Here is a 144,179-nt window from a genome sequence, read left to right as displayed (position 1 = left end):
GACAATCCTCCCCTGGAGAAATGCAGGGTTAAGGGCCTTAACCCTGCACCGGGGATTGAACCACCGACCATGCGGGTCCCAGTCGTGTACCTTAACCACTACGCTACAGGCTGCCTCCTGAGACCACAGAGCCTGACACAGATGGGATGGAGGCCCCCTCTAGCCAATGATGGGACTCTTAAAATGCCATTTTTACAGTCAACAGCTCTTGGTCACCAATGCCATAATTCTTCTCAGCCACAGAGAAGAAGGCGCAGGGGTGTATCTTGTCATCTCTGAGGCAATACCACTGCCAAACCGGTGTTGGATGCATCTACCTCCACCATAAACTGTTTAATGGGGTCAGGCACAGACAAGACAGATGCAGAGGAGAAACAGTGTTCAAGTACCTTGAAGGCTGAGCTCGCCAGGGAAAAGGTACTTTAGAAGAGGTGAGGGGAGTGAGAGGGTCCCCACAGAGCTGTAATTGTGAATAAACCGCCAATAGTAAATGGTAAATGGCAGGCATTTATATAGCGCCTTTATCCAAAGCGCAGTGCAATTGATGCATTCACCCATTCATACACACACTCACACACCAATGGCAATTGGCTGCCATGCAAGGCCCCGACCAGCTCGTCAGGAGCATTTGGGGGTTAGGTGTCTTGCTCAGGGACACTTCGACACAGCCCGGGTGGGGGATCGAACCGGCAACCCTCAGACTGCCAGACGACTGCTCTTACTGCCTGAGCCATGTCGCCCCAATGGAAACTAGCGAACCCAAGGAATCTGGACCTGTTTGTGGCTATTCGGCTCTGGCCATTCTTGGACCACCTTCACCTTCTAAGAGTCCATCTTGAGTCTTCCCTTCACTAAACCCCAGGAATTGCACTGATGGCTGACTGAACTCACACTTTAAGGTAAAGTTGATTCTCTCGAAGTCGCTGGATAACTTGGAGCATGTGACGGACGTGTTCTTCTGGGGACTGAGAGAACATGAGGATATTGTCCAGGTACACATATAAAAACTTGGATATCATGTCCCAGAGCACGTCATTAACCATGGCCTGAAACACAACGGAAGTGTTAGTGAGCCTCAACGGCATCATCAGATACAGATTGGCTATTGAAGTACATTTTCCATTCGTCCCCTTCTCAGCCGATTTTGCGAAGACATTGCAGCCTTGTAAGGGGGAGAAGGCAGAGGAGATTAGTGGTAGGGGGAAGCAGTTCTTGATTGTGATGTCATTGAGGCAACGGTATTCAATGCAGGGGCTAATGAACTGCTCTTCTTGACCGTAAAGAAGAATTCTCCAGCTGGGGATGAGGGTAGGTGAATGATTCTGGAGGCCAAAGATTCATCAGTGTATCTTTCCATAGATTCAGTCTCAGGAGCGGAGAGGGAACACAGGCGACCTCTTGGGGGTGAGGTTCCTGGAAGCAGGTCAATGGGGCAGTTGTAGGCACGTTGAGGAGTAAGGGAGAAGGCTTTGGAGCAACGGAATGCCTGGCGGAGGTTGTGATATACACTCCGCAACTTGGTGTGATCGATCGCCTCCATCTTCTGAGGTGGCCGGGGACTCATGGGACTGGCAATAGTTTGAGATGAATACTACATTCTCCAGGAAATAGTGCAATCCCTTTAAACACAGCAAACAAATCTTTGTTGCTTGTGTGTGTTTTTGGCTGTGCCTCAACCATGTGTATGAATTTAACCATGTCCAAATCTAGACATGCTTGCATGCCAAAGACGTGCGATTGTGTAGACTATATCAAAGTCTAGCATGTTTTTTCTCCATATCTGCATGTTAACCTACAAGCCCCTCTTACTTTCAGCATCTCCTCACTATATCCTGAGAGCTTGCTGTCTTGTAGACCTAGTACTAAATTTCCAAATATTTGGTGGAATGTGTTGACTGGCATTATATTAGCCTTGGCACCTGTGTCTATTTTAAATTTCATTTTGTGTCTCAGTTCCCTACTTCCACCTCTGCAAAGGCCAGTTCCCGAGCTGTGCTTGCATGTTCTTTTGTGATAGTGTCAATAGCCAAAATCAATCGGTCAGTCGAAGTAATTTGGTCGAATCAAACAACAAACTCTAGTGTACCAGGTCTTAAGATGATATACAGTAATTTAATTAAATATGAAGCAGTCAATTAGAATGAGAAATTGAAATCATACATTCTTTATTGAATGTAGGCTCACTCCTTCTAATTTACAAAACCAAATACAATAAAAAAAGACATTAATTTCTAAGTATGCCAGACCTTGCCAGATTATTTATTTACTTCATACTCACTTATGACAAGGACCAGTCCATCTAAGATGACATTGAAGTTATTAATCAAAGTGACATTATGTTGATGGCTAGTGTACTTCTGCTTCCATCAACAAAAGTGAAATCTAAGACAAATAATTGCAAAATTCAGGCAGTAATCTACACATTCATGCAAAACAAATTGCATCCTCTAGTTTCTCCATGAACAACAGCAACATTGCTTAAAATCTGTTACACAATGTAATAGCAATCTGTAAGAAAAATATTTAATTCGCATTTCTTCATTTTTCTTCACAGGGCACAATATGTCATCTGCATCAAAAGGAATACTACGTCCTTTTGTAATCGCAATCCTTATACTGGGTTTTTTTGGGATTTTATTTTTTACTTATTTCAAGATGCCCACTAGATGGCTGTCAAATCAAGTGAAATTAAAAGCACCTGCACCAATGGTGAAAAACTTTGGTTCCAAAAAGGAACAAAGCCAGACTATTGGTTCCAAAAAAGAACAAAACCAGACAATTGGTTACAAAAAGGATGAAACCGAGATTCCTGTTTCCAAAAAGGAACAAGACCAGACTATTATACTAATCTGGATGTGGCCATTTGGCAGTGCCTATGATCTCAACTCCTGTAGTGCTCTGCTTAACATTGATGGCTGTCACCTAACAGCAGACCGAAACATGTACAGCAAGTCAGATGGGGTTATCTTCCATCACAGAGACATTCACTGGGATTTATCCAACATGCCACATTCACAGCGCCCATCATTCCAAAAATGGGTGTGGATGAACATAGAATCACCCACAAATTCAGGAAGGAATCCTGCTCTCAAAAGCCTGTTCAATTTGACTATGAATTACAGGAAGGATGCTGATATTGCAGTGCGTTATGCGACAATTGTTAAAACTGAGGAGAATAACTTCAAAATACCAAGCAAAAACAAGTTAGTGTGCTGGGTTGTGAGCAACTGGAACCGAAGTTACAGAAGAGTGACATACTATTATGAGTTGAAGAGACACATTGATATAAATGTCTATGGACGGGCCTTTGGGAGACCAGTCAGTAGCCAAGACTTTGATGCCACAATTGCCAGTTGTAAATTCTATCTGTCATTCGAGAACTCAATCCACAAAGACTACATCACTGAAAAACTATACAACCCACTGTCCGTTGGCACAGTGCCAATTGTTCTTGGGTCATCAAGACAGAACTATGAGGACTTTGTCCCAGGTGATTCCTTCATACATGTGGATGATTTTCCCTCCCCGCAAAAGCTGGCTGAGCACATCCGGTTCTTAGACAAGAACGAAGACATGTACCAACGATACTTCAACTTTCGTAAACAGTTTGAAGTAAAAAAGACTTCTGCATTTGTCATAGGCACATGTCTTGCCTGTAATTATATTAGGACACACTTCAATGAATACAAAGTTATCAATGACCTTAACACATGGTACTGGGGATGATACAAAGCATAATATCTAGAATTTTGTTATGAAAGCTGCCATCTACAAGTGCCACATACCCTATCAGTGCAGAGTGAGGGACTGTCTTTTCTCATCTTGTTTTTTCATAATTTCAGATTGTAAACTAGATTTTCTTTCTCCTGTAAAATTCTGAGCACAAATTAACTGTCAGTCTCACAATTTAGCATGAATTCCTCCCTTTGACTGTTATGTTGTTGTACAATTTTGAATATGTTTTCATTTCATTGGCTTGTCCAGTGTATTCCAGATGTTTATTCATCACCATTATTCCACATGTAATTTTGCTGTGCACTCCACAGGTGTATTTAGAATATTAGTTTTGTTAGCTTTGCTCTTTGTTAGTCCTTCCTCCAACACCTCAGCCCATTGGTCATTTTAAAACTCCTGGAGATGATTGTGAATAAAATTGATGGCTCTTCCCTGGACAGTGTAATATTGTTTGTAAGGTGCAATATTGACTGTTATATTTATTACCTTCACTTTAAGCTCATATGGGAATTGGATTTCATCCAATCTCGAGACAGAAATAGATCTACACAACACCATCTTGATCGTTAATCGAGGGCACTGTTGTTTTAATTTTTTCTCAGCCTCAAAATGGCTTCCTAAACTGTCATTCTCAGAACTCCTGATGTTGAGAAAGCCAATAACAGACCTAGCCCAGTGTTGACGTCCAGCAAAGTCAAGGGGAATTGTGGCTCTAGAGGCAGGAATCCAGTGAAAATAAAGTTTTTTTAAATAAAATGAGGGCTGGGGGAGTGGGTGAATACTCTGGTTACTCTGGAATTCAGGATCCACGATTCCCCAGTGAAATCCCTGAGTCGACAGTTTAGTTCCAATCTTCAATCAGCAGTATTCCATATAATATCAAGTGGTGACCCACAGCCCCTTACCTTGAGCCTAGTTGGTCTCACCATTCCTCTCTGTCCTCCTGCAGCTCCTCTGCTCCTGCTTAAGACTGCTGCAGACTGATCTGAAATGCAGCACATCTGTGGCTCCTACCTATTAGAAAAAAATGCAGGCCACCTGTGGGAGGCTGGAACTCTATTGAGAGATAATATGTCACTATACTATAATCCCTATTTTTATACAAGTGTGCTTACAATATGTTCCGTCTTTCATCCATGACTCCAATATGTTCGACTGAAGCAGACATTTTAGTGTTACCAGGTAATCTCAGGGACAATGTCCCTAACAAGATTTAACATGGCCTGTACCGTAGTGGTTAAGGTACATGGCTGGGACCTTCAAGGTCAGTGGTTCGATCCCCGGTGGATTTTCCCTCCCCCCAAAAGCTGGCTGAGCGCATCCGGTTCTTAGACAAGAACGAAGACATACCAAACATACTTCTACTGGCACAGGTACTTTAAAGTGAAAATGTCTCACTTTTGGGCAGCGCACACTTGTCGGGCATGTGATTACATCCAAAAACATAAAGAATACAGGGTTTTTAATAAACTTGACATGTGGTTCTGGGAATAAAAATTGGCAGATTGGTTGCTATGCATTTTGGATTTTCCATTTTTGGGGTTTTTGGGTTTAAATTACCTTTGGATACATTACTAATATTAAAAATGCTGAATTCTGTTGAGGGAGTCCAGTGATCTGAAAAAGTATCAGAATATTAAAGAGTGATTAAATTGTGGACTGCTATTAACTGATGGTTAGATTCAATGTAATTTGTTAATGTTTTTGTATTATTACTATTCATCACTCAATTCTTCCTCCCTCCCAAATTCTCAAAATGGCCAGGCTATGGGCCAAATAAAAATGTCTAAAGGCATGGACACTTACTGAGCAGTTAATGTATTCTCAGTAGCTCTTGACTTTTATGAGAATTCAAGGTTCTGTGCAAGACATTATGAATGCGTCATTTTGTGATTATGTACCCTATGGTGTGTAAAATATCACAGAAAAACTGTAAATGATTGGCATTGTATCATCTCTAATAACTATTCAGAACATGTGGTTCTGTTATGATGTGGATGTTATAATGTGCAGTGGAAACTTTTTTCACACCATATTGTGTCATAGATTACATTTTAAATGGATAAAATTCTATTTTGTCTATCAATCTATACTCAATCTATACTCAATAACCCATAATGACTCTCATTTACATAAGTATTCAGACAATTTGACCCCATGGTACTCTAAATTGTGGTCAGGTGCATCCTGTTTGCTTTAATTATCCTTGAGATGTGTCTACAACTTGATTGGAATCCACTTGTGGTTTTCAATGTGGTTAGAGCTTAAACATATTGCTACCTGCTATGTTTAAGCCATTGTTAGAATATGTATTATGAAATGAAATTGGGATACAGTGTTGTGAGATTTTATTTGAAAAGGTATTCTCGCTATTGCTTGTTTTGTATGTTCTGTGTCCTGTGTGATGCTTTTGTTTTTGTAAATCAGGATTTGTTTTTGTTTAATAATTCTGATTCAGACTGGTAAAGTTACGACTACTATAGAAACAACATCAGGAACCCAAATGTGTTTGCACAACCTTCCTTTAAGTTGAGACTGTACTTTTTCTGTATGATGTAGTCCCCAGGGATCAAACCAACAACATAGTTTATGCTTTCAGTTTAAGAACAATGAAATTCACAATATAATTAACTTTTCATATCATAACAATATTTATAAATGCATGTATACCATATAAGCACAAATGAATTCTCCATAAAAAGCTATTTGACTTGTTTACAAGTTTATATTGTTTTGCTCATTGTCCATTTTGTTAATTTTTCATGTAGCAGTCACGTGAGTATAAATCTTTACAACTGATTGTCATCTTGCATTTGTAAATTGTTCAGCTGGTAAGACAAATGTGATGGTTGAGAGAAAAAGCCAGTTCTGCAACAACATTGAAGCCTTAACTAATATTGATGAATATGAAATGTATTAAAGAAAAGATCACCCACACTGTTTAGTTCTTGTAATTGTAGTCCAAATACAATCATTTTTAGATGTATTTTTATTTTAGTGAACAGATGAGGCTCATGGGTGTCTCAGTCAATAAACATACTGTACTCACAAGGAGTGCAGGCTGGGTATTACTGAATTACTGACATTTGAATTCAGGCTATATTTTCAGCCTGCGATTGCTAGCCTGCAGCAGCTGAGCACAGTTGATATTTTCCCACCACCGTTCCTTAGGTTACGGCTGAAGTCCATTTAAACCAGGGGTGTCAAACTGAATCCCTAAGGGGCCGCAGTATCTGCTGGTTTTTGAGGCATTCCATGACTTAAATGCATGGAAGAGAACAACCCAAAAACCAGCAGACACTGCGGCCCTCCAGGACTGGAGTTTGACACCTGTAATTTAAACAATGTGTCACTGGTCCTTGAGCAGCCATCATCAAATCAGGACCGTGAATCCATATCCGGCCCAGACTTTCTTTACACTCAGGTACTAAACTGAACAATTAGTGCTACAGATCACACCTGGCTTCATACTTACAGTGACTGTAAGTATGATTATAATAAGATGTAAAAAATAGTTTGTTCATATCTCAGTCAGCAATTTTTATTATTATTATTATTTTTAATTTTAATAATTTTTTTTTTTGTGGGGGGACGCGTGATTTCCTCTTGATAGATAATATTCAGTTCATTTCTAGTATCACAAATATTAAGACGACAATATTTCTAAACGCGTGGTGTTAAAGATGAGCTTTATCCATTTGGTGTTCCGTATTACGTCATGGTCTGGTACAGGTCATCGTACCATAGTGCTACCGGTGCGGGTTGACGTGTGCTTTAAGTCTGTGTTATGCAGCTGCACAAGGCAATTATTTGCTAGCAGGATACATGTATTGTAAACACTAAGGTGGTATGAGAAGTGACCGATAACCGCTAAACTAACCAGAATAATAAGTTGCTACAATGGCAGCTGATTGGGAGGAAATTAGACGTCTTGCAGCAGACTTTCAAAGAGCACAGTTTGCTGACACGGTTCAAAGGTAGGCTGGATTGCTGCTGCTAATTCGCTAACTATGTATAGTCCTTGGTGAATTAAGCTAGCTGTGCTGCTTGAGAATAGCCTAAACGTCCATATACAATGCCAAGTTACACTTTTGCAAGACTGCTTGTAGTACTAATGTGTTCCTGCAGCTGGATAACTTCTGCTAGCTAGTCGTTATAGCTATTTAGGTGTAACGTAACGTTAAGTTAACTTAATGTAATGTTTTGAATTCATTTGCGGTTTGACAGGTCTACGGTTGCGAGCTAGCTACAGTACTTGAATACAGTACTTGAATAGTCAGCGAATAGCAGTGTACTTCACTTGCTCAGGTTAATTTCGCACGCGTTAATTGAGTTGGATGTCTCGGGTACGTTTTGGCCGCATAACGTTATATAACCACTGACTGTTTTGCTTGCTTGACTAAAATTATCGCGAGCCTATTGCTGGCTTGCTCTACTTGTTCGTTGACGGCAACTTTAGCTAGCCTGCTCACTTCAGATGGTTACTAAATAGCAAAGCCGTGTTTCAGATTGACTATTTTATAGAGCAGACTTTATTCGAAATTATAGCTACTTTTATAGCACCATTGTTTTAGCTAAATTGCTAGCTAGGTTATGTTACTTTATGGGTTGTTTTTTTTAGCTGATGACTGGTGTTCAACTGGCGTTCAGCCCATTATGGACAGAAAAAAGTGGCTGAGAAGAGATCAGCTTAGTTACCTGTTCTGAAGATTCTCTTTCCGATTTTCTTTCAGACTGTCAGAGCGCAACTGCATCGAAATTGTCGCCAAACTGGTTGGAGATAAGCAGTTGGATGTGGTGCACACGCTGGATGGGAAGGAGTACATTACCCCAGCTCAGATCAGCAGAGAGGTCCGGGATGAGCTTTATGTCCATGGAGGTCCGTTGCATTCATTAGAAGCTGGCATAATCTTTAATTTGACTTTACATGACTACATTGCATCCCTAACCATTAATAAAAATATGGTGTTTAGAGATTTGCTGACAATCTACCGCACTATTGCAAAAATAGTTTTGTTTAAAGAAATATGAGCTAGACATGAAAGCCATTCAGCGAGATTATTGTAAAAACTGCCTAAATCTTTTTGAAAAGGATTAATTGAACCGTGTTTTAAATTAGCTATACATTTGCACTTTCTTTTTATTCAAGGCCGGGTCAATATTGTGGACCTACAACAGGTGAGGGTTTTCTTTTCAAAAATGATGTATCTTGGTTAATACATAGAATGTGTGTACATTTAACATCAGTACAGTTCCAATCACAGGCCTGCAAAGCTAAAAAAATAAATTCAATTCCTATGGCAGTACCATAAATGCAAATCATGTAATTTGACAAAAGCTTCTACAAAAATAAGAAATAATGATTGTCCATAAAAGAAGACATAAATAAGGACATTTTCCTTACTGCTTATTTCTGCCTGCAGATTATTAACGTGGATTGGGTCCATGTTGAGGGCAGAGCCAATGACATTGCAAAGTCAGACAAAACTGTCCAGCTGGTACTGGGACAACTCGTTGATGAGTAAGTTCACGTGGGAACCAATAGCAATACCGTAATGCATAAGTACATTTTAAAAGTAACAATCATTGGTAATTTCTATTCATATTCTTCCCTTTCACCATTGTTATTGTTATTTGTAATAACAGTATTAATTCTGGCATTTATGCAGCAGATGGAAGTTTCAATGTAATGAAGGCAACTCACTCACTGCCAATGGCTGGCATTTTCTGCAAGAACACAAACCCATATTTGCTGAGTTTGGATGTTTAAGTTAACCTGCCGGACTGGCAGCAGTCTTATTTCTGTACTAGGTGTTTGGACCAAACTGGGTGTGTGGGTACTTCTGCTTTTGTGACCAGTTTATATAGACATTACTTTTTTCTTTTTTCCTTTTCCTAATGTGAATGCAAAAAGAGCTATCACAGTATTTACAGTCAGTTAAAATGGAATATCCCCTGGGGATAGTCAGGGCTATTTTCATGGATATTGTATTGCATTACGTTAATGGCATGTCATGTATCCAGAGCGACGTACTGTTGATTAGACTAAGCAGGAGACAATCCTCACCTGGAGCAATGCAAGGTTAAGGGCCTTGCTCAAGGGCCCAACGGCTGTGCGGATTGTGGCTACACCGGGGATTGAACCACTACCTTGCGGGTCATGTATCTTAATACAAGCCGCCTATTACCGACAGTATGAGCACCCTCAGATAGCTAGTGGCTTCTGGCCCAAATCCGGCACCGCCAGGTCAGAATGGGTGCAGACCTCTGGCTATCTGGGGCCGCTCATAGGTCATCCCTATTTAAATGCGCCTGCTTGTGAATAATTCTAAAAGGTTCTCGAGAAAAAGGATCCCACCTCACCAGTCACATGTTTAATGAATAATTCTGCCCACCCTGCATACTGACCACTTAATGCGCATCTTCAGTACCTATCTGGACCAGCTTGCAGAGGAGGTCAATGACAAACTGCAGGAGGCTGGCCAGGTCAGCATTGCAGAACTCTGCAAAAGTTTTGATCTCCCAGGGGATTTTCTGACTGAGGTGAGTCTCCACAATTTTGGGATTTATTCTCCAAGCAGGGATGATCTAGTGCAGCTGTAGCATTGTTGCGCTTAACTTCAGTTAGTCTTTTGCCAATAAGAAATATCCCAGAGTATAATAACAAAATGTTATAAATTAGACATGTTGGTACAGTCTACAATTGGGGCTCCCTTTATATCTCACTACTGGGCAATTTAAGCATTACCATATTACATTGCTTTGAGGAGGAGGGCAGCCGAATAAGACTTCGGGGTGAATCTGTGTATTCTCAGTGATGACTGTTTTAGGAGTTACATTACCTTACAGTTATTTAGCTGATGCTTTTATCCAAAGCGAATTAAAGTTGATTTGACTTAGCAGGGGCCAATTCCAGCAATGTGCGGTTAAGGGCCTTGCTCAGAGACTCACAGCTACACAGATCTTGTTGTGGTTACAGTGGTGTTTGAACTACCAACCTTCTGGGTGCCAGTCAAGCAACTTAGCCACTAGGCTATAGGCTGAGTTCGCATCACGCAATAACTGCACACTGGCCCTTGTCTTCACAGGTGTTGTCCCAGCGCCTTGGGAAGATTATCCAGGGCCAGATGGACCAGTACAACCGAGGCGTCATTTTCACGGAAGCGTTCCTGTCCCGGCACAAAGCACGCATTTGTGGGCTTTTCAGTGCAGTAACTCGGTATGTTACACCCCCACCTCAGTATACTGTATGCAATTTTTTTTTCTCTTTCAGTATACTGCAGAACTGATCTAATGTTCTTTTTTTTTATTTTTATTTGTAGGCCAACACCGATCAACAATCTGATAGGTCTCTATGGATTTCACGAACATCTTCTGTATTGTAAGTTATTATGAGGTTTAATCAAAAGTCCCAATAGGGACTTACATGTGAACATAGTTTCTGGACTGTTCCTCAAACTCATTTGCTAACTTACAGTAGCTATTAAGTTTTACTGCAAGTAGACACATATTACATCAGGGAAAGGGCTTCACTTTAACCAGTTGACTGACTGATGTAGTTGCACAGTACAACTGGGTCAGGTTCCCTTTCAGTTGTACTTAAAAATGCCTAAAACGAATTGAGCTGGTTGCATAGACACAGATTAAGCTTAGTCCTGGACTAAATTGAGTTTTATCATCATTCAACAAATGGCATACATATACTCATGGCACATATAGTACACACACAAGGCCCTCGCCCTGACAACATAATTCCTTTTTCACTAGTGGTTTTGGAGGAGCTTGTGAGCAGTGGACGTCTCAAAGGCACAGTTGTGGGGGGCAGACAGGACAAAGCCGTCTACATTCCCGACATCTACTCCAAAACACAGAACACCTGGGTCGACTCTTTCCTCAAGCAAAACGGATACCTTGGTACTTGCCTCAAGCACGATGATCGCAATAATGTTTGCACTTTAGGGCAGCATGTCTGAATTCTGGGCATTACCTTACTGATTACGTTACAACACAGTTAAAAAACAGATTTTAAAAAACATATAAAAGAGGAAGCAAGAACCGGTACAAAATAGACAGGATTCAGTTTTAGAACAGAGTTGGGCGGGGGGGCGGGGGGCGGTGTACAATTAAAATCGTCTAAGTCAAATATATTTTCGAAAGGATTTTGAAACCACTTTCTTAACGCTTTACCATGCCAGGATGGAGAAAGTTTGTCCACATGTTTGTGAAGGATTGCCCTGTACGTGTTTCCCTTTAGAGTTTGACGCTTTGACCAGGCTGGGAATCCCTGATCCAGTGAATTACATCAAGAAGCGTTTCAAAACCAGCAAGCTCCTGTTCCTAAAGGCAGTCTGCGTGGGTTCAGCGATCGTTGACCAGGTCGAGGCATCTGTTGAGGAAGCGGTCAACTCCGGCAACTGGACTGACCTGCAGGTAGGCCCATACGCACATAGCTGCCATGCAAAACAGACAACTAGACCAAGCTCTCTGGGGCTCTTTCCCTATCATTTTAAGGTTCTCGGGTATTGTCCCATATTGTTTCTCGATGAAAACATGCTTTAGTGTAACTGCTATGGCATGTCTAATCTGCATGTGAAGCTAATGGCAGGGCTTAAGGTTTGATTTCAGGCATAGAGCAGTTTAAATTATTCATAAAATACATAATTCAGTACATTTATTTTCAGCCTCACAAATAGTTCTTGCTATAATCCCTGTAACGGTCCCACCACTGCTGGTTTGGAAATGCTGCATTTAGTTTTATTTTCTGTGAAATAAATCTGTATTTTTAACAGGCCATTTGAACGGCCACTTAGCTACCAATAGCACCGTTACGGCGTTGCCTCCCTCTCCTCCAGCCGATGCTTCCGAGCTGCCTGTCCCCGGAGGACATCAGCATCCTGCTGAACCAGGTCCTCAGGACCGCGAACGTGCAGTCGTCGGCCAGGATCGTGAGCGGCACCGTGGTCGTCAGCGAGAAGTTCCTCAGCAGCTGCCTCGCTCTGTTTGACGAGTCCATGCAGCAGAGGGCAGTCAAGGTAAGCGCACCGCGATGGAGAACCGGCTCCCACTACAGAGCCTGAGTGGAGTCACCGCTGTGCAGCTTTGATAGTATTACTTGCTTTATTTGTGTGGCACCTTTCATACAGAATCCAGCTCTAAGTGCTTAACGGAAATAATAAAAGGTAGGGAATAACATCGCGATCATAGTCAATTTTACAAGTTAAAAACATACATTTTGAGAGGGAATAAAATAAAGTATTTATTTCAAAAATAAATAATGAGATAATATGAAAATCAAAAAATATTAAAATGGAAGTTTAAATTGTGACGGTAATGATAACGTCTCGCATTGATCTGAAGTAATCTCGGAAGCAACTCGATGACCTCGAATGCTATCAAAAAAGTGTTTGGAGAACGACATCGTTCAGCATTATGCAAGAGCGGGCATAACCCGGTTTTACACTGCCGCTGTGATAACGTTTATTTAGGACAAGAAATGGGTGTCATTAATCTGTTTCCATTTGCTCTGTCTTTCTCCTGGATGACTCTGGAACTGCAGTCCTGTACGTTCATTATATAGTTGATTTAACTGGCATGTAAGCTCTTGTAAGTCACCGACCGTATTCTGTGTTATTTTTCTGTGGGCAGCCTGTGTTCCCAGTCACGGTGTCTTGAGGTGGCTGGGTGAACCGTTTCATTTCCGTTGTCTGAGGGCTGCTCTATTTCAGGAAATAAAGAACAACCCAGTGTTTCTGATTACTGAAGAGGACATTAAACAAGCTTCTACTCTGCTGGAGAACACAGCCCCCTCCAGAAAAGAAAAGCGTGAAGAACAGCGGAGGAAAAAAGCCACAGGTAGGCTAGTAGAATCATTTGTCGAAATATAGGTATCTTGTCAGTGCTTTATATGAAACACACTGCATTTTCAGCTATCCTTTTAGAGCCAAATTCCCAGACAGAGGGATTTGTTTGATAAAATATACATTTATACATCCACATTGCAAATAAATCTACTTTCTGGGTGCTTGGTAAAGTATGTGTATCTTTCCTGATATTCATTTTCAATTACCCATCAACTTTTATGGGAACATCACCTCCCCACCTCTGCTGTCTCTTAATTATGTGCCATGTTTTTAATGACTCATATAAAGTAATGGCAGCTTGTAACCAGGCCATTTGTATCTAGGTCAGGCTTTATGTATATTTGCATAGTGGAGATGCCTAACTTCTTATTTTTTATTTGTATCCAGCTCAGGTTTTATGTTGCGGCGTGAAGATTACTTTTAATTTTGTATTTGAATCCAGGTCAGGTTTCGCGTATCTTTGCAGAGTGGAGATGCCTAATTTTTCATTTTTATTTTCGTAAAGAGGGCAGCGGCAGTGTGAAAGGTGGGGGAGGAGGGAACGCCAGAGAAATAAGGATCCGCAAAACCAAGAAGAAGAGCAGGAGGGGGGAGGAAGACAGCGATGAGGAAACCGCAGCTGCCCCACAGAGTACGGAGAGCCGCAATGGCGCCCGGCCTCAAACATTACCGCACCTGTGAGGTGTCACTGCACCGCTGTGATAGACGACTTCTGCTAGGAAATGATAACACATTATAACATTACAAAGGCCTGAACTACTATAATACTTCTTGAAGTATAACTGTGCCATGTACTGTTGTCAGACCTGGGTCAGTTGTATTGGTGAAATACTTTTCAACCTTCAAGGCGAGGGTTACAGTTTCTGCAGATTATATTTTGCAGTCATTTTTAAAGGAAACGTTTTGGACAGTTCTACATTCTGATTAAAAATTGATCAGTGTTTCAGAATTTTGTCGGTATCTAGAGTATTTGAAGTGCATAATTTGACAGAGGTTTGACCGTTACGGTTGTACGTACCTGTGAAATGGTTGTTAGTGATGCGGTGTACGGAACAGAGAGCTCTGGTGTAAAATCCGGAGTAAGCCGGCCTGCTCAAGGGAATAGTCATTGACTCCTGCAACACCGCGTCACCCAGTGACCCAATGCACCAGGGCTCAATTACAGAGGCAATTACTCCTTTTCATTACACTTCCTTCTTTGCCAAAGATCGAAACAAACAAACGGAAGTCCCGTTCCTGTCCCTGGAGGAAGTGACGGCTGTTTTGGAGAAGCATGTGTGTGACTGCCCGGAGGATATGCCCACTGAACTCGCAGAGCATCTAATGAGGTAGCGCCCTTGTCAACAGTGTTTTCACTGTTGTTGTGTTGTATTTTTTTCGGCTATTTCCTCTATTCATAAAGTGTCTCAGTTGGCATGCTGGTCTAACATCAGTTCTGCTTTGTGGCATTGTATTAATGTGTTAATGGGGGGAGTGGGGGGGGGGGGGGGTCTGGTCTGCTAACCTACCGTACATTTTGTTCAGGCAAAATCATTATATGAATGCCAAACCTATATGTATTTTTTTTACTCGATGAATAGACTGCATCAAGAGGATTAAATCCTTCTGCGTGCATTGTTCAGTAGAGTTAGGCTCGAGTAGCAACACACTTCAAGGCAGAATACTGATGCATGTGTACAAAACTGTGATAGAGAAATGATCATCCGTTGTTGCTGAGGCCACAAATTGTGCCGGTTGAATTTTCCACCAACCAGCTGTCCGACATCTGCCTCTTCAGTTTTCGGATGTTTTTCAAGTGTAGGATAAACGGGTCGAGGACGACTTTGAACTTGGAGATGGGTAACAAACAGACCTCTTTTGCTCATACTAGTGCTCATTGGACACATTCTCAGCGAAGGTGAAGCACGACGTTTGTCCACTCATTGATGAGATTGTCTTGCTTCACAGGCCTTTGACGAAAATGTACCAGGAAGTTGTGCGGACGGTTTTCATGTCCTCGACGAATGCGAGCGGTGGAGCCAACAGGAAGCAAAACGTCAAGGATCTGCAGGAGGAGATCAACAACCTCTACCATAACATCAGGCTCTTTGAAAAAGGGACAAAGTTCTTTTCAGGTACCTTCCACATTGTCTCATGTTAGCTTGCTCTCTAAATTAATTTGGTATCGCAATAAAAAAAAGTGAAATCATCCATTTGCAATTCTGTCTCTGAATTGTGTGATGGATTCACATTTCAGGAATAATTTTTTCTTCCTGCTTGCAAGCACAAAAAACTTTGGTAACACTTTAGTTTACAGCCTGTTAATTACCTAGCACTTTCTGGATAAGTATACAGCTACAGGTGTAATTATTAGGGAAGTACTTTCATTTCAGTGGTAAGTACTATCTAAATACTTTCTACAGTATGTCTTGTAGTAAATGCATACCTCTGAAATCAAAATGGTTACCTAAGGAGCGGGAATTTACCCAGTAAATACTAGATAATCAATGGGCTGTAAAATAATGCGTTACCAAAACTTTCCCAAACTTTCTATGGAGTGCTTTTATAAGTATTCATTTAGAACCAGCATCATAGAATAGACTGATAGAGAAATACTAATGTAAAAATCATCTGATCGATGGGCTTGTGTAATGACCGATGGCAATAAGGCAAGTGTAGATTATTTACTATTAAAGGGGACTGGGTTTATATATCCAAGTTCGGAGAAGCCATTTTGGAAATTTGTCCAGAACACCAGAGGCTACATAATCTGTCAGCAGGGCACTAACCATGTCTCATATTTCCAATGCAAATTACCCTCACCTGTATCCAGATGTTGAGTGCAAGTTGAACCTTATTGATTCAAGCTGATGTTTTCTTTAACTACATAAATACACTTTCTTCATTTTAAAGATGAAACTCAGGCGAACATTTCCAAACATGTCTTGAAGACCGTGTGTGCCGATGTCACCAACATCCTTGTGAACTTTGCGGCGGCAGAGTTCATGACAGCCGCAGAGAGTCCCAGCTCAATCTCCAATGAGGTGAGCTTCTGGCTTACGCAAACTGCACAGTCATTGGACCACTTTTGTCTTTTTTGGTCAGTGAATCTACAGTGCACTCCATAATGTTTGGGACAAAGACCCATTATGACTTGATTTGCCACAATTCTTTGGGGAATCACGCAATTAACATGTGGTTAAAGTGCACGTACTCAGATTTTGATAAATAAGACATTATGTCTACAGTCCGTGCTTATCTCGGGTATCTTCAGGTCAGGGTGAAGATTTTGGGGAAGCTGCCCGAGGAAACTAAGGCACCTCTTATGAAGCTACACAACAGCCTCAATGGAAAGGTAAGCTCCTTTTATTACAATGAACCTCTCTTTATTGGGACGGCAGATATCACACACAAGTGGGCAGGGCACACCCCAGGCAGTGTCCATAGAGCAAAGAGAGTTTACTGACCTTGTAAAATATATGCATTTATTTATGAGGCTTATACACTCAGCGAGCAATTTTAGGTATTTATGAAACTTTTTTTAGACTTTTTTTTTTTGCTGACCCGTATCTGCATGGTTTTATGCATTGTATTGCATTGCTGCCACCTGATTGGCTGATTAGGTGTACAGGTGTTTCTAATAAAATGCTCAGTGAGTGTAAACCTGTATAGTAATCAGTTTGTCATTTTGTTTTGTAGAACATCGAAGACTTCCTAACCAGTCTGGAACCTTCCGCTGAGGTGTGCGGGTTCTTGCTGAAGAGAGGAGATAAGAAGAGAGAGAGGTAAAAAGGCAGCCGTCTTCCTGCCGTTGGCCGCACGGGATAAAACTCAACAGCGGGGGCACGTTTGAAGCGACGTTTGCGAATGAATTAACCTTAAGGCGCGCTCTGTGTGGATCTTCAAAGGGACCTGCGTGTGTGTTTCCAGGCAGGCTCTGTTCCAGCACCGCCAGGCCCTGATGGAGCAGCTGAAGGTGACGGAGGACCCGGCGCTGGTCCTCCACCTGACCAGCGTGCTGCTGTTCCAGCTGCACACCCACTGCATGCTGCACGCCCCGGGCCGCTGCGTCCCGCAGATCATAGGAACCCTCGTCGGCCGGGTCCCTGAGGTACGGGGGCCCTCCCGTGTCACCTGCCCTGCCTCCTGCAACTCCTTTACAGCGTTAACATTCATTTCAGAGACCTCCAAAGCTTAGAAAGATTCAAAAGTAAAAAAAAAAAGTAAAAAAAAAAAAAAAACCTTATTGAAATTCGACTTCCTGGCAACTTAGCACTTCTCGCACTGTGGACACTAGCAAAAGCCAGAGCAATATAGCAAAACGTTGAGAAAAGGCTCAGAAATGCTCACCTTTTTCTACCACTAATGTGTACCTACTGCTTGATTTGCCCAAAAGCTAAATATTATTTAGCTCCGTATCAAGCCTGGCCCCAGTGTTTCTGCAGTTGAAGCAGTTAAAGACCACATTCTTACAAAGAGCATTGTGGGCAGACAGACTCGAATCGTAAACAAGTGCAGCATTGTTGAGAGTGGCTGTGGAAGGTTGTGATATTTAAGTTATTTTTCTTCGTCTCCAGGATCAACACAGACTCCTCTCCAGGTACCAGACTCTGGTGGTGAAGCAGCTGGTAGGTCAGAGTAAGAAAGGGGGGCAGGGACACTCAGAGGCGGAAAATTTGGGGCAGGAGGGGGAGGCTGAGACCGTTCGAAAGGAACTGCAGTCCCTAACCGGCGAAGTGAAAGACCTCGTTCTGACGCCCAGGAAGACGTCCGTGACCGAGGACTGAACTACTCCGATGGGAAAGAAGATGAACGATTGATAGAAAGAACCGCCTACCCGTTAGCGAAAAGCTTAGATGGGGCCTTCTCATTACAGTCGGTCTCGGGCTCGCTCAAAACCATTTTTGTTCTGAAGTTTTTGTCACATATACCACCATGTGACTGTGCTTGTAGTAGCACACAAGATTGTTGTATTTTTTTGTTGTATCAAGGGCAAACTGTCCTGAGAACCTTTCGTACCTTTACCTGACCATTTCTAAGGTGGCCAGTATGGTCTTAAAACATTTCTGTGTACTGACTTATGTAACACTTTAAGATCATGTGTGTTGGCAATTTAGCGTTTATTCCCCTTAAATCGAATCAGTCATCGCAGACAGTACTATTTTTAAGATAATTTAAAGAGCTGTCTGTATTGAGAATTATTTACGCAGAATGGAGCAAAAATATGTGTAATTGTAATGGCAATTGTCCACTGGATAATCTCACACTGCAACTGTACTACATGACATTTAAGCAGTGTGCTAAATAAACGTGGATTCCACAACAGCTGGTGGTACAAAATAAACCAAAAAATTTATGTTTACAATATTTAAACCTACAGCGCTACAGTGTGGCAGACAAAATGCTGAATATTAATTAAATTCTTAATGGTATTATAATTTTGTTAGTTGTGCATTTTGCTTTTAGTTTCCTGCTACCTAGACTGAAATGTATTTAGTTTTTTATCTTAGATTTTTTTTTCATTCTGAGCATTGCAAAGCTAAATTATAAATCATGCTCAAACACACATAAGAGAAAAACTTGAATAGAGTGGTATAATTCAACGAAGATCGCAAAGTTTCCCAGTGGTTTGATGTGCTGTCTTTTTAGTTAATGTAATTCTTCACTTTTTCCCTCTCATGGGCATTTTGAGTCCAAGTCTCACAAAAACTAATACAGTAAAGAAGTGCATATACAATATTTTGTAATGTAATATCTGTAATATCTATTACATTATTACATTACAAGATATATTTTGTAATGTAATAATGTAATATCTGAGCATAAAAAATATTTTTTTTTATGCTCCACACTGAAGTATGGGTAGCAGGCTAACAAGTTACTAATGGTTACAATGACCATTAATGGCTGTTGCATTAACCAGACCTCATAACTTTACTTTCCATCTTATGTTTGTAGCAAATCTCTGCTACAAAAATGATTTTACTCAAAGCAGAAGCTGCAAGGCAGCTCGAGAACTCTCCTCTGTACAACAACAACATTAAATAAAACCTACATTATTTTGGTCAAGACATTGTTTATATTGGTAATTGGTGAGGAGATAGAAGTCCATCAAATAAATCTTACCATGAGCCATCTTACTGCATTGTAGCACGTTATACCCAAACCCTGGACATTTTTCATGTGGCCAAAGTTTTGTTTTCCTCCTATATAAAATCATTTTCTGAATACAGCCGGGACATTCAGAATGTAATTGTGCCATTACACTCAGATCAGATCAATCATCAGATTTAAAGCCAATATATGCTAGTTTACATGAATAAAATTAATCCTTATTTTCTGACACATTCCTGGTTTGTGCACTTGCGGTCACTGACGGTCACTTGTGTCATTCCTATTCCTGTACTCCTGAACAGATCACTTGAACAGGCTGATTAATCATCAGAGTGCCTCTGTTAAATTAAATGTGAATACACAGGTCAGGAATCCATTGCAGGGCCCACACACAATTCATGCAGTCATAACGCAAGCACAATTTAGACAATTTAACCTAACCTGCATGCATTTGGACTGGGAGGGAACCCATGCAGATACAGGGAGAACATGCTAACTCCAAACAGAAAGGCCCTTGGCTGGGATTCAAACTTGGTACCTTCTTGCTTCGGGGCAACAGTACTACCCACTGCACCAATCCACTGCCTATACTGCCATTGGAAATTGATATTAAGCTTTTTAATACGGGTGCAACTGTCACAAGACTAAAAGAAGGCCATGTGAAAACTTCCAGAACATTGACAACATCACAATCACAATCACGGTTAAATGTAGGGTTTTTGTGGTATTTCATAGTAGTAAATATAGTCTCACTAATGCCTTTATCATTGTCATTAACTGGTATGGTATGATATGGAGCACCTCTCCCAACTGTGCAATGTATGTACAATATGTGCAAAACAATGTACACAAATAGTATGTTGTCAGGAACTGTAACACCAAACCCATATGCAAGACATACAAGATAAAATATAGAGGGAGGAACTGCAGAACAGAATGCATGAAGTTCTTTTTGATGTGCCTTAAGGTAACACAAACTTAATAATAATGCATTTCAATGCATGCAGTTCCTCAAAACGGTTCATCCCATATTAATGTTGTCCTTGTCATTGTACACACATCTCAGGCTGGTGTCTAAATGATTATTCTCTCTGATAATGAGGAATACTCACTTGTCTTAAATGCTAAATACAGACTTTGATGTCTCTGGAAATTGATACTGTTTAATGATGGAGATGCTTTTGATTTTGTGCTCTTCAGCACTGCATAACGTTGCCATGTCAACAATGATAAGCAGCTCAGTTGTTGAGCTGCTCAGAAAATGTTACATTACCACATATGTGGGCCAGATGGCACACGATTTGAATAAATATAACAGATGTGGGATTTGTCGGTAAAAAGGGAGCCAGTCGGCAGTAGGGATGATTATTGTTTGTTCAGTGTATAACTGATGCAAAGATTTCTGTCATTGGTGAAACTTGCCTGATACTTTATGTATTATATTTCATTTGTTATAATGTTTAGACCAGTCACTAAATATAATTCGATATTGTTATTTTGTGTACAAAATAAATCAAATATATAATATTCCGGTTTTGAAATATAAGAAACAATTTGAGACAGATCAGTGCTTCTTACTTTACCACTGGTTTGCCATGCTACATCATTAATATACATTTTTATACATATTTTTTCTGAAAGGTTTTTGTTTTTTCTTAATCTAAAAATAATTTCCCCCCCCCCCCTTGCTTTTCTATATACAAAAGTATGAAAGGGAATAAAAAGTAGTACAATTGTGTACAACACCAGACCTATATGCAATTACAAATTGTTACTTCTAACATTCCTATCATGTGTGGCACTGATTGCGTGGAGACAATGGGTGTTCGAAGTTAATGTTCATGGGTAACATTTCAGTCAATAGCTGAGTTGGAGCGTTTACCCTCTTGTTGAGTGTTAACATTTGCATGTTAAATGAGACAATCAAGAGGCGTTGAATCAAGCTATGATTCAGCCTGTAACTAAAGTGGTTCAAGATCAACCGTGACGTGAGAAGAGAACAAAAGGGACTATATAATACCCAAACTATATAATATTAAGAATAAGAAATAATGATACACTGCTATTTTTACATAGCTACTTCAAATCATTTATCCAGAGATGTGAACTCCATAGTCCCTGAGACTGTAAACCTATAGTACAATATAACATGAAAGCTGTGCAATTAAAACAATTATAATCTAGTCATATTTCCCAGACTGCATGATCTGAGATAATAACACCAGGTTCAGTCCTTCTGTTCCATTTTAGTTTAGATTCATTTATTTTTTTCTTCCAAAGAATTAGGATAATGGAGGATTATTATTCATTTGTAATTGGCTGCATTTGAATAGACAAGGCTACCAAGAGTCAATTAGCATCACCATCTATTGATCTCACATGTATGTTTGTTCTTATCAAGCATTTGCTGGCAAGTGCACGGTGATTAGGAATAACATTCCACCAATACATTTGAAGTCAATGCATTACACTGAGTAAGTCTGACCATGTAGTAGTCATGATTCAACAACCTTGAAAAAAGTGACCGTGCGATTCAGAGTCATTGTTGTGGGTGTTCTTTCCTTTGTCGACACAGGCATTGAAGAGTAGGAGAGAAACACTCAGTACTGAACTACTTATGCCTCTTTTGTCCTTGGAGGTTAAAAAGCCCACAGTTTACCCTTGAACACTTGAAGTGGGCTGATACCAACAGAGAAAAAGAACTTCAGGCCCTGCAGTACATGAAGACTGTTATGGCTTTTCTTAACCTATTCAAGAACCTAACAAAACCTTTCAAAGAAAATTAACATACCTCCATATTCTGTAAACAGTGGTCACAGTCACAGAAGACAAGAACCTTAGAAAATCTGAGCCATGGGCTACTCGTGACTAATTTATGATTACAGATTTGTAACAAATGGGAGTTCAATTTTCATCAATAGCGCCAGCATATGCCACAAGGACTACCCTAATAAAACCCGAAAAACTCAAGATTAGACAGTTGCTTTAATTTCAAGAAATACTTTGTTTTAAATTAAATATACTGTGGGAAAAAATGATGTGACTTCATCTACATTGCACTGCAAAGAATATTAACTGCATAGAACAATACACTGCATATTAACCCAAGTTAAATCAGGATTGATGCAAATTAAAAATTTAGACTGTTATTTTTACTGTTCCTGTTTATTATGGCTTGGATTCGGTTTGGATTTAAGGGGTCAGATTGAGAAATTATTTACAAGCCTGTGCAGTCCAATACCACCAACTGTCCGATCAATGCCTCAGAAAAGGGATTGTAAATTGTAAATAAGATTTTTACACTTTAGTTTTTTCAATGATATGCATTTTGCTTGACGATCTAAATATTGCGGTAAATCACTTTCCCCAATATGATGTGGTCTTGTCCATTTAGCATGTCTTGTGCAAATCAGTTTATCAGTATGAGAGATAATTTTGACAACCATACACATTTCTCAAAATGGCAGAAAATGTAATATGGTCGTCGAGGAACACCAGGAAACTATTATTTGTACTGCCAGGATTTTATGGCAAGACAAATAAATATAACAATAACGACAGCGTGTCCACCCATCTGTGTTTTTGCTTTCTACTCGTGACAGTATTTTGTGCTAGTCGGTCCAATATGAATCCCCTATTACATAATGCTCTATTAAACACACCGGAACACCCCACAACCCCCCACCCCCCTTCATTGAGTGACAATTCATCAAGATTGTCTGGTAGTCAAGGAAGGCATTGGAGCAAAAGAAAGGAAAAACTATCAGTGGATCTCCTCGCAAACTGCCGTGTTCACTCGGGTGCTGGGAGCTGCAAGTCACATGTGACCATATACACAGGTGCGTGAGCTCTGTTTCCATGGTAACCGCACACACTCCAGTAAGGATACAGGCGTGCTCAAAGTTAACAACGCATTCCTCCTTTCATGCTCAGACTCTTTGCTCTGGTCTTTTGGCTTAAACTAGGCCAATTCCGTAGATGTAGCACATGTAGTAGACCTTCCTTACTTTACCTCCACTGCCCTAGAAGAGCTTTCGAGACCAGTCTGGATTATACTTTCTGCCAGACGTCATTCACCCTGTTAATTTATTGAAATCAAATCGGATGAAGAAGCTGTTCCTTTGAGAGAGAGAATGTGCAAAGACTTGAAGCCTGCTCTTGGAAAGCAATAACAATGTTTGCACCACAGAGTGGATTCGAAATGCGTATTCATGAAAAGAGAAGATGTAATACAAGGTCGGGCAGAAGAATCTATTTTTAAGTTCGAAAAATATTAACTCTATGCAACATGGTAAAATGAGACAAAATCTCGTTGAGCGTTTGAATTCAACATTTTTGTACTGTATGAAGACAGCTGAATGCTGCCTTGTCAAATTATTGTAGCCACTGTCATTTTGGTGTAAAATAATGTGTCACAAATAGCACCTACTTGACAATTATATTTGTACTTCCTTGTTCCAATTTCTGTGGTTAAAACAACATCAATAATTACATCCTGCATAGCTGTTATTTCACATTTTCCGGCAGTTTTTTGTACATTTTCCACTTGTATTTAACACACTGGCCTGTTAGTGAGTTCAGGGTAGCTGGTCTGGACTCAAAGGCATTGTACAATGTTTGGTGTTTGGCCAAGATGATCATGCCAACTAAATGCAAGACTGACAGTACAGCACCAAAAAAGGAGTGCTTTTGTTTTGAGCAATCTCACATTAGTGTGTGCGCCTTTGATTTGAATGTGAATACATTAAAGGGCCCTTCAGGACACTTTCACTGTGATGTGATTTGATTTGTTGTAAGCTGTAGGTGAAAAGCTCTTATATAATCACAGTGGGGAGTGAATTAAGACAAATCAACTGAGAACACTGGGGGCTTGTAGGGGGATCACCAATACCAAGTTAAGTTGCAGACGTCCTGCAAAAAACACGAGTAAAATGTCTTCCCTCTCTGATGTCCTTTGTGAGTTGCATCCGAATAGACATTATCCTCAATAGATGGACACACTTCTTCAGTACATTTAATTTCTGTTGCAGTTCTTCCACAGACTTTGGTGATCTGGCTATTTTGCTTCTCGTTAAGTAAGTAATCCCAGTCAGCATCGATCACGTTTTAAATGTTTGGAAATCTCAAACTTGCTCTTTTCTACTGACACAATAATGCAGAAAACAAAAACAAAAAATATATCCAAGACCAAATTTATATTAAAAATCCAGGCAGGTTTTACAGTGCTGTAAGTTGCACCTAAATGCACAATATTCAAAACAACTTACATCTATGTATACAGTAGAGCTGTAAGAATAAGGAATGTGAAATAATTTGGTCTCCCTGTCCTGTCTTGTTTTCTGGAGAAAGCTAATCATTGTGGGAGAACACTAAGGCTTTTGTACTGAGGTCCACAGGGAGGACAAGGTGTGCAACAACAGAAGAGAAAAACATTTTCAAATTCTGTGGGTGGTAAATGGATCATTTAACTTTTCTCTCAAGGATAGCTACTTTAACCTGCCGAAGAAGTTAAGCAGAAAGAACATGAAAGATACAATTTCCACAGTATTGTGACAAATGGATATTGTACATTCTGCTACAAGCACCGAACATTGTAAATTCAGCACGTTTTATGTATAATCAGGATTTAACAGTGTTATCATTTGAATTGTGTGCAAGGTAATATTTTAAGAATATCTTATAAATTCAGTTTTGTTCTGTTTGTTACGACAAGGTTCCATTAAATGTTACTATAATTTTAAATCACTAGAGGTAGAAATGTTTAACACGTGACATTCTAACGTCCTTTATTTTATTCCACAGGAAAAAAAATACAATTTTATCTAGCTATTTATTTTATGCAGGCATCTCTGGAGACAACCCCCAAGTTTCTGTTGCTTAGTAATAGTGGTTCTGCATATGATTGAGGTGAGCTTCAAAGCCCCAAGCACACTCATTACTCACTGCTGGCAGGATAATGAATTCCTGAGAGGAAGCTGATTAGGAATATCATCCTTTATACTTACAATCCAGAGAATCGCCACAGCCACATGCATTTGCATAATCTTTATCTAAATTAACCTGGTCAAGCAACAAAGAGCACCTGAGGCACTCTGCTTTGAGGTTGAATATACACGTTTAAAAATGCCACACTGAGTTTTAAGTCTCAAATTGATTTTGGATGAAGTTCCGGTCGGCTACATGCAGTTAAGACATCATTAAATTAACTATGACTGTGGTGTGGCTACAGACATGACTATGCGTACATGACTATGCGTACATTCCAAACCTTACCTTTTCATGTAGCTATATGGTATGAGAATTATGAAATGTTCCATTTGCTCTTCTCCAAAAATAGTTCTTGGGTAGAATTTCTATGAAATAATAAAATTAGCAAGAGATCTAAAATTATTTGCTTGACATCTTAAACATGTTTGAACAGGCGTGACAGTGAATGCATCATTTCCACTGGGTGCAATTATAATTAATGATTCCAGTAATGATGACAACAGTCAGTGGAAAGGAATGGTGAATTAGTTACATTTGGGCAATCAACCTCACATGAAGGTAAACTAATGATATGCGGCTCAAAGTCATGCATAGCCAATTCTTATACACACAGCAATTCAAATGACAGTCCTCACTACTTTTTTCATTTACATGAAAATGAGGACTCACAGCTGTATACAAGAGGAAAACACATACAGTGGGGTGCAAAAATCTGGGCACCCCTGGTTTAAATGTCTGTTACAATTAATCCGTATGTGATTGACGAAAACCTGAACTCTAAACATTACATGATGTTACTAAAATGAGTTAAACATGAAAATTTTTCATTTTTTACCATTTATAAATTATTTAAAAAAGGAAAGGGGCCCTGTGCAAACCTCGTGCTTTGGACTGATGACGCCAATATTGAACTTTTTGGCCACCACTAAAGAAGGTTTTTTTGGAGAAAAAAAGGGTGAAACCTTTCTAAAGAAGAACACCTTGCCAACTGTGAAGCATGGAGGTGGGTACATTATGGTTTGGGGTTGTGTGGCAGCTGGGGGCACAGGAAATATTGTGCAAGTGGAAGGAAGGATGGATTCCAACAAATCTAAGAAATTCTACATAATGCATAGTCATATAGTGCATGCATATGCATGCATATAGTCCCCTTTTTACCCAACGTTTGACTTCTCAAGTGTAGGTATGAAGAAAATAAAAAATTTATTAAATTCATAAAGGTGTTGGTTGCAACATGTGGCATGCATTTAAAGCTTAATCAATAAGGCTTAATATGTGTCAAACATTAATAAGCAAGTGACAGATTAATTGCATCAGGACATTTTTATGAGTTCATGTGTACTGCTGTAAAATGTGGCCGATTTGACCCATTAGATGTTGTGGTAATGGACCAAGCATTTTGTCACACTTCCATCAGTCACTTCCCTGGGATGGGTGCAGAGATGAAAATTACTGACGAGAAAGCCAATAAATAGCCTTTATGTAAGGAGAATTGGATCAGCCAGAAGGCAGACACAGTTAGACAATGGTAACAATGTAACAAATGTCTACATTTTATTACATTCAAGATAAAAGTACAGTACACTGAAATTGCACATTTTCACCAGATACAGCAGCATTCTGACTGGCATAGAACTAAATCATAGGCACAAACAGACTGTTCAGATAGAAATATCAAGAAGGACAAATGTTACAGTTTGTTGTGACTATTATAAAAAAAAGTCCATATTAGCATTTCATTTACACGTTTTTGTAAAACGTGCGCAGACAACTAAATTGTTTTTTTTCCGTTTTTTTCTTAAACAGCATCATAACTTTAAATAGCTGATCATAACTGTGAATTCACACACATTCGCATGGCAGGAATTTAGGGGAAATGAAAACCAAGTGCCACCGTGTCTTTCGCAGTCAGGAGATTTAGACTACAGAACGGTGCTCGCCGCATACGTAGATGGCGCTGGGCCGAATGCGCCGCCTTGTGTTGCCCGGCAGCTGGGGGAGGAACTTAAAGTACTTGGGCATCAAGTCCAGGCAGGCATCGCGAAACTTCTTGATTCGCCAGTAGTAGATTAGAGGGTTAAGTGCCGACTTGAGGTAGCATAACCAAAGGAGCCAGGTGCTGGTCTCAAAGAAGCTGGCCCTCTGGTAGAAGCTTCTGCTGAAGGTAGACACCAGGATGTAGGCGGTGAAGGGCGCCCAGCAGATGGTAAAGACGGAGAAGAGGACTAGGATGGTGGTGAAGGCACGCGTCTTGAAGCTCATGTCTATGCTCATCTGGATGGGCCTCTGCAGGCTCATCAGCCCCAGCTTGCTGGCCTGGCTGAGGCAGATGCTGTCCGTGTGGCTGTGGATGCGGATGGCGTTGTGTCGCACCGTGCCCAGGATGCCCATGAAGGTGTAGAGCATGACCGTGAAGGGGACGAAGAAGACGACCAGTGCCACCAGGACCACGTAGGCCCGGTACCCGGGTTCGGTGGAGTGGCCGAACACGCACTGAGGGGCCCTGGAAGGGACCTGTAGGCGGGGCTGCCCCACGGCCAGAGGGAAGGAGAAGCAGAAGGAGAGGACCCAGGCGACGCCAATCAGCACTTTGGCCCTATAGGGGCTCAGTTTGTCTTGCTTCTGCACGATGATGAGGAAGCGGTCGATGCTGATTATGAGCAAGATGGCCACGCCCTCGATGACGAAGAGCCAGAAGAACATGGCCGAAACCCTGCAGAAGGCATCCCCGAAGATCCAGTGGGTGGTCATGACGGTGACCAGCGCAAAGGGCATGTTCAGGACGGCTAGCATCATGTCTCCGAAGGCCAGGCTGGCCAGGAGGATGTTGATGGCCGAACGCATGGCGGACCGCTGGTACACCATTAGGCATACCACGGCATTTCCCAGGAGAGATACCAGCAGGATGACGATGATGGCAATGAGGAAGAACACCTGGAGGGGCAGGCTGACACCCTCCCAGTCGACCTGGACACCGGGGGATGTCGTGGTGGTGGCCGCCAGAGCCCCACCCTCTAAGGTGTGGTTCTCCGCAGGGACCGTGGCCATGGTGAGGAACGTTCCGGAACTGGTGTCGGAGAGGTTCAGAAGCCTCGCGCCGAAGACGTCGAAGGTTGCGTTGGTCTCCCCTGCGTCCGTGTGGGACGCGTCAGCTGAGTAAACCATTCTTCCCAGCCGCGCGGGGGCACAGCCTGTAGCATCATCAATGGAGCGCCGTCACCAGACATGACACCTTCCTTTCGCTTCCAGCACACTCCACCGGGAAACGCATCTCAGCAAACTGGACAGCCTGCCATGAAACAGAGTGAGAGCAGATCAGTTAGCGAACAAAGGAAGTCCAGCATAACAAGAGAGTCTAAATTACTTCAAGTGCTTTATTTAAGTAACAAAATTCTCCACGGCCTGGCTTTACGTACATAGTGTCGAGGGATCTGTTGCTTTCGCCTCAAACATGCAAACGCTGTTTATGGTACACTCTTCCGTTGCTAAGCTGGCAGTGCATCGTGTCAGTGTGGAGAAGATTTTCAAGTGCTCGGCTTCCTTGTCTGACACCGAATCAACCTCTCCTCTGTATCTAGGGAGACAGGCCCACCAATGCAGCACGAGCTTAGAGCACAGCATATGCCATCATTGGAAAGTGGCTCATTTCAGTCATTGCTTATCTGTTCAGTCTAGTTTGTTCAAACCCACTGCAGGATAAAGAGAGCATTTCAAAAACCTAACTTGAAGTGGTTAAAATAACACGAAATTTTTTTTTTGATAAATCCAAAACAATTGTTATCACAATTATCAAAGTATAAAATATAAGAATCTATTGACTGGTCACCGGGATTGCTTGTGTATAGCATAACTACAACTAATGTTCCTGGAATGATCCAGGCTGCATAAACATTTCAGTTTTAGAGTGTTGTAATGAATGAAAAAACATGGGGAGAAATGGAAATCAAGCTTTTATTTTAAAACTCTGAGTCATGCACCTTATAACATTCAGTGCCCAACATAATGTTTGGGACAAAGACCCATCATTTATTTATTTATTTGCCTATAGAAATTATAGCAGTGTTTATGCATAGTCCCCCCCATTTCAGGGCACCATAATGTTTGGGACACAGCAATGTTATGTAAATGACATGTTTAGTATATTGTTGCATAACCTATGCTGACTGCTTGAAGTCTGCGATTCATGGACAGCTTCAGTTACTGGATGTCTTCTCTGGTGTTGCTCTACCAGGCCTGTATTGCAGCCATCGTTAGCTCATGCTTGTTTTGGGGGCTAGTCCCCTTAAGTTCTCTTCAGTATATGAAAGGCATGCTCAATTTGGTTCAGATCTGGTGATAGATTTGGCCACTCAAGAAGTGAAACATTTTTTGCTTTGAAAACTTTGGTCCCCCTTACTACCTTTGTTGCTTTAGCGGTATGTTTGGAATCAATGTATTGCTGTAGAATGAACCACTGACCAATGAGTTTTGAGGCATTCTTTTCCAGATCTGTGGTTGTTATTTTAAGTAATTCTTAAAATTGCTACTTCTTGGTAAACTAGTCCTGTTTTTGCGCAATTTCTGAGCAATTACGAATACCTGTGAAGCCATGTATCCCAAACATTATGGTGCCCAGAAATGAAGGGACTATGTATAAACACCGCTGTAATTTCTACATGGTGAAACCAAAAAGTATAAAAATACCCTTTAATAAATATCTGAGAATGTGTACTTTAGCCATGTTAATTGTACGATTCCAAATCTAAAATTGTGCTAAATCTGTGACAAATCAAGACATAATGGGTCTGTCCCAAACATTATGGAGGACACTGTATGACAGTACATTTTCCCTGAGGCCAAAAAAAGCCTTCCATGTTTGCTGTTCGTATGCGATAAGCAGAAGATGACAAACAAATAGGATGCGATCTTCATGATGAAGCTCTGTGTAAGGCGATGAGCAGCGACATGAGACTGTATCTTCTACCCGCCAAATCCCTTCAGTGTTTAACAGAATGAGTGGTGTTAGCCGCTAATCCTCTCTGAGACAGACTGTGAGAAAGCTCCTTCTCACAGAGCCAGCGGTAATGGCCGCCACTGTGCCCCAGTGGCCAGGACAGTGATAAACAGAGGAACAAGACCAAAAAAAAAAAAAAAGTTACCTCGTCTCACCCCAGCCCCTGCTCACATCATACATTTTTCATGCTCTGCGCTCTGCGCAGAAAGAAAAATTTGGAAATGACACAGGAGTTTGGCACAGTAACAGCTGGTACCTCTGCTGGCTGACTGGATGAATTTACAGATGTAATTCTCTGCGTGGTGAGCAGCTTGCGTCAGGCGAATCGGCCATCAAAAGGGTTTGGGATGGCGAAAAAAAAAAAAAAAAGACAAAACTGCATACGTCGCAGTGACAGAATGTTAACTGGTCCATGACAAATTACCCTGGTTACAGGAAGTTGGCCTAAGATGGACACGGTAATTCTAATACTGCAGAGCTCCACACAAAACAACAGAGACAAAGGAACTTCTGTACACCTACCCCTGATCATGTATTCACTGTACTGCCTAAAAGTGCCTGCTGCAACTAAAAGCCAACTTCATCATCGGCAAAGAAAAGTTCACTAGCTCACCATCGGTGAAAGAAAATACAGCGTTAGTCTATTAACTAATGTTAGCTCGCAAAATAATAGTAAGCAATTTATAGAAATTTGATGCTGTATTCCAGACTTCAGTGACATGCAACTGAACAGAGCCCTTCCCATTTTGAACTGAAGCATAGTAAGACCTCAATATTTTGTTTGTTAGATGTACAGCACGGCTGTCTCTATGCTTGCTCAGTTTTTTTTTTACGGAGTGAATTACAGACCGTAAACGTTTGATCATTCTCTCCTCACTCACGTTGTAAGTTATGTTATTATTACTGCCTAAGATAAAACACTATGTTTGAAACATATCCCATGGTTATCTTTCCAACAATGTAAAGTGTAACGCAATGCATTGTAGCCTACAGTAACATATTTTTGTCACCAGGTTGGCTATAACCGGACTACCTGCATGAATTACAAATCCATTGTGTATGATGTTGCACACACTGATATTTGTTGCACATTTGTAGCTTTGAAAAAATAGTAGCCACCTCTTCGATCTGCAAGGTTATATGAAAATAACGCACTCCCACATGACACGTCTCTGCCAATCAAAATTTGCCCGAGCTGGTCGGTTATTTTTCAGCGCCCTGGTAAAACCACTACTAATGATTTATTATGGGAGCAGGAAATACGTTAAATAATGGTTATGCTTCCCAACTGGGAAAAAAATAAAAATAAAAATAAAAAAAACATTTACAGGAAATGGGCTAGAAGGAAGAAATGTTTATTTAAAAAAAATAATAATTAAGAGGTGAACATCTTGTAACCAAGCAGTGGCGCCCAGGTGTGGTAATTGCATACATCCATTCCAGCTCAGAGCACTTTATTCTCTCAGAGATAAGTTAGCAGATAATATTGCTAAGCAGAGCAAATGTTCATTTGAGGACAACTTCAGGCGGCAATAAAAAAAAGCTTATCGCCTCTGTAAACACATACTGTTATTTAAACCTTGTATCGTTTACAGTGACTCCACAACAAATTTCATACTGCCCACATTTCTAACCAATTTCAGACTGGTACAAAAGTAAAATGTAAACATTGCCTCAAGACATTTAGAGACTATACTGGAATTCCCAAGTTGTACTAAGGCCCAGCTAATATCAACCGTAATGACTTAAATTAATTATTCTAGTTAAAGGGCAGATTCCAAAGGTGCGTTAAATCATATTGTACCACTCACATCGCAGCATTCAGCTCATAATGGTGCATGTTTGCCTTTGTTTCAGTGGAGAGTTTTTCAAAGCGGGTTGTTCAGACGATTCAAATAGGCTATTACTGTGCATTTGTGCCAATCCACACACCTAAACAACACATGCGGCCCGATGTGTACTCAGAACAAGAGCATACAAAGGATGAAAAACAAATGTGTGCAGCAACAGTCATGATACTATACACTTTCAGGTTTATCATTCACAAAAATAAATGACATAAGAATGATATGTTTCATTAGAAAATACATGCTAAATAAATGTTTTGAAAATGTCATTAAATAATCTAATACTAAAAACTTTAACTTCCATCAGCATCATTATGTGGCGAAATGCATAATTCTGATCCAGTGGCTCATTAAATAGCATATTTACAATATATATATATATATCTGGGGGCCCTTAAAAGGCCCTTAAAATTGACAAAGCTACTGACAGTGGAATCCAATGAAAAGAGGCAGTGTTCCAGTACAGTCTATATTTTTAAAAATAGGGAAAAAATGAAAGCATGAACATGACCCAACCCTGTCAGCTATTAAAAAAAATACTGCAGGACATTCTTAACACCTTTGTTGGAAATGGGTATTTTTCCAAATATCCAGTTCAATCTTTAACCTCCACATATCTAAAGATAGACCTTTATACACAACTGGGCCACTTCAAAACCACTCTGAGCAAACAAAATTTAAATATACACTCACTTTATTAGGTAGACCTGTACATCAGCTTGTTAATGCATATATTTAAATCAGGCAATCATGTGGCAGCAACTAAATGCATAAAAGCATGCAGACATGGCCAAGAGGTTCAGCTGTTTTTCAGACTAAATGTCAGAATGGGGAAGAAATGTGATCTAAGTGACTTTGACGGTGGAATGTTTGTTGGTGCGAGACAGGGTGGTCTGAGCATCTCAGAACTGCTGACCTCCCGGGATTTTCATGCACAACAGACTCTGGAGTTTGCAGAGAATGGTGCAAAAAACTAAAAAAATCCAGTGAGCAGCACTTCTGTGCGCTGAAATGTGTTGTTAATGAGAGAGGTCAGAGGAGAAGGGCCAGACTGGTCAAAGCTGACAGGAAGGTGACAGTAATTCAAATAACCACAGATTACAACAGTGGTACACAGAAGAGAACACACAACGCATCAAACCTCTAAGTGGATAGGCTATAGAAGTAGAAGACCAAGAAGTAAAAAAAATAAAATAAATTTCAAAAGTCAAATAAATACCAATAAAGTGCTCACTGAGTATATGCAATATCTTAATGTTACAAAAAAGCTAAACAAGTAGACTTTTGCATTCATTATTTGTAGAGATCCATTTTGGTTATGTGCTATAGCTGCAAGATAAATGTTTTTTTAAAGTAAAATGATTAGGTTTGCATTACTCCACTCCAAGGTGCCAAATAACACTATAGGCAAATATTAAAATATCCACTCCATGTAATCATCCACATTACATAAAATAACCAGAAAATAATTTTAATCTCACAATTCGCCCCAGCCATTTTGAACAACTTAACTGTTTCTATGATATAAAATAACCACATTAACAGTAACAAATGACACTGGGCTTTTGCCCACAGCATATTGTGTAAGCCATGTTCATACAGCCAATTTAAAGAACTGCCCAAATGGCCAATTCTCTCATCTATTGTTTAAGTGTCTCCAACAATTATATCATCAGCACTGTAGCTTGTTCAAAGCAAACAATCTATTGTTCAAAGCCATTTATTTTGGTGAACAGAGAACTCGCCGTCTGTCATGAATCTTTCACAGAACGCAGACAGCAGAACTATTCCAGCTGCTTAAATGGCTCTGGAGAAATTTGATGACTGCTTTCTCAAGGGGGAAACATATATCCATAGAAACCATAGTAACCGCAGAAAAGGACTTCGCTTGGTACCTTGCAAGTCAGCGATAACACTGCATGCCGAGTAGTTTTGGAACCTAGCAACCAGCAGTCTAGTATCTGTATGCTGTTCTGTGCTTTTCAAAATGCTACTGCCCTTTTAAGTGATCACTCAGAATAAACTGTCAGCACAGCCTGTGTTAAGATTTGCAGGGATGTGCTAAGACGCAGGCAGCATATGCCATAATATCAGTTCTACTTCAGTTTGGGGCTACAGAAACGGTTCATGATGAATGCTGCATTTGCATACGGTTTGTACATTCACTAAATGCCTTGAAAAGCCATGAAGATGTTTCCCTACAAAACATTTCCCCACAATCATCCAAACAAATCATTTCATGAATGATCCTAACTACAAAACATCAGGTGTACAAAATAAATAATAGTCCTGTCTTTTATCCATGTAACGTGCTGATTTATTTGCAGACTGGTAACCCAGGGAAATATCTCTGACTTTATATAGTTTTACATCAACCCCATTCTGAGTGCAGCCTTGAAATGACAAACCAGTGAATGACATTTCCTTTGAGAGTATAAAATGAACGGCTTAAAATCATTCACATCCCAGAGAGAAACATTTCCAGTTATTGAATCATCCAGTACAAATTCACAACTACAGTGAAATGGGTACAATTTTGCTTTGATTTGATCCTGCCAGCAGGTTAATGTGTTATTTATATACGTTTCTGAGTCAATTCCACTCCATATATTGCTGTGATATCATTTCACCAAGCGGATGTTAACGGTGGGTCTATACACATAAGCTTAGCCTACTATGAATATGTTATTATTTATGAGTTTTTTCCAGTCCTCTTTACCACAGATTAATCCCTATACATTTACTTACTTTGGAGCAGATCTATATTTGCTTCGAGTCTCCATGGAAACAAGGTAGGAGGCAGATGAAAATGCGATGCTTCATATAAGGTCATTTTTACACTTGGCAGATCCTGTCAGCCAAATCGGTTTGATAATTGCTAGTATGTTAATTACAACAACAAAAATTAAAAGTAGTAAAAATATACTGTATATGTGACATAATATGAATATGCCCGTAATCTTTCATGTTATCTCCTTCCTAATTAGCAGAGACCCTGAAATTGTTTTTAAGACATTCTTTTTTGAGACTACAAAAGAGAATGCTTGTGTTGTGGCAAACCGGCAAGAAATACTAGCGCTACAGCTTAAAACATTATATTTGTATGCCAAAAGACAGCCCAATGTGGCCTCTAAGAGCAATGAGATATGTCCTTCAATTTTATTGAATTAAAAGCAACCTAAAGTGTTTTAACACAATATGTGCTCTGTTGTTCCTTCAATGAAATGTACATAATATTTTAAAAGAAATTGTAAAAGCAAATAATAGCCTATGCATAAATGAGGGGGTGAAAACCATCGGATTAACACTGATTCTAGGCCTTTGACTCTTACAGTGGAAAGGTATTATCATGACATTTTCTGATGTAGAGATTAGTGAGAAATGTGATGATTTGGATAATCAAGATTAAATCAGTATCATCTATGGCATTGTGTTTCAGAAATTATGTTACTTATGATATTCAAGGCCTACAAGCATTGAAAGAATTGGCTACTGGCAGCTATAGTCAAAGCATTACTTGAAACTGAATTTGATACTTTTTAAAATCTAAACAAATAGCATGTACAAGTAATTCAACTGGATTAATTTCGTTTTTATTTGCATACATTTACAAAACCTAAAGGGAAATATTATAATGCATATAAATTATAAGTAAACACTTTTCTCAATTTCCCTCTTTATATTAATCAAGGATTAGGCCTACCTTGTAAACAGGATGTTCTGTCATCCGAATGATTCGCAGGGTGAGTGGTCGTACAGGTCTGCATTAGGAACACATACGCATCACGTTTGCATCAAGGATATACAATGCAGACTAGTTAGCCTACTAAAATATGGGACACAGAATCTGTGTAAACTAACTGCAAATACACACTCCTGCCAAATGCCATACCTATTCTTGTGTATTTTTAGATAGCCGCTTCGTTTCACATTTAATAAGCAGAATACGCTCACTGCAGAAATATCAAATGTGTGTATTTATTAAATCCCGAATGCGTTTTGGCTGACAGACTGTATATTCAATAAATCAGGCAATAAACCACAGGTATAGCAAGTAAAATAAATGCAAATAAAAAGGTGGATAGTCTGATTTTACTACTAGGCTACATGTTATTCTATTCAGTTGCTTTGACTGATTTCCTCTAGCCACCTGAACTGCAAAATAACAGTTAACGCAGTGCTAGCTTATTTAGTTTATCCATCACATATTCGTTTAGTATTTTAAATAATATTAAATGATAAATATATTGCAGTTATGGATCGATTCGCCAGTAACAAATCAACTTAATCAGTAGCGTTACCATATTACATAGGGCAATAGGAAACACAAATTGCATTAGAAGTTTAAACACATTATAACATTAACACCACATTTTTAAAGACAGGAAGATTTAAGATACCTGTTTTTTCTTGCGGTTTTCAAGCACGATGAGGAGATGGTACTTGGGCTGGCTAATTAGACATCAACGTTGGTTACTTCGGAGAGGAGTAGGTAGGGTAAAAAACGAAGATTCCAAGCAGGGCATCTCAGTCGTCCATCCTATCCCTGTTTCCCAGTATCAATCCAACTGATGCCTTTTATTTCCTTTTTGAAAGCTTGTGAGGTAGCCTATCGGCACTTCGGTTTCCTATTTTTAAATCCATTATCAGTGCATAGGTAGCAGCATAATTACCCAGTTAATTTTACAGTTAGGTGGCGTGCATTTAGACTGAAAACAACTAACGTTAGTCCACTACCAAAACCATTTTGCAACGCCGCCTTTTGTCACAAAATACTTTATTTCGCGTTCCCGATTCTATCCTTGTTTTGGTCTATCTGCGGTGAAACATCAGCTTTGTATCCGTTGTAAAAGTCGAAGTGCCGCAACACAATTGTTACGTTACAATGTTGCACATAAAGCTCCATCAAAATAGATGTACTCCAGTTACCACACGCCACTTATGAAATGAGCGATTCGACTCGGAAGCTGCAATGTAAAAGCGCCACTGTAAAAAGTACAACAATCACAGCCTAGGTCTTGTGTAACTGACAGGCGTGTTAACCAATGAAATCAGCTTTTTAGCCCGTGGGAATGCGAGGCTACCCAATCGAGAGTGTGAGCTGTGCTTACTCTTTAAGTTTGGTTGTAGGAGGTAGAAGGCACGTGTAGTATTTTAACTAGCCTCTAGGTAGGTGGATCATATAACATTTTTGGTCGTGGTAGAAAACAGGTTATGGCCACCGTGAAAATGTACGAGTGACTTGGTGACTCAAACTAAAAGCATATATGCAATGGCTGCTACATGACAGCAGGACAGGATGTGTATTGCATCGCTGGCTAATTGTGTAGACAAATTATTTATGATTTTTTGTCACTTTGCTATATGGAATATGTTAGTAATATGCATTAGATGCATGATCATACAGTGACTCCAGGGGTGGTGTGACTGTTTTTGCGCTGTTTCTTAACTGTTTCTTAAAAATGCGGACTCCCCATTTCCCTGTTGACATTCCATGAGTGTTTGGAGATTCCAAGGACTATTTCAGCCAGTGAGGCCCCCAAATAACTGCCTTCGATGAGACAGATTCCACTAGGTAACAATTTCCCTTCATGCACTATGAGGGCTCCTTTGCCTGTATGTGGCCTTTCCCCCTCACATTTGCCGAGTAGAGAAATGGGATAGTTGAGATGGGACTGTCAGTACATTTTTTGGCATGGGAGATTACATTAGCAGTACCAAATTTGTATTTGTATACACATTGGTTTTACCCAGTAGAAACTTACAACATAGAGAACTTTTTATAGATAATGTTTTTCTTTATTACATTGAGAATTCTCAAGTTCTTCATGAACCGTGTAGAGGCTGTCCTTGGACTGCCAGACCTTTGTGATTACTGAGCTCACCAGTGCTCTCTTTCTTTGTTGATTTTGGTAGGCCCAAAGATTGGCCTATGTCTTTTTTTCTGTAGCTTCATAGTTTCCTTGACTTTCAATAGCACATAGCTCTAGTCTGGGGGGCGACATGGCTCAGGCAGTAAGAGCAGTCATCTGGCAGTTGGAGGGTTGCCGGTTCGATCCCCCGCCTGCGCTGTGTCGAAGTGTCCCTGGGCAAGACACCTAACCCCCAAATGCTTCTGACGAGCTGGTTGGTGCCTTGCATGGCAGCCAATTGCCGTTGGTGTGTGTGTCTATGAATGGGTGAATGAGAAGCATCAATTGTACAGCGCTTTGGATAAAGGCGCTATATAAATGCCAACCATTTACCATCTTCGTGACAATAACAGACCCAAAGGCAATAAAAATCCTAGAATCAAGACTAGAAACTTTAAGCTTTCTTATACCAGCACTAAGGAAGCAATTGAACACACCTGACTAATCAGAAACATTAGTGAAGCCACTTATCCCAAACATTATGGTGCCCTGAAATGGCATATGTATAAATGTAATCACTATGCATAAAAAGTGCTGGAATTTAAACATGGTGAAACCAAAATGTATTAAAAAAAAAAAACATTTAATAAAATTTGAAAATCTGTACATTCACCACAGGCTACAGAGCCGAATCAAGAAAAAAAATCTCTTTATCCCAAACATTACGGAGCACTGCATGTAGGGTAGAAATAAGAAATGTACTGATGCTGGGTGGTGTATTGAAAAATATGCCTAGTCAATTCCACCTTGAGACTTTTTGCAGTTGAATGCCTGAGGATATTCACGGTGTGGAATGAACCTCAACAAAAAGTCAACTTCTACATATATGAGCAATTCCCTGGTATTGAGTGAGCATAGATTTTAAGCAAGTTTTTGCATGTTAGGGGATTTGGAGAATTTAAGGAGAGAGGCTTAATGTTGTCCAGCAGTTCTCAAGGTCGCATTATTTAAAAATGAAAAGATACGAGTTCAGTGAAAACAAAGTTAAGTAGTTAAAAGATGCTGAGTCAGGGAAAAGCAAATTTGTGGATGTTAAAACAAAGGACAAGTCAGGATATACAATGAGCCAAGTTCATGTCAGTAGAGCTTCATGTATAAAGTGGAAAACTCTGCTTAAAACAATGCTGTAGTACACACACTTGTACACCTGAAGAACCACCCACTGAAAACAAGAATTACATTTATTAGGACCAGTTTGCCAGGGATATAGTAAAGCATGTAAACAGCAATGCGGTTTGTCATCAATTACTGCGAGTTGACCAATGTTCTTTTTTAAAAGAATGCAGTTGCTGTTTTTCTTGAAAACATGCACTAAATGTCATTTAGATATCCCATAAAGGTACTCAATCATTTGCTAATTTAATTTTAACACCACTGTATATGCAATATGACATATACATGGAAGGACATGAGGTTGGCTATATATGAATTTCAGAGTGTTCTTTTGGGACCCCAGTTAAATCTTAAATACTGACATTGATGACAAACAAAGCAGGGGTTGTTCAGGCTCTTGCAGAATACAAGAGCACTGTCATGGACACCCAAAATCTGTTCTCTCTGAGAACACACTCTCAACTGTGCAAAAATGTAGCCTGTCCCAAATTACCCACATATGGGCCAAATAGGCAAGTCACTCAATTATCAACTGCAGAGCATATTTTCTTCAAAATGTTGCATACCATGTCCCCCAAAATAACACCCATGTTCAACAATCTCTCAGCTCTCCTTTCAGGTGACTTAGGCTCTATTGCCTCCCATCAAAGGTTTCATGAGGACAACTCACTTAGACATGTCCCTCTAGTGGTAGAATGAGCGATTTACCCTGATCATGACAACAGGCCTTGACTACCACCATGGTTAAAATATGAATCTGTTATGAATCACAATTTTTTTTTTTTTTAAGTTGTCCCTATAGCCACAATCCAGTTAACATAACACTGTTAAATTAGGTGAACTGAGATGGAAAAATTGGAAGAACTGACAAGCTCATGGACACAAAATCGTAATAGAAACTATAAGACCGAATTGTAATATTTAAAATATAGAAATCAATAAATACATGTTCCATATTTTACTTGAGGATCACCATTTGAATTAGCCTAGCAATGTAAAGCTTCGTAAAAAAAAGAAAAAAAAGAAAAAAGGATTAAATGTACACATCAGAAATAAATTAATTCACGCAAAAATGAATTTACACAAAATCATGACGCAGTCCATCGTGGGTTGTATGACCAGACGCTGATGCTAAGAGGCTTTAATCTGTTTGGGATCCGCCGTCTTTGGTGGCTTAATTTCGATATTAAATGGCACAAAGAATTCTAGAAGTGCTTTTGTGTCCGTTATGTCTAATGAGTACTCCTGGGCGATCTTCTCAGGGGTCCATGTTTTTGGAGATTGTTTGTGGCTGTTGAGAGCTGTGAGAGCCTCTACAATTGACACTTTGCCTTTAGGGACATCTGTGATGTCCAAAATGCCATAGGGGTCCCCAGGTAGGCTGAATTTCAAAGGTCTGCGTTCTTTCTCGTTCACATTCTCCGCTTGCGACGGTTTGACCTGTTTAATTGCAAAAGGTAACAATCACATTTCTCTTGTTGTTATGATCCCAGTAACATGAAAAACACCAATACAAATCTTCCGTAATAACGGTTAGGCGCATGCATCAGAACTGACGCAACTGTTCACCCACATAGTCCCACGGTTCTAGATAGCGACCGCGCTACTATGCAATGCAACTTGCCTGCTCAGGAGGGTCCTTCGACTCCACGTATACAGTCTTCAGTAACGACAGTAACGGGTCGTCTTTTTTATGGATTAACTCAATCTCGGGGTCTAAAAAACAAAGGACATGGTTCAAAGAATTTGCTTCAAATTACGTTTTGCAATCTTCATAAGATAGTTAGTTCCCAAATACTGTTTACATACATAAATCAATTTAACAATGCACATTTAAAGTGTATTATTAAACTAATTGCACAAGACAGCCATACAACCATTTAAAATTGCATTCAGTTATCTACTGAAACAATGTGCGACAACAATTTCTGTTAATGACGTTCCTATTAGCCAGCACAACTAACGTTAAGGTAACAAAGCTAACGTTCAAGTAATGCCAACTAATGCAAAACACGAAGACCAATGTGGAAAACATTATTTCAATAGCAGCCCATATCAGTTTATACGTGTTTGATAAGATGACTTTGCCTGGCAAAATGCATATTAAAAGATATCCCTGGCAATGCTAGCAAGCTAGCTCATACGACACTCATGTCACTTCACCCTCAATGACAAACATGATTACTTCAAATTCATTGTTCGCGTTAGCCTAGCTAGTAACATCAATTACTTGGTTCAGTCAGATCGTTGTGCTGAGGATAGCGGGGAGCAGCAACATGTTTCGCTTTTCCGATTTCTCGATGAGCCCGGTTTTCCAAGTTAAAATTCCTTAACGCCCGTGTAACGCGTGCACCCATGTTGCTCTTTCCCCGGCGTTTGAAATACAATTCGAACTCACTCCGGGAAGAATTATACTCAGACAACACTTTGCCCGACGGAAAGTGAATAGGGTCAAACTTCTTACGGCTAGTAGAAAAAGTTAAAACATCTACAGCATCCCCTAGTGTTCGGGAGGCCGCACAACATCCGCATCCTGAAAAGACAAATGACGACTAAAGTGAAATAAGTGATTCTGTAAGTAATTAACAGCAAAAGACTGCTGTAATTTAAATTTACTAAGAAGTTAAAAGAGAAAAAATACAAAGGCCTATAAGCCACAGTTCACTCATAAGTATATAACTATGTTTAATAGCTGTGTTGAATATTTTCATATACAATTTATGTGGAACATAATCATTTTTGTAAGACATATTATTCAGATTTTATCAATGGAAAACTTGGTGTTTATCCATTGCATGCCAGAACCATGTACTTACCAGCAGGTGGTAGCAGAACACAAATAAATTACCACATTGTCAGAATTTGATTATGCACCTTGTCCTGTCAGTTTTCAGAAATGGCAGTAACTGACAATGAGAGCAGTTGGTCATTCAGATGTTATTTTAGATATCTTTAGTAATTTAGCAAAAACTCCTAAATGTTTATTCATTGAAATAACTAGAAGGTTGCTTTAAATGGTTTCATTGATATATTATGCACCATTTATAGTCTAGCCATTCTATCAATGCATAAGAAACAATACATTTGTATTGAAATATAGGCCTAGTATAATAGCATTTGCCAATTTAAATCCCTCCTCTGGGACTGCTACTGAAAATACAATTCGGTCCTTGGTGTCCCAGAGAGACACCGTCTGGGGTGAATTACCGCCTAATCGGCCATGCCACCTTTACGTAAGCAGTCCGCGCACTATACATCTGGTAATGATCATCTGTTTAAAACAAACACCACACAGAACTTTATTTAAATAGACAGAGAATAGGAAAGTCAGACATTCTTCACTTCTTATGTCATCCACTTAACACTGTCATCTTCTCTCCCTGGTGGAGCCGGCTGGCATGTATTTATGAATGAAACAGGGCACCAGGGCTTGAGTTCCACTCAGTCCAGTGGGATCCCACTGATACCAAGTGACCAGTATCACCACCTGAAACCTTGTGATGACACAATGGCCTTGCCCCATTCTCCTCTGATTGACATTGCTCCTCACAATGTTTGCATTAATACTGCTGTGATCTAAAAGGAGGACAAATGATATGATTCCCTTCTTTTGTTGGTAGGTTGTGAATGGAAGCAATGTGAATGTCTTCAGAGGGATTTGTCATTAAAGTATCAACTTGTATAGCTTTCCAAGTTATTGAGATTGCCAAAATAATAATTTAATTATTAGCTGAGCCTGAAAGAGACAAGTAGAAATTGAATTGACAATAAACCATATATATTTGCACGGGTGTATTGCACAGGAAATTATTTAATATGTATTCCACGAGAGGGCTCTGTCTCTCATAGAAATTTGATAAACTATTGTTGTAAAAGCACGGCAGGTTAGTAAATTCAGTATACATATAGCCATTGATTTTGAGTCAAATTTGCGAATAAGTTCCTCTCAGTTCTTAGCAGAGTATTTTGCATCTAGACAGTGTTAACTAAGCACAGCTTCTGCAGACATGTTGAGGAATGCGGAAAAGGAACTCACATAGGGACTAATTTAAACCAAAGTTCAAATTTGTAGAAATCTTCCAAGGAGCTCCATCCTGTCTTATGAGGACTAAGCTCTTTGTCACATCTGCGATAATGGCTGACTATAAACAAAAGATGTGTGCCATGTCAACTTCTTATCGTCCTTGACACTTTAACCCGATGGCTTCCCCTTTTCTGTGTCACTCATAAATATCAAACTAAAAAAGCCCCCTCAATTGTTCTGAGCAGTCAACATTATACACTGCACAATTCCATGATGATTGCTATCATGAGCAAGCAAGCCTAAAGAAAACCCTGTCTAATTGTTTATTGATTTCAACTGTGTCTATCCCATATGTAGATTTTCACGTTTCAAGGGACCAAGGAAGCCTCAAGAGCAATACTTGCACATTTAACATGTGAGGTTTTTGTCAGATTGTAATGATTTAATTGGTAAACACACATGTGAAAGTGTTAAAAATATGTTAAAAAAACCAAAAAATTTTTCTTGTTCTAGCAGTTGCCATACTGATTAGTGAAAGCGATCCAAAATGACTGTGGTGGTGGTTTATAATAAATGTGTGTGCAATGAGGCTTATAGATCCCTAATTCAGCTAGCAATAGCTAGTTCTCCCTTGCATTGATCAGCAACCGACTGCATGAACTTTCAACCGACAATCTTAAAACAAAAGCAAACACACAATGAACACCATGTCATTAATTTCTGCTTGTATTTTTTAATTACAAAGAGTTAAAGTATAAAACAACACCTGAAAAATATATCTCATTTTAACATATGTACATTTTCATTGTTTTCCAGGCAACGTAAAAAAAAACGTGTCATTAACTATGTGCATAGTTTAGAGCAGGGGCTCACCAACACATGTCCTGGAGTGCGAGAGAATATGCTGGCTGCTGTATTTACTGAAAAATCAGCACTTAATTTAGACCCAAGATACATGACGAGGTGAATTAACTGTAATTAATTGCTTTAATTGATTAGTTAAGTTCTGATTATCAAGAAAAACCAGCACATCCTATAGCTCTCCTGCAGGATCAAGCTTTGGGGCCCCTGGTGTAGGACATCTCTGCATTTTAGTGGCTGGCCTTTAAGTTAGAGGCAGGAAATAAAACCACACAACAATGTTCATTATAGGCTAGTGATCTTTGTTTCTGGTTCTGTCAGGGTCTGCTGGTTTTGTTTTTGACTTAATATCTGCAACCTATTCAGACCAAGGAAACCAGGTGAGGTGAGTTGTGAAATCGACTGTTTTCGATCTGATCAATTAAGTGCTGAGTAACAACAAAAACTAGCAGACCCTGTGGCCCAACAGGACCAGGAAAGAATATCACTGATTCACTGACCACAATTATAAAGCTCCACAGAAGCTTAGGATCCCGTCAGTGGTCTGGCTAATCCTGGTATTCTATCAATTCCAATTTGGAATTAACTTTTCCTGGTCACCCAAGTTGGATTGGCTCAGACTGAGGTGTCGTACATTTTTCACCCAATGCAAAGAGCAAACAGTTCAGAAGATTTGTAAACCAATGTTCTGTTATGTCAACACTGTGCCCGTGAACAGGAGGAGTACAAGCAGAGCAGGATAAAGCTGTCAATGAGCAGGATGCAGTAGAAACATCGCTGTGTGTGCAGACTTTGGGCTTTCTGAAAGCGCGTCAACAGCAAGGCCAGCAGGACGAAGAAGGTGGCGATGTTTAAAATGAGGAACAGCCGTATGTAAGAAGCGGAGCTGGACACGTCATCACTCCCGGCAGTGGCCACCATGTGAACCTCTTTGTATTTCCGACCTTTTACGAAGGCGCCCTTCTTGCCTTTGCGGGGGTCTCCGTAGTCCATAAAGGCTCTGGAGTCCCCGTCCCCTTCCTCTGGATTGTCCTCATATACACGCTTCATGACCCTCTGCCTCTCCTTCTTCTCACTCACCTCAATCTGGGCAAAGATGTCTGGCAGGGTGTCTGAGAATTTGTCAAGCAGTGCTCCTTTCCTGGAGCCCTTGCTTTTTCCCTGCTTCTTGGAGAGGGAGAACATCTTCTCGATAGCGTCCTCTGTCTTCTTTTTGTCCGAGAACTGCAGGAGACGTTCGGCAGTCTTGCGGAAGCGGTCAGTGTTCAGGACCCGTGCCAGAATCTGCCTCTCCAGCTGCTGGAAGATGGGCTTGGCATGCTGGAGGTTGTCCTCCACCAGATTGACATACTCATCCACCTCTTCCAACGGGCTTTCCGTCAGCCCTGCTGACTTCTCGAAGACCACCTTTTTGCGGTTGGCAAGCACCATAGCAAAGATGGGCTTGCTGGTGACTTCCCCGGTGAGCAGATAGACAGTGAAGGTGTGTTCACTAGTGGCCAAGTATATGTCCACTCTCTGGGCATCCCCACGCATGCTGAAGCTCTGCACATCTACCCCTGGGCCAAAAAAGATATACGCCACTCTGGTCATTAAGTGTTTAAGGGGCAAAGTCACATTTACATAGTTTGATCCATTGTAGGGATACCCGCGAGGGTAGCTTCTGTACCCAAGAAGCCCTTTCGCACTGTAACCCGTTTCGTCCATCCAGAACATTTTGTACGAATCGTCCCCATGCCTGACAAATGCGCCATGCACGCCATCTTTCTGGGTTCCCTCGAAAGGTAGGTCGGTGTTGTGGAAGAAGGTGCTCGTGGCCTTCACTGGGCTGTCCTGTTCCAGATGGATCTGGTCCACCAGGACCAACAGCTGAGGATGGAGCAGGATGAGATTCCTCTGGAAGCTCTTTATCTTTAGGTCAGGGCTGTAGGCACCTTTCCCCTCCCCACGAATGAACACCATCCCCTGCCTCTCCATAGCTGCCAGCACGCTGCCCTGGGCATCTGCGGCCTGACCGTGCTTGTACTTCAGCCACTTGGAGTTGCAGGCCTCAGTCACCTGACCCTCCCATGGTGCGAAGCAGCTGTCTGAGACAGCCGGAGCAAACATGACCACGTTGTTAAGGAAGGTATACTTTGGTCCGTACAGCGCTTCCGTGATGAAAGGCACTCCGTTAGGCACAAAGGTGAAAGAGTTTTGATCAGGGTGCTCATGTCCAGCATTGAAATTACGCCACCCTTTAATCCAGTCTTTGTACTTGTTTCTGTGTGCAATGTCATATATTGCACGTCCTCCTAGTTTTCCTGACTTGAAGGACAGAAATGTCTGATTGACATCCGCTGGTAAGGCACTTCCATAAGTGACCACTCCCCAGTCCTCAAAATAATGTAGTCGGGATGTACCAAAATCTGGTGGAGGGGTTGAGGTCAGGTTTGGATTATACCTGCATGATGCACATAAACAAACAATATTACATCAGAGATGAGTTCCATTGCTCACAGACAAGTACTATGTTTAATTAATTTCACAGTAAAGATAAATGCATTTGAAAGTGTCGCCAATTTAGGCAATAGGAGCCTGCTAATGATGTAATATGATATACTATGGTATTAAGTAAACACAATGGCTAATTCAGGATAGGGCAATGCATTCTTAAAATATCTGAAATAGCATTAAAGTTCATTTAAGTATGATGTATCTTTCTTTGGGCACTAAAAGAAGCTCTGGACGGGATGCTTACCAGAGGAACTCTGTGTGCAGGGTGCACCACCTCTGACCCTTCCCAGACTGGCCGGGTCCCTCCACCACCCGGTTCTGTCGGATCAGGTCTGCCAGCCAGTTTCCGCTGCCATTGCGCATGACGTAGCGGTCCAGGAACACCAGCTGGCTCTCTGGGCCGTAGAACCAGTTATAGTTGGAGTCTGCTATAGCCACACTTCTCTGGAACCCTGGCGGAGGACAGCAGTAGGTATCATACAAGAGATCATCTCTGAGTGTATTAAAAGCTGATTTTCTTGTGTACCACCAAGAGAGGCAGTATTTGACATTTTATTTTGTAACAGAAACATAAGACACAGAAGGAAAACTGTAACGGTCACTTAAATAGACAGTCTAAACACTCTCTCTTACCTAAAATGGTTAAAAAAAATTATCTAACTTTAAATAAGAGAAACCAGTACAGAATATTTTTGCAACATTCTAATTGTATTCTAAAAAGTACTTTACAAAAGAGGAGACTGTGTGGTGTAGTCAGCAGGGTCAACAACACTACACATAATGCAAATCCCCCCATTAACCGTCCCTGAATACGATGGAAAAATAGGTTAGGTCCCAGCTGGGTCCTTTTTGTGTGGAGTTTGCATCTTCTTCCCCTGTCTGTGTGGGTTTCCTCTGGGTACTCTGGTTTCCTCCCACAGTCCAAAGGCATGCGGGTTAGGCTAACTGGAGAGTCTGAATTGAGTGTGTGAATGAATAGTGTGTGCGCCCTGCAAGGGCTTGGCAACCTGTCCAGGCTGTATTCCTGCCTCTTGCCCAATGCATGTTGGGATTGGCTCTAGTCCCCCTGCGACCCTGACCAGGAATAAGTGGATTAGATAATGGGTTGAACATACATAAGGTACATAAGGAACATAAGGAACAAACACTGCACTAAGATGTCCCTTCTCTTTTTAAAAAGAAAAACACCACTTCACCAACAGCCAGGAAATTCCTTCTCCTTTATTCACTTACGATCAGCTCTTTCCACTTTATTCACTATTCCTATAAATGATGTGATCACTCTTACACCCATCCTTTCAAGTGAAAAGCCACACAAAAGAGACCCACAGTTTGTATTACAGTCTTCATTTCTCAAGGATAGGTGTAGCAAATGGTCATTCATTTTACTGACAATGGGAATCTGAGGAAAAGAACAGCAGTTTGGCGTGAACTGGATCTTAAAGTCTAGCAACCGGTAGTAAATATTTCACCACAATAAATCACTCGTGAGCCAAGAACAACAATGGCAATAACCAAAATCAGACAGCCCAGGCGTACTTTGACCTTACATGTGCCTTTAGTCCTTAAGGACATGGCATCGAACACAGACCTTTTGCACTCCTGGCATCTTGTGAAGCTGGATCAGTCTTTAGAAAACAACTGCCCTGTGTTAAATATAGGTGGGCAAGTGTGAGAACATAGGCAATATTTTTTTTAGTCAGTCTGACACAGAATATCTAAGAAGGGGGCTAGTGCCGGGACTAACTCCTCCCACACACATTCTCACACATACTTACGCCCCACACAGATACAGACAGAGACACACAGACTGTGATCCCATGCAGCTGGTCTACTGCAGAGGCCTTTTCAGGATAATGTGGCCCACACGACGGAGAGAGGAAGAGAAAGCTAGCATTGTGGCAGCAGGACCACTACTTTTTCCTGCCGAGGTAACTGGACCCAACGGGCACCCTCTCTCCCGCTTGGTCACAATATAGCAACTGTTGGCAAGAGGCTGCGAAATTTACGCGCTTGAAATGTCAGCCTCCCTGTCACTACCCTCTGCCTGACCTTCAGAGAATAGTCTGAGGGGAGGCAAGAGGTGAGTCACCCCACCAGCTTTGAAAGAGTTCCAGCAAAGTAATGGCTGCATACATGCGACGAAGAGTAGTCACTTCCATCCATGGGAGTTATGAAAGCTTGTTCATGCCTATTCTACACATGTACAGTGCAACAAGAGCAAGTGTGAGGGAATCTGGTGCATAACAGGTGGTTCAGCACTTATACTATATGTAGCCTACTCTATAAATAGCTGTTATGCACACTCATCTACAATATTTGGAGCTGTAGACATCCGTTGTTTCAGTAGATAAAATTAAACTGTGCTACTTTCACATAAAACACAAAATGATTAGATAGACATTGTATCTAGATATGCAAGTCTGTAACTTTAAATCTTACTTATTCATACTTAGAGATTGTGACCCACCTAGAAATGGGATCTGCTGGTGAAATGCACACAGAAAATGGGTCCAAGACAAATCACATGAATGATTTTAAATATGATAGTGAAACTGAAGGCAGTAAATCCACACTTCCTCTAAATGTAGCACAGATGATCAACAGACAAGAACATCTTATGCTGGTCTATACATGTTCGTACATGCAAATCAACAGCTGTCTTAGTCATTCAGACAATGACAACTGCTTGAGAACTTCTAAGGTCTTTTTCAATACTCGGCTACGGTCCAGGACAAAGTTCTGATCTTCTCTGAGCATGTACAGACTTTTATCTGCCCAAGCTACGTCAATCACATGTATGATTTACCACGAGGCAATTCTGGCATGAAAATGAATGCGTAATTACGGCTAGAATAGTGCAGTGTTTCTAATGTAGCTTCAGGGAGCAGTACTTTCAGGGAAAAACTTACCTGGCAGGATTGTCCTGTATAAGAAGGCAAAGTGCTTCAAGAGCCAGGGGTGATCAAAGTGTCCAATTGCGAAGTGGCGCTGGACCAGGAACATGTATTGGAAGAGGGAACGGGTGGTGTAAGTCCCATAGGCCACACCCTCATACAGTGACCCGTCTGTCACATCCTGTAGAAGAACCAGGGACTTCTCCATGATGGCCAGGACCTGCTTGGTCCATAGGTAGGCTTCCTGCAGGTAACCTTCAGTACAGGAGAAACCACCATTTTATATTTCATACAGGGTAAGGACTTATGAAGACCACAATAAAATCTTAAGTTTTTTTTTGAGAATACTTGTCCTCAATAATAGTCATTTACAAGCATTTATTTTTTACATAATATACAGTAACTAATGTAATCCCGTTGCTGTATGTATGTAAACAGTAAAATCGAACTAATTTAAATTCCAAGCACCTGCCAGTAACTCTGCTCTTTCATAACTGTGCTCTTTTATAGAGATAAGTGTTCTTACATATATGAATGTAGCAGTATGGCTCAAAAAACCCAGACCTTTTTTGTTTCTTTCATAAATACATTTCTATCCATTATCACACGTTATTACAGCATACTCATCCATTTAAGTTTCAACAGAATCAGTATTTTAGATATATTATCCACTCTCACAAGCAAACATTTTATTTGAAACAGTTGTGCCCCAACTAGAATCTGCAACTGCCACGTATTCCCTCTACGACAAAAGCTGGCTCTCCTGAAGTCTAACTACTTTAATTGAAGTCAGATTCTACAAAATTGAGCCATCACACATGCTCATGATTTGAATAGGACTCAGCAGGATTCTAACTGGATGGTTTTAATATATCCCTTAAAGTTACAGCAGGTAGCCGGTAGGTAATAATTGTGATTTATATTTTATTTGCAGAGCTAGGTTATTTGAATACCTTCACATGTATATTGTTGTTGTGAGTTGAATGAATGTACAACTGCCCATAGATCATATTAGCCAATCAAATCTCTGACCAGTTAAAAGATGCCCACATTCATACGTGATTCGTTGGCGCCCTCCCAGGACAGACCTCCCACCCCACCAACCCACTTCCCTCCACATCCCGCACAGGCACACATGGTGTTATGTTTAACATTAAGCAAAAAGGACTGTGTGTACGTAAACATCTTATTGCCATAGTCAGATCCCACACTTGAAGTCCATACAAGGTCTTGGCTCTTCAGGTAGAAAATGCTTCTCTGTTAAACCACCAAGAAATATGCAAATGCATACATACATAAAGATTCTATATATGATTCAAAGATGTTACACTGAGATTTCATTTGACTTTTACAGATGGGAGGCTTTTTGACAAAACAAATCTGCTTTTAGATTTTTTCATGAAGATGTATCCTTAGCTGGATGGTTAATCACCTATTGTTCTCTATCGGTGTTTTGATATCTGTCCATCCAGGCTGCCTCACACTTTTATACAATCTGTTCCTCCTGTTGCCTGATTCTGAACATCAGGTTGTTTCGATGTTTTCCATGGACCAGACGGTGTTTCCTAATCCTCTAATATGAGCATGCAGTTTGCCATACTTACTATATTTGAGCTCTATTTCTGATGCCCACTTGTTTACAGTAATACCACAGTTACCACAGTTAAGATTGAGGTAAGGTGAAAGTGGAGACACTGGGTTAATATCTCAGTGTGATAGCCTACAATGAAATGTATCTAAATTATTGTGACCTATCTTTCTCATCCTGTATTTCATCTGCAACTGCAAGTACCAAAATATCTTGGCAAATATCTATAATTTACTGGGACAGTTGTCTCAGTACACTTAGTTTTACTTAGTTATATTATTAGTTGTGCTTTTGTAGCGTACGGTCTGCAGTTGAATACAGTAGGCTTGAATTTTCTGGTCAGTTGAACTTATACATTCTTTTTTCCTAATAGCAATGAAAGTCCCAAAATTAAAGGAGTATATATTTATGAAAGAAAGCAAGTGTACTTGGGTGGTCACCCGCACAAATGGGAAGTTGATTGCTGAAAGCCCAGTTTAACGAGCGACCAGCCCTATCCTTAACTACACTGATGGTCGGATAATCAGGATCTTTCATGCACCAACATGCAGACACCTATAGTGGGAATGCATTCATCCCCTGAGCTTGTGAGGCCCACGACCGAGTCTTCTGATCCAGGCACTGCTGCCTTTGTCTCTGGACAGCCGTTCTCACATAGCAGCGTGGGTAAGATGTACAAGCACTGGCTCAGACAGCACTAAAACCTTTGACTTAACTTATTAAATGAGGGCTTTTGAGGGACTTTGGTTCAATTACTTATCTTCTATTTCAAAATGAAATTTATTGCACTTTGAAAGACACCCCATATGCACTCATAATATGGCCATAATATAGGCCAACAAGTTTATATTATATCATCGTTTTGACACCAGCCCTTGGATTACCAGAATAAATGTTTGAGAATGCGCTGAGGCATAAATATAGAGTGATCATGTACGGAAAGCACCATCCCTTACTGTATCTCTTAGACATTGCAATGTTTTGTTCTTCGTAAAAAACCTACAAAAGCCAAGATGCTTACACACAAATGATCTTAGCAACACACATGATAGTCTAACATTTTGAATAAATAAATATGAAATGGTCATACAGTTTACTCCTTAAAATAAAACAGATTCTGGCTACTTGATCCACTGTTATGAGTCTCAACAACAGCAAACATTGCTAATTCTGTCAGCATATTGAGCATGCAATGAAAGACAGGGTGCTAACATGTGCACTTCATTACCAGCAGGTATACTCTGGAAAAGCTCCACTTATTCATTGAGCTTTCTAAAAATAGCACTTGTGTTTAAAGTAACAGTAGGTACATTTGGATGATGAAATATTTTTCCAAATGCACATACAGCAGTATATGTAAATACATAAACATACATCTAGTAAAATGCATTACGTATATATTTGCAGCTGGTAAAATGTTTGTGCACATTGATGCTATCATACTATTGTGCACATTGAAGGCAGTTTAGTGTTTTTTTGTTGTTGCCCAAGACATGTCTCCATAGACTTCCTAATTACACCAGCACTTTCTAAATTAAGCTAAACAGGAACGCATGCTTTTACATCAGTTTTTTCAACATGTCTTTTTTATATACTGTATATATATTACTCTTCAGCAGTACGTTCAGCTCAATACATAAGCTCAGTAAAGTGTAGAAAATTATTTGAATCCAAAGCAAGTACGTATTTCACCTAGGTCTTATTCATAGGCAGTTTTGTGAACAGCTCTTATACTGTATTATTGGTCATTTACACAGGCCAACTAGTTAACTTAAACTGAATTTAAGGTAAATATTTATTTGCAATGCCTGTTTGCGCACTGGACTGAATCTACCAACCGAATCCAATTACACTGTCAGCTTTGGCAAATACAAAAAAAAAAAGATTCAAACCTTTGTACAAAAGTTGACTGTTGAACTTTTAAGGGAGAATTTTTCAGCTATAAAGTACACTTGGCGGTTCCATGGCTCTAAGACAACTTGGGCGAAACAATAGAGTAAAGCTGCATTTCTCCTGAGTCAGCACATCATTTGCTCGTAACAGTCTTCCACACACTTATAAAAAGCCGCAGTAACCAAGGCGATCTCCATGAGCCTGTCACAATTTATTTTACACTGACCATTTTGCTTTGTGTTAGAAATGTGTGCCAGTAAATAAGCATTCACTGCTTCTCAGCAAGCAACACATTTCAGAGAAGTTCAACGGACATTCATCTCTCTACCGGCAACATATTACCCGCCATTTCCAAAAACATATATATAAGCTAATTACATTATTTTTTGTTTTTTTGCTGACCTTATTGTTCTATCTAACAACCACAGAATCAAAGTTTTAAAGTCAAAGAACTAAGACCTTAAACCATGGCCAACAGCTTGCACTCAGAAAGTTGGATAAAAGTAATTGACACGATCTGATCCTCAATGACTGAACACAGGACAGTAGAAAACAAAATGTAAATAAAAGCGAACATACAGTAACCCGCAATAATAGTACAATAAGCATGCCAGATTTATCGAAATATGTCTAAGCCTGTCAAAACACACTCTTGAAATAATGACGGAAAGAAAAGAAGAAAAAGATCCAGTACCAAATCATAACAGGCCAGATGTGACACAGCTTATCTGGCAGGGTCAAAATAAGCAATAGCATAAAGGAAATTATTATTATTATTTAATTTTTTTGCCAATGCTATAATATATACCTAGGGTAAACAAGAGCAGGAGCATATTATTGTATAGGCCAGGCGGAAGTCTATGAGGAATGCTCTGGGATCAGCTGAAGGTTTACTGCACTGGAGAAACCATTAGGTGGGATTATGTGCAGCAATGCAGAATGGCTTCGGGCCGACTGAACTGAAATTCCAGTCAGGAATGTTTCATTCCTCAAGGGCAGGCTCTGGCCAAGCCTCTACCCAGGAACACATTTTCTGTTGACCTTTTTAAAAATTATTCTTATAAAATGTATGTATTTTTTCTGTATTTTCGAATCTATTTTGACCAGGCTTGGCATTCTATAGTCTAAATCTCCTCAGCAGTCCTCATTTACCAAACATGATTGATCACAAATCAATAACTAATAAAACTGTTTGAAAAGCATGAAATCATAGTACAGTACAGTATAGTATGTACAGGTATACCAAAATCATCTTAAGACACAGCTATTAATTTCTATCCCCTGTATGAGTGTCTGGTTATACAAGAACAATATATTCTACTACGTGGAAACCGGTTGTTCTGTGAAGCGTACATAAAAATAAAATACATTCACTTCAACAATGATTTAGTCCAAGGCACTTGTATAATGTAAAAAAAAAAGAAAAACATTATTTCTCATTTTACATGTAAAATGCTTGGTTGCACAGGGCAGACTCTGACACTCACCCTGGTTCATGAGGATAAGGCTGCCAGTGAGCAGGGCCACGCAGTTGGTGGGCTGGTGGTTGTGCAGGTACTGGAAGCCCCAGCCGCGGCTGTAGGACTTCTCGTACATGTAGCGGGTGGCGTTGCCGATCACCTGCAGGAAGCGCTCCTGCTGGGACTTGCTCAGGTACTCGTACAGGAAGTCGTAAGCCGTGGCGAAGCCCACCAGAGAGTGCGCCAGGGGAACCTCGTCCCAGGGAGCGTCTTTTACCAGCCTGCCGCACAAAACCAGAGCACAACTCAACATTCTGCAGCACCGCAAGGGAGTAAAAATACAAACTGCAAAGAATATATTATTATATTATATTAATTCAGGGACAGCCTGTAGTCTAAGGTACATGACTAGGACCCAGTACTAGAACGTTGCTGGTTCAAGCCCTGGCGTAGCCATGATAATGAGGATTTCATGTTTCCCGAAACTACATCAATGCTTAATATTCTAGAAGACCTATACAGGAGCAGGTTTAATTTTTACTTATATCATCCAAATTGTGAATTTGTAATCAGAGCGTAAAGGCTACCCAAAATAACATATACTACTGTCTTTACAAACAAAATCAAATTATTCCTGTTTGTAAAATGCCTCATGGAGCAAAATGTAGTCTATCCTGAAACATTTCACCAAGAATCCCAGAGAATTTGGTGCTTCCGTTTGGGACTTAAATTCCTTTGGGATCTGAACAAAACACCTCAAATCAGTTAATTATCGAAAATACCAGCGCACAATGCTTATTAAAATCCATGGAATGCTACGCTTGTTAAGTAGGTCAGAATTTTGAAGAAATAACTAATGCTATCAAGTGGGAGACAGCAGCTGGGGAAGTATGCACCCACTCTGATTGTTATCCATAACATTTTGTACAGCAACTGCAGTTTCTATATCTGAAAGCAGACCAGCTGCAGTTTCTGTATCTGAGAGCAGGCCAGCTGCAGTTTCTATATCTGAGAGCAGGCCTGCTGCATTTTCTATATCGGAGAGGAGACCAACAGCATTTTCTATATCTGAGAGGAGACCAACAGCATTTTCTATATCTGAGAGGAGATCATTTCTGGAAGCATCCCCCTCCCTCACCCAAACATGACTTCCTGGCCTCAAGGCCATCACATGCTCCTACATGCTCTCACAAACTGGACACATTGCCCGCTTTCACAGCTGCAGCCTTTCATTTGCTTCTACATATTTAATTTAATAGAGAATCATATACTGCAATATATCTTTTGTATCCAAAATGCAAGATAAATAACATCCATCATAATATATGGCATACATGAATTAGAACATGAACTCTCGCACTTTAATTTGTTTTTGTTTTAATACACAAACTCCATCTGAAATTCCATCCATCCATTAGTTACTAATACCATATGGAATTAGTACATTAGTGTAAACAAATATATTTATAAAGTACATAATTGTATAATTAATATTTTTATCCATGAACCAAGCTGTGCTGTTCTTAACAGGTTAACTAAATACAATAGTTACAGTATTGTAGTGTTGTTTTATATTGTTTTTATGAAGGATAATTTAAAACTTAGGCTGAATGTATTCGCTAAAGTTTCATTTAAAAGCAGGTTGCTCATAGAAACAAGCTTGCCTTTCAAGCAGAATTAGATGTTTTCTAAGATTAGGTGCTGAGGGATATCAGAGAGTTTATGCAAGGGACTATAGGGAAACTATAGTTTAGCGCAAGGGCCGGAAAAATAAACAAACAGAAAGAGGGGGGAAAAAGCAATGTAATGTTACTGCTTATTTTTGTTCTGTTATTCCAAAGAATACAAAAGCCACTTATTTCAGCTTGTTCATGGACAAGAGCTTGTAAATGAACAGGGGGGCCCTGTCAGCCACAAGCCCGTACCACACAGTGGGAACATGGTTCTACTCCGCAAGTTGGCGGGTACATAATTGAAGGTCATGGATATCACAGCTGACTGACTTTTGGAGCCACTCACAAGGTTCACTTGGAGATCCTGAAACCATAATAAGTGTTGGTGAGCTGAGTGCTCACATTGTGTGTTGTTAAAATGTGAAAATGTAGGGGCTGGTGGCAACTAATTATTCAACAGTGGCACATAAAATGTCATGGGGCAATTGCCGCAGGTTAGTTTTGTTTATTCAACGATGCAAATGTTTTTCTTCTATTAACTGCCGATGAAACTGATTTATAATAAGAATGTAAAACTAGCACATGCAATGTGAAAAGGGGAAGCTAACACAGTTGAAAGCAGAAGTAAAACCTTTTCAGGCGAGACTTGGCCGTAAAAGGTAAAAACCTCACTCCAGATGTCGAGAATCCGTATTTAATTTGAATTTGTAGGCGTATGGTTAAAGGCAAATTCTCATTCTCCTGCAGTCAGACACAACAAACCCAAATTAGTGAACAGGTAACAGACAAATACTTATTTAGCTGGGATTGGCTGAGCTATGAATAAAAGTGCTTGAGAATCCAATGGCTAATCACTCGCATGGCAACCCACGCTAATATACAGAACTATCCAGACTATTCAATATATGGTATATAGAAAGCCACATAAGTATGACTGAGTACCAAACCTATATATGTGTCTTATGTACTATATTATCTTTTTTGGAAAAATGAATAGAGTGTAGGGAAGATATCTTTTTTAGGCCTTGCTGGGGCCTTTATCCATAGCAACAATGATACACAGATATAATTTTTTTAAAGATCTAGTCATTTACAGAAAGCTCTTGCTCAGGAATACATTTTAAAAATCAGCAATCCATTCAGGAAGTGAAGCTAAGATCGGCTAATTGCAAATTCATTAAGGATTACTCTGTATTGCTAATGCATCTGAAGCTGACACCTTCATCATCAACACTGTGGGCTTCTGCTGTTCTTCAGCCCTGCAGACCCCATAGGCATTATAAGGATGTCCCTTGGCTACCGCTGTCAGTGCTACTGCCCACTAATCACTTCAGAATTAATGGAGCCGAGTGAGTTAGAGGCTAGACTGGGGAGGGTCAGCAGACCAAGGTGAAATACTGGCAACTTAATTCATGGTATTTTGTTGGGCACAGTAGTAAAACCCATTTAAAACTCTTACCAAGAGACTACTGAGATGAGATATTCTGTCTGTTTTTCTATCACACTGTTCTAGGACATTCAGTCCATATCTGAACTTTTCATTTCCTTTGAACAGTGGCATGTTCAGGAGTGAATTCAAACAGCTGCTAGACACATTTCTTGGACGGCCCACAATGCTACTCATCCAGTGCTCACCGCCACAAAATGTGAATAAACTCAGCAGGGGAGGGACTCACAGAGCAATGGAAATACAGGGCGGTCAAGACACTTTAAAGGATTAGTGAATAACTCTATGGTGATAATTATATGGCGATACAACTATTAGTGAAAAACTCTATGGTGGTACAACTATTAGTGAACAATTCTATGCTGATACAACTATTGTATGATACAACTTTGACCATTTTCAGACAAACACCAAAGAGCTAAACCCCCATTCAAACAACAATTTTGTCATAATGAAATAAACACAAAATCTGGAGTTGATGACTAAGAAAAAGTATTAATCTAATAAAACATCAGACTGTTCTCTGCAATAAAGACTTGCTGAAAAAAATTCAGAGCAAAGATGGCACATCCATTTTACATCAAGCAATAGAAATGAGAAAAAATAAATTATTGGAAATAATTTTGATTTAATTCTGTGTTTTGTAATAACAGTGCGCTCTGTTACAACACAGAAGAATCGAATTAGTGCCGAACAAGGATACCGAAAACACGGAAATAGCAACCGATCGTGTGAAAAAAATAGAGGAACAAAGACAAGAAAATATACCAACTAGGCTGAGCTGCCATTCTCTCCATGTAGTCTCGGGCCATGTCCAGGGCCCCGGCCCTGTGGGGGTAGAGCAGGCAGAATATGGACAGGGCTCCCAGGTTGTTTCCGTACACCTCGTTCCAGCGGGCGCTGAACTCGGCCGGGCTCCATGGCGGGAGGTAGTCGTCGGGCTGCGCTAGCATGGCCTCGCCCGCCTCGCGGATGCGGCTCGCCAACACGCTGCGGCTGCCCGCAGCCGACCTCTGCAGCTCCTCCTCCTCGGCCCTGCCGAAGTACAGCATGGGGTGCCCGTCGTAGTTCCCCCCCAGGAACGCGATGCCGCCGCTGGGGTCCACCTCCCCCGGGGCCGGGGTGGCCAGAGCCGCCAGGGGCCACAGCAGGCTTATGAAGAACACCGTGGGGGCCCCGCGGGTGTGGGTCGTCATCCTGGCATCAGAGGCGGCAGCGCGGCATTTTCCGGGTTTCTGGACTGAGCTGGAAAGCGGGGGGAAAGGGAACGGGGGGGAGAAGGGAAGTCAGCCATGTTTTTTTTTTTTTCTCGTTCATACAAAGGCTATGCATGCCTGAAATAATTGGATTCAGCTGTATTCTTGATCATTTCGGCTGCCCGTAATGTTCCCAGCGGTTGTAAAACTTGAAAAGAAAAAGAGCTGTAGAGTTGCTGTACAATCAGAGGGCACCAAAAGGGAAAGCCTGGTGACTGTATTCACCAGGTCTGACCACAAAATGGGGAACCCACTATAGTACCAAAGAGGAAATGTCCCATTTGTCCCAATGTACCAGTTTTTTTTAAATATGAAATTGTGCATAAAACATGTTACAGTTTTCCTTATTGCTATTGCAGCTCCATGTTTCATTAAACGGAAGCCAGCCTTGACTGAAACTGCCCCCTAACCATCCCCCATCCCTTCATCAGTAATGTCTCTGGGGAATCTGCCCAAACCAACTGCCCCTACACAGCCAAGGGAGTTCCCTTCACTTGCATAACCAAGGTTGAAATTGGGAGTGTTCGCCTTGTGTTGTAAAAGGCATTTGGAGGTTCATGGGGTGATGGTTCTATGTAACTAATGGCAAGGTATTTCAGCCTCTTCTCTCCATACAGTCTGCAGCCTTTCAAGGTCCACTGCACTCCTCGCTGGTCTTTTTCTCAATGGGAAACCATTTGTTAATTGTGAAATTTAAAAAAAGAAATATTTTATTGAAATATAAGATCAGTCCTTTCAAGTAACTTATTCCCAGCAATGAAAATTGCAGAAAAATTAATTTTGACTGGAGTGTAACGGCTCTTTAGTAGATTCCGTCTCTCGGTGGAGTTACTTCATTGCTGTCTGGACACAGATAGGGATCTGACACCTAACCTCTTGAACTGTCGCATTCCTGCTAACGGGGGTCACATAATCAAATATCTCTGCCTCAGGAAATGTAAGCCTGTGCAGGCCCTAAAATGTGAAACCTGAGAGTTGGTGTGTTTTTTTAAGACATGAAATACAGATTAATTTAAAATTTAAAAGGAAACAGATGAGTGCTGAAGCCTTTTTTCCACTCAGTTTGACCTCTATTTATGAAATGATGAGGCTTGCACATGGATAAGATTAACATGGAGGAAATACTTTTTTGTAGGATTTTTACACTTAAAGCAACAGTGCGATACTATTTTTTATTTGTTATAAACACTTTTTAATAGTGGGCAAGTAATAATATTAATAGGCCTAATTTGCCTTTTCAAGAACACTATATCTGCACATATTGGTTAATGACACTTTTGTTTCCATTGAAAACGCCTTTGTATTTCAAAGGCATGTATCCACTTGAAAGCAGGATATATAAAACAAACCTCAATTTACTTGTTTTCAGATTTACACAGTGACAACCAACAAAACACACGGCAGCTTCTTTAAAAATAGGAGGTAGCTACTCCTATTTTGATCACCTCATAGGCCTACACAAACTGTATTTACTCCAGTAATACTGTTTAAGGCAAACGTTTAACAGATCTCATCCTCTAATCCCATGTCAATCTCCACGCTGCCGATGCGGACGACATCCTAATCAATCAAAAGCAGTCAAACACGCCGACCAAATTGTCGGGTGGTTGCACCCAACACCCACCTATTAACTCTTACCAGTGTAAGTCATGGGGAAGCCTTAATAACACATATCCACATAGCTAAACATTTACAACAGATAAGAATAAAAGGGGAAGATTGGTACACTTGTGGTAGGCTATTATTATTTTGGATTTAAATTAGTCAGTTTTCTTTACCCGCTAAAGTTAGTGCTTCATGTCTAAAAGAATGCTCCCTCGTTCCAAAAAAAGAGAGAAAATAGCGGGGCAACAAGCTCTCTAAAAATATCCACACATACCCTTAATTGAGATGCGATTTCATTTCTACAGGTATCCACCCATTAAATTTAGAAAAAAGTAACGTTGCCACGACGTTACACGAAAAAAGTAACGTTGCGCACATTTAACGACCCTTCCGAAGCGAATAGACTGAGCTTATATGGCTAGCTTTAATTCCAGGTGTCTTCAGAAGCTTCAGATGAAAGTTTTGATAAGTGTGCTGGTTAGCTAAAGGCGTAAAACTCGTTATATTACCGTTTCTAATGTTGCAATCCAGGTCTGTGTCCAAACGTCATTCCTTGTACGCGCGATCTGTCCTTCCCTTTGCCATTACCGTTCTGTAGTTCGATACATGGTAACTTTCGAACAAGGGGCACACCACTAGCTGTGCTTGGAGAGCAGGCAGTCTGCGGTCTGAAGGCAACGTCATCAGGTCCTACGTTTTAAGGAGGAGCAGTTACTCTGAGCGAAGAAGTCTGGAAGAACCCCCTTTCCCCCTTGAATGATGCATTTAAAAAATATGACCCTTTCTGCTGCGGGTCGTTTGTCCATAGCGTTTCTAGCCTGAAAACGACGCTCCCATAAATAATACAGTTAACGAAGACAAATGACCAAAACAACATCCGTTATAATTGCACGTATTTATGTGTGATTTTGTTTGGAAACAGCTTTTTAGCTCAAAGACATACACAATTAGACTACTAATCTTGTATTTAAGAGCATTAGTGTGCAATATTCTCAAGATTATATCAAGTTTCATACATATACACCACATTACATACATGTCTAAACTTCAGTACAAGATATTTATCGGCATGGTTAATTAAGCCATTTCACCAAAGGTCATCATTATGTAGTTATTGTATGCCATTTATTCAAACAATATTGTGAAATGAAGTGTATGCGTATGACATATATAGTGTAAGGTACAAATATACAAGTAAAGAATGAAGAAACATCAGGGTGGACTGTGTGTAACAAATTTGTAGTCTTTTTATTTCACAGATGGTGAACTTTAACAATTTCCCTGCACTTTCTAGGACATGTACAACAAAGAATGAAACATAAGGCAAATTGGGTGTTAAAAATAAAAAAACAGGAAAAACCTTACTTTACTTTGAATGAAACACTCCCATACACAAACACAACCAAAAAGAAACATCATGGATGACACACGCTGTTGCATATTACCAGCCATTACTAACATATTGTTTTATACTTTACACAGATTAAACAGGGTAATTCAGAATACATAGCAGCTAAGCCTACACGTGAACCAACAATGACAATGTATCCATTCAGAGGTCAGTTAAAGCGTGTTCTCACATTGAATACCGCATATGGAGCAACAAGTCGTCCACATTTGTACACAGTCAGTCGACAGCACTACAAGTTACATGTACTGCACCAAAACATGACATACATTAAGCAGGGGTGAAGCTATTAACTACTTTTGTTTTGCACACAATGAGAAATCATCCTTAAGTTTTCCAGAGAGCTGACCATAAATCGACACATATAAAAACAGTGCAGTTTCTTTAAAAACAATGCCCTTAATAATACTTTCCCTAAAATAAGTTTCCACTGAACATTTCCATCGGACTTTATATTTAAGCATCTCACCACTCTGATCATAACTTTTGAGTAAAAAGTTAAGTAAGAGTGGCATTTTGGCCACATGTTTAGTTTGATTGGTTGCTGATGTTAATGAAGTATTTAGTGCAAGAAAATGAACAACATGGGCTAAGAAACTTGCAAGTTAAAAGCAAAAGATAATTACATTGGATTATAATGTAATAAAACAACAAAAACTTATATTTGATTGAATTCTCTGCAACATGGAAAGCAACAGGGACATGGATGACTAAAATTACAGTTATTATGATACAATCCACTCCAGCTAGGCAAAATATGCTCCTAAAAGGCAACTATTTTGTGGAATGAGAAAACAGAGAAAATAGGCAATGCAATTATGTGGTATTGAACATTTTCAAGTAACCGTATTTCAATTCAATTTAAAATGAAACCAAATAACATACAAAAGAAAGGTAAGCATGCAATTTAAATATAACTTTGGATTTTTTTTTTTTTTCATTTACAGTATTTAGTTGGGACATACATGCAAATTCAAATTTTGAGGTACAATATCAAGCAAAACATGAAGCTTTGATATTTCTTCACCTTATAATACTCAAGTCATTCTAATAACATACATAACTCAAATGCTGTCCTGCTTTTCCCTTGGAAAGAAACAACAATGCTCTGTTTAACATCTGCAAACACACACGAGGAGGTCACATTTTCACACGTATAGTAACTCATCCAGCAAAAATAATCGAATGGTAAAGAGTGACACCGCACTGTGTAATACATTCAGATGGTTTATATTAAGGTGTGCATGATTTCCTGTGCTCTAGAAATGGAGGGATTTATGTGAAAGACAACAGGCAAGATGGGGCCTTGGTCACCACCTCCTGTAGGTCATTGAGGGCATGCCCTAACCCTCATGGAAGGCCCTCACACCTCTTCAGTAGGGAGTCTGGGGGTCTCGGGTAGTAGCCGGTGGTGCAGGGTTTGTCCGGAGAGAATCGGGGGAATTTATAGTCCAGTGGGAGGTCTAGGGTCAGGAAACAATATGGCAACAATTAAAACAAAATAAAATCAGAGGAGAAAAACAAAGAGGACAACATTTAATGGCAATGTGAAGTAGTGGCTTGTGAACCGAGTGTACTGGGTTTAAATAACCAGCACACTGATGTCAGTTTAAAAAAATCCCAGCTGCATAATATGTCAAAATTAAGATGAAACCTGAGATGAAATTCTTAATATATTTTGAATGGTATATGCAAAACTCGACTTAGCCCAGGACTAATCTGTGTCTGTGAAACCAGCCGATTAAGGTTTAGTTTACAAAATATGTATTTTATACTTTTTTGAGAGGTAATATATGAAGAAATCATGAACTGCAGTGCAAGCTGCATGATAAAATACCACAGAAAGAAAGTATTCTGGGAATTGTAGATGCAAATGCTTCCAGTAAAATGCTTGCTAAAAAAACAATGCCAGTCATTGGACTTCCTATTAAGTAGTTGTAGATTCCCAGTAAGAGGAACAACAGTGCTGAGCAAGCTGATGACACATGGATCCCAACATTAGAAAAGCATGTGTAACCTCACAGTTGTGGCCGTCCATTTAAAAGCCTACAAGCCCGATCGATTTAAAGAAACATTATACTCTACAATCTCCACTTTCAAAAATACTTTTGTAACAAGTGGAAAATCCCCAATTTTGACTGTCACATGTGTATCGGGTTACTTTTGAAATGCCAGCATTTGTGCTTGAGCGGTCATCACCCCCTGAGCCGGGTTATTATCTGAACAGATGTACCAATGGCACGGACGAGCATGTGACCGTAGGCGCGGGTGGAGAGCCTGGACTCGGGGTCACGGCCACCTCTCTGCCCGTCTCTGCCCTCACCTGCGATGCTCTCCACACTGGGGATGGCCATAGTGCTGAAGGTGTGGATGCTGTGGCTGCACCAGGTGAGCTTTGGGGCGTCCTCCACCCCTCCCCCGCTCCTGCACACGTCCGTGAAGTAGGAGCCCCACTGCTCCGAGGCAGCGGAGGGTGCTTTCATTCCCTGGTCCTGTAGCCAGGGCACATTAGACAGACCGGGTGACTCAAAGGTCACAGCAAAAGCTTTAATGCAGCCTTACACGTGAACCTGTGGGCTCTGCGAGAACAATAGCAGTCGGTGGAGATGCTAAACACAGCACATGCAGTCCGTAACTATTTTGGACGGTGACACATTTTTATTCGCTGTTTTCGCTCTGTACTCCAGCAAACAGTTTAAATAAAACACTAGGAAGCCATTTTATGCATGAACTAATGAGTCCCCTAAAATGGGGAGACAATTCGTAAAAAATATGAATTCACCCAAAAACCCTTAAATTAAAGGTGAAAGTCTGCACATTAAGCAAATAGTGATAGTTTTATTTAAACTGTTTGTTTACTGGAGTACACAGCAATAACAACACACAATCTGTCACAGTCCAAAAACTTACAGACTGCACTGTATATAATCTGGCTTTACTCAGACTACTTTCCAAATAATTTTTCATGTTCATCACATGTTGAGTGTTCCATGTCCATTTGCATATTATTAGGAATGCTTTGTGATCCTGTATAATATACACCAGAACTCATAAGCAAAACAGCCCAAAATACATCCAAAAAACAAGAAATACATCCAAAAAATGTCAAACAGAAGCAGATATTATATATATGTTTCAAACTACCTATTTACACTGTCAAAAACATTTTTAGAAAATGGAAGATAAATGGAACAGTTCAAGTCACGGCAAGGTCTGGAAGACCAATAAATATTTCAGATAGAATGCAAGTGAAGGGCAAATTACTATGTGTGAAGGGGTTTATGGGTATCTTAGGACCTTAAAACCACAAGAAGTGTACTGTATTAGAGTCAAAAAGGAATGACAGGTTATAAAATGAATGCAATTGTGTGAGTGTGTTCAATAATACCAATACCAATACCAATAATACAATGGCGCAGAACGTGAATAGTGACATGGATATATGTGAATGGCACGCAGGAGGTCTCCCTGAGCACTTTCAATTTCCCCCCAATATTCCAAAAATGTCGAACACAAGTACACTGCATATGGACTACCTACAGTAAGGTTTCCAAAATGCCATCTCAGCTCAGTAATTTTGGGAGCATGCCACTGAGGTGGCCGAATTGTGCAGAGGCAGCAGAATGACTGTAATGCACAATGCTCTCTTTATCAAACCACGCTGACACTGCGTCAGCACTGTGAAAAAGCAGTCCGCTCGGGTATAAATCTGGCAAGGGGCACGCTTTGTAAACCACCGTACAATACCCTCTGTAGAAAGCACGGTCCTTCCCATTATTTCACGGCATGACGGTACATTTTCACCCTGGCGAACATGAGTCAGGCAGACAAGCAGAGCGGGCGAGCGACAGCTAACGAATGAATGAAGGCGTGAGGGGACAAGAAGAAAGAGAGAGTGAAACAAGCATGAACTAATTATGCATGAACTAATGAGTGAACTTAACAGCCAATTGTCCAATTACTTTTGGTCCCCAAAAATGGGGGGACAATTCGTAAAAAATATGAATTCACCCAAAAACCCTTAAATTAAAGGTGAAAGTCTGCACATTAAGCAAATAGTGAGAGTTTTATTTAAACTGTTTGTTTACTGGAGTACACAGCAATAACAACACACAATCTGTCACAGTCCAAATACTTACAGACTGCACTGTATATAATCTGTATATAACTCAGACTACTTTCCAAATAATTTTTCATGTTCATCACATGTTGAGTGTTCCATGTCCATTTGCATATTATTAGGAATGCTTTGTGATCCTGTATAATATACACCAGAACTCATAAGCAAAACAGCCCAAAATACATCCAAAAAACAAGAAATACATCCAAAAAATGTCAAACAGAAGCAGATATTATATATCTCATTTCTTCTCACTTTCTCAATGATTTATTCTGTGTGTAAATATTTAGACAAGACATTGTAAATTTTCAGATAATTCCAGAAAAGGCTGCATTGCACTGAATTTTATTTTAGAGAGAAACACATCATATGAGATTCCTGTTAAAAGACAGAGCTCATCATTATGTGAAATGGTAGCTTCATCTTTCTTTCCATCTTTGAAGTTTTTCCCTTCCACATATTCCCAGACTCTCAGAAAACAAACTGTGATAGTTATCTTTGATTTCCAGCTTTAATATGCAACAGTATTTTCCCTTCAGACCACATTCAAAAATAGTTTTTGCACAAAGGAAGGTGTTTACATCAAAATGTGTCATTAATAAAACATGAAAAGGACAACAACTGGGCACAACTTAACTTTTTCAAGTTCTATAAAAGTTCCACTTTTTAGATCCTTTTTGTCAGACCCATCAAAAAAAGAGCTAAGATGAAATCAATAACTTGCTTCCTCTGTGACTAACTCTCCTCTAGAACTTCCTGCTTGGCACAGCTTCTCAAAGTTAAAACCAAACATTTCAACTTTTTTTTGCCTAACGTTCAACAGCATTGCATAAGCATATGGAAATTTCCATGACTGGTCAAATCAGGTCAAAATAAAAAGAGGGCTAATAAGGAACACTTCAGTGCTGTAAAGCCAAAATACATTCAGAGCGCTGCTTGCATACATTCATCATTGTAAACTGCACAGCAAAGCCATTGAATATCAGCACTTAACAGAGAGAATGATACACTAACTATGCATGTGCAAAGGTTTGGGCACCCCTGGTTTAAATGTGTTACAATTAATCTGTATATGATCGAAAATAAACCAGAACTCTAAATGATTTAAACATGAGACCTTTATTTGTATATACATATTTTTTTAAAGGAAATGGGCCCCGTACAAACGTTCGCCAACCCTTTCGGATTATTCTTTGTTACTTTTTAAAAAGATGATTACTGAGGCCCAGACCAAAATGATTTACTCGTTATGGCTTCAATGCCTCAGGTGAGTGTAATTCCACGGCTGAACTTTTTTTATTCTGAAGTGACTCCATGCCTTATAAAGTATCCAACTGCAGTGGCTGTTCTGTCTAGTGTTAACAACTATGAGTTCCTCTAAACAGTTGTCCAAGGATGAAGATGAAGATGGTTCATTTCCACCAAGAAGGAGAAGGCTACAAAAACTCTCTCAATGTTTCAAACTACCTATTTACACTGTCAAAAACATTTTTAGAAAATGGAAGATAAATGGAACAGTTGAAGTCACGGCAAGGTCTGGAAGACCAATAAATATTTCAGATAGAATGCAAGTGAAGGGCAAATTACTATGTGTGAAGGGGTTTATGGGTATCTTAGGACCTTAAAACCACAAGAAGTGTACTGTATTAGAGTCAAAAAGGAATGACAGGTTATAAAATGAATGCAATTGTGTGAGTGTGTTCAATAATACCAATACCAATAATACAATGGCGCAGAACGTGAATAGTGACATGGATATATGTGAATGGCACGCAGGAGGTCTCCCTGAGCAATTTCAATTTCCCCCCAATATTCCAAAAACGCCGAACACAAGTACAGTGCATATGGACTACCTACAGTAAGGTTTCCAAAATGCCATCTCAGCTCAGTAATTTTGGGAGCATGCCACTGAGGTGGCCGAATTGTGCAGAGGCAGCAGAATGACTGTAATGCACAATGCTCTCTTTATCAAACCACGCTGACACTGCGTCAGCACCGTGAAAAAGCAGTCCGCTCGGGTATAAATCTGGCAAGGGGCACGCTTCTGTAAACCACCGTACAATACCCTCTGTAGAAAGCACGGTCCTTCCCATTATTTCACGGCATGACGGTACATTTTTACCCTGGCGAACATGAGTCAGGCAGACAAGCAGAGCGGGCGAGCGACAGCTAACGAATGAATGAAGGCGTGAGGGGACAAGAAGAAAGAGAGAGTGAAACAAGCAGGAGCCTGTTTTAATCCATACAATAGCAATGGGAAAGGCCTGCCTCGATATGAGCCCAGTTGCTGAGTGATCCCGCAGAAAAGCCTGACCGCTCCCCCGCTCGGCACACGTTCTGATCTGTCCTTCTCTCCCTGGAACAAAACATCCTGCACTCTGATGCCTCAGCAGGAAGTGACCCGCGCAACACACTGGCTTTTGTGTGAGGCCCAAGGCCTGCTCTGCTCTGAGAGGGAAGAGGCCTTTACACATGGCACATCCGACATTTCACTTCATTTTATTGTTTCCTTTCCTTTATCTCTCTCCACCTCCCTCTCCCTTTCCCCCTCTCGCTCCCTTTCTCCCTCTCTCACTCCCTCTCAGACACTAATATGCCGCTTACATTAAACCTGTTAGAACATGACTGCCATTACAGGAATTACTTAGCTGTACCTGTTCAGCTGGGAAGTCATCAGAGGACATGCACTCACAATGTCCCAGCGTTTACCTGCAATTACGATACCTGAAAGCAGTCATTCGCATACACACGCGCACACAAACGCACACGTGAGAACACAAGCACGGGGCTACTGGGATTCTGTACATAGCAGCAGGTATTACCGACTTCAAAGCGGGGGCATGCAGGCGTACACACTTCTGATGTGAAACAGGTGTGTGTGGGGGGGGGGGTGTACGTACTTCAAACTTTCCCCTCTTTTCAACGGGCTCTGCTCGCACGTCACGACTCTTCGCCTGGCTGCCCCCCGGCACCCCCTCTCCCTCCAGCTCCTCCACGATCATCACCGTCTCCCACTTTCCGAATCGGCTGGCTGGGAACATGTCAGAGCGCATGCTGTCTCCGAAGTACACCACCTGCAGGAAAGAAGAGGCATTGCAGCGGGCTAGATGGAACGACATTTCAGATAGGATTGTTTATGACATTTCAGTTTTGTTTTGTTTTGAGAATGTTCTAATCTACTGCCAAGTACTGCACTCGGTAGTAAACTGCGATAAAAGCTCATTTAATTCACCGTTAAGGGGAGTGAATTACTTTCGTATGCTGACTTCACAGCCCATTACCTTTAATCTGAATTTCAATACCTCATTTGATACCCCAATTCACAAAAATGATCTTATAATCTCCATGAGCCTCTTCGGTACTGTGTGCCTAAAATAAATAAAGAGTTCAGCCAGACCTTAAGGGGAAAGTAAGAGTGACCGACTGGCACTCTGCTTTCCTCATTTTTAGAAACTATTCAACATGGAAACTCCAGTGGATTTATTCCTGGCAATAACTGCATTGGAATACTTGCTTCAGCAAAGTCACATAGGATGGCATTTAAGTTATACACAGAAAGCACTACTATACACAAGATATGGAATAAAAGAAGTCAATGGAAAAGTTATGTTCATCAGTGAAAGTACCTATTTTTCATGCCCGAGGCCACAAAATGGCTCTTAATGGCTTAAGTGATCACAGTGAGCAATTGTTCTCAAGAGGTGACCTTAAGGTGAATTTAATCAAACAGCAAGGGCTATTAAAGTGGCCTGCTCGCACCAGATAATGAGCGGTACGTTTAAACTTTAAAGAAAACTCTTCACACAACGTTCCTTTCTGGAATGCAGCACGGGTGGGGGGACGGGGGGACGGCTGTGGTAGAGAGCAGTCAATCAGAGAGAGGGGGGGGACTGGGGAGGTTCATGAATCACAGTAGGGCTGAGGGAACATTAGGGAATTCCACCACTTTGGTCCTGTCGTCCACACGTGTGTGTGTGAGCATGTGTGTGCGTGTGTGCATGCATGTGTGCTTTTGGGACACATAAATTAAGAGCCAAGCTCTGCAGAGAAACACTGCAAAAACATGGCTCTCTTAACAAGCGCTTGTAATAATCCTCTTTTTTTTTTTCTCTCAAGTAGAAAATATTATCTTGCTTTAAGTTACTGTTTGCTAGACAAGTGAACGTTTCTCACCCCATTGGCAAACCTTGAAATGAGTCAAACTTTCTCACCTCATTGGCACTTTTTGGTCTCAGCAAAAAAAGTCATAAAAAAACATTTTAAGACTTTAAGTCTCAAAAATGAGACTAAGTTACTTGTTAAGACTGACTTATTATTTGTATTTTTGCAGTGAAGTTCCGTGCCGCAAAGCAGACTCGGCGTCAGGTTTCCTGGCTTTCCCCCACCGAATCCGACACGGCTGGGCTCCACGCAGTGCGATCCCTTTTTTGCTCCCCGCAGCCCCAGGGATCGCTGGGAGGAAAAATATTTACGATGCTGGGAATTCCATCACTTGCAGCAGGATTGGTTTTCCCAGGAATGAGAGGTCTCTGGATGACTTTGACAATCGTGTCGAACGACACAAATTAAACCCAGTCAGATCTGACACAATCTTTTAATAGAAGTTTGCTCTGATAAAGTTACATTGAACAAGTTATTTGTCAGGCTAATTACAGCTTGTTTAATTCTTGACTATCAGCTTGTTTGACTATCAATCAGCTTCAAAAGGCAAACGCTAAAGTGATGTTAACCACTGATGTTTTCAAACCTTCCATCCTTAAGGTCACTGCAACCTGTATTACTCTCATGGCATTAGCCAATGACATTCGAAAAACAAAAACCAACATTTTACATATTCAACAAACCGTCAGAAACAATATGAAATATAACCATGAACACTCCAAATTGCTCCTCATCATATTGGCACTTGGTGTTTCCATGCCTGAATAAAACTTTTTTTTTTTTTCCTAATAACAAGCTAGTACCGCGCCCATAAGTGCCTTAGAATAGACTACTGATACAGATACCAAATCTGTGCTGATCCAGAATCAGGCCTCCCCTGTGAATATCCTAACTTTAACTATGAGAATCAAAAATGCTAAACTGACCCCAGCCCTGCTATTCTGAGATGCTTTAAAAATACGGGCTCAGATCTTTGACTGGATGCATTCTGAGAAGCCCCTGCCATCAGGCCCCCGCTGAGCGGAGTGAGACCCTCCGCGGGTCCCTCAGGGGCCCCCCTTCTGATTAATCCCTCGCTCAGAGCAGCGATTAGTGGTAAGGTGGCCCACGATGGCAGACAGCTCAGCTTTAACGAGCCCATTGTCGTCCGCCGTGTGGGGCCCCCGAGAGAGAGCGGCCGGCTCTCGTTTCTGACGGGGAACGTCGTTATGGCCACAGCTTCCCGACCTGCTCCCGTGCTCCGGCCAGATTCCACGCCTGCTGAGTACGGCCGCTTAGCGCCGGCTAACAAAGCGCGTGAATCCGGCTCAGTTCACCTCTCTGCCCTTAATGCGCCAAAGCTAGCACGCGGTGCGGCTATGTGAGTGACGTGTGGAAGCTGCCCGTCTTCCCACCGGCAGGTAATGAGTTGGTACTGCTTAGTGTTGTAAAGGCATTCACCCGCACAGTCATAGCAATGCTAGGGCTAGGTATGCAAATGTAAATAATTGAAATTTGCTAAAAAAAAAAATCCAATGTACAGAATTCAACTTTTACATTGCAATATTTTTTGATATTGCGCAAGAATCTAGAATGTAAGAATCTTGTAACAAAATGAACTTACAAAAGTAGTCTATAAATGTTTTAAAGTGCATGTTTTTTCTTCCTTGTTACAATTTAATTGCGTGACGCAAAAATTTGGCTGAGTTTTGGAGGTTTGGCCGAGCACCATTTGCTCTGTCGACAATTGCACAATTGATATGCTAGAATGAAAACATTTCTTGTGAATTACAAACACTGCTTACTGCACTGTGCTTATATATTGTGAAAAACATGCGTAATGTTTACAAGGAATCTTTGGGAATAGTGCTTTATTGAAACATCTTTTGTTTGAGCACATTCATCATTAATGGCAGTGGAAACACTAGCAGGCGGATACGGCTTTAGCATTAGAACAACAGGAACTTCATGCTAGTAGAACCTGCAATAATGTGAAATAAGCCTGAGAGCTCTGTTGTTCAATGAAGGAAGCTTTCACACCATTAAGACCAGTAAGCGAGAGTGAGATGCTGAGAGTGGTTCAGAACAACCGTGGTAATGGTAGGTGAGTAAACAAACCCCTTGTGTTGAGCAACAGTGGTCACCTAAAGTAAACTCCAGCTACAATTTCTTGAGAAACTTGAAATAAAAATGTGGAATTGTATAAAAATGTGGAATTGTATATATGTTTTGTGTGAATGACTTGGTGAATGTTTTTATGGCAGTGCTAGTGGACAATCCCCACAGTAAGGTCCAAAGAAAACAGGCAGGGCCAAGGGGTTGGGGGGGGGAGTGCAATTTCCTGTTTGACTGGGCCCTTTGTTTATTTGTTTAAAGCGGCATCATTCCATTAACTGAGGTGAACTTCGGCTTGCTTTTATGTCTCAGATTTCCTCCGTGTAAATTTGGGATTGTTCTCACAGTGTTTGCCTTTTTAATTCAGTACGGACGCATAATTAGCACATTTTCAGTTCAGGTCCATCACTCATTCACTCCTACCTTACCCTCCCCCGAGTCTTCCATCCCTCCAGGAGACAGAGAGGCACGCAGGACCCACCTATGCTCTGCGACTCCACCCGACGGGGGGATGGAGCAGTGCTCTGAATGCCCCTCTTTCAAAGGTTTCCGCGGAAGTTCTCCTCGGGTGAAAGTGGAGAGGACTGAAAATAGCGCTGCCCCTGTTCGCCCCCGGCGGCCCGCCCGCCACGTGTCCAAACGTAGGTTAGCGTTAGCGCCGCATTCCGCGAGTGCTTTCACCACTCGGCGCTGAACACAGGGCGCATTCAGCGGCGTGGGGAGCGTGTGCACTCCTCTTCCGGCGTCCCCTGTCCTCGTATTCCGTGACGCGCCAGACCTTAGTCCTGTCCCTCTTGGCACCTCTTTGACACTCACGTGTGTGTGCCCTTTCGTTGCCCGGTCCTCACTTTGGCGCAAAGCCCTCCAGATTTACTGCTCACAATCTTCCGCGAACGTGCCAAGATAAGCTGTAGCACTGGCATTGGAAATGGCTAAGTGAGGTCATAATAATTGAATGTCTTTTCACTGGTGAGCTGGCTTTCCCATAAACACACTGAGGGGGACCTATTCGACTGTGGTGAGGTAACATGGCTAAAAGGAGCTAACCAGTCAAAGGCGTACCAGGCAGCTACTGAAAGGGGAAGTAACTTCTCACAACTGCTGCTGAGTCCACACACTTGTACATCAAGACATTTACACAAGCACACTCTCTCACGCACACAGAATCGGTCTCATTGCCATTTTAAGCAGACTGTACGCAATGGCTGAGCCGCCTGTTAAAATCGCAAACACACAAATACAGAAACAAGCATACACACACAGAGACACATACACACACACGCTCGCCCCACCTTTGGCTCGGCCTTTCCAGTCATGGACTTGAGCAGCTCATGAAGGTGGGGCCAGTTCCCCTGAGAGTACCAGCCAGGCTTGTCCAGGGATGGCAGCCCCTCACTCTCCTCCACATCATTAACTGCAAGACACAGAAAAAAGAAGTAACTGAGCAGCACTGAGAAACACAGAGCAGCACTGAGAAACACAGATCAGCACTGAGGAACACAGAAACAGTGACACTGAGGAACACAGAAACAGTGACACTGAGGAACACACAGTAGCACTGAGGAACAGGGACACTGAGAAACACAGAACAGCACTGAGAAACACAGAGCAGCACTGAGGAACACAGATAAGCACTGAGAAACACAGAGCAGCACTGAGGAACACAGATAAGCACTGAGAAACACAGATCAGCACTGAGGAACACAGAATAGCACTGAGAAACACAGAGCAGCACTGAGGAACACATAGCAGCACTGAGAAACACAGAGCAGCACTGAGAAACACAGATCAGCACTGAGAAACACAGAGCAGCACTGAGGAACACAGATAAGCACTGAGAAACACAGATCAGCATTGAGAAACATAGAGCAGCATTGAGAAACACAGAGCAGCACTGAGGAACACAGAGCAGCACTGAGGAACACAGAGCAGCACTGAGAAACACAGATCAGTACTGAGGAACACAGATCAGCACTGAGAAACACAGATCAGCATTGAGAAACATAGAGCGGCATTGAGAAACACAGAGCTGCACTGGGAAACACAGAGCTGCACTGGGAAACACAAGAGCATCACTGAGAAACACAGAACAGCATTGGGAAACACAGAGCATCACTGAGAAACACAGAGCAGCACTGAGGAACACAGAGCAGCACTGAGAAACACACAGCAGCACCGAGGAACAGTGACACTGAGAAACACACAGCATCACTGAGAAACACACAGCAGCACTGAGGAACAGCGACACTGAGAAACAGAGCAGCACTGAGCAACAGTGACAATGAGAAACACAGAGAGAAAGGGAAGCTAATGTTGTCCTATGGGGTAACTGGACAGAGCAGAAGATGTATCATGTCTGCTATCCAGCATAGGCAGATATAAACTCAAAACTGTAGTTTACAAAGTAACATTGGTTGACATTACAACCAGCAATTAGCAAACTCCATGGTTGAGCCCTTTCCTGTCCCGGCTGTAAATTCACCCTTCCCCCACAACTTTTATTCGCCCTACCCCCCACTATCATGGTCAAAGACCTCCCTCTCGTCAGGCCCCTGATTTAACTTCTTTAAACTGCCCGGTTTTTTCCATGTAAAACTCCAACTCCCATAGTCTCGAAGTGTCATTCATGCAAGATGAAGCAGTGATTTATACTGTACATGACACTAAATATTTTGGCAACTCACTCTTGCTTTAAAAACCATAAACGAGATATTTCTGGGGCAGAAATATCACAGTTTATGGGCACATTATTTATAGCCCATGTTGAAAACAATAAAATATCTATAGTAGGAGACATGCACTTGTACTTCGACTGGATAAGGTTTTGGTTCAGACAAAAGCACACTAGTGGATAAACACTGTCAGTTTGAGTAGGAGCTGGGCTCCCAGTGGACGAAAGCCAAGGTAAGATACGCAGAGAGTGGATTCTCAACCGCATGACTCCCAATGCATTACTCATGCCGCAAAACTTCAGGGAGGCCTCTAAAAAGGCCAGTTTCGAAAATTCGAGCTTCAGACGATGGATGTTCATCCATGTTGACATCCACATTTTTTATCTCAACATTCAGCCTCCTACAACAAAGCACAGCTGTATATTTGCAACTGAGTGGGTGTTTGGGAAAAACACAATATACATTTTCTTTTTACTTAGCCAACCACACATTAACAAGTGACAATAGTTTTCGGTAGTGTTTTTGGTCTAGCAGCATTTCCCATCATCACCAGGACATAGGGGTCGCTTTTAAAAGGGTTCTTTTTCATTTTGATTGGAAAATGTTGCAAAATGCCATGGTGCTACTGAAAAATAAATACTGTTTTAGCTGAGTGAAGGTGTACGCTATTTAGGACTAGTTGTAAATTACGTTGTAGCTTATTTCCGTGTTATCACCGCTTTTATGTAAGTAATGCATTAATCAGAGTATTAGTAAACATTTAAGTTATAACTAGGCTACCTTTGAACTGAAGTATCCCACAGCAGGTACAATCCAGTCGTCCAGAGGGCATGCAGACGGTTGCTGCAACAGTGAAGTTCCCCCCTTAGATCTTTGCTTTCTTCTGTTACGGGTCAACCATCCAACCTTTAAATGGAAACTCATATTGACTGGGCACCATCAGAATAATTTTTAATGGATGCCATTTCATCTCGGCCTAGTCTGACCCCTGTGTTTGACTACTAAAATAAACAGGGTTACTACCGGTTGCTGCAGTCCTCCAACACGGCCGAGAATCTTGTTGTGAAGGAAATTGTCCAGTGATTAAGAACAATCCATAGAGCAAGCTCAATATTTTGTTGTAACCATATTGTTTTAACTACATTTTCATTTCATAACACACTGAAATAACGTATTTAATGTTTTTAAGCCTCCGTAAGCTTTCCGTGAAATAGGCGGCTAAATTGCGGTAGTATTTATGCCTTTAAAGTGCTGCTGAAGCACCCATGAAGACGCCGTTGAAGGACAGCGGACTAATCAGGCAGCAAGGCAACAAGGCATCAAGGCAACAGCTTTGGGTTTGAGACGCAGCTGTTATGAACGCAAGGGCCCAGCGCTAGGGTAATTAGAGCAGCTGTACTTGTTAAAAGACGTTTGTCAGCTGAAACACATGTGACTGCAGTCTGCAGTTACACAAAGCCCCAGAATGAGACGTCAGCTTACGAAGGCTTCAGGGTCAACTTTTTTCACCTGATGAAAAGCTGACATTTTTTGATGAGCAATGACTTTCTGTGGGAACAGCATCCTAGCGGAACCTTATCCCCTTGATGTCTTAAGACATTAACTGGCTTCCTTTGGTTCCTGCAAGCAAACGGACATGCAGTCAATGGGGATAAAGTCAGCCGTAATTTTCGAAATGTCATCTTTGTGTGGGTTGCCATGTTTTTCCAAGGCATGTCACATAAAGTTTGCACCGCCTTACCGGGTTGTGTCAGCAACTCTATATCTTATAAAGTTTAGTACAAAAGGCTTCTTGCCAAAGACAGAAGGCATGTAAAAGAACTGCAGCTCCAGGGCAATGCTAGACAGGCTGAGGGTTTTCATTTCAATTCTTGGGCTGATGTCTGGTTGACAATGTTGAGTGATGATATTATCTCTCGGTTTTACAATATACCACAACGGCAAACTGAAACCAAGTTTCTCCATTCAAGAAAGAAGCAGATGAGCACTGACATCTACGTATAAAGGACAAACGTTGCCAATTATTTTGTGTAATAGCCTTACATCTTATGTACAATGGTATCCTTTTATGTTCTTACATGCTTTTTTTCATGCAAATAAATCAAATATTTTAAATACTAAGCAGAGAGCATGAGTCTAGAGAGTCTCCATACAGTTTGGCTGGTAAAAATGATATATTGAAAATAAACAGTGGTCCATATGATTATGAGTTGGCTTATGATTACAAGATGTTTTCATATAAAAGAGACTTATGTGCCATCAACGGCACGTAAAATGCATTGCTCTCCGATGGATGCATATTCCCTCATCTTATTTTACTGGCCGATACTGATAAGTAAGCTTAAAGCTACTCTCAGCTGATACAATTACAACCCCAAGATTATTATGCATCCCTAGTTATATGACTCCACAGACCACACTATGTATAATACCTTCCCTTAAATTTCCCAGCACTAAATCCACTGACAGGGCACAGTCATGAAAAGGTTCAATATGCACGAAATATTGCTGCAGCAGAGAGGGGGGGAAAAGCCCCTCACTCATGGAAACAGCTGTGAGGATGCAGGGCCTGAGGAGAAAGGGGAATGAGAAGTATGTGCTTGTTCAAAGCCTGCTGAAACGCGACACAGAATCACACACTGTACCATTAAAAATACCACATGGCTTTAAGGAAGTGACTTCTAGGAGATTTCCCAGTAAGACAAGTATGTGTGTAAGTGCCACGTAAATATTTATGCAGACCTGACATTTTTTTTAACAAAAGTTTCATAGTGAATGTCTTGTTGACTCCCTGATTAAACCACATCTATGTCTGACGCAAACGAAAACGAATCCCAGACTTATGAAACCCCCTCATAACCCAGCTAAATATGCGCTGCTTTAACTGAAATCTCCAAAATCACTGTCTTAAGCAGCATGCACACAAGTAGCTGGGTCTGGTTAAAAACACATGTATACACATGCGCATGGACATACACGCACATTCACACACAACTCTATTGTGACGCAATCAACGATTTCAGAACAGCCCTTTCAGAAAAGCTCTTAACAGGTCTAGATAATCTGACCCAGCGGGAAAATGCACCCATAATCATACTTGCTTAATGGAGGCCATACTGTTGCCCATAATGTACAGTACTTTTCTAAGCAAAAAAACAGGACTTTATTAAACTATGACACTGAAAGCAACACAACAGAATTTCACCCAGACATACAGGCTGTTTCTATCTTACTAGGTTGTCAACGTGGAAAAAAATGTGTTGAGTAAGAACACATGGTTTAATTTGACAGACTTCTGAAGGTAGCCTAAAGCATACTGACCTCATTGATCAAGTTGACCTCAAAGACTGGATGTACAAAAACCGTACTGCAAAACCCCCAAAATAAGTCAATCTCAAGTACAGAATTTTAGTCTTATATTGAGACCTAAAAATCTTATTTCTGTTTCTATTTTGCTAAAGAGGAGTAAAGTATTGGCAATGAGGTATTTTGATTCATTAAAAAAAAAAAGAAAATCTTGCAAGAAAAAAAAAAAAAAGTTGTCAAGCAAACTAACTTAAAACAAGCAAATATTTTCTACTTGAGAGAAAAAAAATAAGATCTTAAGTCTTATTGCAAGACACTTTCTGCAGTGTGAGTAGCCTCCCTGCAGCCAAACGTGGACATCCATGGCTGCTCCGAGCACATACAGACCTGTTCAACCAAGAACAGGTTCCAGTTTGCGCAATGTAACCAATTCATTCATTTTCTTTGATGAATAAAATATTTATCAGGACTTATAGTCTGGGGGAGGCAGAACAAAAACCCTAACAAAAAAGCAACCAAAAATAAAAGCAACCTTTGTCGCAGGCACCTGGAAGGAGCTGGGAGGGAACAAATACCTTTCAGGTTTGCTCATTTCTATTTCTCACAGAACGCACCGCTCTGGTGTTGTTTCTGGAAAGAAACAGCTCCAGATGGAGGTGCGTTCGATGGAAACACCTTTTCAAGTGTGCACCTTCGGGACTCAACAACAAGCCAACTCCTTCCTTCTCTTAGCGGACATCGAAGAATTTATTTCCAATGTAATTTGGCCCAAAACATATCAGAGCATTTTAGAACACCTGAAGGAAGGATCATCAGTGACAGCGTAAGCAAATCCGAACAAAAACAGCCTATGCTTTTCCTAGTTAAAAAAAGAAACCTAGACCTTTTAGTTAAAAAAAGAAACACAGAGTACACAGAGTTGCATCTACTAGCTACTAATACTTTCCATTCTAGGAAGAAGGAATACTTCAGAAGAATCTAAATCAGGCTGTTACACTGTCCAACTGGATGTGCTTTCAATCTTTATTGAAAGAATTTCTGCACAAATGAGATCTCCAGGAAAGTACACACTGAACTCCAGTCGGTTCGATTTCTGTCAACAGCTGCACAGGAAGTGACAGAGCATCTGGCTATTCTCAGAGACCCACTTTCTGCTCGCGTTGGGAATGAATGCTGCGCTCAGGTGACTGCCGGCTGTTTGGGCGAAGGCCCACTGCAGCAGTGGGTCTGGTGTGGGGGCTCTTACCTAGGGTCCGGAATGGCCTCTGCTGGGGAACCAGGGAGAAGAACCCAGGCTTCAAGGCATTGGTGATAATGACGTCAAACAGCTCCTCAAAGTCCTTCCTGGAAAGGCAGCCAATCAGATAGGTGGGAGGGGAGGGGTCACAGGTCAGTTGGTTCCAGAAAGAACTGATTATATACAGTGAGTGACGCAACACTTAATTTTAAGACTATGAAAAATAGTCTCACTGACTTGTGAAATGCTAAACGTGGGTTTTGCCTTCTTTTTCACTCGGGAGTGTATGGAAATCATCATATTTTTACTGTAAATGTCAGGCTTAATGCAGTAATGCACATGTGAGTCACTCTCTGCGAGAATCAGCGGTAAAATGACCCTCTCCGTGAAGGGAGCATTCAAATTCGGCTCACGTGAGCGGAGTAAACCCAGTCAAAGAAAACAAGGATCATGGCCAAACTGGCAAAAGTGCAGAGCAACAGTAAAAGCTAAAGAAAAGAAGAAAGAGCAAGGTCTCATGCATTCAGAAGCTTCCAGAAGCTACATTTAGGTGTGAGTTCTACCAACACATTACAACTCAAAACCTCAAGGAAGGCAGAGAGAGTTCCCCATGCTTTTTCCCAAAGGGATTTCAAATTCCTGCCGAATATAAGGTCCTTGGTTAACATACAGTACACTAAAGAGAGTTTCATGTTTTATTCTACGAGTTATATTACATACCTTAATAATGGAATTGTGAATTTGAAGCTATTATCCTTTTAAAAAAAGTTGCTATACTGAAACAACAACGGTAATGTTGTCTGGTATGAAACATTGAGTGATGGCTGGTGAAATATGACCATAAGTTTAAACTTGTTTCACCTGTTGTGTTGGCCAACACAATACGTCATCTATGGGGAAAATGACAAGTAACTTTCAGAATCTGTGCAACAACAAAAGGTTTGCAGTACCATCATTTTTACCTTTGTAGTGTCAAAACAATTGCCAATTCACTAGAATGCCTTGCACTTCCACTTTCTTGGGCCTTTCAATATTTAATATCAGCACAGAGGCAGATACCACTACCTAACAAAAATCACTGCCAGACTGTGAGCTGCTTTTGCCCAGTGACTGCCAGAGGGAGCTCTGAATACACAGCTAATAGACTCTGAGTAGCATGAGCGGCTAAACGTTTATGCCAACTCAGCAGGATCCCGAGTACAGATTAGGGCTCGCAGTGTGAGGTATAAAGTTTTGACTAGTGCTCAGCCCAAGCCAGAGAGACTCCCCCTACAAGAGGAAGTGTCCAAGCCTGAAAGGGAGGAGCCCACAGTTGACCTTTGACACATTACAGCTTCCTGGCTGGCCCAGGGCCCAGACACTCTGGATCCAGAGACAAGAGCCCAATGCCTGGTGTGGGGGGAGAGTCGGAGCTGACAAAGGGGCTCCATCTCCGTATAGAGTGGGGTTCCCTCAGGAAATGGAAAAACCAGACGTGCCCTCGACAGGCTGCTGATCCTAGTCCGAACGCGGAACGCTCATTATTCCTCCGGGGGGCATTTTTTTCATCAAATGGGAGCTTATGCAGACACATCAATTAACCGGAATGTTCCTCTAGGGGGGTGGGCAGGAGACTAGCCCTGCTGGGCCCCAATAAGAGCACGGCTCACACCTGCCGGGGGAGGTTCACACCTAGGGCAGCATATGGCGAAGCCCATACGAGCAGGAGCTGTGACGGACAAGAAGCAGCGTCTGCGGTTTTGCCGCCTCCGTCCGCAAACACGTGCTCCCGGCAGCCGCCCGTGCACACGGGACCGGGGGCCAGGGGGCCATCGAACCGTGCGATAGGCGAAGGTTGCAGGAGAGGGACTGTGGTGAAAGGCTAGGGGGAAGGGAGCGGCGGAGGGGGGTGGTGTGTAGGGGGAGACGCAGAGCGGCTGGGGAGAAACAAGAGCAGCCGGACCGTGCTCTCTGACAGGAAATGGCTGTGGGGGAAGCTCCTTCCACAGAGCTCCCACGAGGCACAGTGGGCGTCCAGACCGAACGCTACAGCGTTAGCCTCGGCTAACGTTATTCCTACTTTCCATTGCGCATTGTGGTCCGTTAGGCTGTCTTGCATAATGTAGCCGCGGCTCTTTGGATGACGTGGCTGCCCGCTGACTTGGCGAAATTACGTTATTTCGGATTCCAGACCAGCCCTGCTGCCTGCTCGTAAAACACTTTATTACTCCGCAACACTGATGCGATTCCACATCGGCGCCGAAACAGAGAGGCGAACGAGCACTCCGAAATGAAGAATGGAGGTATTTGGAGTGCGTCAGCCGGTGTTCTGGAGTTTGTTAGAAAGCGTTTAGGGAGTATGTAAGAGTACGCTCCGGAGCGGATCGGCGTATTCAGAAGCGAGCGCTTCGGAGCGTGTGAGCATTTTGAGCCGTGTTACGGCACGTGTTCTGGAGCGTGTGAGGGCTGGGAGGTATATCCAGCGTGTCATTCGCCTCAGATGCGCGCACCGCTGGTCTGGCCCGTGCGAGCGGACGGTCATGGTTGGCTGAACAGGCTTGTGCGGCGGGTAGCACCAATGCCGCACTGCGAAAAACCGAAGAATAACTCAGCCGTACTTAGTATTTCAGTATTTAGATTTAGAATCTTATTTTTATTACTCTTTTGCTAGATAAGACAAAAACATTTTAAGACTTGCCAATGGACTAAGTCATCGTGCTTTGAAGTAGTAAAAGCAGCTTAGACTGTATATTTATACTTTATTTATTTATTTCTGGGTAACATGGACAGCCTTAGTCCAACTCTGTATCAGCTCAAAGACTGATCAGTCTTAGGCTGCTTTCAAAAGTGCATACTAGCATACTACTAATACTACATTTCAGGCTGAGTAGTATGCAAAGTACTTATACTTGCTGCAGGGTGCACCCTCCGCTGGCCAACCGAGGACACAACACAATTGACCAACAAAAAAGTAAAAGAAATAAACTCCAAACTCTTGTACAATCTGAAGTTTCTCTAATTACACAAAGTTCCCAATCCCAGATCGAAGATCAGTTTGCACAGCACAATGCAAGACACTGAGGGGTCCAGCATTGTGCTCTGCAAACTGATGATATAAATAAGATACCAGCCCTTCCTCTATTAAGAGCCGTTCTATAATTGGATGCTTGGTCAGTTCTGAGTTTAGAGAGAGACCAGCTGATCTAATGGCGAAACGGGGCTGGAGAAAAGGCTTTTTTGAGGTCCTGTCTCACTCACCCCAGGATGTGCTCACACACCAGCCTGCAGTAGTCGCTGTGGGAGCTGGTGATGAGGAGGAGCACCTTCCCGGCACTCTTCATGCTCCTCAGCCAGGCCTTGACCGAATCGGAGCAGGGCTGCAGGTACCGGCCCGGGTCCTGCTTCACGCTCGGGAAGTACGTGCCCGTGTCGTCTGGAACGGGGAAAAACACGGAGCGGTCAACCTATCAATCCATCCATGACAACAGTAACTCTGTTTACTATGCATGGGCCTACAGAGATCATTAAACCTGGCCCAGGAATCCAAATTGTGGGTATTTAGGTGATCTTCAACCCTGCCCCCAGGTAAAGGAAGGGGTGAAAAGCAGCAGTTAACGGCCACTTGAGGACCGTGATTTGATAACCCCTGTTCCTGTATGTTCATGACTGGGACCCGGAAGGTCGGTGGTCCAAGCCCCGTTGTAGCCATGATAATATCTGCACAGTTGTTTCGGCTTAAGGGCCCTTGCTCCAGGAGGGATTGTCCCCAGCTAATCAACTGTAAGTCGCTTTGGATAAAAGCATCAGCTAAATAACAAATTATTATTACATGATTATTACCCTGACTCATTTGGTATGCGAGCGTCTGTGACGCATTTTACGAATTCGAAGAAAGGGCCATAAAATCGGCGACTTGTCTTTTTCAGGAAGTTTAACAGCCCAGCCCAGGCCGCCAGTTGCTTTCAATAAGATATGACACAATAAGTGAAAGCGTCTGTTAGTCGCCTTCCTCCCACGGACACAGGCCGTATCGAGGCGCCGAGGCACCGAAACACGGAGGGAGGCGGCGGAGACGGTGCGCTGATATTCCCGGGAGACGACGGGAGGAATGTCGCCGATCGGTGGATCGCATTTCCACTACAAAGCGGTGCGGTGCGGACTGCCTGTGGCTCGGTAGCACAGCCGGGCCAGAGACTCTCTGAGTTATGATTCAATTAAATCCTGTTCTGCTCTGCTGCTGTCGTGCAAGCAACACCACGCCAACGCCACACATTTCTTTCAGCGAGTTCACGGAACTTCTCTTTTCTAAAATACCACTCTGTTCTGCAAGTAACTTCAAGGAACGTGCCCTTATCTTCTGCTGCAGTACAATAGCAACAACAAAAAACAATTAGTTATGGAAGCTAATAATTGGGGGAGAATCCACAAAGCGAACAGGTTTGCAAAGCGCAATCTCCTGAGTGATAAATGATCTGTTATGCAATATCCGTAGGTAAAAACCTAGGAAAAATGTAGTGTACAGTTTTGTTGCCCATAACAATGTCAATGGGGTCTAATGATTAGAAACACAATCCAAATTGTTTTTTATTTTTTGAGCAAAGCCAGATATTGTTAGTGCGGTTCCTACAGGCTTTCTAGTTAAACACAACAGTAGGGGGAATTGAAAGTCCAGGAAAGTCTTTCTCTTGTAGTTTCTGACATATTTTCTACCTTATCAAAACAGGAAGTTCAGCTGTATTTACCAAAGAGGAAAAGAATGTGCTCTTTATGTGAGAAGCTGCATTTCTTTCACAAACAGCAGAAAAGCGGGCTTAGAAAACCAGTAGCTAGATGATTGCAGCACATTCATCACTTCAGGTATTTGTCCTGGCAGAGGTGAGTGATCACTGTGCCCATTATAGAGAAGAGCAGTTACCGCAAGCACACACCCAGGCCCCTGTTCACCAGGGCTGGGTATTCTCAGCTGCCTCACAATCCATTACATATCCCCATGTCAGGGTCACGGTACAATGCATATCCCCACACAGGGGGGAAAAGGTTTTAAAAATGGAGTGAGACATTGCTGAGGAAAACGTTGTTAATGAAACCATGCAGTGCCAGCCAAAAACAACAAAAAATACACAAAATCTACTGAAGTTCAATGAGCCCCAACACCATAGGTTATAAACAAAGAGAAAAGCAATGAATATGCCAATTTCATGGACAAAAAAGTATTGGCTGGGTGTGTCTGCAACAGGTACAAATAACTGTTCTCTGGACGCATATGTACATAGGTGTGCACATTCATGCAAATGGTTTGGGTTCCATTCAAACTGTAGTACCGAGGATCCCATTATGTTTCTTATTAGGGCACAGACTTGCCAATGTCTGCTCGTGTTTGATGTGAATGGCTTCCAAAACGTGGAGCAGAAACAAAAAGAGCGCCAAATAAGCAGGATTATTTCCACTGGAGTCATCGACGTAACGGCAGTTCATTTTAAAAAGAGCGTCTGCGGTTGTCTAATTCAAGCCCATTTCATAAGTGCAAAAGTTTAGTTTTTGTAAATGGTGAGCCACTCTTCCTTTGTTAATTGTGATTTCTTGACGACACAACATAGCTTTGCGGGTACGATTGGTACATGTGATAAATGTTAATAGAAACTAGTGTTGATGTTTTTTAAAAAAAGAAGGCAGTGTACATTTTTAAGACATCAGTGCCCCCTTGTGTTAGATGTGTGAACTTTAACATTTTGAATATAATTCCAGAATCGTGGAAGTGCTCACTTGCAAGGCGAATGTGAAGACATATAGTCATATAAGCTCTTAATTAATGTTCTTGTACTGGAACATATCTAAATAAAGGAATCCAGGTAAGTAACAAGCTAAAACAGAAGGTCAGCAGGCCAAGCAGAAAAAAACTATACCCAAGTGCAGGGATAGTAAAACTGTGAAATGGTCCAAATATTATTATTATTATTATTATTATTATTATTATTAGTCCCTATGAATCAGTGGAGGCTGATCAACACAGGCAAAGGAACAACTTTAAAGAAATAGACAAAAAAGATAAAAATGAAAAATGAACTAATGACAAATATGAACATTTAAGAGGAATAAAGGGATCATTAGTTTGAATTGCATTTTGCTATCATCACGACAGAAAGGATGACCTCTTGTGGTCAAAATGCAAATAGCAGAGGCACATCTCAAACTCGCCTCAAGGAGCTTGTCCTCTGCTAGACGTCAGGCTGGATACACACATGATTATGCCACAACTTGAATAAATACTTAACTGTGATGAGGCTCATACCTTCGCATAGACTACATATCACAAAATACTGCCTCGCAAATCATTCTGACTTCTAAAACAAAGTGCAGTTAATAAGCCCAAACATACTACAGAGCAAAGCAATGGAAATGAGATCTGTCTTTTGTCAATGTTACTACTCTCTACATTACATGACATTATTGGTATTTGGCAGACGCTCTTATCCAGAGCGACATACAGCTGATAAGACTAAGCAGGAGACAGTCCTCCCCTGGAGCAATGCAGGGTTAAGGGCCTTGCTCAAGGGCCCAACTGCTGTGCGGATCTTATTGTGGCTACACTGGGATTCAAATCCCCCACCTTGCCTATCCCAGTCCTGTACCTTAACCACTACGCTACAGGCCTCTCTACTCTGCCGGAACTTCTTCCCCCTACAAACAATTCCCCACATTCTCTGGCCACCAGCCATAACTGCGATGAGCCCACACCCTAAGCTGGCCAGAGGAGGACGTGCTTGCCCAATCGAGTCCGGTCCCCTCCTAAGGTTTCTTCCTATATGCTCTCCAGGTTTCTCCTCGTGACTGTTGCCTTTGGCCAGATTTGTAGATGCACTGGTGAAGGTAAACTGTGAAGTGTATCATGACAAACTCTTCATAACATGCACAATATAAATAAAATTTGACAGATTGAGAAACAACACAGCACTTCTACTCTAAAAATCAAACACAATAGATTTGTACCACCAGATGGCACTGCGGTATGAAAGGTTGAGATTCAAAAACAAACTCTCATTCTCACTCATTGGCTCTTGCTTTCTCCCTCTCACACACACACACACACACACACACACACACACACACACACACACACACACACAAACCAGGAAATCAGTTAAATCATTTGGGTCACTGACTACACTAATGGCTATACTAATGACAACATTTTGTTAATGATTACAAGCAGCCAGGGTATTGTGTCAGTGTTCACATCTCTATGGCTTTGAAGCTCATAATGGTGAATGATTATTTTTCTAGCTTCCCAGTAATCATCTTCCAAGTGCATTTGCACTTAGCCTACAGAGCAGTCCATAAATATTTGGACAAAGGTTCAATTTCTGTTCTTTCGCCTCTGTACTCCAGCACATTGGATTTTAAAAGAAATGATGAATGTGAGGTTTAAGTGAAGACTCAAATATTATAATATTATTATTTTCTTTACAGTATTTACATATATAGCAGGTGGTCTATGTAGGAATCACACCTCTTTTTATACATAGGACCAAAAGTAATTGGACAATTTACTACTCAGTCGTTTCTGATTAGTCAGGTGTATTTAATTGCTTCCTTCATGTAAGTATAAGAAATCTTTCAGCATCTAGTCTTGATTCTAGGCTTTTGATAGCCTTTAGAGTCTGTCATTGGCGTTTGTCAACACGAGGACCAGAGTTGTGCCAAAGAAGCCATTATAAGGCTGAGAAATAATACCAAAGCCAAACAATAGGCTTACTGAAACAAACTGTTTGGAACATCATTAAGAAGAAAGAGAGCATAGGCATATGTTTGGGATCATTCCCTTGCTGTGAGATGAAGCACCGTCCGGTGAGTTTGGAGGCATTTGACAGAACCTGAGCAGATAAGAGGCTTCTGTACACTTCAGAATTCATTCTGCAGCAGTTACACTGCAGGCAAGTGAGCCAGCACCTGAGGCAGCCTTACATGCCCTACAGTAACTATAAAATCCCCACCACCATTTTTCACAGATGAGGCTATAGTGGCTATTCATCCTGCTCTTGCGTTCTCTAATTTAAGAAGAGGTTTCACCTGTTGTTCAACACAGTGTAGAGAAAGGGAGTTCTAATTCTGACTTCCCTGACTATCCAGTGTTTCTCACAAGTAGTGATATGGCCCTTCCCTCTCAAAATGGCAGACGCATTCATCTTCATGCGCCTGGGGGATCAGTCAGCTTATTTTCAGTTCGTTATCAGCCATGGTCTGCGTCACCGTCTGGAAAACTCCGCTCCCCTCTCACGCCCCGCTCATGGAGACTGAGCTGACTGACTCCAGCTGCTCCACGTAAGCGTCACCCTGCATCCACAGAGAGACGCTCCCTGTCGCACATCAAAGCGCAGAAAGAGGATGTGAAAATTAAACATCACAGAAAATTATGGGCCAGCGTTGGACACAGGGCGAAGCCTTCTTAAAACTAATCAGGCCCAACCATCCATCCAACCATCCACCCAAGCCAGCTTTCTCAATATAGTACAATCTGGTCTTCAATAAAATAAAGGATTAGGTTACATCTGACGCCATGCAGGTGACTGGGAAGTGGGAAAGCATGTGGTTTATGAGTGAGGTCCAACATTGTCTTCCTGTCTCGACATTAACGGGCATGGGCTGCAATCTAAGATGGAAGAAACCATCTATAAGGTTTCGGGCGCATGAAAATAAAATGCTGTGTCTGAACCTTATAATCTGTACCTGCATATGACAATTTCTCAAAATAGGTGTTTTACGATCTTCAGAAAGTGCTGGAAGAGATGCGAATCTTAAAAGTTTGTGGAAAAAGCCTAAAATAGTTTCCTGCACCTGTTTTGAACTCTTGGAAAAGATTAGCATCAAACTGCATTCCTCCATTTTTAAGTGTGGCCACAAATTCCTGCATCACGTCCCTTATGATGTCTGTTTTTCAATCTTTCCAAAGGCAGAAAAAGACAACGAGAGGCTTAATTTGCATCTCATGGTAACAATTATAATAAGGTGCAACAAAGAATATTTTCCGCTTTCCTAAAGCATCTAACGAATGCTCCATTAAGCAAAATACAAACATAATGCAACAGACTGAAAGTTAATCATAAACATTGGCTATCTATACTTGTATACCCTTTATACCTCTTAGTTTGGAGAAAAACCATTGGGAGAAAATGTGCATGCCATTGGGACCACTGGAGACACAAGGGCCCACAAACTACCATCTCACTCCAACACTGTGTGAGCCAGACCCAGGTCTACAGTAGGATACTGGGCTTGATGACACAATACAGTAGACATCAGCAAGAGCTTCTTTCATGTGGATGTGGCAGGGGTAATTCATTCATAAACGGCACCTACAATTCTCTGAAAAAATATACACCAAGGAAAAATACTTACCGTACCTTTACAACTGTGTAAAGGTCATCTACTTTGTGCACGGTTTGTTAATCAAACTATACGCTTTCCCTCGTATTCGCTTTCTAAAACCGGTCGAATTATTGCACAGCTCCGACAGACATATACTTTTAAAATGCCGGTATGCTAAACCATACCACAGGTGGAGTTTCGACAATGATTAATCCAGAAGCACAAAAACGTTGGCACATGGTTAACAAGGATGTTCTCGGAAGCAGAGTTTACACACAGAAAGAAAAAGAATGCCTCTTTACTGAGGTAGGCCTCTTTTATTTTGGGGTTTCTGGTACTTTCATCAGTAGGCTACCACTTAAACTGAACTCTCACTGAATCTGGCTGTGAGAACATATTTTTTTAAACTTCGTTCTTGTTTTGAATTCTTTAGGAGGAAGCGAGAGGTCAACATTAATAACATTCTGCTAAATATACAGGAGTTCACCATTTACTTCCACGTTTCTCATGAGCTGAGAAAGGAAAATAACAATGAATTACAATTTAGAGGGAAATATGGTGGTTTTTGAGGACGTCCATGTGCAGTTAACTCTGGGAAGTGTTGGTGCCACATGAAGAGCCACTCTGCCCTTGAGGGGAAATTCTGGGGCTCGTAATCTGTCATTACAGAAAAACCATATAGAGTACCGACCTCTCACAAAATAAGCCACTGCCCCAAACTGTATTTCAAGACCTTGCCTAAGGTTTAATTTTCAATTATTCCCACAAGACAGCATGTGAGACTGCTGCATCTGCTGCCCCTTCCACCAACCCCTCTTCCAAACTCAAACTTCCAGAACAGCACTGTAACTGGTTTTACTCTCAAATTGTACTCTCAAAATCCACACTTGAAGGTGCCTAAAAGGAAAATGGCCTCACCGTAGGCTTTCCTAGTTGGACATGCGCTATGGTGAAGATGCCGAAACATTTTTGCTCAGAGCACAGGAAATTACATCGTTATCTACAAGACATTTTCACCTGGGGTCGAAAAATTTGAGTGACTGGTTTACTGGATTTCAATTTAATGGTCAGAAATAACAGTAAAAGGAAGTGAGAAAACCGAAAAAAAGACCTTTGAACTTCTTTACTTTTAAAATTCAAGAAAACATTTGGCAAGGAGCTATGGACAAGTTAATATGCAATACGTTCCGTATATATCTGCTAAATGTTTTCTTTTCCACAAAACAGTTAAGAGATACAGGTTTCACAGTAGTGTATCTCTCTAGCATAACTTGAGTGTCAGGCCTGCAGGGACATTATTTGGGGAAGACACTACATGCACGTGGCTCTCTGGTGCACAAAGAGATGCGGTCATCCCAGCTGAAATTGCTGAAATTGCTGAAATGGTTGGCATGGTCCACACTCAACACCAGACCACGGGCATGGTCCACATTCAACACCAGACCACGGGGCCCGACCACCAATTGAGAGACGCCCAGAGGTTGCCGAATGGAGGGGTCTGGTAAGTGTGTGTGGTCTGATGATTTTTTGGACATATACTGTCACAGAGCTGTCCCAGGGCTCTAAAGAAATTTGTTCAACTGGTGGCACTGGTGCAACTGCATTTTTCAACTGGTTGCTGGTGCAACATTTTGCCATGGCATTGCACATTTAAGTTATTATTTTGCAACATTTCTGGTCATTTTTCCTTATCATCACATTGATGCTCACAGCACACATTTAGTCACAGCACACACAAATAACTGGAGTAACTTAAAGCTCATCATCTAACCGTGGCGTTATCATGGGCTCAGGCGACTGAAATGCAGCTGGCAGTGTTGGCCTAACACAAGACAGATTTTTACTCTTTTATGCAAGTAAAATGGTCGCACCTTGGTGTCCTATGTCCCATTAGCTACCTGAAAGAGTTGTGAATTTGATACAAGCCGATATAGGCAACAGGTAGACGGAGATGAGAAGGGGAGTGAGATGGGGAGGTCGCAGATCAGAAGAGCAGCAGCAGAGGTCTGAAGGAGGAGGCAGGAAGGCCAGCAAGAAGTGAGTTGAAGTAGTCCAGGCGGGAGATGACCGTAGCCTGGACTGAATCTACAAAAGGGCATTGCTTAGCCAGACTAATTTGGAATTGGAACACGTAGCTGACGAGCTAAATCCAGTCCTTCAAACCTCAGCCATCAGACCAGAGACACAGCTGCTGACTCAGCGGGAATGAGCTACTGCAACTGAAAGATGAAATTCTGAGCCAATTTGAACCAGGTCCTCTTTAATCACTGCCGATTATGGCACTTACACTGATGAACGATCTCATGGCGTTAAGTTGCAATCTCTGTAAACAATGTTGTCAAACCTAGCAACGGGAAACTCCTAGCCAAAATGTCAAGCTGGTAATTAAAGAAAATGCTAGACACTCTAAGTGAGCAATACTGGAAAAATGTCAACTAGCATGTTGACATTTTTTCAGGAAGCAGTTTTGCATAAATGCAGTATCATTCCCGTAAATATTGCGTAGCAAAAAATGCTATAATGTGTATTTTGATGTTTTTCTCTAATTATATTTTATACACAGCAAGAGATTCAAATTAAGATACATCATCCAAGTGGAAATAAATGGAAACTGAAATAAAATAGAATTTATCAATACAAGAATTTATCTTAAACTAAATGCAAAAATTACATCCAGTCATATTGAGGGCATGTTTATTCGGAGTGCACGTGGCACAGAAGCTTAGTGATTGGTCAGTAAATCTGTTTGTTTTGTAGAATGGAGCTCTTGAGAAAAGCCACTGAATTCATGGTAAGGCCAACATAATTGGGAAAATTATGTTTAATCACTAGTGTCGGTCTAATTTACAAAGGAGGGTGACTTGGCTTGATGATTGAGAAGGTGCTGGTATTCTTTTGCTGTAGTTCTGCTCCCAGGCTCTGGTACCATCTGCATTCGTTCATCATTCCAAGTCTACATTACAGACTCACTTCTTCAAACTGGATTTTAATTATTTAAAATATATAGCCTTAGGGATTGGAGCCTTTTTAAATATAACTACACAATTACAATGAGCTTAATTCTAAAGTCAAAAAGGCACAAGGAGCCATCATGTCAGAGAAGTAGTCCTGGAGGACCAGAATTCTGTTTGTCTACTGATATATATTTACTCAAGGAAAACCAAGCCTGACACACAATTTAAAATAAAGACCAGAGCTTTCCACATGCGAACACACAAGCCATAACAATATGGATCTGACTCCATTAAAATACTTAAAACCTTGAAGACAAGCAAACTCAATCATGGGAAGCTTAGTTGACTAGAGCAACTGAGGATATTAAAATGTAGCTGTGATTCATGGTGACGTCGAGTAAAGCTCTGGTTTCACTCCAAACAAGCATTGTGTTCTGTATCGCTACAGAATATTTGTGGTTTTACATAACATCTATTATATAAAGCGAACAATAGCCATACTTGAAATATTTTCTGAATAATAAAAAATATGCGACAGTGGGGGGGGGAGAAAAAAGTTAGTTCTGCATGACAACCTTAATTTGGCGTTAACTAAAGCTTAATTAAATTAAACACATAACTAACATTAAAATGCCGCGATCAACAGTGCGCACAGAAGACAGTATGCCAGGTGTGAAAAGCATGAAAACTGTCGGCACAAAGTGTTAAAGAATATAAGTGTAAATGATACTGTATCCCCAAAAGGGTCTCTCAAGTCCTGAATCCTGAACACTGAATCCCTCCCTTGCTTGAAAATATGCTTCCTGCTAATGAATTCTCAATCGTGAAAACTAAAATATATATATAAAAAAATCTGAAAAGAATTACAATAACAGGGTAGAGGAACAATCAGACATTGTGCCGTGCAGGTGGTGAGCAGACAATCTGTCACACAAAAAAGCCAGTCTCTTAAGATGATTAATTTCCTCACAGTTCCCCCCCCCCAACATGTATAACCTGAGAAGTCTAAAGTGACAGGTAATGTAGGGGAATCGTGTTTAGTTTCTATCCTTTTCTTGTCAGCCAGCTGCAACAGAACTTCTGAGTTTGGCACTCAGACCTGACAATGTTGCCGTGGAAGGCCAACACTGTTCTGCAGTTGCATGACAGAGAAACATCTCAAAGAATATAAACACCCTTAAATGTTGGTCGATTTGATCTTAGATTTCGATCTGAACTTCAACCGCCTTAAACACAAATCTCCACAAACAAACCTGCAAAAGTCTTAGAAGTATGGCCACCTCAGTAATCAAAGGCCTTGAAGGCCCATTAGAAGTTTTGCAGTTTATGTACCGAAACTTGTTATTTCTGCATGCAAAACAAATGCCGGACTTATCTCAGAACTGGCAGAGCAGCGATCAAATTATAAAATATAATCAGGATGGCATTTAGGTCAGCCCATATAACAGTATACATTCCCACCCAAATAAAATCAAACAAACAAAAAAAAAGTTGAAAACACAAACATACAAAAGAAACAGATTACAGGAAAGCATATGGGCCCAAAGTCATGTGTTCTGAAGAACAGGGGGGGCAAATCTTGTCCGAAAAGGGCCAGTGTGGGTGCAGGCTTTTGTTATGGCCCATTGCTAACACACCTGATTCTACTTATCAAGGTCTTGATTGAAGACCATAACCATGAAGATCATGAAGCTCTTGGTTGAATTTGGATAAGATTGGACACCTCAGCTCAGGAATATACTGTACATTCTGTATTACTTAAATGTTTAGTGACTGAAATGTTTCAGACTCTTCCAATAACCAATACAATACAAAAAAAAGGTCCCATGACATAAAAAAATAAAAACCAAAGACAAAGACCAATGACCTGCGTGTCATAACCATGCATTTCAGAAATCTAACCTGAAGATATTGCTGACGCTTGGCTGTGACATAGATTTCAAAGAATCAGGAAAGGGCGGAAGCTTACTCTTCCTGTGTTTGGAATGTGCAGTTCCTGTAAACATGCGCACGTGCTTAGATAGGGAGCACTGCCTGACCTCTGCATACCTGCCAGTGCTTCAAGAACTGCTAGCAGTTCCAAAAAGGTCATATCACAGCAATGGCCATGACTTAGAGCATCAAAAATAATAATTTAGCAACAATCTTATCGATGTAGATATTTTCTAATTGGAAAATAAACAGCACACCCTACACCAGTGCTCAAGGAGCTAGAAAAGGAACTGAAATTAGTGTCTGCATTCAAATTTGAACAATAATATTTTTTTAGTTGTGCTACACGCCAGAATGTAAACACAGACAATAGACTTCCCACAGTCCCAACGTTTTCCATTATTTAACTCTGGCCACAGAAACCCCTAAAATGACTTCATCGTATGAATTTAACATGTAGCTTTATTGTGACATCATGGAAACAGTTGCTATGCCATGTAATCTGCAGCAAAGCTATAACGCAGGTGTGATTGCAGACATGAATAATGTCACGACCGGCAGTCAAAGCAACAATAAAAACAAACCATTAAAATTAATTGGATGTTTTCATTACAGGAAAAAAGAAACGTGCTCAAGTAATCCTAAATATAATCTCTATCATTGAGTCAGCCTCAAAAATATATTTTATGAACCGCACTCATCAATAGACTATTAATTAAACTTGTGGTTAAGGTTGAGGGGAAAAAAAAAAAAGTTTAGTCCAGTCATGGAAAAACTCATGCACCCTTTTAACAAAGCAATAACCAACATTATAAAGCTGAACCAGCTGAAGTGATGAGGGTACTCTGTAGTATTACAAGTATTGAGCATATACCATTGCCTACACGTATAACATAATACCAGCACACACACAGCAAAATCTAGCTCCAGCGGGCCTATATCCGATGTGCGAAAACGGAAACTGGATTAGAATGCATGACAGTAGCAACACCTTAGTGAACTGAATGTACCAAAGACCCACTCCTTTAAGAGATGTTAAAAACCGTGAAGAGAACTGTAGAGAGTTTTAAAATATCGATCGTAGCAGTGGAGCTTCACAGCAGTCGTTCACCCGGATGGACTCAGAGTGACACGAGCGCGTGAACGCCCGTCTCAGACTAGCGCAGGCAGAAGCGACCGCCTGGGCTCCGGCTGAGAAAATGGATTCCCCCAAAACCAGGCTCACCTCAGCACGAATCCGACCTTTAATTGAGAAAAGGCCCTCCTCCTCTGCACGGAGATAATGGGGGGATAAAAGTAGGCCTGTGACTAACTCTTCGTGTCAGTGGAACAGCAGGGGAAAACGTGGTGAGAATATAATTGAGCTTAATGTCCATGGAGAAAAACCACTACTGCCAGGTCCACGGAGAAGGCATAACCAAAGAAATCTTCCCCAACCACAAGGAAGGATTCTCAAGGTAGATATAAATAGAAAATAAACATAACATTTTAAAATGGCATATTATCACATTTAACAAGCAGATTAATTTGGGGATTCTAGATGTATAAAAAGCGTCAAAAAATAAATTTTGCTTTAAACTTTGATATTTTACTCATATTGGAATCGATGGCATTCACAATTACGAATCCAAAGGCATGCTTCACCTGACTTCAATCTAAGCAGGAAACAAAGTCAGACGTAAAGGCAGACAGGCAAATATATATATATATATATACACACACACTAAATCGCATATATTACAGTCTCCACTGTAGCCACCGTATCAGGCGGAAATATTTGGCCAGTCAACACTCTTCAGTGTTATTGTCTGTATTCTCAACAACTCATTCATCCTACTGACTGTTTTCATAACCAGTCCGTTAGCAGCCTGTTTGGGGAAATAACTTGTTTAAAATAACTTATTTTTACCAAGGCAGTAACATTGTTTGAACAGAAACGTAACACTGCCGGCTGAGAGACCTGAATGAAGGAGACATGGTCAAGGATGTGGCGAGGTGAATTAGAGAAGCTTGATATATTTTTTGCATTTAAATACAACGTTACAAAAACATTAGCTGACTTTACAACTTGTCCCCATTTAGCCTGACAGGGAGCCAGCAAAACCAAACTACACCCTGAGGCTAATCTTTTTTTTCCCCTGCTCTGTTTACTGGCAGCCAGAAAGCATTAATTTTCTGACATGTGGCCCTCCCATCCATAGTAAAACAGCAGTGAAACACTGCACAGCCAGGCTTCTGGATGATACATGGACACACTGTGACACTCTACGCTGTGTGCACGTGTAGTAAAATGTCATTATAGCTGCCTCTGTCAGTGTGTTTATCGCCTCATTAGCCACCTCCTTGCACTTTTAATTTAGGGAAAAACAATATGACCTTCGTCTCTAACTCTTTGTGGTTCCCCAGTTCGAATCGAGGGGTTACAAATTCAAAGAAACCAAACCTATCAGTGTTGTTTTCCCTCAGTTTTCCCAATTATAGTTGGTGACCTTAGTTACAATGCATTTCTCCAAAAGGATTTAAAATTAAACCAAAAAACCTACATGGATGTTAAGTATAGAAGCCATTTTGCATTCATAGAACCTAGCCCTTATGTCTGACCACTAATTTCAGCACTCATTTCCAACACTTTCATCAGTGTATCGCGATCCAGAAATTCAGATGCACTGAAATATTCCTAAATGATACCCCATTGTATTCATGAGAAATGGGTTTATCACAGTGGAAAGTCAAAAACCATAAATGCTATAACTAACTATAGATGAGGTCCTCTGTCAAACCAAATAGAATAGACAATGGTATGTAGAATAACAAAAAGTTGCAATATTGCTTGTTTACAATTCTTCAAAAGTGTGACATCCAACTGATTTATTTCCTGTCTTTGAGACACCTAAATTGATGTATGTGAGAGAATGTGGTGAAAGAATAGAATGCAGTTTGCTTTTGGACACTGGGGTGATACTATGCTTGGTGACATGTTCAGAAACAACCCCAAAGCTCCACAGCAGACAAAACTGTAGCTGAACTTGACAAAGTTTTGTTTACCTTAAAAGATTTGCAGGGAAAGCCCATGAGCAGCAGCTAAATATACATTCAGGCGTGATTCTACTTTCACAAACAAATTAAGAGAAATTTTGGGAGCAGCTCATAGCGTGTATTCAGAAGGCATTTGTACGGATTACTTTGCATTTAAGCCCTGAAAGACTACTTTAAGCCCACTGTGTAAGCAACTGCAACTTAAAGAAAATTGGTAGTCTGAAATACTGAGAGGAAGAAAACTTGTTTTAACTCGAAGACATCTTATTAGTGAAAAACAAATTTAATCACATTATAATCTTGATACAGGAACCCTATGTATATCACTGCATACTTATTTCTGATAGATTAATCCAACCCATCCAGTGAAGTAACAACCTGTATCAAATCAAATCAGTAACAATAATTTTTAAAAACCATGTTATCGTCCCTAATGTCTCAAAAGTACTAGCCTTTTTTTGTCTCACGTTAAAATATTGCATATATTTATTTAGAGAGTTAAATAAAATGTTAATGCATCACTTCAAATGCAAAACACCCAATAAAATGTCATTAAAAAGGGAAAACCTATGTTTGAAATATACAGCTTTGAATAACTCCATTGCTGCTTGAGCAGAATGTTTGGGATCATTGTCTTGCTGAAGAATGAACTGCCAGCCAGTGAGTTTTGAGGCATTTGCTTGACCCTTGAGCAGATAGGATGTGTCTATAATAGAATAAATAGAATAAATTTTGCTACTACCATCAGCAGTTGTCATCACTGAAGTGATAAGTGAGCCAGTACCTTCGCCAGCCATAAAAGTCCAGGCCATAACACTCCCACCACCATAGATTGACAGATGAGGCGGTATGCTTTGGATCTGGGGCAGTTGCTTCTCTCCTCCATACTTTGCTCTTGTCATCACTTTGATGCAAGTTAATCTTCATCTCATCTGTCCACAAGACCTTTTTCCAGAACTGTGGTTGCTCTTTTAAGTACTTCTTGGCAAGCTGTAACCTGGTCATCCTGTTTTTGCGGCAAACCAGTGGACTGCATCTTGCAGTGCAGCCTCTGTATCATTCTGTTCATTCAGCCTACTGTTCATGAAGTCTTCTGTGGAGAGTGGTCACTGACAAATCCACACCTGACTCCTGAAGAGTGTTTCTGTCGGACAGGTGTTTGGGGATTTTTCTTTATTATGGAAAGAATTCTTCTGTCATCAGCTGTAGAGGACTTTCTTGGCCTGTCAGTCCCTTTCTGATTAGTAAGCTCACCGGTGCTCTCTTTCTTCTTAATTATGTTCCAAACAGTTGATTTTGGTAAGGCTAAGGTTTGGCCGATTTCTCGAACCATGTCCATAATATGAATGGTGTTTCTCCTAATAATGATAATATGGACAATCTGGATTGTACCTAAAATGTCTACCTCGCTGTAGACATACCATCCCTGTACTGTGTAAAGTGGTTCTGAATACGAAACTGAGAGGATAACTGTAAAGACATGAAAGCCTGTCACTGATGACCAGGATACCCAAGAAATAACCATGTGTGCGAAACGTTCAGGTGAGGTACCTGATTCTCAGAGAAAACAGTCATTTTGTTTCAGTTCCAAACTCTGTCAGTTAAACTCCTCAGTGTGAGCCAACTTGGATATGTTTCCACAAATAAACCAGTTGCTTGCCAACCAAGAAACAGGGGCATGGTTCAAACCCATGTGATAATTGCTCTGTGTACCAAAATACTGTACTTTAATTACTGCTGGTTTGCCCATAGTTACGGTCCCATCCTCCAAATTTAATAATTATAACATGACTTCAGAGGGCGGATTTGTCTGTGGCAGTATGTAGAGAGGCAACAAAGTGATTTACCGGTAGTCACATTCATACGTTGTGTTTAGCCTATTTTTGGTGTTTCTTGGATCATTGCAGAGTGGAGAAATCCAATCCATCTAAAAGAAAAGCAAGGCAGTAGCTGTCATTCCTTTATAGAAAGTATTATTTTGTGCCATTGTACCATGTCAGCATCCACATTTTATACTGTATTTTTTGGAAAAGCGAACAAGAGTATTGAATTTAATAGACCTGAGACGTTTTTAGACTTTTGACGGTGTTTATATTCTGGTGTATAAAAAGACTTTTGTGAGGTTAAATGAAATGGTGGGACTTGCCACAGCTTGGGAGATTACAACTGGGTTTTTTAATTTTTTTATTTGCCTCTAATTTTAGACTAGAGATATACTTGTTCAAGCATTTGAAATAAAGGAGACTGAATGCTGTTTTAACCTGCTATGGTATGCCATTATAGTGAGTGCCAGACGAGATTGGGTTTTCTGCACGTCTCTTCTCTGGGCTGCAGTCAAAGCTAATTATTCTTTGTCAACGATTTCATGCCTAAAGATATTTAGTGAGAATAATAACATGAATTAAAGGATTTTGGCTTAAACGACTGTGACCGCTTTAAATACGCCCCCTTTCCACGCGATTAATGAGCCACGACCTTACAGAGTTTGTGAGTTTGACAGGTTTTTGTATGCAGATTCTGCAACTGTTCTTTGCGTCTTCATTATTTCTTTGACCATTTTTGCCTGTTGCGATCAAAATATTGTTTTGGCAATTTCGACATTTAAAAATGAACACTATTAAATCAGTCTATGCTGCAGGAATACAACATACAGGAATTACCATTGGTAGACTGGGACTACCAGTGTAGTCTACATATTTAGAAATGTTTTATCTTATGGCATCATAGCCATCTCAAAAGGAGACTACATCTGCACAATCACAAGAAGTTGTCCCAAGGCAATTATGTCATTAGATAGAATAGACCCATACTGTATAAAGAAGGGGGAACATTTCTGTATAGCTCCCTGTCAAAACAGTATAAAGCCAGAAATTTGTATGCACACATGAATGGGTGAATGCCTTAGCTAGATGTATCGCTCAAAAATCCAGATATATCAGCATTTCTCATGAATTAAGCAAATATTCCATCAGCTTCTCATAGTCTTCACAAAATTAGGATCTGCAGGTACAGTACTGTCTGCGATACTGAACTGTATGTCTGTCCTAAGTTGACCCATTCCCACCCAGAAGGCTGGGAAAAGAAGGATTTATTGCACGCACATATTATAGGAGAGATAAACACTAAGTATTGTGTGACCTGCAAAATTAAAACATTTGTGTGTCGGCCCAAAAAAATCACTGAAATTAAAATGATTTGTGGTTATAATGTTTTGTTTGCCTAACCAAATAGAAATATAAACTACTATTAAAATGGCTGTGCACAGTTCCATAGGTTAAGCCAGGTTTTCATAAGACAAGATCTATGGAACAAAGCAAGTGCGAAGCACTGCGGTTCTGACTCACTCACCCTTTCCTCGTTCAGCTCCACATTGTGTGAATTCAGTGTTAAAACATCCAAACCAGACTGAAACCATGCACAGAATCAGCCAACTAGGCCTGTTTTCTCCTGACCAGCCTCATTATGTTAATATGACTCTCATACTCATGAGTCATATACAGTACATAACAGCTTATACTCATGGGGGTAGTGTGGCATCATGGTTAAAGAACTGGCCTTGTAATTCAATGGGTGTGGGTTTGACTGTATGCAAAATGTAATGGGTAAGTCACTATGTACAAGGGCATCACGGACACTGAGAGTCATGCAGTGACTTGAAAGTGAACTTATACACCATATAACAGCACAAAAAGAACATGCTGAGTAGCCAAATTTCTTTTAACAGCAGAGTTATTTAACAACAGTTCATTTAGCACAATCATATATAATAGAGCTTGGAATTTAGAAGCCATTTCAATGCTCTTTTTCTGATTAGTTCAGATACGGAATAAAGATTTCACTACTTCTATTCACACGCAAATAATTGCATTTTATTTTTAACTGGTTTTCACAGAAGCAAGTAGTTAGCAGTCTTTCCTTTCCAAGTCTACATACTCGCACAATACAAAAGCAAGACTGTCGGTTATGACTTATCGTCCTGAGTTGTTCATTCTCGTTCACGCGCCATGGTGCTGACATGCAGTTCAGACAAACAAACAAAAAGGAAAGCCCTCTAAATGTTCATCCTACTGGCCCAATGTTTGTCCCTTTGTGTGTAGGACACTACCAAACAAGCCAAACATTTCTGCGGAAACCTTCTTTGACGGTTGGCTAGACGGCTACGGCTTGACTCATTTTGATGTACTGTCGGTTGTTACTTGCCCGCAAAGTTGAAAACAGACGGAGAATGTAACTTTCCCATTTCAGCATGCTGAAAGTTTTAGATTATTCAATACGCTTCTAGCTCCTTTCTCCCTCCCCAACCCCAGCCATTTCTGGTCCTCTCTCAAAATCACTCAGCCCAGTCAAAACTGACACGGCATTCCATGATCGTCCCCAGGTAGCACGGAACAACGAATCGAAAAACAGGCCTGATGTCAGGAAAAGCGACTTAAATAAAAGCATCTACAAAGCATGTTTTTTTTTTTATCAGAATTTAACTTGATAAGAAAAACAGGTAGACTGTGAGGTCAGCAGGGATGACAGGTTGTGGCTTCTGAAGAATCAGGGATGCCGGCTCTGTTAAATTTGGAGTTCCTGACATAAAAAAATCTAGTAGGTAGGGTGGAGACCGCTATGCAATTTGGGAGGTTTTATTTTGATAAGCACGTTTACGTTAGTATGTTATTTTGCACATTGAAGCTTTTGACTATTTTAAAGTTTAAAAAAAAGACTATTTAAAGCAAAATTTCACGATTGAAATTCAATCATGCAGCTGTTTACCAACATTTGAAGTTGGTTCAAATTAAATCATGGCTGCATCTGTCAGATTTTAGTTTTTCTGTTAGTTTTTTTTCCTCTCCCACAATAATTATTTTGGGAAGTTCGGAATTTGATAAACACATGTGATCCTTCCAGAAAAACAGACCAAGAAAATAAAAAAAGTCATAGCTGCACAGGGCCGTGGGTTTGGCCTACAACACCTACCTTACCACTAATTCCAACACCACCACCAGGCCTGGAGCCCTAAATCCAGTTTAGGGTCAGCTTGGCTTGTGGAGTGTATCGAACCATGGCTGGCACCTATATAGAGCTGGAAGCTCTCCCAAACTTGAGAGACGCAATCTTTCAGATAACAAGTGGGCAGAGCCCTCTCCAAGGAACAAGTAGCATGGGTGGAGTGCAGAGGATGAGGCAAAACCCATACAAAATGCTGGAAAGACCAGCTGATTGTGTCCGACTCCAAACAATACAATCCATGGCACCCTTTTGGGTTTGAAAACTGCAATTTTCAATGTTTCTTCATGTCGATTAGAGGGTTTGGCTCCAGAGAAAGAGCTGAAACAAGTACCAAAACAATCCTATCCTCCAGCAAGAGCTCAGCGTCTCAGCATTACAGCAGGTTCTTCCTTTGGTTTTACCGGTGGGCCATGTTTTATTGCAAAGTACCTAAAATAATCCCAAGTAGACAGTGAAAGCCTACAATTTCCATAGGCTTGCAATCCCAGAATAGTTATTATCTTTAAATGCAGCATTGGGCTGGTACCACCAAGCACACTTATAGCCTTATAAACTCATTAAGGCAGCTTTGTTTAACTGATTCCTGTAAATGACCCGAAAGCATACTTCATACTTCAATCATCCTGCCTCACGAAGAAAGACAAACCACCAATTTTATTACAGCAATACAAAATTGCTTTCAAAGAGGACTATGAGGGAAACTCTCCCAGCTTGCCTAAACTTATTCTCTTTGGTCAGTGTTGACACCTAAGACTTGAGGCGAGTCTGAGGGAAACCATAGTCATGAAGCAGGAGTCACCTCCATAAATGAGTAAAAACACAGTCCTGTTCCACACACTTCTCTTTTCTCACTGAAAAATGGACCGGCCCTTAATGTAATGTGCACCCCAAAAGAAAACTGGGCTGAATTAGCTCCTTCATGTAAAGTATTAGTTGTAATAACCCTAAACTGGACATATTTATTTTTCAAATATTCAAAAAGTTCTTGTCATTCTACAATTACCCACAGCTTTTCTGTCATTTCCTAATTCAAATACTTCTCTACAGAGATCTATAGGTTGTATTTTGGGGTTTTTGGTTCCTTTTTTTAACGTACACCAAGCCTCAGGATGGTTACGCTTCCGACAGTGATTTATAGACAGTGTCCATAGTCCCTGTAATTGCACCCAAATTCCTCCTGGAGGTCCACCATCAATCCTTCCATTCGTAAAACTCTAAGTAGCTCTTAGTGGCATAATCGGTTTATTAAAATGTTAAATCTGGATCCCTTTACTCAGCCAAAGAGCGATATCTTTAGCTTTTACGTACATGCTGCACAACAAGCCACGACCCTGTTGCATCAACTGCCAACTATTCCCTCCTCTTTCTGCAGTGTGTGACATCCCCATGTCATAAGGTGGAAATTCAAGAGCATTGTTTAACATGCAGCTGGGGTGAGGGGGCAAGGGGGTGAGGGGGTGAGGAGGCGGGGAGGAGCCAGTGTTCTTGCAGGCACCGCTTCTCACTTTCATATCCCTGAAAAAAAAAATGTTACCAGTGCAGTCCATAATTATTTGGACAGTGGTACAATTTATGTTCTTTTGACTCCAGAACAGACAACTGTCCAATTACTTTTGGTCCCCTAAAATGCAGGGGGGGGGGGCTATGTATAAAAAGGGATGGAATTCCGACACAGATCACCCGATATGGATGTAAATACTAAATTAAAGGTGACAGTCCACACTTTAACCCCATATTCATCGTTCAATTCCAAATCCAATGTGCTGGAGTACAGAGTCAAAAGAACAGAAATTGTACCAATGTCCAAATACTTATGGACAGCACTGTTCCTCAGAGTGAATGAGTCTGATTTAAATTAGAAAGACAATAAATCACACAGATGCCGCAAAACCGGAATGCCATGAATACTGTTGATTGCATTTCACCCAGTCTTTACCGTGCAAGCCTGATCTTAGTCCTTTACCAACATAATATCTTGTTAATGTAACATTTACTATCCAAGGTACATTGCGTGATTACCATAAATCACACAAATCAGTGATATGCTAAATCTGCACTCCACGATTGTCTGTGAGTGCGTTTCTGACTCTCTCACAGTGCGCAGTCTGGTATCTGGTCTTGGCGCACATAGCATCCTGCTAGCTTTGGTTTGGGTTTACCTGGTTAAGAGGCGTCTGCACTTCGTCAGAGGGGCTGAATGTAGGATTTCAGCACATGCTACATAACTACCAGTTGACATGGCTGTGCATGAGAACACACCCTGTAGCAAAAGCATACAAGCATTTGGAAACAAACATTAAAAAAGTATACAGTAACCAAGGCAATGTGAAGCATGCCTCCCAAACACTTTTGGAGATATAATTCCAGAGTTCACAGCTGCTCTATGCACAGATTATAGGATATACTGAAGTTAGTGCTTATTTATTTCTAAATCTGCCTTAAAAACCTCTAAAAAGCACACCTGATATATAGCCATTATCATCACAATGAATTACAATTATTACTTGCATCTCAAAAGTGTCAGGAGCCTTTTACACAGATTTTGAAACATAGAAAAACAAGGCAAACATCACAACCCAACCCAACCCCCTAACGGTCTCCAAAATAGCAGAAACCTACCACATAAAAAAAACTAGAAAGAGAGCGATATGTTTACCAGAAGTCAAAATCAGAAACACCCAGAGGGAGAGACTCTTTATGCAGTCGTTTAGGGCCACAAACATCCCTGGCCCACAAAAAGTGTTTTTTAAATTGTACAGCATTCACCCCACAATAACAGTCTTGTTTAGGGCCACCAAATCCCTAGAGCCTGCTCGACTGTGAGGGCTTTATAGTGGCCTTCACTGCACTTCCTGGATCTAAACCAAACCAAGTTCAGCATAACATATGAATCAGCAAAACTGTGAAAATAATGAAATGTCAGCCAACAGCTGTCCAGATATCAATCGGGCAAAGCTAATTTGCTGCAAATAAATAGCTAATTACAAAAGTGGGACATTAGATTAATCGAGGCCGCTTGTCACTGCCTAGCTAACATTAAGCCACCTGACTGCATTTAAATACAGTAGTAATTTCTGTCAGTGGTGCACCATCAATGAAGCACTGAACATAACAAATGAAACCATAAGGAGAGAAAATGCGTGAGAAAGGGAAAATGAGGAAAAGTACTGGAGCCTGCAGGCTTGAAAAGTACAGATTTCCCTCCCTGTCATTTCTCTAAATGAGGCCTGTCCAGGATGGTCTCTCCTTTTGTGAACTTTTTGTGGGCAATAAAAATGGTAAAGGTTAAAAAAGAGAGAGGGAAAAAAAGCCATAAAGGTTTGCTGGGACTATAGGAATACATGTGGCAGCATATCCAATGCCAACCCCATTCCATTTCCTTCCCTTCGGAAAGAACCAGAGATGTCAATCCAGTTTTTTTTCTGGTTTACTGTTTAAATACTAACAATGGGTTTCACAAACATGTTGGGTTTCCCCTAAACATCTAGACGGCAACTGGAAAACAGTGGGGGAAAACCTTGTTGGGCACATGAGAGAGCTCAGGAGACCTTCTGCTGATCTGTACACAACTTGGATTCATAGTGAGAATTTCACGATTTCAGGCAACTAACTGGAATTGTTACAAGACAGCTCATGGATAGCTCTATTGGAGGTCATTAGCCTATCCTGAACATGTAACAAAATTGCGGCACAGGACAAGAGGGAGCAGTGTCTATGGCATGCAGATTAACATTAGCAGTGGCTAGTTTGCTTGTAACGTATTGGGTCAGAAATATTTTCCTGTCCATTGGCGAATATCTGCATTTATCTTCATGTTAAAGTCTTAGAATGATGAGGTCCTACAACTGAAGCCATATGATTGTTTTACTTTGAAAAATATTTTTCATTATTTCACTCATGTCTCAAGATTGTTTCAAGATCATTTTTGTTAATTAATGTTAATTTTGATTTGATGCTTACTTGTAATAAAATCCATAATTACTTCAGTCAGTGTTTCATTTGATAAAGCATTAAGCGCACTAAATGTTCAGAAGATATTCATGTTGAGACCCCCAAGTTGTATATATGCTGCCAATAAAAATCAGTGAGCATAAATATTTTGAAGCAACAGTGCTGAAAAAAAAGTAGAACCCATCATATCAATCCCCATAACTTTCAACATGATTTAAGAGGCTATAGTAGCCTTTACTGTTCCATATCCTCTATGCTACATCCAGTAGCCTGTTGAGACCATACGGTAATGTGGGTGTGTTTATTTCCCACACTGCTGGACCTTAAAGATATGTTTCACCTCTAGGGGCATTTCAGGACAATTGGGGCAAGGTAAGGATAATAATGTGGGAAGAGATCGATTGAGGTTACACTCTATTACAGGGGCTGTAATTTCAAAAATAAATGTTAGCCTTCTGATGTTGAGCCATCTATGACTCCAGAAATAACACAAACCAAAGACCACATCGGTACAGAACCACTTTGGGATGCCAGTTCTTGGTGAAGGAAAACAAGAAAAACCAACACCACTGCCCTCTAGTGTGATAGCCAAATATTGCAGCTATGAAAAAAGAATATTAACAGCACTTCAAATAGCGCATTGAAATATAACTTCTACACAACATTCTACACAAAGTCATTTTTGTCCGTGAGAAACGAAAAAGAAAAACGCACAAAAATAAAGCTATAAAAGTGACTGACCCTGAAATAGTATAACTGTGAATGCTATACTAGAGTATAACTAAATATAATACAAGCTTCCACATCACTCCTAGTGGGTGAGAATATGTTTGCTTATTAGCTTTATAGCTGACCACCAATGCCAAGCTGAGGGGTGGGGCAAAAGACTCACATAAAGTGTGTATTTACCTTTTTCAAAAGGAACGGTGATGGTTTAGACAAGTTCCAGAAATAAATTTTAAAACAAAAACAGGTGCCCTGAAAGGAGGAAAAACAGGAAAATGTGCTCTCTTTTACAGCAGCAACTCTATCCCAGTTCAACCAAGTGCCAGTTATATGTGAGCAATTGCCATACTGCCATGATTTCAATAATGATGCATACAATAAAAAACAAAGCTCCTTGTTTCTTTTCCACATAAGCTTATACTAAATGTCAGTATGTTGTAGGTTTTGCAGCTATATACTCAATCAGTTGGACAGAGGACGATGCTATGAGGTAACAATTTGAGCTGGGCTAAAACTGATGCATTTTTTGTTTTTATTAAAGGGCACACGCTGCTTTTATTTTCCAGTCAGTTTGTCAAAGCAGTCTTGAAACCCACAGTAGATTCCACGATAATGTGTCACAGTTATGCAGGCAGTAAAACACTGAAAGTGCTGTTTGTTAAACATTCTGGGTTTACCTGGATTTAAGTACAGTTATAACAACAGATAATATGCATATACTTGTCTCAAAGCAACAAGGTTAGACTCAGGAGAGTTATATGCTGTATATGTGAGAGAAAATAATTAAAGTAAAAAATAATAATAAAAAAAGAATTAAAGAAAAATATATTTTGTTCTGCTTTCGAAAAGAAAAGAAAAAAAACAATCCCTTCTTTGTGACATGCCTGGGTGAGGAACCTTCAGATGATCCCTGAACATTTAGAGACAACTAGCATCCCGAAATGACGTGCTTCCACGGGACAAATCACGCCCCTAATTAAAGCTTACATCAGTGGAGGGAGGTGCTTACAAACCGGGTAATTTCATAGTGATGTGAGGGGCAGATATGGTATAAATACCCACATCACTCCACAGTCCTCCACAGTAGCTGCCCTGCAGACAGACTGTGGCTCATTGGGATATACAGCACCAGGGACAGCACACCGAACCCCTCTTGTTTTGGACCTAAAGCATGCTGGTAGGTGTAGCTCTTTTTCAATTTTCTGCATGTCTGTGGTGTTAGCGCTAACCCAGCGCTAGCCCATATTGATGGTGTTTCCCACAGAGCATAGCAGTGTGGTGGTGGGAGAGGCTAGAGCACTACTTTGCAGCCAGGAAAATGGGGGGGCTCATTCTGAGGTGGGATGCATCTTGAGGTCTGAAAGAGACAGTCTGGCAGGAGTTTTGGAGGCAGACTATACCTTTTGTACTGGCTTTGAAAACCGCATTTCACAATATTGCCGTGCAGTTCGGACTTGCGTCCTGCCACTGTAGTTTTTCCAACATATTTTTAAAAATGTTAGGACTGAGTCATAGACCACAACTGACAAGATGCTGACCACCGCCACTCTTTTCTTTCAGATTTAGCTGCAGAAGATGGACCTACGTGTAACCAGCGTTATCCTTCTCCTGCTGGCCTTGGCCGAGGGACACGGAGAAAGATACATCAGCAGGAGAGCCAAGCCTCACAATACAAAGGGCCAAGATTATAACACCAAGGGCCAAGATTACAACACCAAGGGCCAAGAGTACAACACCAAGGGCCAAGAGCACAACACCAAGGGCCAAGGGTACAACACCAAGGGCCAAGAGCACAACACCAAGGGCCAAGGGTACAACACCAAGGGCCAAGAGTACAACACCAAGGGCCAAGAGTACAACACCAAGGGCCAAAGTAAGTACATATCTGACCGCTTCCCAATGTTATAACGTTGTACATGTCTAAGCAAATTTTGTTTTGTGAAACCCAAGTCTAAATAGCATAAACCTAACAAACTGGATTTACATGGCAATGCCATATATCATACAAGTGTGAATTTGAGAATCACAGAACAGAGCACTGTGTTAGAAATGCTTCATGTCAATGCTGTGACTATGACTCACTTGCGTCCTGTAGCATAATTAGCTGACTGAAATTCCTGGTTCATTAAGTTCTTTCTGGGTTTCATTCCACACTTAATATACAGTAAATGATGGTATCTGAGTCTATATGCCTTACACCAGCGCTACTGAACTCATGCGGGCCGCAGTGTCTGCAGGTATTTGTGCTATCACCTGACTAATTATTTTACCTGCTTGGTTCAAAGTGCAATGTGTCTCACGTTATCATTCCTGTCCTCTCAGTATTACACCTGAGAACTACAATAACTAGCAGAACTAAGGCTTTTGGTCCATCACTAACCTGCGACAGCACACGCTGTGTTTCAATAACTAAAATGTTTTAAAAAGCTGTGAAATTAATATATTTTTCAACAGTTGGTCAAGACAATTCTTGATTCCTTAATGTTGTAAATTAAGTCAAAAATATTAATGTCTGTCAATGGATTAAGTCCTCCAGGAGGTTACATTGAGAGAAATACAGAGTATTGTTAGTGCATCGGAGAGAACAGACATTAAACATTAAACAAATCAGGAATACACAGACTAACAGAACTTTGTGGCTTCGAGTTTCAGCAGGAATTCCCTAGAAACACTGGAGACATTCACTAGGGAGATTATCTTTTGTGTTGATAAACGCAAAGACAAAAACAATGGTAATGGTATTAGACTCTGCTTGTACCACTGTACTGACATTGGCAGACCCTTTGAGGACATTGTTGTCAAAATATTATGCTCAACAGGGTTTAGCAAGAATCTCTTTCGTCTTCATAAAATTCCAAGTGGTTGGCACTTCAGGACCGAGAACATCATAAGAGGCATAACTCCCACTGAGTATAACAGTTTTACACTACAACTACACACATACCAAAAGACTCAGTTGCTCAAAATCAAATGTAGGAGAGCACAGGAAAGGTAAATACTCCTTATTACTGGAACAGGGAGTTCACATTAAATTATGTGGAGCAGAATTTGGATGGATTCACGTGGGTTTCCCTGGTTTACATATGTTCTCTGGCAATTGCAGGGTCTGTCTCAGGGTCATCTACTGCACAGGAACTTAGCTTCAATAAATCCACAAAACAGATGTTACCACACAGTACTAGGCACACCCAAACACACCAGTTTATAGTGTGTGGATGAACTACACCACAAGTCTATAAAGACAAGTAGCCTCAAGTCATTCTGACAGTATTTTTTTTTTCCCCAGTGGAAAAGTACAATGCAAGACAGTCAAATATTCCTGAAAGTTATAACCTGATTAATCTACATTTCTCATCAAAAAATCCCTCAGTAATTATAAAGCACCAAAAAAACATTACTTAAACACAAGGCTCAAGGGTACAATACCAAGGACCCAAGGACAACAATCTGCAGCCAGTTTATTAAGTACTACAAACTGACATCCCACTATAATGCAGCATTCTTATGAAAGGTAATATATCATAATATGATGATTAATATAATGGCAATATCAGCTTGAGGAAGAAGAAAAAGATAAGCAGGTTGAGGACTGGTACAACTGCTTATGTTAGCAGTAACACCTTTGTCATAGGCAGAGCCAGATTGGCTGTAGAACCTCACAATCTTAGTGTATACGGCTCACTGCATCTGGAACCTGCTTATTTGTGGCTTCACACCAACAGCTAACATTTTTCCTCTCTGCTCTCACTGCAAAGCTCCAAGGCACAAGAAGAAAAGCTTTCAGGCATGTTTACTGAACAAAACTTGGGGATAAATAATCACACTTTCACCTTTCAGAAAAACAATTTACCTGCTGAAGCTTTGTTATTTTTGTGCCTGTAGCAATGATTATGGAATATAACTAAATCATGTCAAAATAGATACGAGTGAGCTTATAATCAAACTTCACCAAAACAACCTTTATTATAGCCAAGTTTTCTTGTGGTTTAATAATACATCATATAGATCATAACTTATGAAAAATAACAAACTTCATGGCATACAGCTTTAGAATTCATACACATGAATTCTAAAGCTGTGTTAAATGTAGAAAACACAACTTCATAACAGGTTACGGACAAACTGAACTTCATTCATTTCAAATCTGGACAGATTTGGTCCATTTAAAAATGGACAGAACTAATTTGAAGACAGGTTACCAACAAAAGATGTGAGCGGTAAGATGTCGGAGGATTTTGGCTTCCTAAGTATTGTTTATTTCACTCTCACTAATTTAAACCTATAATTCCACATCTCTGAGAGAGTGCTGCTTTTAGGGTCTGTGGCTATCACCACAGAAACAGGAATGATCCCAACTATCTGTAAACTTTGTATTGTGTCCTTTGGTTTTCTGGCAGAGGGCACTAGCAGCCGCATGGCTGCTTTTCTATCCCGATTTATCTTCTTTTTTTTAACTGAAAACAGACATTACAGTTTATGTATGTATGTCTGGTTCTATCTTATTCTTTATGTGAACAAATATAGGCCTTGACTCAATCAACATTCACCCTTAGATTGGACTTCAATTCAAATTCAATGCAGCCGTTTCTTCCCAGACAGTTTGGTGAATTAAGCAATCAGTAAAACCAGCTTGCCAAACTGTTATACGTGAAGTAAAAATGTCTGCAGCTGTGCATTGCTTTTACTTCTAAATTAAAGTCATGGACAAATGAATTGAATATTGAATATAGGAGATATTTTCTTCAACCAGGGTGCTTTCCATTTATACTAACTATATGAAGACAATAAATACTACTTCAGTTTTAGTCAAATAGTAACAAGAAGTTTTCACTTGCGCAAATATTCAATGAATGTACAATCCTTTTCAAGATCTGCCCCATGAAAAACATGTCTGCTGTCTATATACTCCTGGAAATATTCAGGCCTGAGAAATTCCTTCAGCCAATATGGGCTTGTTTAAAAAAATCGACAAACACAACATTTTAGGAGGCAACCATCAGAAGACAACTTGGGGCTCCCGTTCCTGTTTGTCTAGTGCTCTGTGGGCCGGGGACAGTGGGTGTGAATCTAACCACAGAAGGAAGAGCCTGGCAGACTCTCTGTAAATAGGTAAAGCACCAAAACACTAACTTTGGATCACTTTCAAGTTTTTATGTGGAAATGCTGACCTTGGTTTGCTGGGTTTTGACTGGCTTCGCCTGGCTGAATGCGGGCAGGGCACCCACAAGCGAGAGTGAGAGAGACGTTAGGGGAGATGAGAGGGCTGTGGTTCAACTCCATCCGGGATCACACGTCTCTTTTTTTCTGCCTTCGGGACATCAATGTTCCAGACAGTGATTTGTGGGTTGGGTTTGTTTTTAAAGCACTGGGAGACAGCAAGGCTATTTTATTTGGTTGATGAGTTTCCTTATTTAACAATCATGTGCCTAAATGAAACATTTAATTTCATGTGCCTAAATTAAAATATTTAAGTTGGACATAAAATTTGGATCATAAAAGAATGAGGAGCATTATCATTCCCAGCCTGTGTTTTGATCACCAGCTATTGATTTTTCCCCAACCACATTAGTATAGAAAAAGGGAGGGGAGGGGGGGGGAAGAGAGATGAATCTGGAACATCATATTTTTGCTCCAATGAAATGCTTCAAACACCTCACATTTTGAAAATCTTGGGTTGAACACCACAACCAGCTGAACATAAGTGATATTTTTCCGTTTTACCCATTTGCTACAGGACTCTGGCAAGCAGGAATTAACTGATGCGCAAAGTGTGTGCACTGCATTTTTCTCCCCTATCAATGTCAGCAAACAACGTGTTTATAATGTTATATATATGAAAATCCATGAATGTTCATCTGATTTCCTTTTTATCTTCATAGAATGTTTAATTATTTTATCTTTTATTGTAAAAGGTCAATGACCCATATTCCTTTCCATTACACAAGTCATTGATAAAACCTGAAAAAAAAATACAATTCTACAGCAATATCTATAGCCACGGTCTCTACAAAAACATCTCTGTTGCTGTAACTGCACAAATACACTTTATGTTAAACCTGCTGTAGGCTACACTACCATGTAATTACAGCAGTTAAGTGTGGCTGTGTAAGTGCTGTCTGGGGTATTTTTTCACATTTATTTTTTCAGAAAAATGGAACAAACCATATTTGATCTATGGGAAAAGTAGACAGGAAGCGTGAAACACATACTATTTTAGTCAATATTTCTGTATTCATCAAGTTTCATAGAAATTGAATTATCAAGCTTCACTTTCAAAAATGTAAAATTACTGAATACATTCTGATACCATTTAAATCAACTATAATCAATAAAGGAAATGCAGTTATGATAGCATTGATGAATACATGACTATAGAATAAAGTAAACCTAATAGCATGATCTTTAAAAAAATCAGTGTAAATTCTTGGATGAACAAAACATTATTTTTTCCATCACCATGTTTTACTTTACTCTCAACTTCAGATCTTAAAAATGGAAAATGAATACATTTCTTGCTGCACTTACCAGGACACTCAATTAACAAGTTATACCTGGCCTTTTCTTGCAGCTGTGCAAGTACCAGGGGCACAAGGCCCCCCAGGTGAACCAGGACACCAGGGACCCCCTGGCCCTCCTGGGCCCCCAGGACAGAGTGGCTATGGACGTCCAGGACCTCAAGGCGAACAAGGACCACCTGGACCACCTGGTTATTCCTCACCCGGCAAACCAGGGAGCCCAGGTGGACCAGGGAAAGGTGGTGCAATGGGCCCGTCTGGCCACAGGGGCGAGTCGGGTGCACCTGGACCTCAGGGACCCAGGGGTATGCCAGGCTCCAATGGGAGCCCTGGACCAGCAGGTTTCTCCGCTCCTGGCAAACCTGGACCTCATGGCTTGCCGGGGGCAATGGGGCCTAGAGGTGAGCCAGGTCAGAAGGGACCCTCTGGTATGCCTGGTCAGCCAGGTTCAAAGGGAGAAAGGGGATATGGCATTCCTGGAGCACCAGGTGAAAGAGGTACCGTTGGGCCAATGGGTGCTACTGGGCAACCCGGCCAGCCAGGAATTGGGAAGCCAGGTCCCGCCGGATACCCGGGGGAGCCTGGGAAATCCGGTGGACCAGGCCGTGATGGGGCTCCTGGACCCATGGGAATTCCTGGGCAAAAGGGTGCATCCGGGCCTCCAGGAATGGGAATGCCTGGGAAACCAGGTTCTAATGGTGCTCCAGGAATGCCTGGACCTTCTGGACACAAAGGTCTTCCTGGACCATCTGGCATACCTGGAGCACCTGGCTTACCAGGTAGTGGAAAACCAGGCCCATCTGGAATTCGTGGGGATAGAGGAGTTCCAGGTACCCCTGGTACTCTGGGTCAGAAGGGAGAACCAGGACCCACAGGTCACACTGGGCATACAGGTCCTATTGGCCCTCTGGGTCCAGCTGGCCCTCAGGGTGCAAGAGGGTTTCAGGGTGAGCCAGGAACGCAAGGACCCAAAGGTGAAACGGGTCCAATGGGACCATATGGAGCTAAGGGAACAAAGGGTGATCAGGGAGCACAAGGGTATTCTGGAAAACCTGGCAACTCAGGGCCAGTAGGCCCAGTGGGCCCAAGGGGAGCTACTGGACCTCAAGGTGATAAAGGTGAGGGTGGCCGCCAAGGTGCACCTGGTAGTACCGGTGGCCCTGGACCAGCAGGGGCTAAAGGTCACCCAGGGCGCCCAGGAGAACCTGGGCAAAGGGGGGATAATGGATTCCCTGGGCCAAGAGGACCCAGTGGGGCAACAGGTCCAGCAGGACTACCTGGTGGAAAAGGTAACACAGGTGCTCCTGGGCCTCCTGGCCCATCAGGCGTGATAGGTAAAGGAATTTCTGGGCCCCATGGTCCAGTCGGAGCTCCCGGACCCAGAGGGCATGATGGTGTTCCGGGGCCAGTTGGACCTCCTGGCCCACCCGGTCCTCCCGGTGAGATCGTTTACGAGAAAAGCATGCCACAATTTAAATCACATGGGCATGAGATAATGATGTCCGCTGAGCTAGTCAAAGCACCCGTTTCTGCCTTCACTGCCGTGCTGACTAGGGCTTATCCACAGTCAGGAGAACCCATTCCCTTTGACCAGATAGTGTACAATGCAGAGCAACACTATGACCCCTCCAGTGGAATTTTTACATGCCAAATCCCTGGAATCTACTACTTTGCCTATCATATGCATGTCAACGGGGCCAACGCCTTAGTGGCATTGTACAAAAACAGTGAGCCAGTTGTGTTCACCTATGATGAGTACAACAAAGGTTTCCTGGACCAGATGTCTGGCAGTGCCGTCCTTCAACTGAATGAGCATGACACGGTTTATATTCAGGTGCCCGATGATGAAGCCAATGGCATCTTCGCTGCTGATAATGTCCACTGCTCCTTCACTGGCTTCCTGATTGCCTCAACGTGATATGACTGTCACTAAACCACCTCACAACAATCCACAAACCTTCATCTCCCTGATTTACTACCCTGCCACCATAGATAGTATGTTATTACTATTTTTACAGCCATAAAAAATAATAACAGATTGGAGTCATCTTAACTGAATATGCAAGTATTGGAAGTTGGTAAAATTGAAATAATTTCATGAATGGATAAGAATGTTTTAAAGGATTTAAAATAAAACATTTTGAAAAGATGGTGACAAAAGTCAGATAATGGAGATGTTCAGTTACACATTTAATTGAAAGTCACTTTTATCCTTGTTGTATGTTTCTGAATATTCAGTTAAGAAAACTCCAAGAAATACATAAATAAAAAAGTAGCTTAAACACACAAAACATGGTGCTCTTTTTCAGCTTGTAATGTTTACAGAAGTTAAGTTGTGTTTAAGTCTGTCTTTGAAAATGTGCTACAAATGCAGTTATTGAATAATCAGTATGAAAAAATGCTTGTTTTTGTACACAATGTTGTAACTGTAACTTCTTTGAAAATTAACATAATTAATATGAACCTGAAATAAGTGACTGAAGAAATGCAAAATGCAGGAATCAAATTGGCCATTTAAATCAGACTTGTTGACAGCAATGTTATATCCCTCAAGATGCAATATGCTCTGTACAACATACTGTCTGAAATAAAACAATATGTCTTAATTCCAAAGTTCTTGTCTGGGTATTGGTATTATGACAGCTTCTTGACAGAATGATCACATAGAATGATACATAGAAATCACTATATCTTACACAACTGGAGGGAAAACAACTGCACAACATCAGGAAACAAATCATGATAATTCATTTGAGGCAATGTTCTATGCTTTTACAAAAAAGTACCAATGTTATAAAAAAAAAAAACACATTTTATGAAATTCATATATCAGTGCTATTTATAGCTTCTGTTGTACACTGTTGTTGCACTAACTAACCAGTTGGTAAAAAAGTTATCTTTAGAGGTGAATTAAGCGCAAGAAAATGTTAGTAACATAGACTGGTAACCACATACAGACTGGAGATCCATGAATATGAACCGAATCCAATTCAATGGAATGAACGCATTTTATATCAATACAAATATGGCAGATAAACATAAGAGCTCCTTTGGTAGCTCTTAAGTTTAAGAGCCAACAAATACATCCAATATCCAAATTTGTGTGAGTCATTCTCACAGTCAATGTAGCAGTGACTGCAACATTCAAGCTCCCTTGATAAATCTGCACAAAAAGTGCTGTAAACTAACAAATAACAGTTACTGACATAATCTTTATTTTCCAACATTTGTAAAGTAGTGCACTTTATTCACTACTTTATTTATACTTTATTCACTTGATTCAATGGAATGAACCAGTCTTCTATTTTTCAAATAACAAAATAAATCCCCAAAAAACAGGTTCCACAATTATTGGCACCCCTGAATTAGTACTTTGTGCAAACACCCCTGGCAAAGATGACAACCAGGAGTGTTTTCCTATAATTTGTGATAACATTACATTACATTACATTAATGGCATTTGGCAGATGCTGAGCGACGTACAATAAAGTGCAAAGTGCATACCCATAACCAGGGATAAGTGCACTGAAAGACCCAGGTGATAAGGTGAGAGAACACATTTGGAGGGATGTTTGACCACAATAATTGTTAGTGCTAATAATCGTGGCACCTGTGGTTTTCAGAAAGAACGAGAATACTAAAAACATTGATACATGACAGTAAATGTATTGAAATAAAAGTATATAGTTTTCCTGTTTGTTTGAACATAAAATATAGATCATCACCGCGTGGTTTATTATATGCAGCCTTTTTTCTCCATGGGTGCCAATAATTCTGGAGCTCACTATAGAGTTGTTTCATTTAAACAGCAACAGTGGGAATAGCAGAAACAACCTTAACTTACCTTTAAATGCTGATGTATTGTAATTGTGATCTATGGCAGCAAGCATGTCTTTCCAAATATCTGAGGTCACCTCACTTCCACGCTGTTAGCAATAACAAATTAGCACAAACAAGCATAATAGCAGGTCATTAACCTTGGATGTTTCAGACTTCAGACTCAACACATAAAGGTTTTGGTAACACTTTACAATAAGGTTTCATGAATTGGCGTTCATCCCATGGTTTGCTAATGTATAAATATCATGAAACAAATATGTTAGTTAGTTATTAAAAGTTAATTTCATGCTTAATTAATGTATTTGTTAATACTACAGCCTGTAACCCAGAAAACACACATGACACAAAGAGGCTAGGTTGTTAGTCTGTAGAGATAGGGACCTATTGGTGGCAAAATGTATGCGTATTAGGTTGAGCTTTAATTAAATTAATTCATCATTTTAAATCTCATTTTGATCCCTTGACACAAAGACCCAAAGAATGGATTATGTGGAGGATTGAATGGAGCTACAGTCATGGTAAGTTTTAGATCAAGATTATTACATGATATAGTCTGATATATTATTACTATTTGTAAGCACAATACATCTACACTCACTGAGCACTTTAATAGGAACACCTATTCACTTACTTATTCATGCAATTATCTAATCAGCCAATCGTGTGGCAGCAGTGCAGTGCATAAAATCATGCAGATACAGGCCAGGAGCTTCACATCAACCATCAGAATGGGGGAAAAACGATTTCACAGATTTAGACCATGGCATGATTGCTGATGCCAGACAGGCTGGTTTTAGTATTTCTGTAACTGCTGATATCCTAGGATTACACACAACAGTCTCCAGAGTTTGCTCAGAATGGTGCGGGGGAAAAAAACATCCAGTGAGCGGCAGTTCTGCAGGCAAAAACACCTTGTTGATGAGAGAGGCCAGTGGAGAATGGCCAGACTGGTTCCAGCTGACAGAAAGGCTACAATTGTGGTGAGCAGAAAAGAATCACAGAATGCAAAACACATCGAACCTTGAGGTGGACGGCTTCAACAGCAGAAGACCATGTCAGGTTCTACTTCTGTCAGCCAAGAAAAGAAAGCTTGGCTGAGGCTAGAGTTGGCACAGGATCACCAAAACTTGACAGTTGAAGACTGGAAAAACTTGGCCTGGTCTGATGAATCTCAATTTCTGCTGAGGCATACAGATGGTGGGAATTTGGCACCAACAGCATGAATAGACCAATTGAGCACCTTTGGGAATTCGCAGCATGAATCTGTAGCTGACAAATTGCATGATACAATCATGTCAACATGGAACAGAATCTTAAAGGAATGTTTCCATGCCATGAAGAACAGAGAGTTTTGAGAGCAAAGGCAGGCCCTACCCAGTATAAGTATAGTGTTCCTAATAAAGTGCTCAGTGAGTGTATATAGGTAATGTGAAAATGTGTTCAGGTATGCTTTAGTGCCATCTGTTATAAACCACCAAACAATTATTTTTAACAAACTTATCAGAACCTTTTTTTTTTCACATTTGTAGTCCAACCCCATCTCTGCAATGCCCTGAGTTCATTTAGAACAGCAGATTAGCATACAGCCCATCCAAAATGCCAGCTGCCACTACATTTCACACTTTTCACCAGAATCTCCCGAAAATAACCTGCTCAGTCATTGCGTCACATAACTGCTACACATGTAGGAGGTACAGAAAGACTGCAGGCCCCCAGCTGACCAGTGGGCTTCGAGGTGCAGAATATCTTGAAACCTAAAAGCCTGGGTCAAACGTGTACCACCCAGCATGTCTCCTGGGACTGTGCTCAGAATCATTTAACAATACCTTGTAAACACATAAAGAACATACCTTGTGCAGCATATCCACAATCCTCGCACAGAGAAGAGCTCCAGGTAGGTCAAAATAGTTGTCATAAAAATAATATTTTACTGAAGGAGTAAAAAAGAAAACACAGAAATTCTCACTTTTGCTCAAAAGGGAAAAAAAAACTCATTTCTAGACAACAACGTACAAATAAAGTGATTTAAAGGTGCCATACTCAATCTTACATTGATTATGAGTGCAAGTAAATTATAAATATTAGCATTTAAAAGTGTATTTATTCAGACATCAAATATAGCAAAACATAATAATTTTGCTATATCTGGATCCCATTGTTTATGCCATGGGCCACAGTTCAAAAATACATCTGAGGGTAAAGTTTTCCATTGATTTCAAATGAAAGGTTGTAACCCATTCGATGATATTAAATAATATTAATTTGGTTACATATTTTAAGGAAGACGGTATATTCCAATTAAGTAATAACAATGTAAATGCAACATTACACAAACTATTCAAATACGACTTTATCAAAAGACAAAAAGGAAATATTCCACACACAGCATAACAGTCTTTAACCCCTTCAGGCCCAAGAGAACCATATGGCACTCTTAGATAAGGTCTTTTTAGATGTTTCATAATTCACAATACAAACTATGGGGCTTACATTTACTGTATAACTTCTTTCATTCAAGGGAATTAGGCATCAAAGAACAGTGATAACATAAAAGGAAAACAGTTATTAATATTTCAGTATGAGGGAAATGGTTAATAAATCCAATCATTTTTGAGACAAGAGCATTTTTTCATGAAGTCCAAGTGGTCACAAGGGGTTAACCAACTTGCATTCACTGATATACATTAACAAGTTATGTTAAAATGTTGATTTATGTAAAGAAATATAAGTTAACAATAAACTGTTTATTTTAATTGAACTCATATTGGAAGGGGAAAACATACCTGATCTTGTGTATGAGGTATTGAGGCTATCAAAATGCTTCCACTCCCTCTTTGGGCCATAATGTTTAAAAATGTCTTCTGTGCTGAGTTCATTGGTCCCATGGGTTGCTCTAAAAAATGTTGAAAAATGCAGCAACATAGCACATGCCGTGTAATGAGACCACTGAAGTTGTAACTAGAGGGTTTCAGGGATTCTGCTTGGGAAAACTGCTTTTGTACTCCTGAGCAATGCACTTAATCTGAATTGCTTAAGGTCTAGGCATAAAAATTCAGTTAGTCATGTAATTTATGCAAGTTGCCCAGGATAAGACATCTGCTAAGTAAAGAATAAAGCTACAGTGACTGAAAATGATATGGTTAGAGTATTAAGTTATGCAGCAGCTTCCAACATAACAAGGGCGTTAACATCAAATGCAGTCACTCTACTATAAACAAAGCTACCATAAACGCTATATGCAACCTACAATAACTAACAAATATAAATCAAACAGTTACCTTAGAACAGTTCCATCTTCAGCCAGTTTGATCAAGTTTCCATCTTCCAGGTCCACCACCAAGCCCTTAAAACTAAAAAAACATAAATAATAGGCACCTGTTGCCATATGTTATGACTGCTACTTGAAGGAATATACACTAAACCTATGTGGTCATAAGAGACCCCTGCGCACATCTAAATAAATAGTGTTTTCCCCATGAGCCTGCACAATATTTTCAATCTGTCCATCGAATTATCGCTCAGGCTGTCCTGTGGCTGCAATATCCTCTGTAATTTTTGTGGAGGTGCAAGCAACCACCCATAATCTCTGAAAAGCATAAAGGTGCTACTTCTTTTCACACAGCAGTCTGCCAACTGAGCTGGTAAGCCATTGCTCCTGAAGACTGCATGTTTGTAGCTTGTGCAGGCGAGCTGTAGGTGCCAAATCAACAAGGGATGCTACAGCTGCAATGCTGCATCATGAATAGTGGAATAACGTGCAGATTGAAAGTCCTTCTCCGCAGGACTCTCGGCCACAGTTGACACTGGCTGGGATTGCAAATGGCGCCTCCTTGCAACTGGAACCTGTTCACCATCACTATGCCATGCCACCAAAGAGCCCTTCATTCTTTGATTTCTTTGTATGAACAAATACCGTATTTGAGAGATAACCCTACTGGCATTTCTCTAGCAATGACCATTGAGACCATTTGCATTGTTTTTTTTTTCCTTTTTTTTAATTTTATTTTATTTTTTAAATTTTTTAAATTTTTCCCTTTTTCTCCCAATTTGGTAGCCAATTGTACCTCGTCTGATTCAATTGGAGGTAGTCGTATTAGATGTACCGCCCATACCCCGTCCCTCGGCGGCCCAAATGAGAGGGACATGCCTTCTTCAAGCCGTCTCGTCTCGTGCCCGTTGCCGTGATTCCGAGGCGCCCGAGGTGCTTATTGTGCGGCGATCTAATAACCCTGCCAAGTCCCTCCCTCTGGAGCAGCGAGCCAATTATTGCTGCCCCACGTGAGCCCGCCAAACGTGAGCCGAGAATCAAACCCCGGTCCCCGGTGTGCAACTGCAGCAAACTGCAACTGCAAGTCTGCTGCGTCTTAGCCTGTTGCGCCACCGCGGCTCCTGACCATTTGCATTGTTTAATTTAATTTCTATATACAGTGGTGTGAAAAAGTGTTTGCCCCCTTCCTGATTTCTTATTTTTTTTGCATGTTCGTCACATGTTTCAGATCATCAAACAAATTTAAATATTAGTCAAAGACAACACAAGTAAACACAAAATGCAGTTTTTAAATGAAGGTTTTTATTATTAAGGGAGAAAAAACATTCAAACCTACATGGCCCTGTGTGAAAAAGTGATTGCCCCCCCTGTTTAAAACATAACGTAACTGTGGTTTATCAAACCTGAGTTCAATTTCTCTAGCCACACCCAGGCCTGATTACTGCCACACCTGTTCTCAATCAAGAAATCACTTAAATAGGACCTGCCTGACAAAGTGAAGTAGACCAAATGATCCTCAAAAGCTAGACGTCATGCCGAGATCTAAAGAAATTCAGGAACAAATGAGAAAGAAAGTAATTGAGAAGTATCAGTCTGGAAAAGGTTATAAAGCCATTTCTAAAGCTTTGGGACTCCAGCGAACCACAGTGAGAGCCATTATCCACAAATGGCGAAAACATGGAACAGTGGTGAACCTTCCCAGGAGTGGCCGGCCGACCAAAATTACCCCAAGAGTGCAGCGACGACTCATCCAAGAGGTCACAAAAGACCCCACAACAACATCCAAAGAACTGCAGGCCTCACTTGCCTCAGTTAAGGTCAGTGTTCATGACTCCACCATAAGAAAGAGACTGGGCAAAAATGGCCTGCATGGCAGAGTTCCAAGACGAAAACCACTGCTGAGCAAAAAGAACATTAAGGCTCATCTCAATTTTTCCAGAAAACATCTTGATGTTCCCCAAGACTTTTGGGAAAATACTCTGACGAGACAAAAGTTGAACTTTTTGGAAGGTGTGTGTCCCATTACATCTGGCATAAAAGTAACACCGCATTCCAGAAAAAGAACATCATACCAACAGTAAAATATGGTGGTGGTAGTGTGATGGTCTGAGGCTGTTTTGCTGCTTCAGGACCTGGAAGACTTGCTGTGATAAATGGAACCATGAATTCTGCTGTCTACCAAAAAATCCTGAAGGAGAATGTCCGGCCATCTGTTCGTGACCTCAAGCTGAAACAAACTTGGGTTCTGCAGCAGGACAATGATCCAAAACACGCCAGCAAGTCCACCTCTGAATGGCTGAAGAAAAACAAAATGAAGACTTTGGAGTGGCTAGTCAAAGTCCTGACCTGAATCCTATTGAGATGCTGTGGCATGACCTTAAAGCGGTTCATGCTCGAAAACACTCAAATGTGGCTGAATTACAACAATTCTGCAAAGATGAGTAGGCCAAAATTCCTCCACAGCGCTGTAAGAGACTCATTGCAAGTTATCGCAAACGCTTGATTGCAGTTGTTGCTGCTAAGGGTGGCCCAACCAGTTATTAGGTTTAGGGGGCAATCACTTTTTCACACAGGGCCATGTAGGTTTGGATTTTTTTTTCTCCCTTAATAATAAAAACCTTCATTTAAAAACTGCATTTTGTGTTTACTTGTGTTGTCTTTGACTAATATTTAAATTTGTTTGATGATCTGAAACATTTAAGTGTGACAAACATGCAAAAAAATAAGAAATCAGGAAGGGGGCAAACACTTTTTCACACCACTGTATTAAAACCTTGGTTACTGGAGGGACAACCGTTCCTGCCTTGTGTGGAAATGTATGCATGGGAACCTATGGAAGAAACGAGTGTTGCGAGCGTGGAGATGCATAGTTTGCGTGACACATACTTCCAGCAGTGACGCTGAAGAGATTGAGCGGCATAAATACAAGAGGCGTTATTTGCAGTATAATATTACTGTGGCCGACAACAGCTTATTGTCTCTCTTCAGTTATTGTATTTGTCCTGTTATTATCCTTGTTTTCTCTTACTATCTCGGCCTTCTGTTTACTTAAATATTCTGTTGTCGTCGGTATCTTCTCATGAATGGATGTGCTCATAAGGAAACTCATGCTGCTGTGTTTTGGAGCGTGTCCTCATGTTATTAAGTATAGAATAGGCCTGTTATGACCACCAGTCACCATGGGTGGCCGCTAAATCCACCAAAACAGAGGAAATTGTAGATATCTATGTAATATCTTGAATATTCCCCAATGCACAATGAAGACTTACCAGAAATCCCAAGAGGCAGGAGTCAAAGTCAGCAGGTCCTTGTCATAGTTCTTGTGTTCCACAAAATACCTGGCAAAACTCTCATAGATCAGCTGCAAAGGAAGACATCAAGTATAATTTGGAAGAGAGCATTGTGAAAAATGAGTCACCCTGGTGTAAACTCCAGCTACCAGCCCAAGATGGAATCTAGCTGAAACCGGCTTCTGCTCCAGCTGTATACCATCTTGAATATGGTGATGGTCTGTTGTCTGTACCACACTGGCCCACCAGCTGTCTTGCCAGCATCTTGTTGCCAGCCTGTACATCTCCAAACCAGCTTTTAACCTGGTGGACCAGAATAAAACCAGGCTAGAACCAAGCTGGAATTTCCACCAGGGTATAGACAAAAAAAGTTACACAGCAGCCAAACTGTCTTCATGCAATTCTATAAACTGGTAACCCGATATCAAGATATTTTCCAGCGCGCATGATATACCAGATCTTGTGGAAGCCATCCCATTGCACATTGACAAGGAACAAGCTATAATTTCTGAACTGTACATGACATGCGATTTACTACTGCCAATGCGAGATATGTTGCTAACCATTTTGTCTACGATTGCATTCCTATACACGAAGCAGTTGCGAATTTGAAAAGTGCTTTAAAAAATCTATTCTTCATAGTATCTCGTTCGTCATCAGATATCCAAACGGGGCCTATCACTGTGCAGCATCAGCAATGTTGCCTCAACCGTCAGCGCACAATCCACCAGCTAACCTTTGCAACGTAAGTTAGCTGTCTGTAGTGATCTCTGCATTGCATGCAGCGCGCAACATGCTAACTTAGCTATGATTACGAAAGCAAGACAGCTAGCTATAGACAGCACGAGCACTAACTATATAGCTGATAACCGATGTATAGATGATTAACATAGAAGTGGATTGAAGTACACATACAATTTTAAAGCTAGCGAGCAGCACTACCTCGTCTTGTATATATTTTAAGTGTTTTACAGAACTGGAACATAAGGCTAATGACACATTCTCATCAGAACTCACCCTGGAGGTTTCCTTTAAATGATAGCGACAGAGAGTGTGGTCCAAATCAAAACCAATAACATCACAGTCTGACAGAGAGAAGTGCTCGCTCATTGTGTCAGGTTAGCGGCGAAATTAACACGTTAGGTATCTGAACTTGCACGCCGTGGAAGGACCTGTATGTGACAATGTCACAGAGACTGCTACAATCAGGGTACCCGCAGCCTCCAATACATTCGTCTGTACGGCAACACGTGGGGTGGCTCTACATACACAGCGAAGCACCGTTACAATAGCACGTCTGAGTTCGTTTTCACTTGAAATGTTCAGGCTAAAATTTAGCTGCTACTTTGTATTACCGATAGACATATATTTAGATGTCTATCTTGCAGGCCTTTGACATATTACGGATGATAATTTGGAATGGGAAAATCTCGTAATTTAAGTAACTTCCGGGTGATAGTACCGTAGTGCAGTAGACCGATGCGCACCAGATACCGTAGTATACCATACCTACTGAAAAACATACTTCAGGTAGCGTGTCGCACAGTTATTCCCCAAGTTTATTGAAATGTTGGCAGAATATATTATACTCTGCAGTCCCCCTGGCGTGTTTGTGAATCCAATTTATGACTGTGGAATTGTGTTCAAGTTGTATACATATTGTGAACTTATTCTTGAAATTATTGTATGTATACTTGCTGCAATAAAGTAATAATAATAAAAAACGAATTTAAAAAAAAAAAAAAAAAAAATATATATATATATATATATATATATATATATATATATATATATATATATATTATACTCTCCAAATCTTTATTTTTAAGTACCTGCCAGCACAACCGCATGTGCTATGAAGTACTACTTCAGAGATATGTGTTTGATTGACTGCGTGAGTGTCTTAAAAACAACAAATTGTTCATGTTACTGTTACCTTACTTTTGACAGGCACTGTATGTACAGGGCTTAAAGACTTACTGAAGATCTGTGGAGAGATCTCAAACATGCCGTAGGTATGGTGCCTGAGCAAGGAGGTCGAGGGAATATTTATGAGCTAGAGGTGTTCTGCCAGGAAGAATGGGGGAAAATTCCAAAAGCAAGAAATTAAATAACTTTTCCACAGGGCCTTTTTCCTTTTTTATTATTTTAATAAGAAGTAACCTCCTGTTCCACCTTATCCCAAAGCTGCTTTGTTGGAATTGCACCCATACCATTACACCACCAATAGCAGCTGGCACCGTTGATCCATGGATCCTTGCTTTTAACATCAAATTCTGACACTACCATCTTCAAGTTGCAGCAGAAAATCGATATTCATCATAGCAGGTGATATTTTTCCAATCTTTAATTGTCCAGTTTTGGTAATCATGTGCCCAAACTAGAATCATCTCCCTGTTCTTAGCCAACTCCAGCATGGCGTTTTGCCCGTCTACTTCAAGGTTCGATGTGATTTCAGTGATGTCTTTCTACACACCACTGTTGTAAACAGCTGATTCTGTATTTCAGAATTTTGGGCCTTTGTTCGTTCGAATGAGTCTGCCTATATTGTCCTCTCCTCTTTCATTAACACGGTATTTTCGGCCACATAAGCGTTTTGGCCTATTATGGGTCACATGATACGACACTGATCTGCTAAAGCGCAATGTTGAAATGTATCCATAATTGCAGCAAACCGCTAGGGTTTTTTGGGATTAAATCTATTTTTGTAAGCCTTGAAAACACCAGTTCAGGAGTGTTGATTGCGTCCTGCATGAAACCACTTTGAGCCTTTTGCTAATTGAGTTAAGAGTACCACTGTAGCTGATTTTTCTTCCTTTCTGTTCGAACTTAAGTCAAGTCTGAAAGTCGTATATGCCTAGTAGATCAGCATACGACAAACGCATGCCTATGTTTAAGCATTTTCAATACTTATTTGCCATCTAATATTTTGTGCTACTGAATAAAATTTTCAAGGAGCATTTAAGGGACATTTCATACTCAAACACAAGCTGTCTGTGAACTTGACGTAACTGTTTTTATCAGCACGTCAGGAATGCAAAACAGGTATTTCAAGGCGTGCGACGCAACAGTTAACGCCGTCGCTAGGCGGGTTATGTTGAGAGTATACAGGTGCAGGTGACTGTAGAGTGCGTTCTCCAGGAAATGCAGTAGTATTTGCTAACCAGGCGAAATATAACGCCTTCATTTTACTACGGGCCAAGGAGTGTTCTCATAACTTTTTTTCCACTTAGGCCTTTTAGCAAGTGTTTCGGGAATGGACTGGATGGAACATTGTGACTTGAATCCAAGCATTACATTTACAAATCCTGAGTACTTTGAATAGATTATTAGCTAGCAACTGATGGATATACCATACCGTTTTTCCTAACGTTATTGTTTTACGGCATTACTTCATGTAATCAACGCCGAATCAGAATGGACATCAGGGACGTCAGAAAATGGTGCGACACATGTGTGCAGACTGTTTTTCCGTGTCTAAAAACTTCTGCATCCGTCGACGAGAGAGTCAATGATAAGAAGCCAGACATAGTCATTATAAATCCTCATGTGGGGGAGACACCGTCACGGCCACTACCGCCAGTGCCCGCGAAGAACCCGCTATACATCTACATCGCCTTGTACGACTACACTGCTCGGACTGAGAATGATTTGAGTTTTAGGGCCGGGGACAAGCTCGAAGCTCTGGATAAAAGTGCCGGAGAATGGTGGTTAGCCAAAGCACTCACTGGAATCTCTGCAAACGAACAGGGATACATTCCGGCGAATTATGTGGCACCCGTGGAGAGTTTGGACGCCGAGCCGTGAGTACCCTTCTATATCTATTCAAAATCATTCCTATGTTTGGATACAAACAAATCTTTCTTCTCCTGCGAAAACCATTTTTACGTTTGTATAAGTTTATAGCGCATAATATTTTTTGATAAACGTTTTGAAAAATTGGTCCATTTTATTTATTTCGAATAGATTTTTCTCAGTAGAATCAAAAAAGGACAGTTTGCATATAACGACTGTGATTTCCTCATTCCACTCAGTGCTAATGTAGGCTACTTAGTTGACAGTTTTAGATTTAATGGCTATAACTACATTTTCATACTTGCTTGAAAGCAGCATAAAATGGATAGTTCAGTAATTTTGAGGAATTTATGTAACTACTGTTTGTCTCACACTTAAGTAACAGGAATAATTAATCGCGGAACTAAAGTTTGGTTAATGATTAAAAGCATGGTTTAAGAGAAGGAGTTTAAAGTTCATAGGAATAGGGTAGGAAGTAATTTATAGGAATTCCACTAGAAAGCACAAAGCACACAAGCCTAAACAAAAAAACTGTATGTAGCTTAATCAGATACCCCATTTTAGTTGACATTTACCCAGACGAATCATGTGATCAAAACTCGAAGGAGAGAACCACAGTAAATATGTAAAGAAACCAGTCTGACCGGGTAGCTATATGTGGCCACCTGTTCTGCCAAAATCAAGCACAATGAATTTCTGAAGTGTAAAGTTTTTTTTTTTAAAGCTACAGTAGTTGGTCAGAATAGAACAACCTTACCCATGTTTCCAACGCATATTTTATACATGTTTTAAAAACTATTTTACAGAATATATGGCCTGAGAATTGCATGTTTGGTTTAGAAGAAGTTTGCACATCTGTGGATGCTAACTCCAATGAAATCCACCCTGCTGAGAACAAAATAAAAGGAACTGCCAAGTGTGAAGTCTTATCTATGCTTCAGCTTTTAATTGACGTTTGAGATTATACTGATCAAGGACCAAGCATTGAATTGAATCAAATCTAATTTCTGGATTTTTATATGTGATGGTTACAGGGTGCTTTTCAAAGCATACATGGAGGGAAAAGAAGTGAGAAAATAAGAAGCCGGGATCTAATATTAAAATGAGGATCACTGCAAAGCCTTGATTTATTTATTTTTATCCTGTTTGATTGACAAGTCCTAAAATTAAGCTGAGCACACCCAGGTTTTTCTGAGCCAAGGTCTGTGTGGAGTACTGCTAGGGTGCAAGACATAACTGTGAGTTCTGAGCCTTTTCTCTAAAACGTCTCCACAAATCATGATTTTTTTATTTATTTATTGATTACAGATGGTATTTTCCAGACACAAAGAGGGCGGATGCCGAGAAGATGCTGATTTCTGAAGGAAACAAGCACGGAGCATTTCTCATCAGGCAGTGTGAAAGCCAGAGAGGAGAGCTATCTCTCTCTGGTAAATCCCCACACTCGATGCTCTGGGTTTTTTATATTTTAAATAGGTGAAACTCTTGCAGGTTTCTGGCTGTTCACACCTATCAAAAGCATGACCTACATTAGGTTGACCCTGTTACACAAATAAAAACAAAGACAGAAGGTGGTGTGTGCCTTGAAGGCCAAAATCTTGGTCCAAATGCTGTTGTATGGGGTACCTTTATACTTTATTTCATTATGTGTGTTGTCACAAGATTTTAAAAGTGGTTTTTGGAGCTATAGTTTTCCGACAGTATGTGAGTTTGTTGGCTTGCAAAGAATTCTAGGCTCTTGGTTGCATGCAATAGTATTTCCTCCTTCTGATAAACTCACACCCATAGCTTTAAACTTGTTCTGATAAAGTACTGTGTTACTAAGTTACTAATGAAGGACAAAAAGTCATAAATCAGAACAAAGGACACCTCTGCTCTCATAAAAGAAAAGTGTGTGTTGAGATAACCGCTGAAGACTAATTTTGATAACTGCCTTTTCATTCTGTTCTATGGTATATTGTACGATGTATCAATGTATAATGTCAGTATGAATTGCATACTTTCAGTATTTATATCATTCCAATTGTATTTTAAATGAGTAGAACAGAATAGGTATTTAATTTGACTATTATCCATTCTTATTTTGAGTAATCTTGTCATAATGAATTTACATAGTAGGCTATTTTTGTGTTATGAATGAATGAATGAATGAATAGTTGTTATTCTAGCTAATGATGACCAGAAAAACTAGTGTTTGGGAAAAAGTATAAATAAAATGTCCAAAATGTCCATGTTATCTGATGCTGCTGCAAATCTGGCCAGGTATTTTATCAGGTACTGTACTGAATCCTGGCACTGAAGCTCAGGGGTGCTTTTGAACTTTGACAAAGGTTTCTGCACATAAAGCACTGAACATTTACCTTCCTCGTTAAATGCCTTAAGTCAACGTTCTGCACTTTCAACTTCTCCCTCTCTGGTGCCTCATACTAATTCAGTTCCCACAAAGTGACTCTGAAATCTGCCATTCCTGTGCTATAATTCATTTTAAATGCATTGATATTTATTTTTTTGGTTGCCTTTTTACCGAAAGAGACTTATATGGTCATTAAAGCAAACGACACAAAGAGAATATAACTAGGATAACAAGGTGTACAGGAGTACATGAAGTGCCAGAACAGAATACGTTATTCAGTACAAAGCTCAGATCAGACTTCCAATATGCAGGTTTGTGAAATAAAGGACATGCTATTAAATTAAATTAGCTTAAACAAAGGGAAGTCATTTAGTATAGTATACCTTTTTGACATTTTAATGAATGAATTCACTAATGTGTGTGTGTGTTTTTTTTTTTTCAGTATTGGACAACGGAGTAGTTAAACATTACAAATTGCGGAAACTTGAGCCAGGAGGTTATTTTGTGTCCCGAACAAGAAGTTTTGAGACTCTAAAGGAACTTGTAGAGCACTATTCGAAAACCGAAGATGGTCTATGTGTGCGTCTTCGTGAACCATGTAAGAAGGTATGAAATAATTGAACTTGTTTGCCTATGTGCTTTATCGACTGTGGTACTGTATGTGCAATCAGTGAGACAGGCCAGATGCAGTATTATGTTTCTGTTTAGCTGTTGTTTGTTGAGAACTTGAGATGTGTTATGTCATAGTATTTAGGGAGTAATGCAGAGCAAAACCATAGCCAGTAAAGCCAAATTCTTTTTTTTTATGCAGAAGAGTTTGGACATAAATACCGTAAAATATTTAGTTGAAAATATATCATATGCATAAATATTTATTTGGGATCATTTTTAAAGTGAACTCTGCTGTTGGTTTCATAATTCAACTGAATGATATCACGACAATCTGAAAAAGTTTAAAGGCATTACTTAAAACCGAGAAACTGATAAATTCTGATAGATCCACAAGTGGTCTGCCGGGATAAGTTTAGCATAGAATGCAACGTAGCCATTAGAACCATCCAGTAACCTTGAAGGTGGACCATACTTCCACTGACAAGTGTGTTTGCAGTACGAGATTAGAGGATTTGATTTGTGCTGAGAAGGACCCTGACCTTCCTCCGGTCCGCTCTGCAGCTGGAAGCGCCCCAGACCCACGGCCTGTCCTACAATACGGTGGACCAGTGGGAGATCGACCGCAACTCCATCAGGCTGCTCAGGAAGCTGGGTGCAGGGCAGTTCGGGGAGGTCCACGAGGGACTGTGGAACGGCACCACCGCCGTGGCAGTGAAGACTCTGAAACCCGGTAAACACGCCTGGCTCTCCTTCACCAGTAAAACCGAAGAGCATTCGGGTTTGTGCTAGTGACAGTCCCACTGTTCAAATTTTTTCATCAGTTATTGGTCAGTTGATTGGGTTAATTGAAAAAATAATAATTAGAAAAAATCGGAAGTGGATTGACTACTGCTTTCTAAATGTTTTTCAGCTATAGGTTTCTAATGTTTCTAAAAGATGATAGGTCTTTGGAAGATTTTGGAAGGTACAGTACATACTGTAGTTCAGTTAGAGAATAATGAAATTCAACCATTAGAATTGACCAATTACCTGGAAGGTGAACAGACTGCCTCCTACAGTACATTCTGCACATGGACATACTGATTTTATGTCATTGTTTTGTACTTTTGCTACGCGTCATTCAGACCCCTTTACTTTTTGCACACTTTATTCTGTTGTAGACTTCATTTTAAATGGATATAATTGCCATTTTCCCCTTCAATCTACACTCAATAATAATTTTTGCTAATTTATTGAAAATCAAAAACTGAAATCCCTCATTTACATAAGTATTCAGACCCTTTGCTGTGGCACTCCAAATTGTGGTTAGATGCATCCTGTTTGCTTTATCCTTGAGATGTGTCCAGAACTTGATTGAAGTCCACCTTTGGCAAATTGAATTGATTGGACATAGTTTAGAAAGGTACACACCTATGTATATAAGGTCCCACAATTCACACTGTCAGGACAAAAACCAAGCCATGAAGTCCAAGGATCTCTCAGTAGATATTTTAGTAGCCTAAAATTGTGGCACGGCATAGGTCATTTATTGAGCTTTGAGTGTTCCCAGGAGCACAGTGGCCATAATAATGTTAAAATTGAAGAGGTTTGGAACCACCAGGACTTTTCCTAGAGTTGGCCGCCCGGTCATACTGATTAACCGGGCAAGAAGGGCCTTGGCCAGGGAAGTAACCCAAGAACCCAACAATCACTCTAACAGAGCTTCAGAAGTACTCGTCCTTCCGGCAGGTTCTCCCATCTCAGCAGTACTCCATCAATCGGGCCTTTATGGTAGAGACAGAAGCCACACATATGACAGCCTGCTTGAAGTTTGCCAAATGGCATTTAAAGTATGAGGAAAAAGATTCTCTTGTCTGATGAAACAATAATCTTTGGGCAGAATGCCAAAACTATGTCTAGCACCAGGCACTGCTCATCACCTGGCTAATACCATCCCTAAGGTGAAGCATGGTTGTGGCAACATCGTGCTACAGGGGTGCTTTTTGGCAGCAGGGAGACTGGTCAGATTTGAGGGAAGGATGAATGCAGCCCAATCCAGAGAGGTCCTTGAAGAAAACCTGCTCCAGAGTGCACCAACCTCAGACTGGGGTGATGGTTCAGCTTTCAGCATGACAATAACCCAAAGCATACAGCCAAGACAATGCTGGAGTGGCTTCAGGACAAATCTCTAACTATCCTTGAGTGTCCCGGCCAAAGCCCAGATTAAAACCCCATAGAACATCTGTGGAGAGACCTGAAGATGTATAAACCTGAAAATTGTATACAATTTCTGTTGTTCTCACTTTGTCATTATTGGTTATTTAGTGTAGATTGATGTACAAAAATGGCACTTTTATCCATTTAAAATTAAATCTACAATACAGTAAAAAAAAGTATGAATACGTACTGAAGCCACTGTATATTATGAATATTGTTGAGGTTACTACTAACTGCAAGAATAATAGTATTGTTGTTGTGTTCTTTGTATTATTAGGTACTATGGACCCTCTGGACTTCCTCCGGGAGGCTCAGATCATGAAGACACTACGGCACCCGAAACTGATCCAGCTGTACGCCGTGTGCACTTTGCAGGAGCCTATCTACATCATCACCGAGCTCATGAGAAACGGAAGCCTGCTGGAGTACCTCCAGAGTAAGCACACCCACCCGAAATGTTTCAAGCTCCGACCGCCTCATGACTATCATTAGCACTGACACAACACAGACCCATTCCTCCCACGCAGTGTGGAATCATGGCTACGCCAACCCCGATACAAATGTCATCTCCAACTGCCTTCCCGACAGCTGCTTTTGTGCTAGCGAGAGGCAACCATTTGTAAAACTTGATTTTTGTTCAAGGAAATTAAATGTACGTGAAATGCAAATAATTACAGCCGTGACACATGACTCATTGTTAGGGTGAGGTAAGAAACAAGGAATGAGCTTATTGAAACATCTCATTTCCTTTAAAATAATTTTTTATTAAGTATATTTTTCATATTATTATTCTGATTTATTATTATTATTATTATTATTATTATTATTATTATTATTATTATTATTCTGATTTTCCCAAACAATGCTGCCTGTTTATTTTGCTTTAAAGTTCTGACAAATCTTCGGCCACCATTCCGTTTGTCATTTCACTGTAATAATAATTGCATTTCAATTGACAGTTTTCATATTTATTATTCACTATTTGTTATTGTATATTTTGACGGATGTGTGAAATATGTTATTTTTTCTGGTTACACACAGAAATTTACCCTGCCATTAGTGCTGAAGTCAAGGCTTCATCCATAACCTTGTAAAAATGAAGAAAAAAAGAAAAAGAAAAGGATTTTGAACAGAAATAAAAAAAAGGTCACAAACCCAGAATAGTTATAGATGAATTTTGTGGAAAATAAGTAATTGTAGAAATGTGGAGTGAGGAAGAAATTATTATATTGGATTGGGACAGACACCAATATGAAAATGACTCTGCCAAGGTTTGCACTGTACCTAACCTTGTGTCTAACCATGTCTAGGAAGTTGTGCGTTCACCTCAATGACATCATGGAAAAATGATAAGATTCAGTCGTAGGAGTGGTGAAGTTCAGCAGAAAGCTTAATCTTTATGGCTCGATGGCTACCGGGGGTACCGGATGTGTCATCCTCTGCCTCTTCTTCAGACTAAATGCCATGACGAAGCATCAGATTACTGAACAGCCATGGCAATGCCATTCATTCTTTGTAGATTATGGTGTATGTGTAAGTGTATGTGTGTGTGTGTGTGTGTGTGTGTGTGTGTGTGTGTGTGTGTGTGTGTGTGTGTGTGTGTGTGCGGTTGTCAGGCAGCCAGTGCTGTTTTTGGCATGTTGGTACCCACTAGCAACTGCTGAATTATTTTGAGATCCTGCTGTATGAAAGTCAGTTTGTCATTGCTTGTCAGAGAGATGGTCATTTTGAGAGGTCAAACGGCTCTTCGTGGCCCTGAGATATTCCACTCTCATCATTCATATTTCACAAGCTGACCTTCAAGAGCGACACAAAGCAGAAAGTTTCATCTTGATACAGTATGTCTCATTGGAACAGAATCCATTTCTCCTTGTCCAGTGGGACCTTGAATTGTGAAATATGTAATGCCCTTCTAGGGTCAGTAAATCAGCAAATTGATTAGAATAAATGTTATTTGGTTATATGGTAATATGGTAATATGTTCAAATATAAAAAAACTAGATGTTTCTGGTTGGGCACTGCACTTGTCAGCTGAGTGAATTGCACTAGGCAGACAAGTGCAAGTGCGGTCTGTGCTTGGCATGGTGTTTATTTTTCGAGTACTCGTTGGCTTTTTTTCAGATAACTTGCTTCAAAAGAAATCACAGTGCTTACACCTGCTTCGTTAAGAGACTGGTCCATAAAATAGACAGGCAAGAAAGGAGACGTCAAACTACTGCGGTACTTAATACGTATGCTTTAATACATGCAGATAATTTAATTGTGAGCATGACCGCAGTATGCCTTCCTAACCAAGGTTTTTTAGTGGAGTACCATTTCATTGGCTAGAGAACATTGAGGAGCTTACAGAACATATTTCCATCATGCAGAAGACAAGGGAGCCAAGCTGCGTGTCCCAGAACTGTTAGAATTAGCTGCCCAAGTGGCTGCTGGGATGGCATACCTCGAGCTGCAGAACTACATCCACAGAGACCTGGCGGCCAGGAACGTGCTGGTTGGGGACAACAACACCTGCAAGGTGGCGGACTTCGGGCTGGCCAGAGTGTTCAAGGTGAGGACGAAATGACCCAAGACAAAATGGTAGATTTTTGCGACAGATATAATTACACTCAAAGTTTTTATTACTCCCAAATTAAATGTCCCTTCTCGAAATGTAATAATTTCAAATCTTCTTGAGCGAGACTTGCATTGCTTACAGAATTACAGTATTACAGAATACCGACTGTTGTGGGGAATTAAATGTGTCATTTATTTAAAATAAAATAATATTTTTCAACATTTTCACTGCCCATTTACCTCATAAGTATCATGTTTTGCTGATTTATTAGAATCTCTCGGTTTTGATCTTACACGGTGTTAGAATACGTTTTTCTGCACATCGGGCGGCCAGTGTTGTTGTGGGTCTGTAGGCTCCCCATTGCAACTGAGTTCCCGTTGTCTGAAAGTGAAATGGCTGTTCATAGGCCTGAGAATGTGAGCTCTCATCATTCATATTTAACCAGCTGACCTTACACAGTAACAAGGTCAAGGTTACTTAATTCAAGCCTCATTTTGCACAATGTGTGCGGAATACACTTCCTATTTACCTGTAGGACCTTGAATTCTCACATATGGAATGGCCTTCTAAGGACCCCTTTCTGTGGGGAAGTGTATTATAAGGCACGTTATATAGATATGTTAGAAAGCATTAAAAAGTGAATGCATCCAAATGGACAACTCAAATAACGAAGTTCTAAACTGAAACTCAATTTGTAGCAGCTTGGTTCCTTATAAAGGAGTTGGCACATAACTACAGTATGTCATTTTTAAAATTCTCTACTTAAAGATAAAGTTAAGCAGTAAGCTTAAACCCTCGCCTCACATAAATTGTAGTCACCATTGCTGTTAATGCATTTCACTGGGGATTAACACTCAAATTTTTCTGGTGAGGACAATTGATGAGACTGGACAGAGAAGGAGAGGTCTCCCACACTTGGTTTTCCACCCACATGTTACAAAGTAAGGTACTGTTGTCGCTAAAGCAGTGGCATCTTGAAACAGGTTACGTGAAGCTCCTATAGCTTGCTCTGTCGGGAAAGTCTGGGCAGCCTGTAGCCTAGTGGCTAAGGTGCATGACTGGGACCCAGAAAGTTGGTGTTGTGCCATTGAGCAAGACCCTTTGGTTGCTTTGGATGCAGGTGTTCGCTAAATAACAAATTATTATTACTATTAAACCTGTTTTTCTGCATATGACTCAGCATTCAACATGTAGAGGCCTGTGGCTCCTTTGCCATACATTTGTTACTAAGAGGATTCCCTTTCTTTTGAAAAAGGTGTAGTCTTAACACTTGTGATTTCCTTTGGAAAAGATGGAGGATGAGGAAGTGTACTACGTCAAAGAAGGGACCAAGTTCCCGGTGAAGTGGACGGCACCCGAGGCCATCCACGGCAACAAGTTCAGCATCAAGTCCGACGTGTGGTCGTTCGGGATCCTCCTGTACGAGATCATGACCTACGGACAGATGCCATATCCAAGTAAGGAATGCTTTCGCATGTGAGATGGGATGTACACTCAGTGACCACTTTATTAGGTAGACCTGCTTGTTAATGCAAATATTTAATCAGCTAATGATGTGGCAGCAACTGAATGCATAAAAGCATGCAGATGGGTCAAGAGGTTCGGCAGTTTTTCAGACCAAATGTCAGAATGGAGAAGAAATGAGATCTACGTGATTTTGACTGTGGAATGATTGTTGGTGCCAGATGGGGTGGTTTGAGTATCTCAGAAACTGTGATATGCTGGGATTTTCACGTACAACAGTCTCCAGAGTTTCCAGCGAACATCCAGCTGTTGTCAGTGAGTTGTCAGTGTTATGCAGAACAGCATGTCTGAACACACAACATGTCAAACCTCTAAGTGGATGGGCTACAGTAGCAGAAGACCAATAAGTCTAAGAAATAAGTAATAAATACCTAATAAAGTGCTCACTGAGTGTACATACAGTCGTGGAACATTTATAGAATTAAAATGTTTTGTTGCAATAATGCAACACTTGACAAATAAAATTGCTGCCACTTTTAGATGTTGCAGAACATGTTTGGAAAATCACTGCTGGGAAATATGCATCTAAAGTGTATATTTAGATTGTTGCAGTTGTAGAATCCCACCTTACACATTGCATTGCATTTCTATAAGGAGCCTCATTCGGTGGTTGGGGGAGGGTGAGAGGAGAGGAGGCCATATTGTGTCAGTGTTATGCCCTGCAGCTAATTGTAGTTAAGCCTTGTCAAAATGTAGTAATGGAAACATCCTGACATGATAAGCTGAAAAGAACAAAAACATGTCATTTTTACAATTCCTAAGGTAACTTTGGAAAATGTGTTTTTTGTTACAAGAACATGCTAGATTAAATATAATGGTAAGTGACTGTTCACTGGACTGACTTTGTAATAGTGAGTATTTCCTTCAGTAAAAGGAAGATTGGCATCTTCAAGATTAAGCCATGTTTTTTTAATCATCGTCCTTGTTCTTGAACCAGCCATGACCAACTACCAGGTGGTGCAGAAGCTGTCCACCGGATACCGGATGCCCTGTCCTGCTAACTGTCGCGGCGTGATGAGCGATATCATGAACGATTGCTGGAAGGAGAATGAATATGAGAGGCCAACATTTGAGACACTGCAGTGGAGGCTTGAGGACTTCTTTGACACGGAGGTGACTAATTATGACAACGGCCGCTAAGTGCAGGTACATTCTACATGCATCCGATCAAATAACAGAACCAGAAATGTTTTAAAACTGGTACTTGAAGATGCATGTATATTTGACTAATTAACTATTGAACTGAAACATCAAAGGACAAGAATTCCTCCTATTTTCCAGAAGTGTTTTCTAAATGGCTCTAGTGGAATTGTGCAATGAAGAAACCACCAAAGGCAACAAAATGGCTGCCATTCCAGTTATTCTGCTCTGTGGTGTGGAATGGAAAGGAACAATAAATAGACTGCAGTAGGGTGTGATCTGTTCCAGGAACAGAGCGGTGCCTCGCCCTCATCGCAGCTAAACGCATGTTTGCATGAGCTGCTTACTGTGATTATGTTGTTAATGTGAAGATTGCCATTGCTATAGCAGTTTCTTCAATACTGTAATGTCTGCACCGAGTCTAGTATCAGTAGGCCTTCAGGTAACATGGACTTGTGTAAGAATGGCAGTGTTGCGGTCAACATGTTTGCAGTTTTTTCTGTTGGCATTCACACTCTCTTACAGTAAACTAAGGGCGTAGTTTGTGCTCAGTGTCAAGTAGTTGATTTGAGTCATCCCCGTTCTGCATAAAAAGTGCATTACATTTTCCTGTTTCATATCCTGGAACCTTTTGAGATTCTCATCTAACTGGTTTAAGTCTCCACTAAAGACATACACAATAAATTTCCTTAGTTAAAAATATTTTTGCCTTGCAGCAAGATTATCCAGAATAGGTTTTTATTAAGTTCAAAATGAGCATGTGCATGTACACACTTGCAAAGAGGCTTGGTAGAATAACCAGACAGACTGTAGCACACCAAAATTAACTTCATAATATATCCACCATGCTTTTTCCTCCCCAAATCATAGATGATAACATTCCTGAATATGTTGCTGGACTGAAATATATTTGAAAAATGGATTTAGGTGTGTTCAACTAAATTATAGAATAAACTTTATTTGGATACTGTAAAGTATTTTATCCCTATATATTGAACAATACTACAAGTTTAGTAGAATTTGTTGGTAGCCTATTTAAAATATGAGCTAAAAATGTACATATTTTTATAAAAGATATGAATAGTTAACTATGTATAAATTTACTGTAACATAACAAAATACATGACTCACAGCAAGGAGGTCCTGGGTTCGAATCCCGGTCGGCTTGGGCCTCTCTGTGTGGAGTTTGCATGTTCTCCCCGTGTTTACGTGGGTTTCCTCCGGGTACTCCGGTTTCCTCCCACAGTCCAAAGACATGCAGGATAGGCTGATTAGAGAGTCTAAATTGCCCGTAGTTATGAGTGTGTGAGTGAATGGTGTGTGTGCCCTGCGATGGACTGGCGACCTGTACAGGGTGTATTCCTGCCTTTCACCCAATGTATGTTGGGATAGGCTCCAGCCCCCCTGCGACCCCGTTCAGCTTGCATTGTGTAAAAGCTAAAGATTTCAGTGTTGGCTACTTGTGTCAGTGCTGTAAGAATGATTCCTGTGTTAGAATATATTTTTTTGTATTAAGAGAATATCTGCAGTGGTTGCTAATTCACTTTTAATTAAAGATTGTAACATTTGTATGTGTTGTCTTAATCATTTGCACACAACTGTAAATCATTTGTAAGAATTGTATGGTAATGCTAAACCTTTCATATTTTTGTAGTTTAAAGACAATTAAACTCAAGTGATTATTAACCAGAAGTGATCATTAACCTTTGTCATTTATTTATTTTTTAATGACCATAATCATCACTCCACAGAACATTTTGCATGAATCATGCTCATGTAGTTCTCCTTCTTTACCACATGGTGGTGCTAACACATTCTAAGTTTATAAGTAATTTCTGTCATGGCCTGAGCCTAATTTTAAAATGAACTAATTTTAATAAAGGTACGGCAGGTTATTCTAGGTGTAACAGAATTGGTCCAAATACGCATTTTTAGACCATGATTTCAGAAAACGAAATGTGGTGGGAGAAAAGGAACAATATTAACATGTGAATTCTTTATTTATTTAATCTGAAATGGCATCTCTGCATATGTGCACTGAACAGAATGGACAGTGCTTTATATGCTGTTGTACTTTAATGAATATGAAAGTACATGAATATCTTGGATCACTTTCAGCTACACACAAGTTTTCACCTAAAATGCTTGGTTCTTTCTTTGGGTATAAAAACAGATTAGACTGTGTAGACGGATTTGGATAAGGTGACAAGTTTTGTAAAGATTGTTTTATATGGAAAAAAACCCCCCAGAAGATGATCCAATGTCGTCTTATTGTCAGCGTGGGGCTTGTGTTAGATTGTGTCGTTGCTCCTTGAAAAAGTAACACATTTTTGGAAAGACTACCTCTATCTACACTGATGCATGGAACATAGGACTGGGCATCATGCTTTACAATGCTTTACAAGTTTTGTATTTTCAAATATAAATGTCAATAACAAGCTCTGGATTAAATTTTATGTACAGTGGCATACAATTTCTGTGTGTGTCAGAGAGAGTCTATGGGACCAGAGAGCAATTGGATTTTCAAATGGTTTGACAGTCAAGGAGCTAGAACGTAGCATTTCCCATAATCCTCCTGCTGCTGATTTTTTGGGAAGTTGGGCTGAACCTGTATGAAGTGAAGCGACCAGGAACACAACTCCTGCAACTATTTGTCTCCTGATTTCCCTGGAGTCTACCACTGAGTGGAAAGCTGTTTGGAGATATTACCGGTAACACTTTACTTGAACCCCTCACCATAAAGTTGACATAACACTATCATAAACATTTGTAATTGTAATTGTTTTGGATTCAAATACTTTTCTGCACTCCATTGATCTTGTGCAGTTGAGCTGACCAAGAGGACCAGAAGGAAGGGATTGCACTTTTTGAGAGTATTTCATAGGTCCATATGCCAGACAAGCTCAGCAAATTGTATAAAAGTTTTTGAATCCAAAGCCATTGCGTATTTCACCCAGGTCTGATTATAACTTGATAGCATCCGGTTTCTGCGCATTGAGTTCTATGCAGAACATGCAACAAAGTACCACCAGTAAATAAATGGCAAATACATTGCATATTGCGCAAGTATGACGGTATTCAAAGGCGTTGCATGCTGACCATCAGAAGTCAAGCGAGGAACGTAGCTGTATTCATCTGTATTGCAAATACTGTACTAGAAAGTAAATCATAAATGGAATATGCCTATGAAAATGGAACAAACTTAATTTTAGCAGCTCTGGATCTTCATCCCGACATTACAATGAAAAAGTTTGTGGCTTGAATCCTGGGCTAAGCACCATTGTTTTCTTGAGTATTGATTCTAGCCTGAGATATTTCTGCAAGCACCTTGCCATATGAAGCTATTTTGGAAGCTGTGAAAAGCACACACATTTAAAAGCCAATCTGTTAATGAAATAATTACTTGCTGATGAAATGTGATGGCTAGCTCCTTCCTACTGAAAATTAAGGTGTAAAAGTATGGTAATATTTTAAATGTGAAAATAGGTTCATTATTTCCTAACAACTGCGTTATGGGCAGATCGCAAAACTTTTAAAAATAACAATAGAAGCCACTGGAGGGGTGTGTTAGTACTGTTCTTTTATCAAACATTGGTAGATTTAACCCCAATCAATCTCAAGTTATGAGCTCATTTGGAAGTGGAACATTTGGAACGGCTCTTGCAACATCAGTCACAGGATAAAATGATTTATCTTAATTATTATTATTTATAATAAAGCACAGTGATAGTGGCCCACCCTTGAAAATACTTGTCTGTTCATATTAAAATGCATATTTTTCTCCATTTATAATAACAGCAGAACGTATGTTTATCCCGGTAGGGCCATGGTGCATTTGACTGGTCATATATTACAGTCAGACATGAGGTGATTGCTCTTCAAAGGGAAAACAAGCGAATGAGACAGGTTTAGGAAGAATTATTCAAATGAATCAATCTTGTTTGCATAGAGCATAGGATTTTTGAAAAGATGGGGTTGTTGAAATGAGATCCATAATTTATTATTTTTCAACATGTTTATGTGTACAGAGTTAATTCCGTTATTCATAAATCCAAGCTTGATGTTCTGCACTATGTGTTGCTTTCTGAGTGTGTGTGTACGTGTCGGGAGGCATCTTTGATTGACTGTGACACATTAACTATATGGCAAATGAAATAAAAGACATTTTGCTCACTGCTCGATGGACTTTAACTCTGAATTTTGTGATATGAGTTATGTTCTTTGCATTAGGATTATGAGGTTTCCATATAAAAAAATCTATTTTAAAACAATAAAAATGTATTGAGTTGAAAATCTTTTTTGGACCACAAAAATGGAAACAATAAAAAAAATCATAAATCCTTTCCTTTGTAATGGTGCTTGGTGAGGGTGACTAAGAGAAAATAAAAGGGAGTTATATGAGACTGCAGTGGGTGGTTGTGAAAAATAATTTGGTATAGAGCATGATTTAGAAACAGTATTTTATAATGTTGTTTTACCTATTTTGCCTGCAAACTACCAGGCTGTCACGTCTAGTTTTTAAAATGTAATTATATCTCCATAATGGTATTCCATAATGTATTCTTAATTGCAATTTATTATTTATATTTTCAAATGAGTTCAGTTATATTTTCATTTCAGACAGATAACCTTATGTAGAACCTGAGGTGAATCGTTCACTATCTCTAACTGAACCCAAGTTGTAGATTGTTTGCCTTCTCCAGGTGGTTAATTCACTGATTGATCCCCTTTTTGAAATTACATTCCCGCCATTTTCCTGCAAATCAATCACTTACTTAAAGGCTTAAGTCTTATCTGCAAATGGTATGATGTGTCTCAGGCAAATGCACAGGGAGCAGGACGATAATCAGAGTTTCTCTGTCACAAACCGCAGTTTGGTCTTTTGTTACTAGCGAAAGAAAATATACGAAACATTTTTTTTCCCCTGTTACTCTGAATTTTTCTTCTATAATGAACAAAAAGGCAAGCAAGTTGTCTCTAGGCTTTTTACACGATGGAGGTAATAACAGTCTGTAAAATGTTAAGTCAAGCCATATACAGCTGAATAGGAAAGTATTAACTAGTTATAGGCAGTAACATGATAAAGTGTACAAATTGAAGGATCCATTTAGTAGAAAATGTCATGAGGTATTATCCTATATACAGTACATGCTGAAAGGAGAGGTCTAACCAAATCAAGCAACATGCAGAAATATATGCAAATAGAATACATACTTTTTTAATGCTACTATATGTAAAGTCTTGGAATTTAACTGGAATGGGGGTGCCGGCTAGCATCTAATCAGACACCAAACGACACCACGTTTTGTGAACGCACAAGCTGCAGCATCCGATTTCACAGGCAGTTCAAGCGCGAACGAGAATCGCTCATATTACCAGGAATGAACCCTGACATTTCCGCAGAGTTTGCGGAAACTGGCGGTACGGGCGAACAACGTCAGACTCCGAGCTAGGGCGAGAGGAGCGAGCGCCCTGCAAACGCACACAGAGCCGAATTCATCAAATGAAAACGCGTCGAGACGCCTTCAGCCAGACGCATCCGTCCTGCGCTTAACTCAATTACGCCTTCTCTCCTCGGCCCACGGGTTAACCGGTGACTTACGAAAGCCCAGATTCGTGCTGACTTTAAAGTATCCTCCCCCCTAATGAACGTTTTGTGTCTGGGAACGGAGGGGAGGTGTAATTATATTAGCGGTGAGGGGGTGAGCCCGGGGTCAGGAGGCCAGTGACGGCGGGGAGCCGGCGGGAATCCGGGCGGCATGAGGGATGGACTCCGGCACGGCCGATCGCATTGATCCTGCCACCTCTAATGGCCTTCCGGAGGGAACCGGGACATCCTCTCGGATAGGCGAGATCATTCCGCCGCGGATCCCAGACGCCGTTCCCATGCTCGGCGTTCCAATCTTCATCACGCATCGATCCGGCGGTGCTGTTTGGAGTGAGGGGTGGGGGTTGGGTGTGCTTTAACCTCATTGCGGTGGCTCTCGGACGGCTGTCAAAGTCAAGTGCGCCCCTCTTACCGCTACACCGCGGCTGAGACGGGCCGCCCTTATTGAATTCTCCACAGTCCTTCAGTGGGCCTGCTGCAGGCCAGAGCAGATGTTTCTCTTAAAGAGAGGGACACCCTTGTCATCAAGGGCAGCACTTTGTGTGAGGCTCCGTTGTCTGCCATTTTTCTTTCTCTGACCTTGTTGGATGGATAATTGCCTCATTCAAATCTCATTGAGCATTTCCCAGTAAGGTTTTTCTGTTTTTGTTTCAAATACTAATATATTTTTAATATAACAATAATGCATGCTTATGTTGCATACAGTGGCGGCACGGATGGTGCAGTGGGTAGCACTGCCGCCTCACAGCAAGGAGGTCCTGGGTTCAAATCCCCGTCGGCCGGGGCCTCTCTGTGCGGAGTTT

General features: G+C 40.7%; 8 protein-coding genes across 9 annotated transcripts; 4 read left to right on the top strand and 4 right to left on the bottom strand.

The window, feature by feature from the left end:
* Window positions 1-2,706: 2,706 nt before the first annotated feature.
* LOC133128289 (4-galactosyl-N-acetylglucosaminide 3-alpha-L-fucosyltransferase 9-like) lies at window positions 2,707-3,726 on the top strand. The gene has a single exon (XM_061241676.1). The coding sequence runs from the start codon at window positions 2,707-2,709 to the stop codon at window positions 3,724-3,726; it is 1,020 nt and encodes a 339-aa protein (XP_061097660.1).
* A 3,736-nt stretch (window positions 3,727-7,462) lies between these two features.
* On the top strand, window positions 7,463-19,643 carry ufl1 (UFM1-specific ligase 1). Its single transcript, XM_061244023.1, has 19 exons — window positions 7,463-7,712; window positions 8,469-8,614; window positions 8,885-8,913; window positions 9,159-9,256; window positions 10,164-10,278; window positions 10,824-10,954; window positions 11,058-11,116; window positions 11,503-11,649; window positions 11,990-12,165; window positions 12,588-12,767; window positions 13,461-13,587; window positions 14,101-14,226; window positions 14,803-14,923; window positions 15,543-15,709; window positions 16,488-16,618; window positions 16,849-16,929; window positions 17,274-17,359; window positions 17,505-17,685; window positions 18,152-19,643. Exons 1-19 carry the CDS (start codon window positions 7,636-7,638, stop codon window positions 18,359-18,361), a joined length of 2,388 nt encoding a protein of 795 aa, XP_061100007.1. The 5' UTR covers window positions 7,463-7,635; the 3' UTR covers window positions 18,362-19,643.
* A 7,562-nt stretch (window positions 19,644-27,205) lies between these two features.
* gpr63 (G protein-coupled receptor 63) lies at window positions 27,206-37,518 on the bottom strand. Of its 2 annotated transcripts, XM_061243064.1 has the most exons (4): window positions 36,917-37,518; window positions 36,220-36,277; window positions 29,093-29,250; window positions 27,206-28,965 (listed from the first exon to the last, which is right to left on the bottom strand). In XM_061243064.1, the coding sequence occupies exon 4, from the start codon at window positions 28,839-28,841 to the stop codon at window positions 27,594-27,596; it is 1,248 nt and encodes a 415-aa protein (XP_061099048.1). In that variant the 5' UTR covers window positions 28,842-28,965; window positions 29,093-29,250; window positions 36,220-36,277; window positions 36,917-37,518; the 3' UTR covers window positions 27,206-27,593. The 2 variants fall into 2 exon arrangements, with proteins under 2 accessions (XP_061099048.1, XP_061099047.1); XM_061243063.1 differs by lacking the exon at window positions 29,093-29,250.
* Window positions 37,519-39,594: 2,076 nt separating this feature from the next.
* Window positions 39,595-41,967, bottom strand: ndufaf4 (NADH:ubiquinone oxidoreductase complex assembly factor 4). Its single transcript, XM_061242863.1, has 3 exons — window positions 41,772-41,967; window positions 41,166-41,257; window positions 39,595-40,981 (listed from the first exon to the last, which is right to left on the bottom strand). Exons 1-3 carry the CDS (start codon window positions 41,896-41,898, stop codon window positions 40,673-40,675), a joined length of 528 nt encoding a protein of 175 aa, XP_061098847.1. The 5' UTR covers window positions 41,899-41,967; the 3' UTR covers window positions 39,595-40,672.
* A 2,311-nt stretch (window positions 41,968-44,278) lies between these two features.
* Window positions 44,279-61,396, bottom strand: dse (dermatan sulfate epimerase). Its single transcript, XM_061243450.1, has 6 exons — window positions 61,251-61,396; window positions 58,649-59,125; window positions 54,788-55,041; window positions 49,835-50,074; window positions 47,167-47,374; window positions 44,279-46,869 (listed from the first exon to the last, which is right to left on the bottom strand). Exons 2-6 carry the CDS (start codon window positions 59,074-59,076, stop codon window positions 45,123-45,125), a joined length of 2,877 nt encoding a protein of 958 aa, XP_061099434.1. The 5' UTR covers window positions 59,077-59,125; window positions 61,251-61,396; the 3' UTR covers window positions 44,279-45,122.
* Window positions 61,397-61,961: 565 nt separating this feature from the next.
* nt5dc1 (5'-nucleotidase domain containing 1) lies at window positions 61,962-124,991 on the bottom strand. The gene is made up of 12 exons (XM_061243119.1): window positions 124,609-124,991; window positions 123,571-123,662; window positions 120,312-120,383; window positions 119,817-119,926; window positions 118,884-118,963; window positions 117,038-117,119; window positions 82,977-83,151; window positions 79,749-79,846; window positions 73,817-73,938; window positions 69,170-69,343; window positions 64,473-64,641; window positions 61,962-63,612 (listed from the first exon to the last, which is right to left on the bottom strand). Exons 1-12 carry the CDS (start codon window positions 124,699-124,701, stop codon window positions 63,500-63,502), a joined length of 1,380 nt encoding a protein of 459 aa, XP_061099103.1. The 5' UTR covers window positions 124,702-124,991; the 3' UTR covers window positions 61,962-63,499.
* col10a1b (collagen, type X, alpha 1b) lies at window positions 107,760-115,806 on the top strand. The gene is made up of 3 exons (XM_061243117.1): window positions 107,760-107,855; window positions 108,239-108,551; window positions 113,247-115,806. Exons 2-3 carry the CDS (start codon window positions 108,254-108,256, stop codon window positions 115,109-115,111), a joined length of 2,163 nt encoding a protein of 720 aa, XP_061099101.1. The 5' UTR covers window positions 107,760-107,855; window positions 108,239-108,253; the 3' UTR covers window positions 115,112-115,806.
* Window positions 124,992-126,718: 1,727 nt separating the features above from the next.
* Window positions 126,719-139,339, top strand: frk (fyn-related Src family tyrosine kinase). The gene is made up of 8 exons (XM_061243118.1): window positions 126,719-127,394; window positions 128,695-128,816; window positions 130,182-130,345; window positions 130,913-131,081; window positions 132,825-132,983; window positions 134,917-135,098; window positions 136,396-136,561; window positions 137,566-139,339. Exons 1-8 carry the CDS (start codon window positions 127,009-127,011, stop codon window positions 137,766-137,768), a joined length of 1,551 nt encoding a protein of 516 aa, XP_061099102.1. The 5' UTR covers window positions 126,719-127,008; the 3' UTR covers window positions 137,769-139,339.
* The last annotated feature ends 4,840 nt before the right edge of the window (window positions 139,340-144,179 follow it).

This window comes from Conger conger, chromosome 5 (assembly GCF_963514075.1).
Source record: "Conger conger chromosome 5, fConCon1.1, whole genome shotgun sequence".
In the NCBI taxonomy this organism is placed as follows: Eukaryota; Metazoa; Chordata; class Actinopteri; order Anguilliformes; family Congridae; genus Conger; species Conger conger.
Note: the sequence above shows the minus strand (reverse complement) of the source record. Positions and strands in the feature narration are given on the sequence as shown.

Coding starts and splice junctions, on each gene's coding strand:
- nt5dc1 (XM_061243119.1), bottom strand. CDS start 124,701: ATGAGCGAGCACTTCTCTCTGTCAGACTGTGATGTTATTGGTTTTGAT. Junction 120,384..123,570: donor CCTGCCTCTTGGGATTTCTG/GTAAGTCTTCAT, acceptor ATGTTTTTTTAG/TTTTAAGGGCTTGGTGGTGG. Junction 117,120..118,883: donor TTGTGGATATGCTGCACAAG/GTATGTTCTTTA, acceptor TATTGCTAACAG/CGTGGAAGTGAGGTGACCTC.
- dse (XM_061243450.1), bottom strand. CDS start 59,076: ATGACGACCCACACCCGCGGGGCCCCCACGGTGTTCTTCATAAGCCTG. Junction 50,075..54,787: donor CCTTATCCTCATGAACCAGG/GTGAGTGTCAGA, acceptor CCTGTACTGAAG/GTTACCTGCAGGAAGCCTAC. Junction 47,375..49,834: donor ATACAGGACAATCCTGCCAG/GTAAGTTTTTCC, acceptor GTCCTCCGCCAG/GGTTCCAGAGAAGTGTGGCT.
- ufl1 (XM_061244023.1), top strand. CDS start 7,636: ATGGCAGCTGATTGGGAGGAAATTAGACGTCTTGCAGCAGACTTTCAA. Junction 12,166..12,587: donor GCAACTGGACTGACCTGCAG/GTAGGCCCATAC, acceptor CCTCTCCTCCAG/CCGATGCTTCCGAGCTGCCT. Junction 16,930..17,273: donor ACAACAGCCTCAATGGAAAG/GTAAGCTCCTTT, acceptor TTTGTTTTGTAG/AACATCGAAGACTTCCTAAC.
- frk (XM_061243118.1), top strand. CDS start 127,009: ATGGACATCAGGGACGTCAGAAAATGGTGCGACACATGTGTGCAGACT. Junction 127,395..128,694: donor GAGAGTTTGGACGCCGAGCC/GTGAGTACCCTT, acceptor TATTGATTACAG/ATGGTATTTTCCAGACACAA. Junction 135,099..136,395: donor GGCTGGCCAGAGTGTTCAAG/GTGAGGACGAAA, acceptor CCTTTGGAAAAG/ATGGAGGATGAGGAAGTGTA.
- ndufaf4 (XM_061242863.1), bottom strand. CDS start 41,898: ATGGGTGCACGCGTTACACGGGCGTTAAGGAATTTTAACTTGGAAAAC. Junction 41,258..41,771: donor CAACGATCTGACTGAACCAA/GTAATTGATGTT, acceptor TTTGTTTTTTAG/ACCCCGAGATTGAGTTAATC. Junction 40,982..41,165: donor CGAAGGACCCTCCTGAGCAG/GCAAGTTGCATT, acceptor GCAATTAAACAG/GTCAAACCGTCGCAAGCGGA.
- gpr63 (XM_061243064.1), bottom strand. CDS start 28,841: ATGGTTTACTCAGCTGACGCGTCCCACACGGACGCAGGGGAGACCAAC.
- LOC133128289 (XM_061241676.1), top strand. CDS start 2,707: ATGGTGAAAAACTTTGGTTCCAAAAAGGAACAAAGCCAGACTATTGGT.
- col10a1b (XM_061243117.1), top strand. CDS start 108,254: ATGGACCTACGTGTAACCAGCGTTATCCTTCTCCTGCTGGCCTTGGCC. Junction 108,552..113,246: donor GTACAACACCAAGGGCCAAA/GTAAGTACATAT, acceptor CTTTTCTTGCAG/CTGTGCAAGTACCAGGGGCA.